Source organism: Salmo salar, chromosome ssa24 (assembly GCF_905237065.1).
Source record: "Salmo salar chromosome ssa24, Ssal_v3.1, whole genome shotgun sequence".
Classification (NCBI taxonomy): Eukaryota; Metazoa; Chordata; class Actinopteri; order Salmoniformes; family Salmonidae; genus Salmo; species Salmo salar.
The window spans coordinates 40,791,782-40,935,960 of NC_059465.1; the positions used below are offsets into that span (position 1 = coordinate 40,791,782).

A 144,179-nucleotide genomic window follows, 5' to 3' on the forward strand; every position below is an offset into this window, starting at 1 on the left:
GATTTATGTTCTATATTTTCTATTTCTATGCTTATTCTAGTTTTCTATTTCTATGTTGTGTTTTTCAATGACCTCCAATTAGAGGCAGCTGGTTGTTGTTGTCTCTAATTGCAGGCCATATTTAAGTGTGTTCGTTTTTCACTTGTGTTTGTGGGTGGTTGTTCCTAGTATAGTCTGTGCACCTTACTGGACTGTTTTCGTCGTTTGTTTTTGTTTAAGTGTTTTTTCTTTAATAAATTAAAGAAGATGATCAATATACCCGCTGCATTTTGGTCCACTCCTTACGACGCCCGTGACAGGTATTGCCCTTTGAATAATTAAGAATGGACAGTAATACTGTATCACGATTAACTGACCTGAAAATCCCTATGAAATATGACTCAATTATATTAGTTCACCGACTGACTGCTGACTGCTGCTGTGTAGGCCTAATCTGAGCTACATTTTACACTGTGACAACAGAAGCCAGTTAGTGATGTAATACTGTGATGTAACTCATAGGAAGTTCCATGTAAATGCCTCAAAATCTGACATTACTAGGTTTCTTGCTACAATCTAGTAGCATTGAAGCTCTGACCTCACGCAATCCACATAATGTCAATTTTGTCATCCTGGAAATGTCATACTTTCTGCTAAACTGATGAAAGCATCATGAGTAATGCTGTTTTGAATTTGACATTATTAATTATAAACTGTTTATTTTACAGTCTGTTTTAAGATTGTTCTTATGTGTTATTTATATATTAGCAGTTTTCACGTTTCATGCCCAAATCATCTTTAAGTAGCTATACTGAGCTACACTACAATCAATTTAGGACACTTTTGGATGATTTGGACATGAAACACGAAAAAGTCTTATCGAGATATTGACTTGCATTGTTTTTTTGGGGACACAAATGCTAAAAAGTGAACATTTTGGAGACAGTGGCCAGGTAAACAAAACAAAAGCAATGATTGCTGTCTATCTTAGCCTGCTTAAAGGGTACAGAAACCAACATTCCGTCATTTGGGTGAACTACCCCTTTAATATCCTGTTACCACCCTGTTACCACCTTGCTAACACCCTGTTACCACCCTGTTACCACCTTGTTACCACCTTGTTACCGTCTTGTTACCACCTTGTTACCACCCTGTTACCACCTTGTTACCGTCTTGTTACCACCTTGTTACCGTCTTGTTACCACCTTGTCTTGTTACCACCCTGTTACCACCCTGTCTTGTTACCACCCTGTTACCACCCTGTCTTGTTACCACCTTGTTACCACCCTGCTACCACCCTGTTACCACCTTGTTACCACCTTGTTACCACCTTGCTACCACCCTGTTACCGTCTTGTTACCACCTTGTTACCGTCTTGTTACCACCTTGTCTTGTTACCACCCTGTTACCACCCTGTTACCACCCTGTTACCACCTTGTCTTGTTACCACCTTGTTACCACCCTGCTACCACCCTGTTACCACCTTGTTACCACCTTGCTACCACCCTGTTACCACCTTGTTACCACCCTGTTACCACCTTGTTACCACCCTGTTACCACCCTGTTACCACCTTGTTACCACCCTGTTACCACCTTGTTACCACCCTGTTACCAACTTGTTACCACCCTGTTACCACCCTGTTACCACCCTGTAACCACCTTGTTACCACCCTGTTACCACCCTGTTACCACCCTGTTACCACCCTGTTACCCTGTTACCACCTTGTTACCACCCTGTTACCACCTTGTTACCACCTTGTTACCACCTTGTTACCACCCTGTTACCACCTTGTTACCACCTTGTTACCACCCTGTTACCACCTTGTTACCACCCTGTTACCACCCTGTTACCACCCTGTTACCACCTTGTTACCACCCTGTTACCACCTTGTTACCACCCTGTTACCACCCTGTTACCACCCTGTTACCACCTTGTTACCACCCTGTTACCACCTTGTTACCACCCTGTTACCACCCTGTTACCACCCTGTTACCACCCTGTTACCACCTTGTCTTGTTACCACCTTGTTACCACCCTGCTACCACCCTGTTACCACCTTGTTACCACCTTGCTACCACCCTGTTACCACCTTGTTACCACCCTGTTACCACCTTGTTACCACCCTGTTACCACCCTGTTACCACCTTGTTACCACCCTGTTACCACCTTGTTACCACCCTGTTACCAACTTGTTACCACCCTGTTACCACCCTGTTACCACCCTGTAACCACCTTGTTACCACCCTGTTACCACCCTGTTACCACCCTGTTACCACCCTGTTACCCTGTTACCACCTTGTTACCACCCTGTTACCACCTTGTTACCACCTTGTTACCACCTTGTTACCACCCTGTTACCACCTTGTTACCACCTTGTTACCACCCTGTTACCACCTTGTTACCACCCTGTTACCACCTTGTTACCACCCTGTTACCACCCTGTTACCACCCTGTTACCACCCTGTTACCGGTTTGGAGTCCAATCTGTTTGGTACAGGCCTGTAAAGATAAAGCCAATCATTTATTTCAATATTGTAATCCTTATTAGTCCTAGGGGCAACATTTATTCAATGTAGGATTCAGATCATAATACACAACTGAAATAGGCATATTCCTTCCCCTGAACGGTTCAGTGTTGTTCCCCCACCAAGACGAAGGCCGAAATGTCTATCTTTTGCTCTTGTGGCCTCAATGAATAGAAATGCACACCACTGTTTACTAGTGATGTTGTGTACTGTATTATTCCACTCAGCGCTGGGTGTTTCCATCTTCTAGGCCCTATGCGTTTTTAGGGGAACCAATCAAAAACAACAAAAAACATGTGGAGATGGTTATTACATCATCCCTGAGGGGAAACCTCATGACTCGGCATGTGGAGACGTGGGAGTGGAAGTGGAAAAACACTTCATGGGTGACAGTTTGAATCTCCTTAGTGTTAGGTTATGCTGTCCTCTGCTGTTCAAGGTGGACGCGACACTTCTAAAACGTTTTTTTGTTTGTTTTGTTTACCAGGGCCTATATACATAAAGCTTCTCAGAGTATTAGTGCTATCTAGGATAATTTTCACCTTTTAGATCATAATGAATATGATTACATGAACAGGGGAGACCTGATCACAGATCAGCACTAATATAAGCAGATTTAGGGGACAACCTCACATCAAAATAGGTGCATTTAGCAATGAAAAAAAAATAATAATATTGTGTTCCGGATAACTCATGTTGTCTACTCTAGTCGTATGATTGCATTCTGGTAGGGTGCCAATGCAAGAAGAAAGTTTTTGAAATGGGGGTTGCAACAAAATCTCCCTCTCCTATAGGCTCCATCACTAAAGTTCTTGAGACTGTGTTCAACAACCTTCACTCACAATGTAATGTGTATTGTTGGTTGGGCTATTCATTGAGAAAAGCTATTAAGAATTTCCAGCACTGCTATCTTGTGGTAAACTCTGAATTTAAATTAAATGCAATGTTAGAGGGCAATTCCAATGAAACACTGACAAGGTGAACTGATGATGACAAATAGGATTTTATTGGACAGCTGGCCTAGCCTGGAAGTGGGGTTTCTGGACACTCAGAGTGGGCCTATACAGTACAGGTGTAGGATCTTAATATGAGCCAGTTTGCTACAGCAGGAAAATAATCCTCCAGCCACAGGAAATTTTATGTAGATTAAAATGAAAGGAAATGTTTGAATGGGGTTCATACAAATCTGACATTTTAAAGTGGAAATTGCAAACTTCAGAAGCTTTTTTAAAACTTAGATACATCACACGTTTGCATTTCTTGCTTATCAAATTAAATGATTAAATGAAGGTCCTACGTCTGTAGGTTGGTTACCTTGACAGAGTCATTTTGAAAAGGCTCTCTGTGTTTTTAACGGAGGATTAGGGATTATGATTGAGGCTATTCTAGATTAGAAGGTTAGTTAGAAACGCTTTAAACCCTATACTATAATATGGGATGACATCAGAGGCATCACTGATTTCAGGGAATTTAGGGAAACTGGCCTCAACCTTGATTAGTATAGGCTTAGGTTAGGCCTACATTTATCACATGAGTTTGCCTTAAAATGCGTGCTTCAGTGCCTAACGGAACAGGAGTCATATAGCCTAGACAAATGTCCCAAATCGAGACCGTGCGCATGAGGCCATGTTGCGCCCATGGTCGCACCTCCTTCTCCCTCTATGGGCCGGAAGCGGGATGTGATGTAAAAATTACATTGAAACTTTTTTCCTTGTGTGCTGATCCTCAGATCCATTGTAATACACCGAAAATCATCCACTTTTTTGCGATAATGATCCGGAAATTTTAATCAACAAGCGTGTCCGAAGGCCAGTCGAGCTGAGAAAGTCTATTGTCGGGATCCCGTCAATAACTCAAATCAGGTAAATTGATAATGTTGTCGGTACAAAGAAACAAGCTGAATTTGCCTGGAACAGATAAAAGTTATCCCATGGCTGTTTATGTTGGAGTCTTTGTTGCGATTAACAAACGAACTCGGAGTGAGAAATGTTTACGCTCGTCCTAGGACCTCTCAAACGTTAAAACTCACTGTTGTAGACTAACTGTTGATTGTTATTGATTATAACAGATTTATAAGGATATCGAACATATATTGTATTCGTTTAGGCCTATAATGCTTTTTGTCTTTATTTTTCTTTTGGGGGGAGGTTAACCGCCCAAACATAATCATTTCAAACCTTGCTTACATATCAATACGATCACATCTATCTCTCTATTATGCGGGGAATACTTTGGAATACATTTCCAAAATTAAAATCACTTTGAGCTGATTTACTGGTGTTTTTACAGTGTTTTATGTCAACAACAAAAAAACTTGGGGGGGGGGCAAACAAAATCACCAGTGGGCCAGGTGGGGTACCCTGCCGTAGTTTTATCTAACGTTTGCTTATCCAAATGCAATGAACTTGTTTAAGTAGGCTGTTTCTTTTGGTTATTTTAACATTTCACAGACTGCTTCTGAAGAGCAGACTGGTATGTAATTACGGGACCGCAGAGATAAGACCACTGACAATAAAATAGTTGAAATCATACAAGTCATTTTCTTCTAACCGCGGCGCGTGCATTATACTTGGTTATAGCCAACATGTCTCCAAACTGAATGCCTTGAGATTGCCAAACAAATCATTTTTTTTTGTTGCCTAGTGGGACTGTCTAACTTGTTTGTTTTTTTGTTGTTGCGCAAAATGATCTGGCTAATATTGGGGGCCTTGAGGAAAAAAATGGGCCAATGTGTTTTTCCTCATTTAGTTGTGTTACAACCTGAATTTAAAATGGATTAAATGGAGATTGTTTGTCACTGGCCTAGACACAACAAACCCATAATGTCAAAGTGGAGTTAGGTTTTTAGAAATTTGTACAAATTAATTAAAAATGAAAAGCTGAAATGTCTTGAGTCAATAAGTATGGCATGCCTAAATCAGTTCAGGAGTTTGCATAACAAGTCACATAGTAAGTTGCATGGATTCACTCTGTGTGCAGTAATAGTGTTTAACATGATTTTTTAATGTCTACCTCATCGCTGTATCTCTGTACAATTATCTAAATTTCAAACACAGATTCAACCACAAACACCAGGGAGGTTTTGTAATGCCCGCAGAGAAGGGCACCTATTGGTAGATGAGTAAAAATGATGTATATGCAGTTGAAGTCGGAAGTTTACATACACTTAGGTTGGAGTCATTGAAACTCGTTTTTCAACCACTCCACAAATGTCTTGTTAATAAACTATAGTTTTGGCAAGTCAGTTAGGACATCTAATTTGTGTATTACACAAGTAATCTTTCCAACAATTGTTTACAGACAGATTATTTCACTTATAATTCACTGTATCACAATTCCAGTGGGTCAGAAGTTTACAAACACTAAGTTGACTGTGCCTTTAAACAGCTTGGAAAATTCCAGAAAATGATGTCATGGCATTAGAAGCTTCTGATAGGTAAATTGACATCATTTGAGTCAATTGGAGGTGTACCTGTGGATGTATTTCAAGGCCTACCTTCAAACTCAGTGCCTTTTTGCTTGACATCATGGGAAAATCAAAGAAATCAGCCAAGACCTCAGAAAAAAAATGGTGGACCTCCACAAGTCTGGTTCATCCTTGGGAGCAATTTCCAAACGCCTGTAGGTACCACGTTCATCTGTACAAACAATAGTATGCAAGTATAAACACCATGGGACCATGCAGCCATCATACCGCTCAAGAAGTAGACGCGTTCTGTCTCCTGGAGATGAACATACTTTGGTGCGAAAAGTACAAATCAATCCCAGAACAACATCAAACGACCTTATGAAGATGCTGGAGGAAACGGGTCCAAAAGTATCTATATCCACAGTGAAATGAGTCCTATATCGACCGCTCAGCAAGGAAGAAGCCACTGCTCCAAAACCGCCATATGAAAGCCAGACTATAGTTTGCAACTGCACATGGGGACAAAGATCATACTTTTTGGAGAAATGTCCTCTCGTCTGATGAAACAAAAATAGAACTGTTTGGCCAAAGTGACCATCGTTATGTTTGGAGGAGAAAGGGGGAGGCTTGCAAGCTGAAGAACACCATCCCAACCGTGAAGCACGGGGGTGGCAGCATCATTTTGTGGGGGTGTTTTTCTGCAGGATGGACTGGTGCGCTTCACAAAATAGATGGCATCATAAGGATGGAAAATTATGTGGATATATTGAAGCAAAATCTGAAGACATCAGTCAGAAGTTAAAGCTTGGTCGCAAATGGGTCTTCCAAATGGTCAATGACCCCAAGCATACTTCCAAAGTTGTGAGAAAATGGCTTAAAGGACAACAAAGTCAAGGTGTTGGAGTGGCCATCACAAAGCCCTGACCTCAATTATTTTGAACATTTGTGGGCAGAACTGAAAAAATGTGAGCGAGCAAGGAGGCCTACCAACCTGACTCAGTTACACCAGCTCTGTCAGGAGGAATGGGCCAAAATTCACCCAACTTATTGTGGGAAGCTTGTGGAAGGCTTCCCAAAACGTTTTAACCAAGTTAAACAATTTAAAGGCAATGCTACCAAATACTAATTGAGTGTATGTAAACTTCTGACCAACTGGGAATGTGATGCAAAAAATAAAAGTTGAAATAAATAATTCTCTCTGCTATTATTCTGACATTTCACATTTTAAAAATAAAGTGGTGATCCTAAATGACCTAAGACAGGGAATTTTTACTCTGATTAAATGTCAGGAATTGTGAAAAACTGAGTTTAAATGTATTTGGCTAAGGTGTATGTCAACTTCCGACTTCAACTGTATACAATACCATTCAATAGTTTGGACACACCTACTCGTTCAAAGGTTTTTCTTTATTTTCACTATTTTCGATATTGTACAATATTAGTGAAGACATCAAAATTATGAAATAACACATATGGAATCATGTAATAACCAAAGAAGTGTTAAAAAAAATCTAAATATATTTTAGATTCTTCAAAGTAGCCACCCTTTGCCTTGATGACAGCTTTGCACGCTCTTGGCTTTCTCTCAATGCCAAGAGGGAGACTTGCACTACAGGTGCTGGCGCAAGCGCAGATGAAATACACCGCTGGGGCGCCGATTAAAATGTTTACATGTCCTAATAATTAGAAAGATTGCTCTGAAAACCATGCATTTTAATCGGCATATGCTTACTTTGATTTTGACCGTGCACCGGTTAATATAAGCAGACTAAGGTGTTTATGTGACTAATACATAATCTGCCTACTGCCATATTCAGTTTAATATCTAATTATTTGTGTGCATGTAAACATACTTATTGTTGTAGGGGTATTATAAATGTCAAGGATGGCATTCTGTCTTGTTGGAATGTTAACAAGTGGTTGTAATCCATTCCCATTCAATCCAGACACATTAACATTGTTCAAATCACCCATGATAATAATCCCAGCATTAACCTATTTTGCTCTGATAGTATCAAGGCTGTCCGTTGGATGTTGGATATGTTGATATTCTGAATTGGATTGAGGGGGGAATAATTGCTATAATTGATCCAACTTGTCTTGGTAATCGTTTAGGTGTAAGCCATCGCCACAAACACTGCAATTCAGGTGGTACCTCTACGAATGGGAAGTTGTGTGTAATTCAGGTGGATACCTCTATGAGTGGGAGGTTCTGTCCAATTCAGGTGGTACCTCTATGAATGGGAGGTTCTGTCCAATTCAGGTGGTACCTCTATGAATGGGAGGTTGTGTGTAATTCAGGTGGTACCTCTATGAATGGGAGGTTGTGTGTAATTCAGGTGGTACCTCTATGAGTGGGAGGTTGTGTCCAATTCAGGTGGTACCTCTATAAATGGGAGGTTGTGTGTAATTCAGGTGGTACCTCTATGAATGGGAGAGTGTATAATTCAGGTGGTACCTCTATGAGTGGGAGGTTGTGTGTAATTCAGGTGGTACCTCTATGAATGGGAGGTTGTGTGCAATTCAGGTGGATACCTCTATGAATGGGAGGTTGTGTGTAATTCAGGTGGATACCTCTATGAATGGGAGGTTGTGTGTAATTCAGTGGGTACCTCTATGAGTGGGAGGTTGTGTGTAATTCAGGTGGTACCTCTATGAATGGGAGGTTGTGTGTAATTCAGGTGGTACCTCTATGAATGGGAGGTTGTGTGTAATTCAGGTGGTACCTCTATGAATGGGAGGTTGTGTCCAATTCAGGTGGTACCTCTATGAATGGGAGAGTGTGTAATTCAGGTGGTACCTCTATGAATGGGAGGTTGTGTGTAATTCAGGTGGTACCTCTATGAATGGGAGGTTGTGTGTAATTCAGGTGGTACCTCTATGAATGGGAGGTTGTGTCCAATTTAGGTGGTACCTCTATGAATGGGAGGTTGTGTGTAATTCAGGTGGTACCTCTATGAATGGGAGGTTGTGTGTAATTCAGGTGGTACCTCTATGAATGGGAGGTTGTGTGTAATTCAGGTGGTACCTCTATGAATGGGAGGTTGTGTCCAATTTAGGTGGTACCTCTATGAATGGGAGGTTGTGTGTAATTCAGGTGGTACCTCTATGAATGGGAGGTTGTGTGTAATTCAGGTGGTACCTCTATGAATGGGAGGTTGTGTGTAATTCAGGTGGTACCTCTATGAATGGGAGGTTGTGTGTATTTCAGGTGGTACCTCTATGAATGGGAGGTTGTGTGCAGAAATGTCCTCTCTTTTATAAAGTGTCACACCCCCTCCCCTTTGACCTTGTCTTGGCTTAGGTGTTGAAACCATCAATTTCCCAGAGTTCAAGTTTGTACATCTGCGTCAAACCATGTCTCTTACACAGCATCAATTTCACCTCTCTCTGACAGCAGGATTGACTGACTAGTGACTGTGCATTGCACACTATGACCCTAGGAGAATGATTCATTTATTTCCTGTCCAACTTTGGTGAGCGAGTTTGTTTCCTCCTGGTGTTGTGGGTAATAGGGTTCAACTAGCACCACCCTCTCAGTCTGGTTCTTCGGATGTATTCTGTGTTGAATCAAGTGGTTTTTTTCAGGCTCTTTACTCAAGGTTGTTTTGATCTACTGGAGACTTTGTAGGAATCCTATTGGATACTGGATTAGAATCTTAGACATGAAATGAATCAGACTGATTTAGCCTCGTAATGTCACCCGGCCACCCTACAGTGTGCAGGACTCATTGACTTGTACAATTAGTAACACTTCTCTCCCGTCTGAATGCTTGAAAAAAAGTAACAATATGATATGATTTCATGTAAAAGTTTATGCTTTAGGAAATGCACTCCAACTACAGAGATAGATCAAATCATATTTTTATTGGTCACATACACGTGATTAGCAGATGTTATTGCGGGTGTAGGGAAATGCTTGTGCCTCTAGCTCCGACAGTGCAGTAATATCTAACAAGTAATTTCTAACAAATTACACAACATGTACCCAACACACAAATCTAAGTAGGAATGAATTAAGACTATATACATATGGACGAGCGATGTCAGAGCGGAACGGACTAAGTTACCGTTGAATAGTATAGAATACAGTATATACATATGAGATGAGTAATGTAAGATATGTAAACATTGTTAAGTGAATGAGATGTCGTAGAATAGTATAGAAAACAGTATATACATATGAGATGAGTAATGCCAGATTTGTAAACATTATTAAAGTGACTAGTGTTCCATTCCTTAAAGTGGCCAGTGATTTCTAGTCTATGCCTGTAGGCAGCAGCCTCTAATGTGCTAGTGATGGCTGTTTAGCAGCCTTGAGATAGAAGCTGTTTTTCAGTCTCTCGGTCCCAGCTTTGATGTACCTGTACTGACCTCGCCTTCTGGATGATAGCGGGGTGAACAGGCAGTGGCTCGGGTGGTTGATGTCCTTGATGATCTTTTTGGCCTTCCTATGACATCAGGTGGTGTAGGTGTCCTGGAGGGCAGGTAGTTTGCCCCCGGTGATGCATTGGGCAGACCGCACCACCCTCTGGAGAGCCTTGCTGTTGTGGGCGGTGCTGTTGCTGTACCAGGTGGTGATACAGCCCAACATGATTCTTTTTTATTGTGCATCTGTAAACGTTTGTAAGGGTTTTAGGTAACAAGCCAAATGTCTTTAGCCTCCTGAGGTTGAAGAGGCTCTGTTGATGGACAGGGGAGCGGGAGAGGAGAGGGACCCATGTACCCCACTTCAATCAAGCAGGGTCTTCAGACACCCACTTGGCGTCAGTCACCCCCAAGATTGAAGCGGGAGACAAATCCAGCTATGGCCTCCTCCTTGTCAGGCCTCTCAGACAGGGTAGACAGGGGTCCTGGGATGGACAGCTCAGGCCTCTCAGACAGGGTAGACAGGGGTCCTGGGATGGACAGCTCAGGCCTCTCACACTGGGTAGACATGGGTCCTGGGATGGACAGCTCGCACAGCTTCCCCACATACAGTGCTGGATCACGGCGCTGGTGAACTCATTAAAGAGGAGATCCAGGAGCCTGTCTGCGTTGCGTTGGGAAAGCTTATTTTGTATCACAACATTCCTGCTGTGGCGGTTGCCTGGAAGTAGATGCAGCATCTCACACTCAATGTCAGGGTCTTAGGGATTTTATTTATTTATAATTGTTTAACCTTTATTTAACTAGGCAAGTCAGTTAAGAACAAATTCTTATTTTACAATGACGGCCTAGCCCAGCCAAACCCTCCCCTAACCCGGACGATGCTGGGCCAATTGTGCGCCGCCCTATGGTACTCCCGATCACGGCTGGTTGTGATACAGACCGGGATCACACCAGGGTCTGTAGTGTCGCCTCTAGCACTGAGATGCAGTGCTTTAGACCGCTGTGCCTGTCGGGATGGAAGAACTAAAACCATATAGACTCTCAGGTGTGGTTTTGAACAGTATATGTTACAATATATCTTTTGAAAGTCAAAGCAGCCACAGCCACAGTTGCATTATTCAACGTTAGCCCCCTGAACCCTCCAAAATGTTGGCTACCGTGTCAGACTCATCAAACTCTGATACTTCCATTATGGTCAGCGCTTGCAAGCTCCACTGTCAATGATGGTACAGCATCCACCTTCAGGATTAGCTACCCGGCAAGACCCATCGAATGTTCTCCCCAATTGATAATGTAGATTCGTTCGAAATGGGCACTGCACACGCCGTGTGACATGATCGTAATTTTGCAGCCTGTCCAGCTAAAATGAAAAGCTGCCACTGCTGTCCGATGTCTTCATTCTTCTGGCATCCAGTCACAACACATGCTGGTAAGTAGCTTGCTAGCTAACAGTCACGCCACAGATGAACGGTTCCCAGTATCTTTGGTCGTACGTTCTGCTTGAGCTAGTAGCTAGCTTACAGTTTGTAAACAAAGCCAAAGTAAGGCGTAAGCACACATGTGATGACGGTTTTAAGGCAGTACATATTTAAATGACTAAATATGACAAGATGCTACTATTAGTGTATTACATTCCCGGCTTTATGTGATGTTGCATAAAGCCTGGAAGTAAATCCTTGCTAATGTCTGCCTCCTGAATCCAAGTGTTCAGTGGCTCAGTTGGTAGAGCGTGGTGTTTGCAACGCCAGGGTTGTGGGTTCGATTCCCATGGGGGGCTAGTATGAAAAAAAAGAAGAAAATAAAAAATGAAATGTATGCATTCACTACTGTAAGTTGCTCTGGATAAGAGTGTCTGCTAAATTACTAAAATGTAAATGTTTGACGCAGGGGACCAGTAACTTTATTATCAAACTTGATCAATGTTCCAGCTACAGTTATTTTTCATACTTGGGTCACCCTACTTTGAACTGGTTTCATCCAAATATCATCCAATTGAATGAAAAACATGATTTTCACTGTTCGAGACCTGATGTTTGGACATAATGCATTTCCTTTATGCAAATTCACTGTAGTTACACATGCCCTACAATATACCACTAGGGCCTTCAGAGATGTTTTAGCTAATTATCTTTTCATGTCTGTTTCTTGAGTTTGTCAAAATGTTATAGATTAGAATAACATAGAATAAAAATAGAATAGCATAGAATAACATAGAATAGAATAGAATAACATAGAATAGCATAGAATAGAATAACATAGAATAGAATAACATTGAATGGAGTAACATATAATAGATTAGCATAGAATAGAATAACATAAAATAGCATAGAATAGAATAGAATAACATAGAATAGAATAGCATATAATAGAATAACATATAATAGCATAACATAGAATAGAATAACATAGAATAGCATAGAATAGAATAACATAGAATGGAGTAACATAGAATAACATAGAACAGAATAACATAGAAATGAATAACATAGAATATAGTAACATATAATAGATTAGCATAGAATAACATAGAATAGAATAACATAGAATATAATGACAATAATTTTCCCAGGGGGAACATCAGTGTCTCAAAAGGAGGTGATTATGGTGTTATCTCAATCCTAATTAGCTTTGTCTCTTTTTCATATGGTCCTCTCACCCACAATGCTTTATGGTTATAAACAGATGTTTATAGTTAAAATGATCTGTCATCTGGACATAAATGAAAAAAATACACTTAAACACATGACTTAAGCCAGCAGGCTGGGGATCCACATTCTATCTATCCAATCAGAGACCTGGCCGGGTGGTGTCAGAATAACAACCTATCCCTCAACGTAACCAAGACTAAGGAGATGATTGTGGACTACAGGAAATTGAGGAACGAGCACGCCCCCATTCTCATCGACGGGGCTGTAGTGGAGCAGGTTGAGAGCTTCAAGTTCCTTGGTGTCCACATCAACAACAAACTAGAATGGTCCAAACACACCAAGACAGTCGTGAAGAGGGCACGACAAATCCTATTCCCCCTCAGAAAACTAAAACGATTTGGCATGGGTCCTGAGATCCTCAAAAGGTTCTACAGCTGCAACATTGAGAGCATCCTGACTGGTTGCATCACTGCCTGGTACGGCAATTGCTCGGCCTCTGACCACAAGGCACTACAGAGGGTAGTGCGTACGGCCCAGTACATCACTGGGGCTAAGCTGCCTGCCATCCAGGACCTCTACACCAGGCGCTGTCATAGGAAGGCCCTAAAAATTGTCAAAGACCCCAGCCACCCCAGTCATAGACTGTTCTCTCTACTACCACATGGCAAGCGGTACCAGAGTGCCAAGTCTAGGACAAAAAGGCTTCTCAACAGTTTTTACCCCCAAGCCATAAGACCTGAACAGGTAATCAAATGGCTACCCGGACTATTTGCATTGTGTGCTCCCCCCCAACCCCTCTTTTTACTCTGCTGCTACTCTCTGTTTATCATATATGCATAGTCACTTTAACTATACATTCATGTACATACTACCTCAATTGGCCCGACCAACCAGTGCTCCCGCACATTGGCTAACCGGGCTATCTGCATTGTGTCCCACCACCCGCCAACCTCTCTTTTACGCTACTGCTACTCTCTGTTCATCATATATGCATAGTCACTTTAACCATATCTACATGTACATACTACCTCAATAAGCCTGACTAACCGATGTCTGTATGTAGCCTCGCTACTTTTATAGCCTCGCTACTGTATATAGCCTCGCTACTGTATATAGCCTGTCTTTTTACTGTTGTTTTATTTCTTTACTTACCTATTGTTCCCCTAACACCTTTTTTGTACTATTGGTTAGAGCCTGTAAGTAAGCATTTCACTGTAAGGTCTACACCTGTTGTATTCCGCGCATGTGACAAATAAACTTGATTTAATTTCATTTCATTAGACTCTCATTGCCAACACTGTGTGCCAATATCAGACCACTGTGTGCCAATATCAGACCACTGCGCACCAATATCAGACCACTGTGCGCCAATATCAGACCACTGTGTGCCAATATCAGACCACTGTGCCAATATCAGACCACTGTGCCAATATCAGACCACTGTGCCAATATCAGACCACTGCGTGCCAATATCAGACCACTGCGTGCCAATATCAGACCGCTGCGTGCCAATATCAGACCACTGCGTGCCAATATCAGCCCTCTGTGTGCCAATATCAGCCCTCTCTGTGCCAATATCAGACCACTGCGTGCCAATATCAGCCCTCTGCGTGCCAATATCAGACCGCTGCGTGCCAATATCAGCCCTCTCCGTGCCAATATCAGACCGCTGCGTGCCAATATCAGCCCTCTCCGTGCCAATATCAGACCACTGTGCCAATATCAGCCCTCTGTGTGCCAATATCAGCCCTCTCTGTGCCAATATCAGACCACTGCTGTGCGCCAATATCAGACCACTGCGTGCCAATATCAGACCGCTGCGTGCCAATTCTCAGACCACTGCGTGCCAATATCAGACCACTGTGCAAGTATCAGACCACTGTGTGCCAATATCAGACTGCTGCGGGCCAATATCAGACCACTGTGTGCCAATATCAGACCGCTGCGTGCCAATATCAGACCACTGTGCCAATATCAGACCGCTGTGTTCCAATATCAGACCGCTGTGTGCCAATATCAGACCGCTGCGTTCTAATATCAGACTGCTGTGTGCCAATATCAGACTGCTGTGTGCCAATATCAGACCGCTGTGTGCCAATATCAGACTGCTGCGTGCCAATATCAGCCCTCTCTGTGCCAATATCAAATCAAATCAAATTTATTTTTATATAGCCCTTCGTACATCAGCTGATATCTCAAAGTGCTGTACAGAAACCCAGCCTAAAACCCCAAACAGCAAGCAAAGCATGTGAAAGAAGCACGGTGGCTAGGAAAAACTCCCTAGGAAAAACTCCCTAGAAAGGCCAAAAACCTAGGAAGAAACCTAGAGAGGAACCAGGCTATGAGGGGTGGCCAGTCCTCTTCTGGCTGTGCAGGGTGGATATTATAACAGAACATGGTCAAGATGTTAAAATGTTAAAATGTTCATAAATGACCAGCATGGTCAAATAATAATAATCATAGTAGTTGTCGAGGGTGCAACAAGCACGTCCGGTGAACAGGTCAGGGTTCCATAGCCGCAGGCAGAATAGTTGAAACTGGAGCAGCAGCACGGCCAGGTGGACTGGGGACAGCAAGGAGTCATCATACCAGGTAGTCCTGAGGCATGGTCCGAGGGCTCAGGTCCTCCGAGAGAAAGACAGAAAGAGAGAAAGAGAGAATTAGAGAGAGCATATTTAAATTCACACAGGACACCGGATAAGACAAGAGAAATACTCCAGATGTAACAGACTGACCCTAGCCCCCGACACATAAACTACTGCAGCATAAATACTGGAGGCTGAGACAGGAGGGATCAGAAGACACTGTGGCCCCATCCGATGATACCCCGGACAGGGCCAAACAGGCAGGATATAACCCCACCCACTTTGCCAAAGCACAGCCCCCACACCACTAGAGGGATGTCTCCAACCACCAACTTACCGTCCTAAGACAAGGCCGAGTATAGCCCACAACGATCTCCACCATGGCACAACCCAAGGGGGGCGCCAACCCAGACAGGAAGACCACGTCAGTGACTCAACCCACTCAAGTGACGCACCCCTCCCATGGACGGCATGGAAGAACACCAGTAAGCCAGTGACTCAGCCCCTGTAAAAGGGTTAGAGGCAGAGAATCCCAGTGGAAAGAGGGGAACCGGCAAGGCAGAGACAGCAAGGGCGGTTCGTTGCTCCAGCCTTTCTGTTCACCTTCACACTCCTGGGCCAGACTATACTTAATCATAGGACCTACTGAAGAGATAAGTCTTCAGTAAAGACTTAAAGGTTGAGACTGAGTCTGCGTCTCTCACATTGGTAGGCAGACCATTCCATATAAATGGAGCTCTATAGGAGAAAGCCCTACCTCCAGCCGTTTGCTTAGAAATTCTAGGGACAATTAGGAGGCCTGCGTCTTGTGACCGTAGCGTACGTGTAGGTATGTACGGCAGGACCAAATCGGAAAGATAGGTAGGAGCAAGCCCATGTAATGCTTTGTAGGTTAGCAGTAAAACCTTGAAATCAGCCCTTGCCTTAACAGGAAGCCAGTGTAGGGAGGCTAGCACTGGAGTAATATGATCAAATTTTTGGGTTCTAGTCAGGATTCTAGCAGCCGTATTTAGCACTAACTGAAGTTTATTTAGTGCTTTATCCGGGTAGCCGGAAAGTAGAGCATTGCAGTAGTCCAGCCTAGAAGTAACAAAAGCATGGATTAATTTTTCTGCGTCATTTTTGGACAGAAAGTTTCTGATTTTTGCAATGTTACGTAGATGGAAAAAAGCTGTCCTTGAAACAGTCTTGATATGTTCTTCAAAAGAGAGATCAGGGTCAAGAGTAACGCCGAGGTCCTTCACAGTTTTATTTGAGACGACTGTACAACCATCCAGATTAATTTTCAGATTCAACAGAAGATCTCTTTGTTTCTTGGGACCTAGAACAAGCATCTCTGTTTTGTCCTAGTTTAAAAGTAGAAAGTTTGCAGCCATCCACTTCTTTATGTCTGAAACACAGGCTTCTAGCGAGGGCAATTTTGGGGCTTCACCATGTTTCATTGAAATGTACAGCTGTGTGTCGTCCGCATAGCAGTGAAATTTAACATTATGTTTTCGAATGACATCCCCTAGAGGTAAAATATATAGTGAAAACAATAGTGGTCCTAAAACGGAACCTTGAGGAACACCGAAATTTACAATTGATTTGTCAGAGGACAAACCATTCACAGAGACAAACTGATATCTTTCCGACAGATAAGATCTAAACCAGGCCAGAACTTGTCCATGTAGACCAATTTGGGTTTCCAATCTCTCCAAAAGAATGTGGTGATCGATGGTATCAAAAGCGGCACTAAGATCTAGGAGCACGAGGACAGATGCAGAGCCTCGGTCTGACGTCATTAAAAGGTAATTTACCACCTTCACAAGTGCAGTCTCAGTGCTATGATGGGGTCTAAAACCAGACTGAAGCGTTTCGTATACATTGTTTGTCTTCAGGAAGGCAGTGAGTTGCTGTGCAACAGCTTTTTAATTTTTTTTGAGAGGAATGGAAGATTCGATATAGGCCGATAGTTTTTTATAATTTCTGGATCAAGATTCGGCTTTTTCAAGAGAGGCTTTATTACTGCCACTTTTAGTGAGCTTGGTACACATCCGGTGGATAGAGAGCCGTTTATTATGTTCAACATAGGAGGGCCAAGCACAGGAAGCAGCTCTTTCAGTAGTTTAGTTGGAATAGGGTCCAGTATGCAGCTTGAGGGTTTGGAGGCCATGATTATTTTCATCATTGTGTCAAGAGATATAGTACTAAAACACTTTAGTATCTCCCTTGATCCTAGGTCCTGGCAGAGTTGTGTAGACTCAGGACAATGGAGCTTTGGAGGAATACCCAGATTTAAAGAGGAGTCTGTAATTTGCTTTCTAATGATCATGATCTTTTCCTCAAAGAAGTTCATAAATTTATTACTGCTGAAGTGAAAGCCATCCTCCATTTGCGAAGGCTGCTTTTTAGTTAGCTTTGCGACAGTATCAAAAAGAAATTTCGGATTGTTCTTATTTTCCTCAATTAAGTTGGAAAAATAGGATGATCGAGCAGCAGTGAGGGCTCTTCGATACTGCACGGTACTGTCTTTCCAAGCTAGTCGGAAGACTTCCAGTTTGGTGTGGCGCCATTTCCGTTCCAATTTTCTGGAAGCTTGCTTCAGAGCTCGTGTATTTTCTGTATACCAGGGAGCTAGTTTCTTATGACAGATGTTTTTAGTTTTTAGGGGTGCAACTGCATCTAGGGTATTGCGCAAGGTTAAATTGAGTTCCTCGGTTAAGTGGTTAACTGATTTTTGTCCTCTGACGTCCTTGGGTAGGCAGAGGCAGTCTGGAAGGGCATCAAGGAATCTTTGGGTTGTCTGAGAATTTATAGCACGACTTTTAATGCTCCTTGGTTGGGGTCTGAGCAGATTATTTGTTGCGATTGCAAACGTAATAAAATGGTGGTCCGATAGTCCAGGATTATGAGGAAAAACATTAAGATCCACAACATTTATTCCATGGGACAAAACTAGGTCCAGAGTATGACTGTGGCAGTGAGTAGGTCCAGAGACATGTTGGACAAAACCCACTGAGTCGATGATGGCTCCGAAAGCCTTTTGGAGTGGGTCTGTGGACTTTTCCATGTGAATGTTAAAGTCACCAAAAATTATAATATTATCTGCTATGACTACAAGATCCGATAGGAATTCAGGGAACTCAGTGAGGAACACTGCATATGGCCCAGGAGGCCTGTAAACAGTAGCTATAAAAAGTGAGTGAGTAGGCTGCATAGATTTCATGACTAGAAGCTCAAAAGACGAAAACGTCATTGTTTTTTTTTGTAAATTGAAATATATTATATTGAAATATATTGAAATATCAGACCGCTGTGTGCCAATATCAGACCGCTGTGTGCCAATATCAGACCGCTGTGTGCCAATATCAGACCGCTGCGTGCCAATATCAGACCGCTGTGCCAATATCAGACCGCTGTGTGCCAATATCAGACCGCTGCGGGCCAATATCAGACCGCTGTGTGCCAATATCAGACCGCTGTGTGCCAATATCAGACCGCTGTGTGCCAATATCAGACCGCTGCGTGCCAATATCAGACCGCTGTGCCAATATCATCCCTCTCCGTGCCAATATCAGACTGCTGTGTGCCAATATCAGCCCTCTGCGTGCCAATATCAGCCCTCTCCGTGCCAATATCAGCCCTCTCCGTGCCAATTTCAGACTGCTGTGTGCCAATATCAGACCGCTGCGTGCCAATATCAGACCACTGTGTGCCAATATCAGACCACTGTGCCAATATCAGACCACTGTGTGCCAATATCAGCCCTCTCCGTGCCAATATCAGACCGCTGCGTGCCAATATCAGACCACTGTGTGCCAATATCAGACCGCTGTGCCAATATCAGACCGCTGTGCCAATATCAGACCACTGTGTGCCAATATCAGCCCTCTCCGTGCCAATATCAGACCGCTGTGTGCCAATATCAGACCGCTGTGTGCCAATATCAGACCGATGCCTGCTAATATCAGACCACTGTGTTCCAATATCAGACCGCTGTGTGCCAATATCAGACCGCTGCGTGCCAATATCAGAACGCTGTGCGCCAATATCAGCCCTCTGTGTGCCAATATCAGACCACTGTACCAATATCAGACCGCTGTGTTCCAATATCAGACCGCTGTGTGCCAATATCAGACCACTGTGCCAATATCAGACCACTGTGTGCCAATATCAGACCACTGTGTGCCAATATCAGCCCTCCCCGTGCCAATATCAGACCGCTGCGTGCCAATATCAGACCACTGTGTGCCAATATCAGACCGCTGTGCCAATATCAGACCACTGTGTGCCAATATCAGCCCTCTCCGTGCCAATATCAGACCGCTGTGTGCCAATATCAGACCGCTGTGTGCCAATATCAGACCGCTGCCTGCTAATATCAGACCACTGTGTTCCAATATCAGACCGCTGTGTGCCAATATCAGACCGCTGCGTGCCAATATCAGAACGCTGTGCGCCAATATCAGCCCTCTGTGTGCCAATATCAGACCACTGTACCAATATCAGACCGCTGTGTTCCAATATCAGACCGCTGTGTGCCAATATCAGACCACTGTGCCAATATCAGACCACTGTGTGCCAATATCAGACCGCTGTGTGCCAATATCAGACCACTGTGGCAATATCAGACCACTGTGTGCCAATATCAGACCGCTGTGTGCCAATATCAGACCGCTGCGTGCCAATATCAGCCATCTCCGTGCCAATATCAGCCCTCTCCGTGCCAATTTCAGACTGCTGTGTGCCAATATCAGACCGCTGCGTGCCAATATCAGACCACTGTGTGCCAATATCAGACTGCTGTGCCAATATCAGACCACTGTGTGCCAATATCAGCCCTCTCCGTGCCAATATCAGACCGCTGCGTGCCAATATCAGACCACTGTGTGCCAATATCAGACCGCTGTGCCAATATCAGACCGCTGTGCCAATATCAGACCACTGTGTGCCAATATCAGCCCTCTCCGTGCCAATATCAGACCGCTGTGTGCCAATATCAGACCGCTGTGTGCCAATATCAGACCGCTGCCTGCTAATATCAGACCACTGTGTTCCAATATCAGACCGCTGTGTGCCAATATCAGACCGCTGCGTGCCAATATCAGAACGCTGTGCGCCAATATCAGCCCTCTGTGTGCCAATATCAGACCACTGTACCAATATCAGACCGCTGTGTTCCAATATCAGACCGCTGTGTGCCAATATCAGACCACTGTGCCAATATCAGACCACTGTGTGCCAATATCAGACCACTGTGTGCCAATATCAGCCCTCTCGTGCCAATATCAGACCGCTGCGTGCCAATATCAGACCACTGTGTGCCAATATCAGACCGCTGTGCCAATATCAGACCACTGTGTGCCAATATCAGCCCTCTCCGTGCCAATATCAGACCGCTGTGTGCCAATATCAGACCGCTGTGTGCCAATATCAGACCGCTGCCTGCTAATATCAGACCACTGTGTTCCAATATCAGACCGCTGTGTGCCAATATCAGACCGCTGCGTGCCAATATCAGAACGCTGTGCGCCAATATCAGCCCTCTGTGTGCCAATATCAGACCACTGTACCAATATCAGACCGCTGTGTTCCAATATCAGACCGCTGTGTGCCAATATCAGACCACTGTGCCAATATCAGACCACTGTGTGCCAATATCAGACCGCTGTGTGCCAATATCAGACCACTGTGGCAATATCAGACCACTGTGTGCCAATATCAGACCGCTGTGTGCCAATATCAGACCGCTGCGTGCCAATATCAGACCGCTGTGTGCCAATATCAGACCGCTGTGTTCCAATATCAGACCGCTGTGTGCCAATATCAGCCCACTGTGCCAATATCATACTGCTGCGTGCCAATTTCAGACCACTGTGCCAATATCAGACTGCTGCGTGCCAATATCAGACCATTGTGTGCCAATACCAGACCTCTGCGTGCCAATATCAGACCATTGTGTGCCAATACCAGACCTCTCCGTGCCAATATCAGACCACTGTGTGCCAATATCAGACCACTGTGCCAATATCAGACCGCTGCGTGCCAATATCAGACCATTGTGTGCCAATACCAGACCTCTCCGTGCCAATATCAGACCATTGTGTGCCAATATCAGCCCACTGTGTGCCAATATCAGACCATTGTGTGCCAATATCAGACAGCTGTGTGCCAATATCAGACCGCGTGTGCCAATATCAGACCACTGTGCCAATATCAGACCACTGCGTGCCAATATCAGACCACTGTGCCAATATCAGACCGCTGCGTGCCAATATCAGACCGCTGTGTGCCAATATCAGCCCTCTCTGTGCCAATATCAGACCACTGTGTGCCAATATCAGACCACTGTGCCAATATCAGACCACTGTGCCAATATCAGACCGCTGTGTGCCAATATCAGACCACTGTGCCAATACAGACCACTGTGCCAATATCAGACCGCTGTGCGCCAATATCAGACCACTGTGTGCCAATATCAGACCGCTGCGTGCCAATATCAGACCGCTGCGTGCCAATATCAGACCACTGTGTGCCAATATCAGACCACTGTGCCAATATCAGACCGCTGGGCGCCAATATCAGACCGCTGTGTGCCAATATCAGACCGCTGTGTGCCAATATCAGACCGCTGGGCACAAAATATCAGACCACTGCGCTATAGGAGCATGGCTGGAAAGAGCAGATACTTTGATGAAAACACATTTCAACATGTTACCAGCGCAAGCTGCAAAATGTAATCATTATTGACATTTCAACATGTTGCCAGCACAAGCTGTTTCTGCACTTGGCGTTATAAGCAAAAAATACACCGTTGTGTATTTTGCTGCCATTAATCATCTCTGACAGTATGAATCCAAGGGGAACTCATTAGGTCACTCTCCTGGTGCATGCAACTAGAAAAGACCATGCAGAATATGGTTAGTGTCTGCCCTGAGATTGGAAGGTTGTAGGTTCGATTTCCGGTCAAGTCATATCAAAGACTAGACATGGGACCCTATGCCTCTCTGCTTGGCACTCAGAATTAAGGACAGAGCATCTTGTACTTGTACATCAAGCTGCCTCATGCTACAGAAACAGGAGATAGACTAGTGTAGGGCTATCTTCTGTATACCACCCCTACCTTGTGACAACACAACTGATTGGCTCAAACACATTAAGAAGGAAAGAAATTCCACAAATTAACTTTTAACAAGGCACACCTGTTAATTGAAATGTATTCCAGGTGACCAACTCATCAAGTTAGTTGAGAGATTGCCAAGAGTGTGCAAAGCTGTCATCAAGGCAAAAGGTGGCTAATTTGAAGAATCTCGGTTAACTTTTTTGGTTACAACATGATTCCATATGTGTTATTTCATAGTTTTGATGTCGTCGCTATTATTCTACAATGTAGAAAATAGTAAAAATTGAAGCCTGGAAAGAGTAGGTGTGTCCAAACTTTTAACTGGTACTGTATATACAGTTGAAGTCGGAAGTTTACATACACCTTAGCCAAATATATTAAAACTCAGTTTTTCACAATTCCTGACATTTAATCCTAGTAAAAAGCCCCTGTTTTAGGTCAGTTCAGATCACCACTTTATTTTAAGAATGTGAAATGTCAGAATAATATTACAGAGAATTATTTATTTCAGCTTTTATTTCTTTCATCACATTCCTAGTGGGTCAGAAGTTCACATACACTCAATTAGTATTTGGTAGCATTGCCTTTAAATTGTTTAACTTGGGTCAAACGTTTCGGGTAGCCTTCCACAAGCTTCCCACAATAAGTTGGTTGTATTTTGGCCCATTCCTCCTGACAGAGCTGGTGTAACTGAGTCAGGTTTGTAGGCCTCCTTGCTCCCACACTCTTTTTCAATTCTGCCCAAAAATGTTCTATAGGATTGAGGTCAGGGCTTTGTGATGGCCACTCCAATAATTTGACCTTGTTGTCCTTTAAGCCATTTTGCCACAACTTTGGAAGTATGCTTGGGGTCATTGTCCATTTGGAAGACCCATTTGCGACCAAGCTTTAAATTCCTGACTGATGTCTTGAGATGTTCCTTCAATATATCCACATAATTTTCCAACCTCATGATGCCATCTATTTTGTGAAGTGCACCAGTCCCTCCTGCAACAAAGCACCCCCACAACATGATGCTGCCACCCCCGTGCTTCACGGTTGGGATGGTGTTCTTTGGATTGCAAGCCTCCCCCTTTTTCCTCCAAACATAACGATGGTCATTATGGCCAAACAGTTCTATTTTTGTTTCATCAGATGAGAGGACATTTCTCCAAAAAGTACGATCTTTGTCCCCATGTGCAGTTGCCAACCGTAGTCTGGCTTTTTTATGCCGGTTTTGGAGCAGTGGCTTCTTCCTTGCTTAGCGGCTTTCGGGTTATGTCGATTTAGGACTCATTTTACTGTGGATATAGATACTTTTGTACCTGTTTCCTCCAGCATCTTCAAAAGGTCCTTTACTGTTGTTTTGGGATTGATTTGCACTTTTCGCACCAAAGTACGTTCATCTCTAGGAGACAGAATGCGTCTCCTTCCTGAGCGGTATGATGGCTGCGTGGTCCCATGGTGTTTATACTTGCGTACTATTGTTTGTACAGATGAACGTGGTACCTTCAGGCCTTTGGAAATTGCTCCCAACGATGAACCAGACTTGTGGAGGTCCACCATTTTTTTTCAAAGGTCTTGGCGGATTTCTTTTGACTTTCCCGTGATGTCAAGCAAAGAGGCACTGAGTTTGAAGGTAGGCCTTGAAATACATCCACAGGTACACCTCCAATTGACTCAAATGATGTCAATTAGCCTATCAGCAGCTTCTAATGCCATGACATCATTTTCTGGAATTTTCCAAGCTGTTTAAAGGCACAGTGAACTTAGTGTGTGTTAACTTCTGACCCACTAGAATTGTGATACAGTCAATTATAAGTGAAATAATCTGTCTGTAAACAATTGTTGGAAAACTGACTTGTGTCATGCACAAAGTAGATGTCCTAACCGACTTGCCAAAACTATAGTTTGTTAACAAGAAATTTGTGGAGTGGTTGAAAATTTAATTATTAATTTAAAAGTAATCCTCAAAGTAATCATCTAGTTTTTCAAAAGTATCTGTAATCTGATTACAATATTTTTGCTGGTAACGTAACGGATTACAGTTACCGTTTTTTTGTAATCCGTTACTCCCCAACCCTGACAGCAAGCGAGCTGAAACAAAAAACAGTGCCATTCACTAGATGATGATCATTTGTAAACAGATGATGATCATTTGTAAACAGTTTGAAAGAAGTTTGAAAAGGGTGATGCTAACAAATTAGCAACAACAACCACCTTGAAGTTGATAACAGCGGCTGCAGCCACTGTCACCATTGTCATACTACTACAACACAAGTTAGCTAATATTATTAGCACTATTGTGGGAAAACTACTGCCTGCGCCACTGATTATTTGCTCTTGCGCTCTGCTAGACCCCTCACTTCTGCAAGTCAAAATGTGATTAGTTCTTTCCACTGTCACTTCAAAATTCTGCTCTAATGTAGTTGAATGTCAGAGGCCTTCTGAAGGCCTAGCCAATGGCTGGCTTGAGCTGGCTAGATGTTTCTACCCAGACAATCAATCAATCAAATGTATTTATAAAGCCATTCTTACATCAGCTGATGTCACAAAGTGCTGTACAGAAACCCAGCCTAAAACCCCCAAACAGCAAGCAATGCAGGTGTAGAAGCACAGTGGCTAGGAAAAACTCCCTAGAAAGGCCGGAACCTAGAAAGAAACCCAGAGAGGAACCAGGCTATGAGGGGTGGCCAGTTCTCTTCTGGCTGTGCCGGGTGGAGATTATAACAGCACATGGCCTAGATGTTCAAATGTTCATAAATGACCAGCATTGTCAAATAATAATAATCATAGTAGTTGTCGAGGGTGCAACAAGTCAGTAACACAAGAGTAAGTGTCAGTTGGCTTTTTCATAGCCGATCTTTGAGAGTATCTCTACCGCTCCTGCTGTCTCTAGAGAGTTGAAAACAGCAGGTCTGGGATAGGTAGCACGTCCGGTGAATAGGTCAGGGTTCCAGCAGGTCTGGGACAACAGGTCTGGGACAGGTAGCACGTCCGGTGAACAGGTCAGGGTTCCATAGCTGCAGGCAAGATGTTAAAATGTTCATAGATGACCAGCATGGTCAAATAATAAAACAGGCAAATCGTTAATACAGGACTAAGATCGAATCCTACTCCACCGGCTCTGACGCTCGACAGACGTGGCTGGGCTTGCAAACTATCACTGATTACAAAGGTAAACCCAGCCGCGAGCTGCCCTGCTACACTAGCCTACTAGACTAACTAAATGTCTTCTATGCTCATTTCGAGGCAAGTAACACTGAACCATGCATGAGAGCACAAGCTGTTCCAGGCGGCTGAGTGATCTCGCTCTCTATCGCCCTGTAGCACTCACATCTATAGCCATGAAATGCTTGGAAAGGCTGCTCATGGCTCACATCAACACCATCATCCAGTCACCCTGGACCCAATCCATTTCGCATACTGCCACAAAAGATCCACAGATGACGCAATCTCTATTGCACTCCACACTGCCCTCACCCACCTGGACAAGAGGAATACCTATGTAATAATGCTGTTCATTGACTACAGCTCAGCATTAAACACCACAGCCCCCTCCAAGATCATCACTAAGCTCAGACTGAACATTTCCCTCTGCAACTGGATCCTGGACTTCCTGACAGGCCGCCCCTAAGTGGTGAGGGTAGGCAACAACACATCTGCCATGCTGACCATCAACAGCTTAATCTCCTCCTGTGCTCCCTGTTCACCTACGACTGCTTGGCCAAGCACGACTCCAACACCATCATCAAGTTTGCTGACGACACGACTGTGGTAGGACTGATGACCGACGACGATGAGACAGCCTATAGGGAGGAGGTCAGAGACGGACAGCAACCTCTCCCTCAACATCAGCAAGACAATGGAGCTGATTGTGGACTACAGGAAACGGAGGGGCAAACACTCCCCCATCCACATCGATGGGGCTGTAGTGGAGCGGGTCGAGAGCTTCAAGTTCCTTGGAGTCCACATCACTAAGGAATTAACATGGTCCACACACACCCTCACAATTGTGAAGAGGGAATGACAGCGCCTCTTCCCCCTCATCAGGCTGAAAAGATTTGTCATGGGCCCTCAGTTCTACAGCTGCAACATTGAGAGCATTTTGACTGGCTGCATCACAGCTTGGTATGGCAACTGCAATACAACGACCACAAGGCAACTACAGAGGATTGTGAGTACGGTCCAGTACATCATTGGGGCCGAGCACCCTGCCATCCAGGACCTCTATACCAGACCTACAAAATTATCAAAGACACCTACAACCCAAGCCATAAACTGTTCTGCACACACATTGGACTCTACCCACACACACTTTCACACTCACCACATGCTGCTATTGTCTATTGTTGGAAAAGGGGTGGCAGGTAGCCTAGTGGTTAGAGCATTGGGCCAGTAACCAAAAGGTTGCCGGCTCGAATCCCCGAGCTGGCAAGGTAAAAATGCGTCATTCTGCCCCCTGAGCAAGGCAGTTAACCCACTGTTCCCTGGGCGCCGAAGACATGGATGTCGATTAAGGCAGCCCCCCGAACTTCTCTGATTCAGAGGGGTTGGTTAAATGTGAAACACACATTTCAGTTGAAGGCATTCAGTTGTACAACTGACTAGGTATTCCCCTATTCTGTTGCCTAGTCACTTTATCCCTACTTACAGAATATGTACATATCTATCTCAATTACCTCATAACCCTGCACATCAACTCAGTATAGGTACTGTATTTAGCCTTGTTATTACCTCGTACCCCTGTACAACGCCTCAGTACTGGTACTGTATATAGCCTTGTTATTACCTCGTACCCCTGCACATCGACTCAGTATAGGTACTGTATTTAGCCTTGTTATTACCTCATACCCCTGTACATCTACACAGTACTGGTACTGTATTTAGCCTTGTTATTACCTCGTAACCCTGTACATCGACTCAGTACTGGGACTTATAGCCTTGTTATTACCTCGTACCCCTGTACATCGACTCAGTACTGGGACTTATAGCCTTGTTATTACCTCGTACCCCTGTACATCGACTCAGTACTGGGACTGTATTTAGCCTTGCTATTACCTTGTACCCCTGTACATCGACTCAGTACTGGGACTGTATTTAGCCTTGTTATTACCTCATACCCCTGCACATCGACTCAGTACTGGGACTGTATTTAGCCTTGTTTTTACCTCGTACCCCTGTACATCGACTCAGTACTGGGCCTTATAGCCTTGTTATTACCTCGTACCCCTGCACATCGACTCAGTACTGGGACTGTATTTAGCCTTGTTATTACCTCGTACCCCTGTACATCGACTCAGTACTGGGACTCTATATAGCCTTGTTATTACCTCGTACCCCTGTACATCGACTCAGTACTGGTACTGTATATAGCCTTGTTATTACCTCGTACCCCTGCACATTGACTCAGTACTGGGACTGTATATAGCCTTGTTATTACCTCATACCCCTGTACATCGACTCAGTACTGGTACTGTATATAGCCTCATTACCTCGTACCCCTGTACATCGACTCAGTACTGGTACTGTATATAGCCTTGTTATTACCTCGTACCCCTGTACAACGCCTCAGTACTGGTACTGTATATAGCCTTGTTATTACCTCGTACCCCTGCACATCGACTCAGTACTGGGACTGTATATAGCCTCATTACCTCGTACCCCTGTACATCGACTCAGTACTGGGACTGTATATAGCCTCATTACCTCGTACCCCTGCACATCGACTCAGTACTGGGACTGTATATAGCCTTGTTATTACCTCGTACCCCTGCACATCGACTCAGTACTGGTACTGTATTTAGCCTTGTTATTACCTCGTACCCCTGCACATCGACTCAGTACTGGGACTGTATATAGCCTTGTTATTACCTCATACCCCTGTACATCGACTCAGTACTGGTACTGTATTTAGCCTTGTTATTACCTCGTACCCCTGCACATCGACTCAGTACTGGGACTCTATATAGCCTTGTTATTACCTCATACCCCTGTACATCGACTCAGTACTGGTACTGTATTTAGCCTTGTTATTACCTCGTACCCCTGCACATCGACTCAGTACTGGTACTGTATATAGCCTTGTTATTACCTCATACCCCTGTACATCGACTCAGTACTGGTACTGTATATAGCCTTGTTATTACCTCGTACCCCTGCACATCGACTCAGTACTGGTACTGTATATAGCCTCATTACCTCGTACCCCTGCACATCGACTCAGTACTGGTACTGTATATAGCCTTGTTATTACCTCGTACCCCTGCACATCGACTCAGTACTGGTACTGTATATAGCCTCATTACCTCGTACCCCTGTACATCGACTCAGTACTGGTACTGTATATAGCCTCATTACCTCGTACCCCTGTACATCGACTCAGTACTGGTACTGTATATAGCCTCATTACCTCGTACCCCTGCACATCGACTCAGTACTGGGACTGTATTTAGCCTTGTTATTACCTCGTACCCCTGCACATCGACTCAGTACTGGTACTGTATATAGCCTCATTACCTCGTACCCCTGTACATCGACTCAGTACTGGTACTGTATATAGCCTCATTACCTCGTACCCCTGTACATCGACTCAGTACTGGTACTGTATATAGCCTTGTTATTACCTCATACCCCTGCACATCGACTCAGTACTGGGACTCTATATAGCCTTGTTATTACCTCGTACCCCTGTACATCGACTCAGTACTGGTACTGTATATAGCCTCATTACCTCGTACCCCTGCACATCGACTCAGTACTGGTACTGTATATAGCCTTGTTATTACCTCGTACCCCTGTACATCGACTCAGTACTGGTACTGTATATAGCCTTGTTATTACCTCGTACCCCTGTACATCGACTCAGTACTGGTACTGTATATAGCCTTGTTATTACCTCGTACCCCTGCACATCGACTCAGTACTGGGACTCTATATAGCCTTGTTATTACCTCATACCCCTGTACATCGACTCAGTACTGGTACTGTATTTAGCCTTGTTATTACCTCGTACCCCTGCACATCGACTCAGTACTGGTACTGTATATAGCCTTGTTATTACCTCATACCCCTGTACATCGACTCAGTACTGGTACTGTATATAGCCTTGTTATTACCTCGTACCCCTGCACATCGACTCAGTACTGGTACTGTATATAGCCTCATTACCTCGTACCCCTGCACATCGACTCAGTACTGGTACTGTATATAGCCTTGTTATTACCTCGTACCCCTGCACATCGACTCAGTACTGGTACTGTATATAGCCTCATTACCTCGTACCCCTGTACATCGACTCAGTACTGGTACTGTATATAGCCTCATTACCTCGTACCCCTGTACATCGACTCAGTACTGGTACTGTATATAGCCTCATTACCTCGTACCCCTGCACATCGACTCAGTACTGGGACTGTATTTAGCCTTGTTATTACCTCGTACCCCTGCACATCGACTCAGTACTGGTACTGTATATAGCCTCATTACCTCGTACCCCTGTACATCGACTCAGTACTGGTACTGTATATAGCCTCATTACCTCGTACCCCTGTACATCGACTCAGTACTGGTACTGTATATAGCCTTGTTATTACCTCATACCCCTGCACATCGACTCAGTACTGGGACTCTATATAGCCTTGTTATTACCTCGTACCCCTGTACATCGACTCAGTACTGGTACTGTATATAGCCTCATTACCTCGTACCCCTGCACATCGACTCAGTACTGGGACTGTATATAGCCTCATTACCTCATACCCCTGCACATCGACTCAGTACTGGGACTCTATATAGCCTTGTTATTACCTCGTACCCCTGCACATCGACTCAGTACTGGGACTCTATATAGCCTTGTTATTACCTCATACCCCTGTACATCGACTCAGTACTGGGACTCTATATAGCCTTGTTATTACCTCATACCCCTGTACATCGACTCAGTACTGGTACTGTATATAGCCTTGTTATTACCTCATACCCCTGTACATCGACTCAGTACTGGTACTGTATATAGCCTTGTTATTACCTCATACCCCTGTACATCGACTCAGTACTGGGACTCTATATAGCCTTGTTATTACCTCGTACCCCTGCACATCGACTCAGTACTGGTACTGTATATAGCCTTGTTATTACCTCATACCCCTGTACATCGACTCAGTACTGGTACTGTATATAGCCTTGTTATTACCTCATACCCCTGTACATCGACTCAGTACTGGGACTCTATATAGCCTTGTTATTACCTCGTACCCCTGCACATCGACTCAGTACTGGGACTCTATATAGCCTTGTTATTGTTATTGTTATTCATTATTTGCTGTGTACTTATTCCTTGTGTCACTATTTATATTTTTATTTTACTATTTATATTTATCTTAACTCTGCATTGTGGGAAAAGGAACCAACAGGACGCATTTGACAAACACAATTTTACTTGATTGGTGTTGCGACATCCTTTATTTAACCTGCAGCACTGCATTCCACACCAGATGTACCGCACAGTTTCAATGTGATGGTATTTCATTGTAAATCTGTTTCAATGTGATGGTGTTTCATTGTAAATCTGTTTCAATGTGATGGTGTTTCATTGTAACTGTTTCAATGTGATGGTGTTTCATGGTAAATCTGTTTCAATGTGATGGTGTTTCATTGTAACTGTTTCAATGTGATGGTGTTTCATTGTAAATCTGTTTCAATGTGATGGTATTTCATGGTAACTGTTTCAATGTGATGGTGTTTCATTGTAACTGTTTCAATGTGATGGTGTTTCATTGTAACTGTTTCAATGTGATAGTGTTTCATTGTAAATCTGTTTCAATGTGATGGTGTTTCATTGTAACTGTTTCAATGTGATGGTGTTTCATTGTAACTGTTTCAATGTGATGGTGTTTCATTGTAACTGTTTCAATGTGATGGTATTTCATGGTAAATCTGTTTCAATGTGATGGTGTTTCATTGTAACTTTTTCAGTGTCATGGTGTTTCATTGTAAATCTGTTTTAATGTGATGGTATTTCATGGTAACTGTTTCAATGTGATGGTGTTTCATTGTAACTGTTTCAATATGATGGTGTTTCATTGTAAATGTTTCAGTGTGATGGTGTTTCATTGTAAATCTGTTTCAATGTGATCAAATCAAATCAAATGTATTTATATAGCTGTAACGACTGTCTTCTGAAATGAACCAAGGCGCAGCAGGTATGTGAATACTCATTTTTTAATTACCCAACAAAAGGAGTAAAGCATCCACAGGAAACAATAAACGTGACAGCAGCAACAGTTTGCAGGCTAAAAAACGCAGTGCAAAACAACCACCCACAAACCCCAGTGACAAACAACTCCTACATATATGACTCCCAATCAGGAACAACGATTCCCAGCTGTTCCTGATCAGGAGCCACAAGACACACACAAGACTGCCACGTCCTGACCCCCAAACTACTACACCAGCTCCATCTGCTGGTCAGGACGTGACAATAGCCCTTCTTACATCAGCTGATATCTCAAAGTGCTGTACAGAAACCCAGCCTAAAACCCCAAACAGCAAGCAATGCAGGTGTAGAAGCACCTGATGGTGTTTCATTGTAACTGTTTCAATGTGTTTCATTGTAACTGTTTCAATGTGATGGTGTTTCATTGTAACTGTTTCAATGTGATGGTGTTTCATTGTAAATCTGTTTCAATGTGATGGTGTTTCATTGTAAATCTGTTTCAATGTGATGGTGTTTCATTTCAGTTTATTATCTACTAAATACATAAAAGCAAAGTAAAGTCACATCATGCATTTTGTTTAGACCTAGTGGGTGTCTCTGTGTGTGTGTGTGTGTGTGTGTGTGTGTGTGTGTGTGTGTGTGTGTGTGTGTGTGTGTGTGTGTGTGTGTGTGTGTGTGTGTGTGTGTGTGTGTGTGTGTGTGTGTGTGTGTTTGTTTTCCTATTGTCAGGAGCAGAATGTCCTAACAAGTGACCAGAATGTCCTGACAAGATAGGAAAATAAAACAAAATCTGAAAAGATAAAAATGCAAATTAAGGTTTAGGCTTTGGGGTATGATTAGAAGTTAGGGTTTGGAGTTAAGGTTAGGGTAAAGGTTAAGGGTTAGGGGTTAAGATTATGGTAAAGGTAAGGGTTAGGGGTTACGATTAGGGTAAAGGTAAGGGTTAAGGGTTACGATTAGGGTAAAGGTTGATGGTTAAGGGTAAAGGTAAGGGTTAGTTTAAGGGTTAGGGGTTCAGAAAAATAAGATTTTGAATGGGAATCAATTTTCACTCCTGAAAAATTCCTGAGCATTAATGTAAACATGGCGGTGTTTGTGTGTGTGTGTGCGCGCGCGCGCATGGAGTTTGTCCGTGTCTATATGTGCGTGTGCGTCAACATGTGTATGCATGTGCAGGTTGTGTTTTGGTTTCTAGCCTGCCCTCCACAGAGCACATAGCGTTGTTCACTGTTTATCATGGGAGTGTTGGTTTCTAGCCTGCCCTCCACAGAGCACATAGCGTTGTTCACTGTTTATCATGGGGGTGTTGGTTTCTAGCCTGCCCTCCACAGAGCACATAGCGTTGTTCACTGTTTATCATGGGGGTGTTGGTTTCTAGCCTGCCCTCCACAGAGCACATAGCGTTGTTCACTGTTTATCATGGGGGTGTTGGTTTCTAGCCTGCCCTCCACAGAGCACATAGCGTTGTTCACTGTTTATCATGGGGGTGTTGGTTTCTAGCCTGCCCTCCACAGAGCACATAGCGTTGTTCACTGTTTATCATGGGGGTGTTGGTTTCTAGCCTGCCCTCCACAGAGCACATAGCGTTGTTCACTGTTTATCATGGGAGTGTAGCATAATTTGAATCCCAGAGCCATCAAGGTGAAAAATCTGTTGCTGTGCCCTTGAGCAAGGCACTTAACCCCAATTGCTCCAGGGGCCGTGACCCCAGTCCCTGCGGGTATCTTAGGGGGAGTTTGGAAATGGTGACCCTGGCTGTGACCCCAGTCCCTGCGGGTATCTCAGGGGGAGTTTGGATATGCAAGAAACACATTCCCATTACACACTCGTACAAGAAACATCTACAAGTGTGTATCAGAACAAATATAAGCACTAATTAATGTTGGGCCAACGTTTGGAATAGTGTAATAATATTAGACAGGCGGTGTAACATAGCATTGCTTAAATATTTCCCATGTAATGTCAATGGGGTTCTAACATGGCTGCCGTAGAATGTTGACGTGTCATGAAAATGCATCATAATGCAGAAGCCTCACTGAGACAACTCTTTAGACACGTGACTCTGGACTAGACCCTGTTCTGTTCTCTGTGCTTTATTCTCAGTCAACTCCAGTTTCATTCACCTCTGAAAAAAAGAGGACATGCTCGGTCCTGTATGGGAGAATGTGATCTCTGGATTGCGTCATATGTTTGGAATTTAGGGGGTTTATGACTGTTTGCTGTGCTGATGTAGGGTTAGGGGAGATGAGATGGGAGGCTTGGAAAGGGAGGGGTTGCTGTCTGCTTGTGAAACCCGCTCACACTCTCACTCTCTCTCACTCTCTCTCTCTCACAAGGCCCAGGGTCTGTAACCCTGGTGCTCAGCAGCAAGGTCCAGGGTCTGTAAGCCTGCTGCTCAGCTCGGCTCCGGGCCTGGCCACGTGAGACCCTTAGAAAGATGAGCAAGAACAGAGGAATCTCTTTGTTGAGCAGGCCTCGGCTTGATTCAAGGATTAGATAAACCAGCTGTGACTATCTGCCTCACCCAATCCCCCTCCTCCTTTTCTCTCTATCTCTCTCTCTTTCTTTCCATACATTTCTTGACTTTCCATCCCTCACCGTTCATCTGTTCATCTGTTCTACCCCCTCTCTCGCTTTCTCTCTCTCTCTTTCTCTCTCTCTTTTTCTCTCTTTCTCTCTCTCTCTCTCTCTCTTTCTCTCTCTCTGCTAGTCTTTCTCAACAATATGAGTTAGACTGCCCTCAGTGCAGCTGAGGTTTTCCCAGAGTAATGTTGAGAGAGAGAGAGAGAGAGAGAGAGAGAGAGAGAGAGAGAGAGAGAGAGAGAGAGAGAGAGAGACCATCTTTACACTTTCAAAGCATGGTGACATGGCAGGATGCAAGGATCCTGAACAAATTGAAAAAAGCAGAAGTTGCTATGTGCTGCAAAGACATGAAGGGGGTGGGAAGGGTCTGAATTCATTTTGGAGGATTGCGTAAGAACTCTGCGTGGGCCTGGGGTTTATGTCCAGGGTTTGTAAACTTGTCAACCCCAAGTAACAACATGGATGGATCACACACACACACCGTACGTTTTACTATCCTTGTGGGGACCTAAAATTGATCTCCATTTCAAATCCTATTTTCCCTAAACCCTAATCCTAAACCTAACCCAAACCCTAACCTTAACCCCTAACCCAAATTGTAACCCTAATTGTAACCCTAACCCTAAGTTTAGAATAGCCTTTGTCCTGGTGGGGATTTGGGAAATTTCCCCGTTCTAGAGAATTTTCCTTGTTTTACTATCATTGTGGGGACTTGTGAGGATTTCCAGTTCCCATGGGGATAGTAATACATGCATCTAGTCAACAAGTCAACATGTGGGATTGCCATTGCTGAGTGTTTTGCAAGTTTTTGATTATTGTTGACTGTGAGCATGTATCACACTATTCACTCCATGAGGGATTTTACCCTAAAACCATCTTTTTCTTTCAATCTAAGTGGGCAATAAAAGAAGGCCTGTGCCAGTGGCTCAGCCCAGCAAACTGTGGTGTTTCCCAGGCACAGTACTCTGGCAAGGCTCCAGGCTCTGCTTGGGCCTATATCCAGAGGGCCAGACTCCTGGGAACAGTAAGCAACAAGAGCTTTGAAAACAACCAGAGAGAGAGAGAGAGAGAGAGAGAGAGAGAGAGAGAGAGAGAGAGAGAGAGAGAGAGAGAGAGAGAGAGAGAGAGAAACGTGTGGGGGAAGGGGTCAACACATTGGGAAAGATTTAGAGACGACAGGGTTAGTAGACGATAGATAGGAGCCAGGGCAGAGAAACTTAACGGGGGAGTTTATACCACTTTTCAACCTCATATTCATAATCTTCAGCACCACACCAATGTCTATGTTTCTATTTTCTGAAGTTATAAAGATAAGAAGAAGAAAGGTCCTATAAAAAGTGCAATCTGATTACATCAGCCAGGGGGATGGCATTTTCCTGCTTCCTGTGTGACTGCAGATGTCATGGTCCTCCCCACTGTTTTATTTTCTTCATGTTTTTACTTTCAGTGACACCATTAAATTGCACCTTTTTTGTGTGTATCTTTTTATCTGCAGATCATAGAAATGCAGAGCACAGAAATGCGCTGTTTTCACATACAGTACGTAGACACTGGTATGGTGCTGAGATGGTGAATATGAGGGAGAGAAAGTTTCAATGTGGCATTTCTGAAGAAACATGAGGATGTGCAGTAGGGTTTGAGTGACACATCAAAACCTTCTCAGAACTTGACGATGTACGTTGTCTTTGTCAATGCGAAGTGACTAGGCTCAGTAGAGGAGGTGGATACAGTACAGTGACTAGGCTCAGTAGAGGAGGTGGATACAGTGGTGTGACTAGGCTCAGTAGAGGAGGTGGATACAGTACAGTGACTAGGCTCAGTAGAGGAGGTGGATACAGTACAGTGACTAGGCTCAGTAGAGGAGGTGGATACAGTACAGTGACTAGGCTCAGTAGAGAAGGTGGAGACAGTGGTGTGACTAGGCTCAGTAGAGGAGGTGGATACAGTACAGTGACTAGGCTCAGTAGAGGAGGTGGATACAGTACAGTGACTAGGCTCAGTAGAGGAGGTGGATACAGTACAGTGACTAGGCTCAGTAGAGGAGGTGGATACAGTACAGTGACTAGGCTCAGTGGAGGAGGTGGATACAGTGGTGTGACTAGGCTCAGTAGAGAAGGTGGATACAGTACAGTGACTAGGCTCAGTAGAGGAGGTGGATACAGTACAGTGACTAGGCTCAGTAGAGGAGGTGGATACAGTACAGTGACTAGGCTCAGTAGAGGAGGTGGAGACAGTGGTGTGACTAGGCTCAGTAGAGGAGGTGGATACAGTACAGTGACTAGTCTCAGTAGAGGAGGTGGAGACAGTGGTGTGACTAGGCTCAGTAGAGGAGGTGGATACAGTACAGTGACTAGGCTCAGTAGAGGAGGTGGATACAGTGGTGTGACTAGGCTCAGTAGAGAAGGTGGATACAGTACAGTGACTAGGCTCAGTAGAGGAGGTGGATACAGTACAGTGACTAGGCTCAGTAGAGGAGGTGGATACAGTACAGTGACTAGGCTCAGTGGAGGAGGTGGATACAGTGGTGTGACTAGGCTCAGTAGAGAAGGTGGAGACAGTGGTGTGACTAGGCTCAGTAGAGGAGGTGGATACAGTACAGTGACTAGGCTCAGTAGAGGAGGTGGATACAGTTGGACAGTGAGGTTATTGAATCATTTAGGATCCAAAATGGAAGAAAACAGGACGAAACAGTGAGGGACCTACCTGAATTTGTCCAATAGAATCTCTTGTTTTCGTTGGTAAAACGTGTTCAGTGGCAAAACGTTTAGCTACGTTGTACACTAACGAATACACCCAAGGAGTTGTCTGTGGTTAGTTGTCATTGGTGCACTCTGCCTAACAGTAGCTTCATGGATGAACATCCTCAGTTGACAGTACGTTCACTGTCTCATTCCCAAGGCCGGAGGCGAATCAAACTGTACTTCAAAGAAACAAAATATTAATCACGGCCCACCACAGAATGAAACGGTGGCATTTATAGCCGTGTAACTGTTATAACCAGGTCTGTGTTTACTACAATCATCAGTGCATAATATTTACCTGTATTTCTGGTACGGTATATGAAATAGAATTGACTACAATAGAATCAGACTTTACTTGTCTTGTGACGGAAATTCATATTTGGCTCTGCAAACACATGCAAAGAGGAGCCCAGGGTCATGTAGGGGTTAAGTGCTTTGTTCAAGGGCACAGTGGTAATATGTAGTAATATGGTAGTGTCGTGTCTTTGGCTATGCCGGATTAAGTGATATGACATGCTAACTTATAAAATGATTTCTCTGTAATTAATATTACCTGATTAAGCTAATCATGTAAATGTAATTAACTAGAAAGTCGGGGCACCACGGAAGAACGTTTATAGAGCCGTTATCTTCCGAATAAACTCTTAAAATACTTTGTAATATTTTACATCGATAGCAGTCAATATTAACCCTTGTTTTATTTTCAGTCTCATAATGAAAGTTGTAAGTTCTTGGCTATCTTCACGAACCCTGGCTAACAAGTTGAATCAGCAATACAAAATTGGGTTTAATTATTTATTTACTAAATACCTAACTAATCACACAGAATTACAAATACACAGAATACAATGATGTCATACAGAATTCACCCCTGGTGAACGGAACCTGTATGAAAGCTGGTTACACAAAGGAAAGGGGGTTGGGCTTGAATGAAAGAGCGGGAAGATTTAGGAACAAAGAAACAGCAGCTATGCTATCGTAAATACATTATCTTATGCATTCTAAATTACCGCCCATTTGGAAAAGGAAAATGCAATAAATATTTACTCTGAGCTGCGCTTCGGTAGATTGGTCGTAGATGCTGGCCGGGTTGGCCAACAGATCTTCCTGTTTTCGGAAGAATGTCAATGGTGGTCCATTGGATACATGGTGGTATCTTCGTCTGGTTGTTAGACTGGATCCGTCGTCCGTCCTTTCCTAACCCACGTTAGCAGCGGCCGCTGCTAACTCAACGGCTAGGAAGTAGCACTTCTGTAGTGAATAAGCTCAAAGTTCATACCAGTTCATACCAGAGCTCACGCCGAGGTTGGCTTAGTTCTGTACTTGACATGTGTGTCCTTCTAACGTATAGGCTGCAGACCTCCAGTACTGGAACTACCTGGTTATCTTTTCGTCAAAGGATTATATAGTGGGGAGGGGGAGGGAGGTGTTTCATCGTTTATAACCCGTCTCTTCACAGGGTTGGGTTACTGATCGAGCAGGGCACTTTCCTTATGAAAACCCAAATCTCTCATTCGGAAGCTAAAATTACATTTAATCTCCTAACAAACATTTTCAATATCAAACATTTCAATTGCATAACAATTCCATGTGACTCTGATAACTAGAGGGTGTATACTTTCTCAGATACAGTTTATGTCGTCCTGTCATCAGTCATAATGTCTCAGATGACAACCGAACTGACATACATACTCATTACGTTCCCAAGCATATTTCCAACTGGTTTTATTAACAAAATATGTGGTACCTTTCTCCATTTGTTTGATGTTCCCAGACTCTCTATATTTAACAGGACAGCAGTCCATCAGTAGGGTCAGTAAGAGAGGGGAAGGGGGAAAGGTATTTATGGGGGGGGTCATAAACCTTACCCACAGGCCAACGTCATGACAGTAGCTATGAACCAACAACCTTCCAGAAATTGTGATGGGTCATTTGACTAAAACTCTCTCTCTCTCTCTCTCTCTCTCTCTCTCTCTCTCTCTCTCTCTCTCTCTCTCTCTCTCTCTCTCTCTCTCTCTCTCTCTCTCTCTCTCTCTGTCTCTCTCTCTCTCTCTCTCTCTCTCTCTCTCTCTCTCTCTCTCTCTCTCTCTTTCTCTCTTTCTCTCTTTCTCTGTCTCTCTCTCTCTCTCTCTCTCTCTCTCTCTCTCTCTCTCTCTCTCTCTCCCTCCCTCTCTCAGAGATGTAGCCTCTGTCTACATCTGTCCTCAGACATTTAAGGCCCACCATGCTGTTCTATCTGCTGCTGGTCTTTCAAGCCAATGCCAATGCCCAGATCGACCCAGGTGAGTCAGCTGCTGTTACTCCACACGCTCCCCCATCCCATTGTTGCCAGTCATACCACACACCTATTAGACCCTGGACTGGTCCCAATTCTCTCTCCTTCTTCCTGAAATGTGCACTTGTTCACTTCCCTTCACTGATTTGAAAGGAAGTGACTGGTGTAAAAAAAAATATGATGAAAATTCCCACTAGCACATGCCACCAATTATCAAATGATTTTAAGTTTGTGGGCAGTATTGAACAAGTGGACACTTCAGGAAAAGGAGATATTAATTGGGACACACCCCATATTTAAGTCTCCCCTCTTTAAAACCCAACTGTAATTTCCTTCCATGGGATTTCAGAGTTCTTATTGTTGTTAACCTAACTAACCCTACCTACGTCAATACCTCAAACTCTCTGGCACTTATCCGTCCACGTACACACAAGTATACACACACTGACCATTCAGTCCCTGCAGACTGCATATAGATGCTACATTTCACAGGTCCATTTTAAAAAGTACTAACTAAGTAAGGCAGTGTAGGCTGAAGTTGCTTCTTGACGTTGATCTTGGGTCAGTAGCGTTCTCCTCACTAATGGTTGACGTTATGATTGGGGGAGGAGAAGCTGATCCCAGATGTACATTTTTATCATTTAGCAGACACTCTTCTCCAGAGCAACGTGTAGTTAGTGCATTCATCTTAAGATAGCTAGGTGAGACCACCACATATAAGCCATAGTAAAGTCCATTTGTCCTCAATGCCGGAGACGGTATGACTAGTAATGACCTCCGATTCACTTTCTGCTGGCTCTGACTCCTCTACGGCAGCACACTGCCGCTACCCTCTTGGCATGGAGGATGGCAGGATCAAAGACCATGCCATCACCGCCTCCAGCCAATGGTACGAGACCACCGGGCCACAATATGCCAGGTAAGTGTTCATTGATTACAACACAGTGCCAGTGTATGAAGTGTATTCTTAATATAATTATCTTTCTTTATCTTCCTCTCCGTTCTCCACTCTCTGCTATTTATCGGTTTAGTGGTATGCCAATCTGTTGTAACTTATTGCTGATGAACTTTCCATACATTTAGTCATCATTTAGTCATCTTTCCATACATTTAGTCATCTTTTAGTCATCATTTAGTCATCATTTATTCATCATTTAGTCATCATTTAGTCATCATTTATTCATCATTTAGTCATCATTTATTCAACATTTAGTCATCATTTACTCATCATTTAGTCATATTTTCATAATCCTTTAGTCATCATTTAGTCATCATTTAGTCATCATTGAGTCATCTATATAGTGTGTAAAAACATCCAAAATTGTATGACATCATATTTTATGTATGTTTATGCATATGTACCAAGATGTTCAAATAAACCTAAACCTATCTGGGTGCAGGTTGAACCGGGAGGAGGGTGACGGGGCGTGGTGCCCAGCGGGGCTCCTACAGCCCTCTGACACCCAGTACCTGCAGGTCGACCTGGGCCAGCTCACCTTCCTGACAGTGGTAGGAACCCAGGGTCGCTATGCCCGGAACTCGGGTAAAGAGTTTGCCCGCATGTACCGCCTGAACTACAGCCACGACGGCCAGCTCTGGAGGTCCTGGAAGAATCGCCTTGGCAATAAGGTGAGGGAGTGAGGGAAGTGAGGAGTGCAGGAAAGGGAAGTGGTGTGAAGAATGGGGGGAAGGGAGCAGAAAAATGTAGTGTTATGTTGTTTCCAACTATTATGAGTCATTCTAAAGGAAATCTTTTTATGCTGAAATGATTAGAGCACAAACATTATGAATTTGGCTGACAAATATATAGAGTATGTTTAGTTTAGTGGTCAAATACAGTTGTAGAGGTGGAGAAACAGCAGAGAAAAGGATTTTGTCCAGTCTAGGCCAAAGAAATGTCCTGAAGGTTTTGGAATGATTGTAAAACCAGGATGTTTTACATTGTTGTGTTGAACCACGAGACAAAGTGTAAGAAGGGATTATCTAGGGTGTCGTTTGTTATATAATGTATGCTATTTAGCAGACGGTTTCCATCCAGCAGTACATGCGTATATTTTCAAACCCATAACCTTGACAGCACCAAGCTTTACCAACGGAGTCACATAGGATCGTTCTGGGATTGAACTGGTTCTAATGTCTTGTCAGACGATGGAGGCGAATGACAACGCCTATGTCTCTGTGATCAAAGACCTTCACCCGCCCATCATCAGCCGCTACGTCCGTCTCATCCCCGTCACCAAGATGCCCACCACTGTGTGTATGAGACTGGAGCTGTACGGCTGCCCCTGGCACGGTGAGAGCAGGCATACACACACACGTACACACAACCACAGAATGCATTATGCTACACAACATTTCTCACTATTTCTCACAGCATTTCACAACATTTTGTGTGTGTGTCAGAGGAGGCTGGTGGGAGGAGCTATAGGAGGACGGGCTCATTGTATTGGCTGGAATGGAATAAATGGAACTGAGTCAAACATGTGGTTTCCATATGTTTGATTTGTTTGATAACGTTCCATTGATTCCATTCCGGCCATTAGATTGAGCCTGTCATCCTATAGCTCCTCCCACCAGCCTCCTCTGACACACACACACACACACACACACACAAAATGTTGTGAAATGCTGTGAGAAATAGTGAGAAATGTTGTATAGCATAATGCATTCTGTGGTTGTCTCTCTGTTCAAGTAAAAGGAAGGTATATCAAATCAAATTGTATTGGTCACATACACATGGTTAGCAGATGTTATTGCGAGGGTAGCGAAATGCTTGTTTGTGTTGGGACACGATAAAGTTAGGTGGTATTGGGTCTGTGAACACACCACAGGGGGATTAGGGATCGCTGTGTGTGTGTGTGTGTGTGTGTGTGTGTGTGTGTGTGTGTGTGTGTGTGTGCGTGTGCGTGCGTGTGCGTGTGTGTGCGTGTGCGTGTGTGTGTGTGTGTGTGCGTGTGTGTGAGACTGTCTGATCAGTGAAAATGATGACTCAGAACGGAGTCTGTCTCCACTCCTCCTTCTCCTCTCTACCACTATCCCCCTCTTCTCTGTACTGTAGACGGCCTGACGTCATACAGCTCTCCTGAAGGTCAGCTGATGATGCCTCCTGGGTATCCCATTGCCAGCCTCAACGACTCCACATACGACGGCGCCCACGAACGAAGGTAGGCCTGGTGCCTGCATACGCACCGTCACACACACACATAATGAACCAGGCAATGTCAGATTCAGAGACTTGCATCTCCAGATGAAACAACAAGCCGACAAATACCAATAGAATTTGATCTGAAATGCACTACAACTCTATCCTTTACCCTGTTTTGATTTAGTTTCCCCTCCTTAATATATAAAGCGCTTTGAGCACTGGAAAAACACTATAAATCCAATCAATTATTGTGCCTTCCTTCTCCCAAGGAAACTGTCTGGGGGGTTGGGTCAGCTGACGGATGGTGTGATTGGTCAGGATGACTTCCTGGTGACGCGGCAGTACCATGTATGGCCTGGATACGACTATGTGGGCTGGAGGAACGGGAGTCTGGGCTCTGGCTATGTGGAGATGGAGTTTGTCTTTGACAAGCAAAGGAACTTCACCTCCATGAAGGTACCAAAGTGCATCCTAAAGAGAAGGAATGGGACAGACGAGGTTAAGGACAGAGAAGGAATGGGACAGACGAGGTTAAGGACAGAGAAGGAATGGGACAGACCAGGTTAAGGACAGAGATGGAATGGGACAGATGAGGGTTAAGGACAGAGAAGGATTGGGACAGACAAGGTTAAGAAAAGTGAAGGAATGGGACAGATGAGGTTAAAGACGGAGAAGGCATGAGACAGACGAGGTTAAGGACAGAGAGGATTGGGACAAGTAGTGTTCCTGTCTGTGTAACATACTGGCCTGTTCATATGAGGTGGTGTTTCTGTCTGTGTAACCTACTGGCCTGTTCATATGAGGTGGTGTTTCTGTCTGTGTAACCTACTGGCCTGTTCATATGAGGTGGTGTTTCTGTCTGTGTAACCTACTGGCCTGTTCATATGAGGTGGTGTTTCTGTCTGTGTAACCTACTGGCCTGTTCATATGAGGTGGTGTTTCTGTCTGTGTAACCTACTGGCCTGTTCATATGAGGTGGTGTTTCTGTCTGTGTAACCTACTGGCCTGTTCATATGAGGTGGTGTTTCTGTCTGTGTAACCTACTGGCCTGTTCATATGAGGTGGTGTTTCTGTCTGTGTAACCTACTGGCCTGTTCATATGAGGTGGTGTTTCTGTCTGTGTAACCTACTGGCCTGTTCATATGAGGTGGTGTTTCTGTCTGTGTAACCTACTGGCCTGTTCATATGAGGTGGTGTTTCTGTCTGTGTAACCTACTGGCCTGTTCATATGAGGTGGTGTTTCTGTCTGTGTAACCTACTGGCCTGTTCATATGAGGTGGTGTTTCTGTCTGTGTAACCTACTGGCCTGTTCATATGAGGTGGTGTTTCTGTCTGTGTAACCTACTGGCCTGTTCATATGAGGTGGTGTTTCTGTCTGTGTAACCTACTGGCCTGTTACATTAGATGCAGAACTTTTGCCAAGTGTGACGATTGCATTTATTTCAATGAAAGCTTGAGGTTTGAGCTGCTCAGTGTAAATTATATTCTGGTTTCATTTTCAACATTTTGACGAGCAGCTCACACCCTACAACAATAGGATGAAGAGGCTCACGTTCTTCTCATGTTGGTCAAAAGTTACTCTGTATAGAAATATTAAAAAAAAATCAAAAAAACATACTGACTTCCCAGTGTAGTTCGTATGTAACTGTGGTCTTCCCTGAACAGGTGCACAGTAACAATATGTTCTACCGCGGGGTGAAGATCTTCTCCTCCGTGTCCTGCTCGTTCAAGCCCCGTCTCATCGCTACCTGGGAGGCGGAGCCGGTGGAGTTCCGTACGGTGCTAGATGACCGTAACCCCAGCGCCCGCTATGTGACCGTGCCTCTGGGACGGCGTAATGCCAAGGCCCTGCGCTGCCGCTTCCACTTCGCCGATGTGTGGATGATGTTCAGCGAAATCTCCTTCCAGTCAGGTAGGAGGGGAAGCAGAGAAATATCTACCGCTAAGGCATGGTTCACTTCCTTCCTTCCTTCCTGACTTACTCCTCTTCATCCCCTGTGGGATGTAAGGCTACAATGATCTACTTCCAGTGCTATCTGTCCTTTGACACCTGTTGAGCCCCACCAGGCACGGTTCACTGGAAAACAGTTAAAGACCTGTGCAATATGTAGAAATACCCACGCCATTTCCTGGGTTTCAGAAACAATGTGCAGAGAATCATTGAACCATCTAAACCCCTGTGAAATTATATATTCTAATGTTCAGTGTCGTATGTGAACACAGGTGATAATTTGAAGAGTTTGGTTCCAAAACGCTATATATCTATTTTCTGAAATGTTGGTAAATTAGCATTTATTGTTTAAAGAACTTGAGAGAGATTGGTGTATTTTTTCACTATCTAATCATGACATTTATTATTATTTTTTTTTTTTCACCTTTATTCAACCAGGTGGGCTAGTTGAGAACAAGTTCTCATTTACAACTGCGACCTGGCCAAGATAAAGCATAGCAATTCGACACATACAACAACACAGAGTTACACATGGAATAAACAAAACATACAGTCAATAACACAATAGAACAAAAGAAAACAAAAAGTCTATATACAGTGAGTGCAAATGAGGTAAGTTAAGGCAATAAATAGGCCATGGTGGTGAAGTAATTACAATGTAGCAATTAAATACTGGAATGGTAGATGTGCAGAAGATGAATGTGCAAGTACAGATACTGGGGTGCAAAGGAGCAAGATAAATAAATACAGTATGGGGATGAGGTAGGCAGATAGATGGGCTGTTTACAGATGGGCTATGTACAGGTGCGGTGATCTGTGAGCTGCTCTGACAGCTGGTTCTTAAAGCTAGTGAGGGAGATATGAGTCTCCAGCTTCAGAGATTTTTGCAGTTCGTTCCAGTCATCATGAGGTTGTTCAATGACAGACATGTACTGTACTTGTAAGGAGTGCGCTGAGAGTCGGGAACCAAGTTCAGGGAGTGAGTGTTTTAATAAATAAACGGAACGTAATACAAATCAAGAAACCACGAACAACGCACAGACATGACACAGAAACAATAACGCCTGGGGAAGGAACCACAGGAAGTGACATATATAGGGCAGGTAATCAGGGAAGTGATGGAGTCCAGGTGAGTCTGATGACGCGCAGGTGCGTAACGATGGTGACAGGTGTGTGCCATAACGAGCAGCCTGGTGACCTAGAGGCCGGAGAGGGAGGACACGTGACAGTATTTGATTCAAATCTATCACTTGATGGATTCATTTCAGAGAGACAAATAAAACTTTTTTTTTTGCAAATGCAATATATCTGCCTCACTCTCAGAGAAATGAGTAAAACTGCTAGGTTTATCACAGTCAAATGGAACTAATAACTATATTTTTATAAAGAAATGTACAAATGATATATTTGTGACATCAATATTTAAATGTTTTAAATAAATAATTCAATACAGTAATATGAGGTCTGTATGTAAAACATTTACATTTGAATTGTTTGGCATTTAGTAGATGCTCTAATCCAGAGCAATTTACAGTTAGTGCGTTTTAAGATAGCTAGGTGGGTCCACCACATATCACAGTTAAAAATACAGGATACGAACATTCTAGCAAAAAAAATGATATTTAGTGTTTTGCAAAAAAATTGTTTTTGTTCATACACATACTAGGAATAAAAAATCTGAGAACAGTAATATTTTACACACACACATGAAGGTACCCATAAGCAATAATTTCTGATAAAAAAACACAAATTTGAAACATTTGTGGAAATAGCGTTTTTGGAAATAAACTCTTAATTTGTTCCTTTTGTCCCACAGCAGACACCGTGATTCCTACTCAGATAACCCCTGTGGTGACATCCCCCTGGCCCATGGAGGAGAGCTCCATGCCCACCACCCACAAGACTGGTAACCTTTCAACTCTCTGCTTCCCCTCTCACAATCCTTACCATAACCATTAATGGAGAAAATGCAAAACTGAGCATTTCGGGGTAGTCTCTTCGAAAAAAGGGTTTTTCTCCATTGGAGAAAACTTTTTAGTTCCAGGTAGAACACTTTTTGCTTCCAGGTAGAACCATTTTTGGTTCCAGGTAGAACTCTATAGTTTTCACTATGGAAATAACTTATGTTATATCCTTGATCGTTTATTAAATATTTGTACTACTGGCTATAGAACTATATGTATTTTTTTTTGCCAAACAAATGAAGTTAGTCAACTCCTTAACTCCTCCCCCTCAGTGACAAACCCATCAGCCAAGGACCAACCGGATGATGGGAACACCCCTATTCTGATTGGCTGTCTGGTGACGATCATCCTGTTGCTCGTAGTGATCATCTTCCTGATCTTGTGGTGCCAGTACGTGTGCAAGGTGCTGGAGAAGGTAGAACAGACTATATTCTGGATACCCACATCTGTCATAACCCTTTTTGACTAGCAGGTTGAACTGAGAAGGCAGAAGGGGATGTGAAAGATTGTGTTCTCTGAAGTGAAGAGGAAAATTCAGCAACTCTAGAGGCCTGGAAAGTGTAAATTATTTGTATTTCTCCTCGGAAATCTAAATAGCATAATGAAGCTGTCTGTTTTTTGCACGGGCTGTGTCTTAATCCACCTCATCCTTCGATATTCACCTTCCACATCTGCGGTGGAAGGTGGAAGAGCTACAGCGGTGTTTGTCAGACCAGGAGAAACCCCAAAAATCAGTCTTCTCATGAAAACGTCTGTAGAGTCCGAACGGTTTGGCTTACAAACTAATATGACCTTGGGACTCGTCTGAAGTCGGTACCAACTTCTGTCTGTAGCGTCCCAACAGTTTGGGTTACCACCATCGAAAGGTGAGACTGTCACGTACATGCCAGTTGTTTTGCTCTAGGACGCCCACAAGCCTCACAAGACTCGACCGAAGGTCCCCGGTACCAGTTTTAAACAATCATGGAAGTAGTTTAGTGTTTAAACAATTGGTTAAATATGGGTAAAAAAAGTATATAATTTCCTGATCTTTCTTATATCTCTCAGATATAGGTCAGACACTTTAAAACAAACTTCCTTTTGATACATTTTTGGACTATCTGTTTTTCCATGTATGAATGCTATTCAATGCGTATCTATGCGTATCTAAGGCCGAATTCAATGTTTTATTAAATTCAAAATCAAATAGCTAAATGATCCATGGTATGACCATCTTAAAACAATTCCATATGTTATCTTAATAGAAACCCAGCCCGGGCCGTTACACCTTAGGTGTGTTTAAGTGTTTTTATAAAACAACTTCCACTGCCCTCCAAGAGATGCTGAGTTTCCTCTTCACTTCAGTTCGCTCCTCAATTTATGTGCCTTGGAGAGGGAGGTAGTGGTAACGTTCCCTTCGCTAAAGACTGTGATCCCTGCCTGCTTCCCGCCCCAGGCTCCACGCCGTATCCTCGAGGAGGAGGTCACCGTGCGCCTGTCCTCCAGTAGTGACACTATCATTCTGCAGACCCCTCCCGTGCCCCCCCGGGTCTCTCAGATGGACCACCCGTATGAGCGCATCTTCCTCCTGGACCCTCAGTACCAAGACCCAGCCGGCCTCAGGAACAAGCTGCCTGAACTGTCTCGGAGTGCAGAGACCTCAGGTGAACACCTCTCGCTTTTCTCTCTTCCTCTCCTTTCTCCTCCCACCTTCATCTTTCTTTCAATCAAAGGCATCATGTTACTTCTTAGTCCTTATAGTTCACATGTTGCTGTGACTGTTACTCGCCTCTTACAAATCAACTTGTTGATCATGCCGCCTGCTTCTCTGACTCTCAATATTCTCTGGAATGTTGTATGTTATGCATGCTGATCTGTTGTTCAGACTCTCTCTCTTCTTTACCTTCCAGTCCTCCTCCATATCCCTCTAGCCTCTAGCCCTATGCCTTTATGACCTCTTCCTGACCTCTCGTCACAACCGAAGGCCCCTCTCGTGGTAAGAGATGAAAGGTGTGCCAATATGAAGACCCGGAATGGCCACCCAATGATGATTGGAAATGTTGAAATGCCAGTGTCTCTTTGAATAGTTTCTATTTCCGTTTTACTATCAGACTATAATATCAGAATGATATAGAAGACTATAGTGGTGGAGATGGGGAATGTCCTCCTTGTCTGTTTTGAGGCTATAGTTCCTTCCCCTTCTGTGTTCCTGTCTGGGACTGCCAGGGTCTGTTCCTGTCTGGGACTGCCAGGGTCTGTTCCTGTCTGGGACTGCCAGGGTCTGTTACTGTCTGGGACTGCCAGGGTCTGTTACTGTCTGGGACTGCCAGGGTCTGTTACTGTCTGGGACTGCCAGGGTCTGTTCCTGTATGGGACTGCCAGGGTCTGTTCCTGTCTGGGACTGCCAGGGTCTGTTACTGTCTGGGACTGCCAGGGTTTGTTACTGTCTGGGACTGCCAGGGTCTGTTACTGTCTGTGACTGCCAGGGTCTGTTACTGTCTGTGACTGCCAGGGTCTGTTACTGTCTGTGACTGCCAGGGTCTGTTACTGTCTGGGACTGCCAGGGTCTGTTACTGTCTGGGACTGTTTTCATTTCATCCTTAGCTTTATGAGTCTGGCACTGTGTTCAAAATGTAGAGTAGGACTGCTGCTCTAGGATCAGTTTAGCCTTTTAGAACTTAATGAACAAGATTACTTGAACAAAGGGGATCTGATCCTAGATCAGAACTCCTACTCTCGGGCCCTGGTTATCATAACAGTCAGGAGCTTAGCACAAACTATCACTCTCTCTTTCTCTCTCCGCCTCCCCCTCTCTCCTCTTTCTCTTCCTTTTCCTCCTCCTGCTCTTCCTCCTCCTTCTTAACATTCTCCTCCCTCCTCCTCCTGCTCTTCCTCCTCCTCATCCTGTTCTTCCTCATCTTGCTCTTCCTCCTCCCTCCTAACATTCTCTCTCCTGCTCTTCCTCCTCCTCCTCCTCCTCTTCCTCCGCTTCCTCCTCCTGCTCTTCCTCCTCCTCATCCTGTTCTTCCTCATCTTGCTCTTCCTCCTCCTTCCTAACATTCTCTTCCCTCCTCCTCCTGTTCTTCCTCCTCCTCATCTTGTTCTTCCTCCTATTCATCCTGTTCTTCCTCCCCTTCCTCCTCCTCATCTTGTTCTTCCTGCTATTCATCCTGTTCTTCCTCCACTTCCTGCTCTTCCTCCTCCTCATCTTGTTCTTCCTCCTATTCATCCTGTTCTTCCTCCACTTCCTCCTCCTCATCTTGTTCTTCCTCCTATTAATCCTGTTCTTCCTCCCCTTCCTCCTCCTCATCTTGTTCTTCCTGCTATTCATCCTGTTCTTCCTCCCCTTCCTCCTCCTCATCTTGTTCTTCCTCCTATTCATCCTGTTCTTCCTCCCCTTCCTCCTCCTCATCTTGTTCTTCCTCCTATTCATCCTGTTCTTCCTCCTCTTCCTGTTCTTCCTCCTCCTCATCTTGTTCTTCCTCCTATTCATCCTGTTCTTCCTCCCCTTCCTCCTCCTCATCTTGTTCTTCCTCCTATTCATCCTGTTCTTCCTCCCCTTCCTCCTCCTCATCTTGTTCTTCCTCCTATTCATCCTGTTCTTCCTCCCCTTCCTCCTCCTCATCTTGTTCTTCCTCCTATTCATCCTGTTCTTCCTCCCCTTCCTCCTCCTCATCTTGTTCTTCCTCCTATTCATCCTGTTCTTCCTCCCCTTCCTCCTCCTCATCTTGTTCTTCCTCCTCCTCATCCTGTTCTTCCTCCTCTTCCTGTTCTTCCTCTTCCTCATCTTGTTCTTCCTCCTATTCTTCCTGTTCTTCCTGTTCTTCCTCCTCCTCATCATGCTCTTCCTCCTCCTCCTCCCTAATATCAGCGTGTGGTGGGGGCTATGCGGAGCCCGATGTCACCCAGTGCACCCCTCATCAGTGCTTCCAGAGCAGCGTGCCGCACTACGCCGAGACAGACATCGTGAGCCTGCAGGGTGTGACCGGCAGTAACATGTATGCCGTGCCCGCACTCACCGTCGACTCGCTCACCCGCAAGGACATCTCCGTGGCAGAGTTCCCCCGCCACCGGCTGCTCTTCAGGGAGAAGCTGGGGGAGGGGCAGTTTGGGGAGGTGAGGACCTTACTAGTGTTTAACTTCTTGTTGACATACACACAGACAACTGCAGATGACCTCATTCGTTCTTCATGAGCGTTTAAACGTTATATTCTTCAAGAGTCAATGAAGGATGTATAAATCCCAGATTGCCCCTTCAACAGTTATCCACTGGAGGAAACAACAGAAAAAGGTTTACTGTGTGTTATTTTACCAAACTGTTATTCATCACACTTTTCTGATTTCAAGTGTACATAAGTGCCTGTGTTGTTCACCATGTATTTATCATTACTCCCACATTTATAAACAACTTACTAATCATTAGTAGTCTTTTTTCAGTCCCTAATCTAAAGTGAGCGCTGTCTATACTATTTCAATAGTTTATAAATGTTTTGAGTGACCAGACATTGGTAGACATTCCTGCTGTACCTGGTGAAAGAACAAGCACACAACACAGGATGTTTAATGAACTATATATATGTAAAGTGTTGCTTCCGTCCCTCTCCTCGCCCCAACCTGGGCTCGAACCAGGGACTCTCTGAACACATCGTCCCTCTCCTCGCCCCAACCTGGGCTCGAACCAGGGACTCTCTGAACACATCGTCCCTCTCCTCGCCCCAACCTGGGCTCGAACCAGGGACTCTCTGAACACATCGTCCCTCTCCTCGCCCCAACCTGGGCTCGAACCAGGGACTCTCTGAACACATCAACAACTGCCTCTCACGAAGCATCGTTACCTATCGCTCCACAAAAGCCTCAGAGCGAGTGATGTCACCGATTGAAACGCTATTAACGCGGACCCCGCTAACTAGCTAGCCATTTCACACCTGTTACATATATTCATGTGTGAATGATTAGCTTACTAACATTTACAAATGTGGGAGTCATGGTAAATAAATTATAAGCAAACTGTTTGCAAATGATTATAAATGGCTTATTATGGACCCTTAAAATAATGTGTTACTGGGCACACGATGAAAAAAGGAAAATGAGTGTTTCTTGTTGGACAATTCCAGGTAGTCCCTCCCTGTTTCAGTCTGTTTGGGGCCTAATGAACATGACCCAGTTCTCTGTGCAGGTCCACCTGTGTGAGGCTGAGGGTCTGCCTGAGTTTCTGGGGGAGGGCGCCCCCCTTCCCGACCGGGATGGACGGCCTGTACTGGTGGCGGTGAAGCAACTGAGGGCGGACGCCACCAACAATGCCAGGTGTGTGTGTTTGTTTATTTTTGTTCACCAGGTGTGTGTGTTTGTTTATTTGTGTCCACCAGGTGTGTGTGTTTGTTTATTTGTGTTCACCAGGTGTGTGTGTTTGTTTATTTGTGTTCACCAGGTGTGTGTGTATGAATATTCCTACAGTACTCTGTGTGTATGAATAGCTATGTTCTGACCTGTGGTATTCTAACCCCCCCACCACACAAACACACACACGCACACAGGAACGACTTCCTGAAGGAGATCAAGATCATGTCGAGGCTCAACGACCCCAACATCATCCAGTTGCTGTGTGTGTGTGTGAGCTCAGACCCACTGTGCATGGTGACTGAGTACATGGACAACGGAGACCTCAACATGTTTCTGTCACAGAGAGAGATGGAGAGCACCCTGACCCACGCCAACAACATCCCCGCAGTCAGGTGAGACCCTCCTCCTCTCACCATGCTCCTCCTCTGTCTCCTCCTCCTCTCACCACGCTCCTCCTCTGTCTCCTCCTCTCACCACGCTCCTCCTCTCTGCTCCTCCTTTCACCATGCTCCTCCTCTCTCCTCCTCTATCACCACGCTCCTCTTCGGTCTCCTCCTCTCTCACCACTCTCCTCCTCTCTGCTCCTCCTTTCACCATGCTCCTCCTCTATCACCACGCTCCTCTTCGGTCTCCTCCTCTCTCACCACGCTCCTCCTCAGTCTCCTCCTCTCTCTCCATGCTCCTCCTCGGTGTCCTCCTCTCTCCATGCTCCTCCTCAGTCTCCTCTCCTCTCACCAAGCTCCTCCTCAGTCTCCTCTCCTCTCACCACGCTCCTCCACTCCTCCCCTCTCAGCACGCTCCTCCACTCTCCTCTCCTCTCACCACACTCCTCCACTCCTCCCCTCTCACCACGCTCCTCCTCTCTCCTCTCCTCTCACCACGCTCCTTCCCTCCTCTCTCCTCTCACCATGCTCCTCCACTCCTCTCTCCTCTCCTCTCACCACGCTCCTCCACTGCTCTCTCCTCTCACCATGCTCCTCCTCTCTCCTCTCCTCTCACCATGCTCCTCCACTCCTCTCTCCTCTCCTCTCACCACGCTCCTCCTCTCTCCTCTCCTCTCACCATGCTCCTCCACTCTCTCCTCTCATCACGCTCCTCCTCTCTCCTCTCCCCACGCTCCTCCTCTCTCCTCCCCTCTCACCACGCTTCTCCACTCCTCTCGCTTCCCCTCTCACCATGCTCCTCCACTCCTCTCTCCTCCTCCCCTCTCACCATACTCCACCACTCTCAGTCATTCCAACTATACCAGGGGTATTCAAATCCAAGCCAAGAGGTCCAGAGTACTACTGCTGGTAATGTTCTACCTGATAATTCATTTTACCCACCTGGTGTCCCAGGTCTAAATCAGTCCCTGATTAGAGGGGAACAATGCAAATCTGCACAGCAGTGGAACTGGCTTGGAGGTCCAGATTTGAATTGACCTGAACTAAACCAATTCTTTCACCCATAGAAATAAAGGTCAATGACTCAATATTCTATTACTACACCCTCACTTCCTCCAACAACATTGTTCTACATTGTTTTCTTCTTAAGCTAACACATTGGTTCTCTCTCTATCTTCGCTATCTTTCCTCTTTCTCTTCGCTATCTCTCCTCTCTCTTCGCTATCCATCTTCTCTCTCTTCGCTATCTCTCCTCTCTCTATCTTCGCTATCACTCCTTTCTCTCATTTCGCTCTCTCCTCTCTCTCTCTTCACTATCTATCTTCTCTCTCTTCACTCTCTCCTCTTTCTCTTCGCTATCTCTCCTCTCTCTTCGCTATCCATCTTCTCTCTCTTCGCTATCTCTCCTCTCTCTATCTTCGCTATCACTCCTTTCTCTCATTTCGCTCTCTCCTCTCTCTCTCTTCACTATCTATCTTCTCTCTCTTCACTCTCTCCTCTTTCTCTTCGCTATATTTCCTCATGCTTCGCTATCTCTCCTCTCTCTATCTTCGCTATGTCTCCTTTCTCTCTCTTTTTGCTATCTCTCCTCTCTCTCTTTGCTATCTATCTTTTCTCTCTCTTCGCTATCTCTCCTCTCTCACTTTTTGCTATCTCTCTCTCTTTGTAGTTTGTCAGACCTCCTGCACATGTCAGTGCAGATCTCGTCGGGCATGCGCTACCTGGCCTCTCTGAACTTTGTGCACCGAGACTTGGCCACACGCAACTGCCTGCTGGACCGCAGACTCACCATCAAGATAGCAGACTTCGGCATGAGCAGAAACCTGTACAGCAGTGACTACTACCGCATCCAGGGGCGAGCGGTGCTGCCCATCCGCTGGATGGCCTGGGAGAGCATTCTACTGGTGAGAAGGGATAATACTTCAGGGTCATACCACAAAATTAGTCCCTTTTGGGTAGTTAACTTGGTGAAGAAAATTGAACATTTTATTTCACAAAATGTTACAATTTTGTCATGACGAGCACGTTCAACCTCTCAAGAAGTTACATTTAAAAACTGACTATAGTAAGTGCTTATTAAGTGCCAAATAAAGTAACAGGGTTGATTGTCACAGAGTTGATCGTAACAGGGCCATAAATCCCCTTGTGACAGTGAGAATGGAAGTGTGTTGTGTGCAACAGGGAGGGGCAATTGAATGCAAGCTTCACAAAAAAAGGTAAGACCTTGGCAGGCTGCCAGTAAAAACCATTTCCAGCCTGTCTATCTATGGGTAACAGTCTTGACCTATTATGCTCAACCCTCTCAGTTTTCCACCACAAAAACACTGAAATGGGCCAAAAAGAGTAGAATCAGCTCACCTGGATTTGTGGATTTGACTATAATATATATAGCAGTATATATATATATATACATACTGCTCAAAAAAATAAAGGGAACACTAAAATAACACATCCTAGATCTGAATGAATGAAATAATCTTATTAAATACTTTTTTCTTTACATAGTTGAATGTGCTGACAACAAAATCACACAAAAATAATCAATGGAAATCCAATTTATCAACCCATGGAGGTCTGGATTTGGAGTCACACTCAAAATTAAAGTGGAAAACCACACTACAGGCTGATCCAACTTTGATGTAATGTCCTTAAAACAAGTCAAAATGAGGCTCAGTAGTGTGTGTGGCCTCCACGTGCCTGTATGACCTCCCTACAACGCCTGGGCATGCTCCTGATGAGGTGGCGGTGGACAGTCTGTGGTGCAACGTGGCGTTGGTGGATGGAGCGAGACATGATGTCCCAGATGTGCTCAATTGGATTCAGGTCTGGGGAACGGGCGGGCCAGTCCATAGCATCAATGCCTTCCTCTTGCAGGAACTGCTGACACACTCCAGCCACATGAGGTCTAGCATTGTCTTGCATTAGGAGGAACCCAGGGCCAACCGCACCAGCATATGGTCTCACAAGGGGTCTGAGGATCTCATCTTGGTACCTAATGGCAGTCAGGCTACCTCTGGCATGCACATGGAGGGCTGTGCGGCCCCCCAAAGAAATGCCACCCCACACCATGACTGACCCACCACCAAACCGGTCATGCTGGAGGATGTTGCAGGCAGCAGAACGTTCTCCACGGCGTCTCCAGACTCTGTCACGTCTGTCACATGTGCTCAGTGTGAACCTGCTTCATCTGTGAAGAGCACAGGGCACCAGTAGCGAATTTGCCAATCTTGGTGTTCTCTGGCAAATGCCAAACGTCCTGCACGGTGTTGGGCTGTAAGCACAACCCCCACCTGTGGACGTCGGGCCCTCATACCACCCTCATGGAGTCTGTTTCTGACCGTTTGAGCAGACACATGCACATTTGTGGCCTGCTGGAGGTCATTTTGCAGGGCTCTGGCAGTGCTTCTCCTGCTCCTCCTTGCACAAAGGCGGAGGTAGCGGTCCTGCTGCTGGGTTGTTGCCCTCCTACGGCCTCCTCCACATCTCCTGATGTACTGGCCTGTCTCCTGGTAGTGCCTCCATGCTCTGGACACTACGCTGACAGACACAGCAAACCTTCTTGCCATAGCTCGCATTGATGTGCCATCCTGGATGAGCTGCACTACCTGAGCCACTTGTGTGGGTTGTAGACTCCGTCTCATGCTACCACTAGAGTGAAAGCACCGCCAGCATTCAAAAGTGACCAAAACATCAGCCAGGAAGCATAGGAACTGAGAAGTGGTCTGTGGTCACCACCTGCCGAACCACTCCTTTATTGGCGGTGTCTTGCTAATTGCCTATAATTTCCAACTGTTGTCTATTCCATTTGCACAACAGCATGTGACATTTATTGTCAATCAGTGTTGCTTCCTTAGTGGACAGTTTGATTTCACAGAAGTGTGATTGACTTGGAGTTACATTGTGTTGTTTAAGTGTTCCCTTTATTTTTTTGAGCAGTGTATATATATATATATATTTAAAAAGGAATAGTTTCACCATATTAAAAAGATAGTTCAGTTCACGCTACAGGGTTGTCTTTAAAATGAGGGGCATGTTGTTTTTTTACATTAAAATGAACCACTAATCACATTAAATAAATAATCATCTTTCGAAAGGATTCATTGTAACAAAATAGCAGCTTTTGTAACGGTCGTTGTATGGAGTGGGTTGAGTGCTCATATTTACTTTTATTTAACACTTATAAAAGAAAACAAGAAAACGAATGAACGACAAACAATCTTGCAGTCTACACACAGCAATGCAAAAACAACTTCCCACACTTCCCATTACAAACACACCCCTATAGATAGGACCTTCAATCAGAGGCAACGAGGAACAGCTGCCTCCAATTAACTAAACATAGAACTAAACACCCTAGATCTAACATAGAAATACACTAACCTATAACATAACCCATAAACCCCGGAACACTCTAAACAAAAACCCCTCTACATAACACATATCCCAACAAACCCCGAACCACATAAAACAAACACCCCCTGCCACGTCCTGACCAAACTACAATAACAAATAACCCCTTTTCTGGTCAGCACGTGACAGCTTTACTATGATGGTGTTGCTCTGAACCAGAGCATGTGAGCTGAGTTGAGCAGTTGGAAATCCAGCTCATTGATCTGGCGCACCACATCCTTTCCAACCGCTCGGCTAAAAACCGTTTAACGCTCACAAGTAAAACAACTGCAGCTCCAAATTCACTCCATTCATAAAAATCCCAATTTAACCAACACCATCTATTGTTGTGACTACCTGGACCAACCATTTTGGTTTTCAATCCAAACCATATGATTTGAATGAAAAGTATTTGAATAAACAACATGAAAAGATGAATGGAAGAAGCACATAATTTCAAATAGGCTACATTCTTTTTTTATTTGTTTTATTTCACCTTTATTTAACAAGGTATTCTTTTGTCTTTTCTTTTTGGTAGACACTACATCACCATACTCACTCTCTTGCTCTTGGTCCTCATCTTTGTAAGTCACTTTGATTTAGCACCTGTGTGGTCTATCAGTTTCTTTATGAAAATATTTAGTGAACTCCATGATAGTAGCTAAAGCAAGGGTCTATTAGCAGTGCACAAGTAGACTACAGATGCATGCTGGGCCGGGAATGCCTTGAGCTCGTGAAGTGAGCGCTATTGGAGTGAAATTGGAGTGGGTGAGAAGGCCGACGCTCCAGCTTTTGGGAATCTTCTCGCTACGCGCTCCAGTAAAATTGGGTATGCACCGCTTGCCGCTCCGCTTGTCGCTCCGCTCCAGCTCCACTACTCGCTCCGCTTGTCGCTCCGCTCCAGCTCCACTACTCGCTCCGCTTGACACTCCGCTCCAGCTCCACCACTCGCTCCGCTTGACGCTCCGCTCCAGCTCCACCACTCGCTCCGCTTGACGCTCCGCTTGACGCTCCGCTCCAGCTCCACCACTCGCTCCGCTTGACGCTCCGCTCCAGCTCCACCACTCGCTCCGCTTGACGCTCCAGCTCCACCACTCGCTCCGCTTGTCGCTCCGCTCCAGCTCCACCACTCGCTCCGCTTGTCGCTCCGCTCCAGCTCCACTACACGCTCCGCATGCCGACCGTATTACCTCCCAAGAGAATTCTCTTCGGTTATAGTCGCAGCTGTGTATATTCCCCCTCAAGCCGATACCACGACGGCCGTCAAGGAAAACACTGGACTTTATGCAAACTGGAAACCACATATCTTGAGGCCACATTTATTGTAGCTGGGGATTTTAACAAAGCTAATTTTTGGAAAAAGCTACCGAAGCTCTGTCAACACATTGACTGTAGTACTCTCTTAGGAAAAAAAATAGATCACTGCTACTCGCCTTTTTGAGATGCCTAGAAGGCCCTCCCCAACCCTCCCTTTGGAAAAATGTTTCTCCTCCCTTCCTATAGGCAGAAACTCAAACAGGAAGTACCCGTGCTAAGGTCTATTAAACGCTGGTCTGACCAATTGGAATCCATGCTTTGATCACGTGGACTGGGATATGTTCCGGGTAGCTTCTGAGAACAACATTGATGCTTACATGGACACGGTGACTGAGTTCATCAGGAAGTGTATAGGGGAAGTTGTTCCCAAGGTGACTATTAAAACCTACCCAAACCAGAAACCATGGCAGCATTCGCTCAAAACTGAAAGCGCGAACCACCACATTTAACCATGGCAAGGTGACTGGGAATATGGTTGTATACAACCAGTGAAGTTATTCCCTCTGTAAGGCAATCAAACAGGCAAAACGTCAGTACAGAGACAAAGTGGAGTCACAATTCAATTCCATGCTGTTTAAAGGTACATTCAACTTAGTGATGTAAACTTCGGACCCACTGGAATTGTGATACAGTGAATTATAAGTGAAATAATCTGTCTGTAAACAATTGTTGGAAAAATTACTTGTGTCATGCACAAAGTAGATGTCCTAACCGACTTTCCAAAACTAGTTTGGTAACAAGAAATTTGTGGAGTGGTTGAAAAACGAGTTTTAATTATTCCAACCTAAGTGTATGTAAACATCCGATTTCAAGTGTATATACTGTCTTCTATTGTACTGTATTTTAGTCAATGCCACATTGTTCATCCTAATATTGATATATTTCTTAATTCCATTCTTTTACTTTTAGATTTTTGTGTATTGTTGTGAATTGTTAGATACTGCTGCACTGTTGGAGCTAGGAACACAAGCTTTTCACTACATCCACAATAACATCTGCTAAAAATGTGTGACCAATAACATTTTATTTGATTTGAAAGGATGTGCAACATGAAAATGTGGTACCATTTACATAATTTAATTTATTGATAGTCCCTAACTAGCCCCAGAGACAGACTGTCCAATGTCAAACCAACTTCACCACAACCAGGCTGAAGCTAATTGGTGAAAGGAGTTGGCTAGCACTAGGTAGCATAGGCGATTCCAATACGCAATACCTGGTTAGACTGTTTCAAGTTATCTAGAAGAGTGAGTGACTAACTGTGAACTGGTTTTTGAATGTAGAAACAAACACATGCGATTTGTGAACACACACACACACAAGAGACACCCACAACACAACTCTTGTTGGGCTTCAGTCATGGCTGCTGCATTTCTTAATGACCAAGTCGAAAAACGAGGACAAATCTGAAAATGTATTTTTCTTATAGATGTTTTCTAAGACCCCCTTTCCATTTGTTTGACGAGAAACAAAGCCTTTGCTTGAAAAATGTGTAGTAGTATATATGGCTTCATTTCACATTGAAACAGTGGTGTTGAGTGGACGAGAGATAGATTATGTAAATGTGTTTCCTAAAATGTTATCATGTACCCATCAGAGCTCATTCAGAACTCTGATGGGAGCTATAGGCAACCATTTTGACCAGATAAGTCAACCTTTATTTGGCTCCATCTGGGTCCTATGCATTAGTGCACACCATAGCAAAACACTTATGAAACCCCTACCTGCTTGTCTATTTTCTTCCGTTTGGTGCCAAATCAATATGACCCAGATAGATCCCGTGGTTGTTGGTGTGAGGTTTAGGGTGAAGTTGGCCCTTGATGCTGATCTTGGGTCAGTTTTGCATGTTCTGCATTTTCAGCACTAATAGGCTAAGGTTAGGATTGGGGGAAGGGAATCTGATTCTAGATCTGTACCTAGGGGAAACTTCACTGTCTGTGTGGTTCCTCTCCAGGGTAAGTTCACCACGGCCAGCGACGTGTGGGCCTTTGGCGTCACCCTGTGGGAGATCTTCACTCTGTGTAAAGAGCAACCCTACAGCCTACTGTCAGACGAACAGGTCATCGAAAACACTGGCGAGTTCTTCCGAAACCAGGGCAGACAGGTAAGTGATTTTATTTAATTTATTCATTCATTCATTTATACATGGGTGACAAAAACATTTAATAAAAGAGAGAAGAGGGGTATCCGGGTACTGGATTCATCAGTGCATAGGATTAAACATGTCATTAGGTAGAGTAGCTTAGATTTGTCTCACATTCAACAACATGTCATTAGGTAGAGTAGCTTAGCTTTGTCTCACATTCAACAACATGTCATTAGGTAGAGTAGCGTAGCTTTGTCTCACATTCAACAACATGTCATTAGGTAGAGTAGCGTAGCTTTGTCTCACATTCAACAACATGTCATTAGGTAGAGTAGCGTAGCTTTGTCTCACATTCAACAACATGTCATTAGGTAGAGTAGCTTAGCTTTGTCTCACATTCAACAACATGTCATTAGGTAGAGTAGCTTAGCTTTGTCTCACATTCAACAACATGTCATTAGGTAGAGTAGCTTAGCTTTGTCTCACATTCAACATGTCATTCTTTTCCATATGGGTAAAATATGACTTAGTTTTGTGCTCAAATTGTGTCATCCTGCATGCAATGTAAACTCATCCTGCATGCAAGGTAAAGTCCATTATATATCAGTGACTATTATTTATCTGTAACTATTATTTATCTGGGGCTTTTATATATCTGTGGCTTTATATATTTGTGACTATTATATATCTGGGACTATTATATATATGGGCCTATTATATATCTGGGCATAACAGTAATGTTTTGGCACCCCATCCCCCGTCCACCCCATTTTTCTTCTAGATCTTTCTATTCGCCCCACTGCTCTGTCCTCCCTCGCTATTTGAGCTGATGATGCGTTGTTGGGACCGCGACATCGCCGATCGACCCACCTTCGAGGGGTTGTACCAGGCCTTACGACCACACGTGGTCCAGTGAACTTTGAACCCTGGCACAACCAACGGGCTGTCCTGAGTGAGAGGTCCATTTAGCCTGAATTCTCTTCTCTTAACCCCTCTGACTGACAGAAAGAAGGACAGACGGACAAACATACGGACAGACAGAGTAACAGACAGGCATACAGACAGACAGACAGACATACAGACAGCGAGGAGGACTGGAAGAGGATGCAGCGATGTTGTCATTTTGAGAGAGCAGGAAGTGGGTTGAGGTTATCACTTCCAGAATGTGGACCACTTCTTTCATCTTTCACATTCTTCAGTGATGAACCTTAATCATTTCAAATCCATGAAAAAAAGCTCTCACCCTTTTGTCTGTTGATGGTTTGTGTAAATTGAATTCTGTTCATCCATCTTTATACAGTATGTTGTGTTTTCATGTTGTTTTTGTATGGTAGGCCTACCAAAGAAAACATAATATCCCTAAATACCTGGCCTAGTAAGAAATCAACAACTGGACAAATGCTTTTGTCTTGAGGTCCTGTGGTTTTTTTTGTGTAAAGCACTGCTGCCTGGTTGTCTTCCATGAATCCATGATATGTTCCTTGTATTAACCCCACACTGGACTATGATCATTTTGATTTGTTTGACTCAGATTTTATTGTCCTTTTTGAATATGAATGTTATATAGGTCAGTTTGGATAAGGCCTTTGGCTAAAGCAGAACTACTGTCATAGCTAGAATAGGACCCTAACCCTCTGACCCTTACCCTCTGACCCTAACCCTCTGACCCTAACCCTCTGACCCTAACCCTCTGACCCTTACCCTCTGACCCTAACCCTCTGACCCTAACCCTCTGACCCTAACCCTCTGACCCTAACCCTCTGACCCTTACCCTCTGACCCTAACCCTCTGACCCTAACCCTCTGACCCTTACCCTCTGACCCTAACCCTCTGACCCTAACCCTCTGACCCTTACCCTCTGACCCTTACCCTCTGACCCTAACCCTCTGACCCTTACCCTCTGACCCTAACCCTCTGACCCTAACCCTCTGACCCTTACCCTCTGACCCTAACCCTCTGACCCTAACCCTCTGACCCTAACCCTCTGACCCTTACCCTCTGACCCTAACCCTCTGACCCTTACCCTCTGACCCTAACCCTCTGACCCTAACCCTCTGACCCTAACCCTCTGACCCTTACCCTCTGACCCTAACCCTCTGACCCTAACCCTCTGACCCTTACCCTCTGACCCTAACCCTCTGACCCTTACCCTCTGACCCTAACCCTCTGACCCTTACCCTCTGACCCTAACCCTCTGACCCTAACCCTCTGACCCTAACCCTCTGACCCTAACCCTGCTTTAGAGAGGGTTGGGGAGCCACAATGGACTGATGATGAGGAATAGAAAGCACTGTCCCCTTGGAGATGTCTACCGCAAGGCACTGTCCTGCTGGAGATACCCACCGCAAACTGTGCAGCCTTATCAGATAGCATTAAAGCTAGTTAGCATTATTAGATATCATTAGCTATCCCCTACAGAGATTCAGTCATCTGGATTGAGTAGCTGGAGGCTGGTTAGCTTTGGTCCAGGGGTGTTTGTGTGCATTCCAGTGGAGGAACATGCGCTGACGGTGACGTGGACCAGAGCTAGAAGCTGGACAACACTCTTTACGAGTATACAGTAGCTAGCATGTTGCTGTGGCCAAGTCTCTGACCATACAGTAGCTAGCATGTTGCTGTGACCAAGCCTCTGACCATACAGCAGCTAGCATGTTGCTGTGACCAAGCCTCTGACCACACAGTAGCTAGCATGTTGCTGTGACCAAGCCTCTGACCAAACAGCTGTTGTGTTCATAGCTCCGCCTTCAGATGAATTGAGCCATAGCAATAGAATTACTGCTGTACATCCCTGTTCTAGGGAACAGGGAAGTTACTGCTGTACTTCCGTTCGCCTGTTCTAGTACACATATTTCTATGATTGTAGCTGGCTTGCATAGAATTCATTCTGAGTTGCAGGGGATTGAAATGAAGGTTAACCTTAATTGTGGTTGTAAATACAATTGAAAAGCGATCTCTGTGTAGATGTCACATGTCCATAGGGAGATCAATCGATGTTGTCATGTTAGTGTAAAAGTTTTAAAAAGCCAAGTTTGACTTTTTTTGTTATTTCAAAACGTTATGCCCCCCCCCCTATTTTAAGTACATTTTTTTTGTATTGCTGCATCCTCTGTTGCCACAATATCTGAGTGAATGAACAGGCATCAAGTGTTTAAAAGTGGCTGACACCAAAGATCTCAACATTGAAATCAGCTTCCGACATTTCTTGTGTTGTCATTGTTAAGGTTATTAACATTAATATTAATGTGTTGTGTTGTTCACCTGTACTGTATCTGATACTTCATGGTGTGTCTGTGTCTGCTGAGAGGAGGGGCTCTGCTGAGAGCAGGGGCTCTGCTGAGAGGAGGGGCTCTGCTGAGAGGAGGGGCTCTGCTGAGAGGAGGGGCTCTGCTGAGAGCAGGGGCTCTGCTGAGAGGAGGGGCTCTGCTGGATGTGTTATGTGTATGTTTGACATTCCACGGAGCACTGGGGGAAGTGGTTCAACTTGAAGTGTGTTTAGATGCCCCGTTGTTGTGCAATACAATCTGCAACGCATGGAGAGGGGAGGGGGAGAGAGGGATGTAAGGAAACCACTAAACTCAATATCCCAGAGGTCTTTGCTGAAGTGAGCCTGTGTTAGCTAATGTTCGTTGGTAAAGATGAATCCCTTAATGCTGGTCCAGACAGAGTAAATCATGTTTTTTGTTTTCCATTGGTTAGGATTGGTTAGAAGAAAGCGGATTATTGACCCGAGCTCTGTAACAGTTCCTCTCTGGGGGGGGGGGGGGCTTTCTCTACTTTTTGGATGCCATGGAAGCACAACTGTGGTAAAGGTTGGTTTGAGCGTGTGCATGTGGCAGTCTGCTAGACTTAGTGTCTCTGTACAACGTGTTCGTACGAGTGTGAAAACCCAAAGGGGTTAGTGCTTGAATGCATAACGGGTGGTAATGACTGGTTGGTTTGGTGCCAGGTGATAGAGGACACTCTGATTTTTCTCTTTTCTATTCATTGCTTCAGTTTAGAAACTCTTCTCATACATATGTGGCTGACTTGTACATAGTGTAGTCAGAGTAGATTTGTATAGTAATATATTGGGTGCTGAGGAGAAGATTCCAGCCCCATGACAGTTTTCCTCTGATCTTTTCTTTCTCTTCGTTTCTCATATTAAAATCAAACTTGACAAACGGTATCATGTCTTTTTTTTTTCATCATAATATGTTTTAAGTGAGAAAAAAGGAAAGACATTCATATGAGCACTGCAACGCCTTCTCCACCCATGCTCTACCAAGGTTTTCCAGCACACAGCTTTGACCAGAGGATGCAAGCGGAGCTGGGCTGGAGCGAGGAGCGCAGCATGTGTAAATGCGAGCGGATTGAACTTATTTGTGAGTGTCTTTCTCTCCCGCTCAAATTTAGCTCCAATACCAACTCAGCCACGAGCTCTGGCCATGCTCTGCCCAGTATTTTTAATTTCCTTCATCACTGTTCTTTTAATTAGACCTATTTAATTAGACCTATTTATTTAGCCTACCCCACCACTAATGCGCAGAGATGTTGATATGAGTCAAACAAGAAATAGGTCACTGCCTGTGTAATTGATGACAAGACAACCAATGAGCCCATGCAGCATCATCAGAGACGTTCTGGTTTCTAAAAAGGCTGTTTAAAAAAGAACTGTTAAGATGTGAACACAACAGAGCCACAGTTATAATTAAAGCATCTGGTCATCAATGGATTAGAGAAAAAGCTGTTTGTTTTAATGCAGTGGCCACATCCTTGTTAAATAGCCTACGACATGTTGAAATGTTGATGCTTCTTACGATAGCCTACATCAAAACCAAATGGTACATAGTCACAAGATTAGATGGGGTGTTTGTTAAATTATCCATTTTAAACCAAAAAAAAAAATGTATGGAGCAAATTTGGACCTGCTGTGTTTTTCTTTTTTCCGGCGGTGATAGCTGTGCGATTTTTACCTGTGCGATGAGTGGGATTTCCAACCGCTCACCTCGCTCACATACTCTGATCCCCATGTAAACTAGAACCGTGGCTTTCTTGTGTCTTTTACAGATTGTTTCTAGCCTTAAACATTGCAGAGTTATGCATCCTATACATTTCTATAATCCGTGTTTGGCATGCTGGCCCATGTTGACTCCCGTATTCGTGACATGTTCTTGTAACTACTATTTTGTGTCAAGTTGGCTTGATGTCCTTTTGGGGGGTGAACCATTCTTGATACACATAGGAAACTGTTGAGCATGAAAAAACCCAGCAGCGTTACAGTTCTCGACACACTCAAACCGGTGCGCCTTGCACCTACTACCCTATTCAAAGGCACTTAAATCTTTGAATGGCACACATACACAATCCATGTCTCAATTGTCTCAAGGCTTAAAAATCCTTCTTTAAACTGTCTCCTCCCATTCATCTACAGAGAGATGCTATGCTACTAGCCTCATGCCATGAATATGCATAGCCATCTTGAGACAACTCCAATATAGTGTTTTTTCTCAGTTGTCACGTGTCCTACTTATATCAGTACACTTGTAACAACTTAAGCATTATGAAACATATTTCCGATCAAATTAACCTCACGTAGCAAATAAACCATAATTGTTTTGTTGTTGACCAAAGTCGACACTCTCATTGACCTCTATAGGACAGCTTGCTTGGTGGGTCGAAACAACGCCATCCACTGGATGGAGACAGGTTCTCCGCTGAGTTGGGCCTTTCTTCTTCTTCCTCTCTGATTCAAGTCACAGGAGGTTGGTGGCACCTTAACTGGGGAGGACGGGCTCGTGGTAATGACTGGAGTGGAATAAGTGGAACGGTATCAAATACATTCAACACATGGCTTCCATGTGTTTCATGCCATTCCATTCCAGGTTTGTTCTCAACCACTTCTTATTCTTAGTGCAGGCGAACAGCTGTGTTAATTAGTTGCTGAGCAACCGAGTTGCTGGGCCTGGTTTGAGATAGAGCTCTTAAGATTCGGCTGAAAATATCTTAGCATTTTCAGAAATGCTACAAAAAGGTAGCACATCGTTGGTTCTCTATTGGCACCTGAAAGCAATAAATGATACATTTAATCAAAACTGTTGCAGCTACAAACTTATTCACTTTATGAATGCTGTAGTCTTGTTATTATCCGACGTCTGGTATGTGGTTCTCGGTAAAGGCTGAACGGATCACGATGAGAGGTGGGGAATGTGTTGTGTACCTCCAATTAAGTTGATTTTAGAAGTATCATCGACACTGGCGTCATATTTATGGAACGCCGTTTGGATCAAAATATGCTTGTTGACCAATCAATACCTGAACATGACTGCATATCACATCAAACAGTTTCAAACATTTTTACGTAGTTATTACACATTGACTACATTATCACTCGTATTTCATATGTTACATCGATTAACTGATATGTATGCTATGATGCTGGTCAAGTTTTGTCTCGCGCACTTCCCGTTGCTGCACAAGGCAGGCACACACTTCCCCAAGCTCTGGGACAATGGTGGTCAGAAACAATGCTAGCTAGCGGATGGACGCAAACAATGTCCTCCCCCCAAAAACATAGCAAAACGACATCTGTTTCAGTAGTTATAGTTAGCTAGCCAACGATCTAGCTAGGCATCATCTGTACTGAACAAAAATATAAACGCAACATGTAAAGTGTTGGTACCATGTTTCATGAGCTGAAAAAAAAAAAGCTTATTTTTCTCAAATGTTGTGTAAAAATATGTTTACATCCCTGTTAGTAAGCATTTCTCCTTTGCCAAGATAATCCATCTACCTGACAGGTGTGGCATATCAAGGTGCTGATTAAACAGGATGATCATTACACAGGTGCACCTTGTGCTGGGGACAATAAAAGGCCACTCTAAAATGTGCACAATACCACAGATGTCTTAAGTTTTGAGGGAGCGTGCCATTGGCATGCTGACTGCAGGAATGCCCACCAGAGCTGTTGCCAGATAATTTAATGTGTATTTCTCTACCATAAGCCGCCTCCAACGTCATTTTAGAGAATTTGACATTACGTCCAACCGCAGACCATGTGTAACCATGCCAGCCCAGGACCTCCACATCCGACTTCTTCACCTGCGGGATCGGCAAACATGGCTCCCCAGTGGGTGGGCCTGGCTCCCAAGTGCTGCGCCCTTGTCCAGTCATGTGAAATCCATAGATTAGGGCATAATGAATTTATTTAAATTGACTAATTTCCTTATATGAACTGTAACTCAGTAAAATCTTTGAAATTATTGGATGTTGTGTTCATATTTTTGTTCAGTATAAAATCTCTAATTTATAAGACTATATACATAGACATGGAATCACTGGCCACTTTAATAATGGAACACTACTAACTTTAATAATGTTTACAAACTGCTTTACTCATCTCATATGTATATACTGTCTTCTATTCTACTGTATTTTAGTTAATGCCACTCCGACATTGCTCGTCCGAATATTTATATATTTCTTTATTCCATTCTTTTACTTTTAGATTTGTGTGTATTGTTGTGAATTGTTAGATATTACTGCACTGTTGGAGCTAGGAACACAAGCATTTCGCTACACCTGCAATAACATCTGTTAAATATGTATATGTGACCAATAACATCTGCCTAATACAGTACGTGTATGTGACCAATAAGATTTGATTTGATTTTGACCGTTTTCATATTTGGATAATGACTGTCGGACCCACCTATGTGAAGCTAGCCTCAATAAGGATTTGTTGTATTTGGTTGAATTTATATAACAACATTCCATGTCTGTTTATATGGCATGATTCCACTATTTTGTATCCATTAGCATCACTTTCAATTAGAGACTTTTATTTTGATGGTAAACCGCAAATTCCAAACCTTATTGTGGCTAGCTTCAATTAGATGTCGCCGTTACAAAAAAAAGTTTGCAGTTTTGAAAATTTGTGCATACTGCAGTTATAATGCAATCTGACTACAATATTTTTTTCAGAAAGGCGGACCCGGTCTAGTCAAGCCATACTAGCCAGATGAAGATTAAACTAGCTAGCAGTTTATAATCAGAGAGGAAGAACGAGAGAGAGGCCCAACTTGGCAGAAAATCTGTCTCCCTCCAGCAGGTGGCGTTTTTTGTTGTTGTTGTTGTTGTTGTTTCTTTTTGTTGTTGTTGTTGTTGTTGTTGTTGTTTCTTTTTGTTGTTGTTGTTGTTGTTTCTTTTTGTTGTTGTTGTTGTTTCTTTTTGTTGTTGTTTCTTTTTGTTGTTGTTGTTGTTGTTTCTTTTTGTTGTTGTTGTTGTTGTTTCTTTTTGTTGTTGTTGTTGTTGTTTCTTTTTGTTGTTGTTGTTGTTGTTGTTTCTTTTTGTTGTTGTTGTTGTTGTTTCTTTGTTGTTGTTGTTGTTGTTTCTTGTTGTTGTTGTTGTTGTTTCTTGTTGTTGTTGTTGTTTCTTTTTGTTGTTGTTGTTGTTTCACGCACCAAGCGAGAAGTTTTTCTATGGAGGTCAATGAGAGAGTGTTGAATTTGGTCAACAAAGAATCATTGCTTATTTGCTACTTGAGGTTTATTTGATCGAATATAATTTTCACAATTGCTTAAGTTGTTACGAGTGTACTGATATAACTGGGACACGTGACAACCTGGCAACTTTGAGAAAAAAAAAAACATCAGAGTTGTCTGCTATGCATATTCATGACATGAGGCTAGTAGCATAGCATCTCTCTCCATTGAATGCAGGCGGTTGACATCAACAACCCTCATTGAATATATATATATAAAAATATTACAATAATGAGATGTATCCACCAGTCCAAAGAAAGGATAGATGGGTGCTAGACAGCCCGCAGGACCGCTTTGTGAACATCGACTCCTATTGTTAGGGCGGAGAGACATGCATCTTGTCAGTATAGCCGTATAACTTTGTTAAAACGTTCGTTTGGCACAACAGGGCTAACTTGGCTGGCTAGTTTGTTTAGTTCGTTATCTAGCTAGTTATTTTCATAAACTGAAATTAGATTTCAATAAGAGAACAACAAGTGGCTGCCTAGCTAATACTTAGTCACAGATTCCTAAATTATTGGTTAATCTCTTCAGGATGGTTGCATTAGTGCTAGCTAGGTACCAAGATAAAGCTAGCTACCCCAGAAGTTTCTAATAACATTTGTATCAAAGATATTTGTAAGTGACTTTGTCTTACTGTAAACCAAAGTCAACGTAGTAGGGAAACAGTTTACCCCCAGTTTCCAAACTGTCATCAATGTTAACGAAATGCTTGATTATTATGGTATGATTCCACTATTTGTATGAATATTTAACACTTTTGAAGGTGAACACCAAACAGATTATTTGGTTTTGTTATGTTTTTGGGGGAAAACATTGTGTCCATCAGCTAGCTAGCTGTTTTTTTTATGACCAGCACTGTCCCAGAGGTTGGGGAAGTCTTTTTATTTATTGATTTTTATTGAACCTTTATGTGTACCGTTCAGAGGGTGAACAAACTCTTATTTACAATGACGGCCTACCAAAAGGCGAAAGGCCTCCTGCGGGGATGGCGGGGTGGGATTCAAAATAAATAAAGTAATAAAATATAAATATAGGACAGAACACACATCAAGAGAAGAGAGACAACACAACATAAAGAGAGACCTAAGACAACAACATAGCAAGGCAGCAACACATGATAACACAGTCACTTTTACCAGCATCATAGTATATGTATCAGTGAAGCGCTGTGACATATGAAATAGGAGTGATAGTATCATCAATATGTTATAACTTCGTAAAAAAAATGTATGAACTTGTAAAATTATTATGTGACCTATTCAGGTCCTGATTGGTCAACAAGCTTATTTGACACGTCAAACAGTGTTATTTGATGTGTATCCTTTAAAGACCCAAACAGCGTTCTACATTATGAATTGGCTTAGATGTGACGGTAGGAAGATTTAAAGTTAACATTGAGCTTGAACCTGAGACTACTATACAGCACAACTATAATTCAGAAGGTATATATAATGTTGAACTTGTATTTCTTTTTGTATTCCTTTCATATAGACATCATTATCCACCCATTAGTAAACGTTGATGTTAAGGAGAGGACTAACAACAGGGGGCAGCATTATCTTAACTATGGAGAGTAGTCTACTGATGCAGGGATGACACAACAGCACAATATATTGTCATATTTTTTTTCAGAGAATAAAACCAAACATACAGTCACGTAAGACTCTGTGTTTTGCGCAGTTGTCTGAGGATGGCGCCTGACCATCTGACATAAAAGAAAGAGGGGACAGTTTGGTGAAAAGACTTTAAATAAAGGTTCAAATCCAGGCATGTCATATGATTGTGCAAAACATGGGACCCTAAAAGTTACAACCAAAGTGGCTTCACCTAATAAAGGTATACACTGCCTTCAGAAAGTATTCATACCCCTTTGCTTATTCCACATGTTGTTGTGTTACAGCCTGAATTCAAAATTGATTAATTGTTTTTGTCATCCATCTACACAATACCCCATAATGACAAAGTGAAAACATGTTTTTAGATTATTTTTTTTTGCACATTTATTGAAATGGAAATATAGAAATAGCTCATTTACGTAAGTACCTTTGGCAGTGATTACAGCTGTGAGTCATTCTGGGTAAATCTTTTAAGAGCTTTGCACACCTGGATTGTACAATATTTGCACACAATTCTTCAAGCTCCGTCAAGTTGGTTGTTGATCATTGCTAGACAGCCATTTTCAAGTGTTGCCATCAAGGGTGTAGTGCTGCAGGAGAATGGAGGAGCACTCCTTCACCTTTTTCAATTTGAGAATACACTGTAAAACTATTTCTGGAAAATGTATTCTGATCAATTCTAAATAAATGATATTGAACTACCATTAAAAAAATTATAGAATGACAAAACAAATAAATATGTAGCAGCCTAGAGCAGTTCGTTTTTTGGCCCTAGTACTACACAGCTGATTCAAATAATCAACTACTCATCGACCTTCCATCATTTGAATCAGCTGTCTAGTGTTAGGGCCAAAAACCAAAACGTGCACCCCTTTGGGGTCCCAAAGACCGAGTTTGGAAATTGGAAATATTAATCGGGCCAAGTTGGAGGTAGTAATGCATTTAGTTGATAGTTTATTGAGATGCATGAGTACATCACAACAAAATATGTATTTTTATGGCTGTTTTAAAACAAAATTCCTGCAATTCATACATAGTAATGATTTATTTATTATTTTATTTATTATATTACCTTTATTTAACTAGGCAAGTCAGTTAAGAACAAATTGTTATTTTCAATGAAGGCCAGTGGGTTAACTGCCTTGTTCAGGGGCAGAACAACAGATTTTTACCTTGTCAGCTTGGGGATTTGATCTTGCAACCTTTACAGTTACTTGTCCAACGCTCTAACCACTAGGCTACGCAGCCGCACCATTTATGTTCAATACTTGGGCAATTGATTTGATGGTATAATCTTTGCAAATACATTTTCTGAATCGATAGTTCACCTGCTTTTATTCTTGTATTCTGTAATAGGGTATATTGTAACCATGTGTGAAAGCTAATCAAACCAAATCAAAGTTAATTTATGATACAGCATTTCGTATTGTATGTATTAATTTGTGGTTGTCCATCACCCATTTCGTATGATATGTTAAGAATTACAATTAGTATTATATGTCACAAATTCGCAAAACATCTAATATGTTCCACATTTGCGAAATGTGTAATATGTTAGGAATTCTAGCTAGGTGGTTAACATTAGCTAGCTGGCTAATATTAGCTAGGATAGGTGTTGTTGGCGTTATGGTTACGTTTAGGTGTTAGGTTAAAGGGTTAAGGTTAGGGGCAGGGTTAGCTAAAAGAGTAAAGGTTATGGGAAGGGTTAGCTAACATGCTAAGTAGTAGCAAAGTAGCTAAAAGTAGTAAGTACTTGAAAAGTTGCTAAAATGCTAATGTTGTCCGTTTATCAGCTTCAAACTCGCAACCTTTTATTTTTGCTTTAATTAACCATCTGTCTTTTGTAACCACACCAAACGTAACATATCATACTAATTCGATTGTCCCGGATTTACGTTTACTATGTTACGTCTAGTCTATGAGACCAAGTTGCGAAATGCATAGGCTATTTATATTAAACTGATTGAAATCAATCAAATGATTGGCATGAAGATGCAGTTTCACCGGTAATCGTGAAGAATTATCATTCATGATTGACAGTGATGATGGCCTATTTTGAAGTTAGGTATGCCTAACTGGGTGTTTGAGGGTATTCAAAATAGAAAATATGTGTGGGCATAGGCAGATGTTGCAATTGGAGGATGCATTTTATGCATTTTCTATAACAGGACTCTCCAACCCTGTTCCTGGAGAGTTACCATCCTGTAGGTTTTCATTCCAACCCTAATCTAGCTCACCTGACTACAAAAATTAGCTGATTTATAAGATAAATCAGGTTAGTTACAACTAGGGTTGAAGTGAAACCTTACAAGGGGTAGCTCTCCAGGAACAGGGTTGGAGAGCCCTTTAATGATAGGTGGAGGAATTGATGACATCATTTTTATTTTTTTGCGCTCCCTCACCTAAAAAAACAGCACTACACCACGGCATGCCATAGATTTTTAAGCCGATTTAAGTCAAAACTGTAACTAGGCCACTCTGGATCATTCAGTGTTGTCTTGTTAAGCAAATCCAGTGCATATTTGCCCTTGTGTTTTAGGTTATTGTCCTGCTGAAAGGTCAATTTATCCCCCAGTGACTGGTGGAAAGCAGACTGAACCAGGTTTTCCTCTAGGATTTTGCCTGTGCTTAGCGCTATTCCATTTCCTTGCTGGTGACAAGCATACCCATAACATGATGCAGCCACCACCATACTTGAAAATATGAAGTGTGGTACTCAGTGATGTGTTGGATTTGCCCCAAACATAACGCTTTGTATTCAGGACATGAAGTTTATTTCTTTGCCACATTTTCTGCAATTTACTTTAGTGCCTTATTGCAAACAGGATGTATGTTTTGTAATAAGTTTATTCTGTACAGGTATTCTTCTTTTCACTCTGTCATTTAGCATTGTGGAGTAACTATAATGTTGATCAATCTTCAGTTTTCCCCAATACAGCCATTAAACGCTGGAACTGTTTTAGTCACCATTGGCCTCATGGTTAAATCCCTGAGTGGTTTCTTTCCTCTCTGGCAACTGAGTTAGGAAAGATGCCTGTATCTTTGTAGTGACTGGGTGTATTGATACACCATCTAAAGTGTAATTAATACATTAATTATGCTCATTGGTTAACCTCCCTGTTCTTTGTGGTTGAATCGGTGTTTGAAATTCTCTGCTTGACTGAGGGACCTTACAGATAATTGTATGTGTGAGCTATAGAGATCAAAGTTGTCATTCATGTTAAAATACTATTATTGCATGTTACTATGTGACTAGTAGAAGCTTATTTTTACTCCTGAACTTATTGAGGCTTGCCATAACAAAGGGGTTGAATAATTATTGAACCAAGACATTTCAGCTTTTCATTTTTAATTAGTAAAAATGTCAAAAAACATAATTGCACTTTGACATTATGGGGTATTGTGGGTAGGCCAGTGACACAAAATCTCCATTGTATCCATTTTAAATTCAGGCTGTAACGCAACAAAAATTTGGAAAAAGTCAAGGGGTGTGAATACTTTCTGTAGGCACTGTAAGTCGTTATTGTTACCCAATACAGTGAAAATGTATTGATATTTATGATATATTATTTATGCCAGATTGTTTACACATCTGATGGGCCTTGTCAGATATAAGAAGTGTTGGTGGTCACATGTCCCCAAACAGGCACCGTACATCCACTAGCGGCTCTGGGGGGAGTGGGGGCCCAGGGGGGGCCAGTGCCCCTGTGACAACAATTTTGGACCCCCTTGTGGGCCCCCTAAATGTGGAGCATGAAATCATTTTTACATAACTAATTTTTGCTATCGTTCTTTTTTTACATCCATTATTAGACAGTGGCAACGCGGAACATGGTCTTTTGCCTGCTAATGCCTGCAATGCAGTGAAGAAAACGATATGACAACAATAACGTCTAATGTAACTGGCCCCTCTAACAGTACAACTGGCCCCAGCTTGGCCCCCCAGTTGAAATGGTCTGGAACCGCCACTGTTTACAACGCATTTAACAAAACGGTTGTTTTTCTGCACTAAAATATTTACACAACTGTTGTGGAAAAAAAAAACAATTGTGCAGACATCACATACGTATCAACTATATCCCAACCAATGTGTCAAATGGACTACCTGAGTGCCTAACTGTTTGTCCATCTGATGGCAACTGGGTGTGTTGTGGAAATACACTGAGTGTACAAAACATTATGAACACCTGCTCTTTCCATGACACAGACTGACCAGGTGAATCCAGGTGAAGCTATGATTGATTATTGTCACTTGTTAAATCCACTTCAATCAGTATAGATGAAGGGGAGGAGACGGGTTAAAGAAGGATTTTTAAGTCTTGAGACAACTGAGACATGGCTTGTGTATGTGTACCGTTCAGAGGGTGAATGGGTTAGACAAAACATGTAAGTGCCTTTAAAGAGAGTATGGTAGTAGGTGCCAGGTGCACTGGTTTGAGTGTGTCAAGGACTGCAACGCTGCTGGGTTTTTCACGCTCAACAGTTTCCTGTGTGCATCAAGAATCGTCCACCACCCAAAGGACATCCAGCCAACTTGACACTGTAGGAAACATTGGAGTCAACATGGGCCAGCATCCCTGTGGAACGCTTTGGACACCTTGTAGAGTCCATGCCCCGATGAAATGAGCCTGTTCTGGAGGGGAAAAGGGGGTGCAACTCAATATTAGGAAGGTGTTCTTAATGTTTTGTACACTGTTTGTTTCATGTAGCCAGAAAACAACGGCCTCTATAATTCTCTCTCCACGACAGTACAAAAATGTGTTTACGTAACAGATGCTTCCATAAGAGTGTCTCTCTGACACCAGTAGGTTTCAGAACAATGTGGTCTTCACTCTTCTTAACTCTTCCAAACCTGTAATTGCTGTTGAAACCACTACTCTTATTTCTCATGGTCATTTTTCTCTTCTCAATGCCTGGCATTAAAACATGTTGTTTTCTCAACGTGGATCCTCTCTGCATCTGCTGCACGTCCACGTTCAAGAGTAGACAACAGCCTTATATAAGACAGTCCACCTCCTTATGTGATCTGACTAGCTCTACTTGTGTTACTTTGAATGGTATCTCATACAGTAACTACCAGCAACTTTACCATTTCACAACCTTTTTTTTTTTTTCTCAGAAAGTGCATTTCAAAGCAACTCATTAAATATAAATGTATTCATACATCGGCAAAATCCCAATGAAACAACCCTTTTTGAGTAATTTTTTTTCTTCTTCTCCCATTTAGTAATAGTATAGAGTTAAATGATGTTATGTAGGCCACTGTACCAAATGCATCATTGGCATTATATACAGTAGCCTACAAAACATCAGGGGGCTATTTGTTTTGCTCCACAGGACTAGGAAACTTCTCCTGCTCTTTTAATCGGACAATAATGCCCTTTTGATGGTCCATTGGCCAGAAGCCTGCACGTGGTGGGAGCCACGTAAGCTACAAACAAGCAGCTGTGTGCTTCTGGAGCTAGAGGTAATGACTCAATGAATAGGGTAGCCATGTGTTCCTCTGGAGCTAGAGGTAATGACTGAATGAATACGGTAGCCATGTGTGCTTCTGGAGCAAGAGGTAATGACTCAATGAATAGGGTAGCCATGTGTTCCTCTGGAGCAAGAGGTAATGACTCAATGAATAGGGTAGCCATGTGTTCCTCTGGAGCAAGAGGTAATGACTCAATGAATAGGGTAGCCATGTGTTCCTCTGGAGCTAGAGGTAATGACTCAATGAAGAGGGTAGCCATGTGTTCCTCTGGAGCTAGAGGTAATGACTCAATGAAGAGGGTAGCCATGTGTTCCTCTGGAGCAAGAGGTAATGACTCAATAAATAGGGTAGCCATGTGTTCCCCTGGAGCTAGAGGTAATGACTCAATGAAGAGGGTAGCCATGTGTTCCTCTGGAGCTAGAGGTAATGACTCAATGAATAGGGTAGCCATGTGTTCCTCTGGAGCTAGAGGTAATGACTCAATAAAGAGGGTAGCCATGTGTTCCTCTGGAGCAAGAGGTAATGACTCAATGAATAGGGTAGCCATGTGTTCCTCTGGAGCTAGAGGTAATGACTCAATGAATAGGGTAGCCATGTGTTCCTCTGGAGCTAGAGGTAATGACTCAATGAAGAGGGTAGCCATGTGTTCCTCTGGAGCTAGAGGTAATGACTCAATGAAGAGGGTAGCCATGTGTTCCTCTGGAGCTAGAGGTAATGACTCAATGAATAGGGTAGCCATGTGTTCCTCTGGAGCAAGAGGTAATGACTCAATGAAGAGGGTAGCCATGTGTTCCTCTGGAGCAAGAGGTAATGACTCAATGAAGAGGGTAGCCATGTGTTCCTCTGGAGCTAGAGGTAATGACTCAATGAAGAGGGTAGCCATGTGTTCCTCTGGAGCTAGAGGTAATGACTCAATGAATAGGGTAGCCATGTGTTCCTCTGGAGCAAGAGGTAATGACTCAATGAATAGGGTAGCCATGTGTTCCTCTGGAGCAAGAGGTAATGACTCAATGAAGAGGGTAGCCATGTGTTCCTCTGGAGCTAGAGGTAATGACTCAATGAAGAGGGTAGCCATGTGTTCCTCTGGAGCAAGAGGTAATGACTCAATGAAGAGGGTAGCCATGTGTTCCTCTGGAGCTAGAGGTAATGACTCAATGAAGAGGGTAGCCATGTGTTCCTCTGGAGCAAGAGGTAATGACTCAATGAAGAGGGTAGCTATGTGTTCCTCTGGAGCTAGAGGTAATGACTCAATGAAGAGGGTAGCCATGTGTTCCTCTGGAGCTAGAGGTAATGACTCAATGAAGAGGGTAGCCATGTGTTCCTCTGGAGCTAGAGGTAATGACTCAATGAATACAGTTGCCATGTGTTCCTCTGGAGCTAGAGGTAATGAATAGGGTAGCCATGTGTTCCTCTGGAGCAAGAGGTAATGAATAGGGTCGTCAATACACACTTATTGTATCCGGGTTTCACCTCAATACCTATATCCCAATCTGATACATTCATCTAAACTGTATGGCTCCCCATGTTAATGAGGATTGGTCTGACTCTGAACCAGCACAGCGCAATGAAAGACCAGAATGTTCTCTTGGTTGTCGTTGTATGGTGTGTGTTCTGTTGTGTTTGTGCTCTGGTGTGTGTTCTCCCATCTTGGATATTTTCCTTGTCCTTAGTTCCCCCATTCTCTATTTTTTTTTTTTTTTTTACAAAAAGACTTAGGGCAAGAAAGCCAACGGCGTCCATGACCAGGGAATAGTGAACTACAGTATATTCTGATACCACAGTGTGTCCACAGTACACCTCTTACCTTAAAACGCGTGTTTGATCTACATTATGGATGCTGGTGGGTTCTGTTTCTCAACGTCTATAATCATAAGGCACCGAAGTGGATGGGGTTTCACTGGGTTAGCCTGGAAATACCTCCCACTGGGCACACACTGGTTGAATCATTGTTGTTTCCACCAGGGGCGCATCATTCACTGGGTACAGGGGGGGACATGTTCCCCCTCCACATTCTGAAATTGCATTTTTGTCCCCCCCAGTTGTATCATTAGAATGTGATACAAAAAAGTAGTTAGACACACCCACTAGCCTAAAAATGGACCAACCCATCTGGCATTTTAGCAAATCTGCCCCTGGCTGATGTAGTCACATCAGCCAGTATAAAAATATAAAAACTACATTAATGTCAGAAAAATAGCCCTTTGTTTTTACAGTTATGACTTTGGCAGTAGCCTTGAGACAGGACAGGGAAGACAGGTACTATCAACACTCCTCCAGACAGAGATGCTGATCATAATAAACATCAATACTTCTCCAGACGGTATTATAGTAGTATAGTATTATAGTATTATAGTAGTATAGTATTACAGTATTAAATGCATTATGTGGGTTGAATGCTGTAACAACAGAGAATGAAACAATTAATAAAAGCCCCAATATGGTAGTGACTGCCTATTACTGCTGATCACTTATTAACCATCATTAATTCACATTACTTTAATAAAATATTTGTTATTATTACATTCATTTTATTTGAGGACATTATTTAATTCCAAGTCATCATCTCATCTCTAGAGCTGCTGTCTGACAAAATCACTATTTTAGTAGTTCTTCAAAGTAAATAAGTTATACTTTTGTGGCTGCTGAATACCAACTATCAATCACTTAGAACATGTATTTTCAGGTAGAGATACGCTGAGAAGCAACTGCTCTCTGTCCCACTACCGTCATTCTTCTGTCTCTCACTGTATCCCTCTCTACCGTCATCCTTCTGTCTCTCACTGTATCCCTCTCTACCGTCATCCTTCTGTCTTCTACTGTATCCCTCTCTACCGTCATCCTTCTGTCTTCCACTGTATCCCTCTCTACCGTCATCCTTCTGTCTTCCACTGTATCCCTCTCTACCGTCATCCTTCTGTCTTCCACTGTATCCCTCTCTACCGTCATCCTTCTGTCTCTCACTGTATCCCTCTCTACCGTCATCCTTCTGTCTCTTACTGTATCCCTCTCTACCGGCATCCTTCTGTCTTCCACTGTATCCCTCTCTACCGTCATCCTTCTGTCTCTCACTGTATCCCTCTCTACCGTCATCCTTCTGTCTTCCACTGTACCCCTCTCTACCGTCATCCTTCTGTCTTCCACTGTATCCCTCTCTACCGTCATCCTTCTGTCTTCCACTGTATCCCTCTCTACCGTCATCCTTCTGTCTTCCACTGTATCCCTCTCTACCGTCATCCTTCTGTCTTCCACTGTATCCCTCTCTACCGTCATCCTTCTGTCTTCCACTGTATCCCTCTCTACCGTCATCCTTCTGTCTCTTACTGTATCCCTCTCTACCGTCATCCTTCTGTCTTCCACTGTATCCCTCTCTACCGTCATCCTTCTGTCTCTCACTGTATCCCTCTCTACCGTCATCCTTCTGTCTTCCACTGTATCCCTCTCTACCGTCATCCTTCTGTCTTCCACTGTATCCCTCTCTACCGTCATCCTTCTGTCTTCCACTGTATCCCTCTCTACCGTCATCCTTCTGTCTTCCACTGTATCCCTCTCTACCGTCATCCTTCTGTCTCTTACTGTATCCCTCTCTACCGTCATCCTTCTGTCTTCCACTGTATCCCTCTCTACCGTCATCCTTCTGTCTTCCACTCTATCCCTCTCTACCGTCATCCTTCTGTCTCTTACTGTATCCCTCTCTACCGTCATCCTTCTGTCTTCCACTGTATCCCTCTCTACCGTCATCCTTCTGTCTCTCACTGTATCCCTCTCTACCGTCATCCTTCTGTCTTCCACTGTATCCCTCTCTACCGTCATCCTTCTGTCTCTTACTGTATCCCTCTCTACCGTCATCCTTCTGTCTTCCACTGTATCCCTCTCTACCGTCATCCTTCTGTCTTCCACTGTATCCCTCTCTACCGTCATCCTTCTGTCTCTCACTGTATCCCTCTCTACCGTCATCCTTCTGTCTTCCACTGTATCCCTCTCTACCGTCATCCTTCTGTCTTCCACTGTATCCCTCTCTACCGTCATCCTTCTGTCTTCCACTGTATCCCTCTCTACCGTCATCCTTCTGTCTTCCACTGTATCCCTCTCTACCGTCATCCTTCTGTCTCTTACTGTATCCCTCTCTACCGTCATCCTTCTGTCTTCCACTGTATCCCTCTCTACCGTCATCCTTCTGTCTCTCACTGTATCCCTCTCTACCGTCATCCTTCTGTCTTCCACTGTATCCCTCTCTACCGTCATCCTTCTGTCTTCCACTGTATCCCTCTCTACCGTCATCCTTCTGTCTTCCACTGTATCCCTCTCTACCGTCATCCTTCTGTCTTCCACTGTATCCCTCTCTACCGTCATCCTTCTGTCTCTTACTGTATCCCTCTCTACCGTCATCCTTCTGTCTTCCACTGTATCCCTCTCTACCGTCATCCTTCTGTCTTCCACTCTATCCCTCTCTACCGTCATCCTTCTGTCTCTTACTGTATCCCTCTCTACCGTCATCCTTCTGTCTTCCACTGTATCCCTCTCTACCGTCATCCTTCTGTCTCTCACTGTATCCCTCTCTACCGTCATCCTTCTGTCTTCCACTGTATCCCTCTCTACCGTCATCCTTCTGTCTCTTACTGTATCCCTCTCTACCGTCATCCTTCTGTCTTCCACTGTATCCCTCTCTACCGTCATCCTTCTGTCTTCCACTGTATCCCTCTCTACCGTCATCCTTCTGTCTTCCACTGTATCCCTCTCTACCGTCATCCTTCTGTCTCTTACTGTATCCCTCTCTACCGTCATCCTTCTGTCTTCCACTGTATCCCTCTCTACCGTCATCCTTCTGTCTTCCACTGTATCCCTCTCTACCGTCATCCTTCTGTCTCTTACTGTATCCCTCTCTACCGTCATCCTTCTGTCTTCCACTGTATCCCTCTCTACCGTCATCCTTCTGTCTTCCACTCTATCCCTCTCTACCGTCATCCTTCTGTCTCTTACTGTATCCCTCTCTACCGTCATCCTTCTGTCTCTCACTGTATCCCTCTCTACCGTCATCCTTCTGTCTTCCACTGTATCCCTCTCTACCGTCATCCTTCTGTCTTCCACTGTATCCCTCTCTACCGTCATCCTTCTGTCTTCCACTGTATCCCTCTCTACCGTCATCCTTCTGTCTTCCACTGTATCCCTCTCTACCGTCATCCTTCTGTCTCTTACTGTATCCCTCTCTACCGTCATCCTTCTGTCTTCCACTGTATCCCTCTCTACCGTCATCCTTCTGTCTTCCACTGTATCCCTCTCTACCGTCATCCTTCTGTCTCTTACTGTATCCCTCTCTACCGTCATCCTTCTGTCTTCCACTGTATCCCTCTCTACCGTCATCCTTCTGTCTTCCACTCTATCCCTCTCTACCGTCATCCTTCTGTCTCTTACTGTATCCCTCTCTACCGTCATCCTTCTGTCTTCCACTGTATCCCTCTCTACCGTCATCCTTCTGTCTTCCACTGTATCCCTCTCTACCGTCATCCTTCTGTCTTCCACTGTATCCCTCTCTCCCGTCATCCTTCTGTCTTCCACTGTATCCCTCTCTACCGTCATCCTTCTGTCTCTCACTGTATCCCTCTCTACCGTCATCCTTCTGTCTCTTACTGTATCCCTCTCTACCGTCATCCTTCTGTCTTCCACTGTATCCCTCTCTACCGTCATCCTTCTGTCTTCCACTGTATCCCTCTCTACCGTCATCCTTCTGTCTCTTACTGTATCCCTCTCTACCGTCATCCTTCTGTCTCTCACTGTATCCCTCTCTACCGTCATCCTTCTGTCTCTCACTGTATCCCTCTCTCCCGTCATCCTTCTGTCTTCCACTGTATCCCTCTCTACCGTCATCCTTCTGTCTTCCACTGTATCCCTCTCTACCGTCATCCTTCTGTCTTCCACTGTATCCCTCTCTACCGTCATCCTTCTGTCTCTTTTATGTAGCAGGCGTAAAAAAAACACAGACAGACAAGTATACGCGCAATGGATTATGGCCATTGTAGTTAATTACCACATTTTCTGAACTATGTAGAATATCGGCCTGTTTGAAACTACAACTCCCTACTACATCGCACAGTTCAGGCTTGGTCTGACTTATCTCTACAGAAACTGTACATTGAGCTCACAGAAAGAAAAAAATTTATGAAATGGAATTCAAATAATTTAACCTACATTGGATCAATTTAGTAGTTTTAAAATAGAAACATAATTGTTTAATCGCTCAGCACTACCAGCCAGAGGTGTTGCTGATCATCATACACATGATTTAGCCGTTTCCTTAAAGCACCACTGACACATCATAACTATCATCATTATGTCCAGCGTTTACCTTTTCTTTTGAAAGGTTTTCAGTTTCATAAGTGGACGAGGGAAGTATATGCCGATTCTTTACTGTACCAAGTCCTCACACATTTTGTTTTACAGGCACTGATAATGGTAAGAGCGTTCCCATTGTGTCAGTTTTCCATTTAGTTTATGTGTCCTGTAAGATACAGGCCGCCTGTGGGCCCAGGGAGAGCTGCCTCATTATAGAAGGTGATTAAAGTGTGGCGCTGAATGTGGGACACCTGCAACTCATTGAAATGAGACCTGGCTACCTTGTATATTTAGAAGGAAATGCCTAACATACGATGAAGTGGGTTCACTTTGATCTTTACACAGATGCTATAAAACGAGTCTGGTTCAGTCGTCTCACCTTTTTTTTGTTAAGTGCAGAGGCATGGTAAAACTCTTACAACGAGCTGCTGCAGGTTCTGATTTGGGGAAGATTTATTCCATGTAGTGGTATTTCAGAGCGGTCAGTAGGTCCACTTGAACAGGAACGTGGACACTGTCGTTTAAACTGCATCCTGTCTTATATCAGCAATATACACTGAGTACAGAAAACATGAAGAATCCAGGTGACAGCTACATATGGTCTTTTATTAAGGTCACTTGTTAAATCCACTTCAATCAGTGTAGCTGAAGAGGTGGAGACAGGTTAAAGAAGGATTTTTAAGCCTACAGACATGGATTGTGTATGTGTGCCACTCAGAGGTTGAGTGGGCAAGACATAAGATTGAAGTACCTTTGAACGGGGTATGGTCGTACAGTGCATTCGGAAAGTATTCAGACCCCTTCACCTTTTCGACATTTTGTTATAATTGCAGCCGTTTTCTAAAATGGATTAAATAATTTGTTTCCCTCACCAATCTACACACAATAACCCATAATGACAAAGCGAAAAACAGGATTTTAGAAATGTTTTCAATTGTATTACAGATAAAAACAGATACCTTATTTACATAAGTATTCAGACCCTTTGCTATGAGACTCAAAATTGAGCTCAGGTGCATCCTGTTGATCATTGATCATCATTGAGATGTTTCTACAACTTGATTGGAGTCCATTTGTGGTAAATTCAATTCATTGGACATGATTTGGAAATGCACAAACCTGTCTATATAAGGTCCCACAGTTGACAGTGCATGTCAGAGCAAAAACCAAGCCATGAGGTCGACGGAATTGTCCATAAAGCTCAGAGACAGGATTGTGTCGAGGCACAGATCTGGGGAAAGGTACCAAAACATTTCTGCAGCATTGAAGGTCCCCAAGAACACAGTGGCCTCCATCATTCTTAAATGGAAGAAGTTTGGAACCACCAAGACTCTTCCTAGAGCTGGCCGCCCGGCCAAACTAAGAAATCGGGGGAAAAGGGCCTTGGTCAGGGAGGTGACCAAGAACCCGATAGTCACTCTGACAGAGCTCCAGAGTTTCTCTGTGGAGATGGGAGAACCTCCCAGAAGGACAATCATCTCTGCAGCACTCCACCAATCAGGTCTTTATGGCAGTGGCCAGACAGAGCCACTCCTCAGTAAAAGGCACGTGACAGCCCGCTTGGAGTTACCCAAAAGGCACCTAATGGATTCTCCAACCACGAGAAACAAGATTCTCTGGTCTGATGAAACCAAGATTGAACACATTTGCCTAGAGGAAACTAGGCACCGCTCTTCATCTTGCCAATACCATCTCTACGTTGAAGCACAGTGGTGGCAGCATCATGCTGTGGGGATGTTTTTCAGCGGCAGTGAATGAGAGACTAGTCAGGATCAAGGGAAAGATGAACGGAGCAAAGTACAGAGAGATCTTTGATGAAAACGTGCTGCAGAGTGCTCAGGACCTCAGACTGGGGCGAAGGTTCACCTTCCAACGGGACAATGACCCTAAGCACACAGCCAAGACAACACAGAAGTGGCTTCGGGACAAGTCTCTGAATGTCCTTGAGTGGCCCAGCCAGAGCCCGGACTTGAACCTGATCGAACATCTCTGGGGAGACCTGGATATAGCTGCGCAGCAACGCTCCCCATCCAACCTGACAGAGCTTGAGAAGATCTGCAGAGAAGAATGGGAGAAACTCCCCAAATACAGGTGTGCCAAGCTTGTAGCGTCATACCCAAGAAGACTCGAGGCTGTAATCGCTGTCAAAGGTGCTTCAACAAAGTACTGAGTAAAGGGTCTGAATACTTATGTAAATGTGGTATTTCAGTTTTTTTTATATATATACATTTGCAATCATTTCTACAAACCTGTTTTTGCTTTGTCATTATGGGGTATTGTGATGTCATTATGGGGTATTGCTTTGTCATTATGGGGTATTGTGATGTCATTATGGGGAATTGTGATGTCATTATGGGGTATTGCTTTGTCATTATGGGGTATTGTGATGTCATTATGGGGTATTGTGTGTAGATTGATGAAGGGAAAAAAAAATATTTAATCCATTTAGAATAAGGCTGTAACTTAACAAAATGTGGAAAAAGGGAAGTGGTCTGAATACTTTCCGAATGCTCTGTAGGTGCCAGGCTGACCGGTTTGTGTCAAGAACTGCAACACTTCTGGGTTTTTCACACTCAACCATTACCTGTGTGTATCAGTGTATGTAGATTTGTTGTGTTACCCATTTGAATGAATCAACAAGTAGCACAAATAGAGAGAACACTTCCATTCAGACCGGGTATGCAGATGCAATAATTCAAGCATTTCGCTACACTCGCAATAACATCTGCTAACCATGTGTATGTGACCAGGAAAATTTGAGCATGCAATGGTTGAGCATGCAAATAATATGGATCGATTAGTAGCTAATAGTCAAAAAATATCCACCATGTACTGAACCTGGTGGTTGTTACTGTCAGGTAACCTCTGTGACATCCAGGTTCACTTGTTACTGTCAGGTGACCTCTGTGACAGCCAGGTTCACTTGTTACTGTCAGGTGACCTCTGTGACAGCCAGGTTCACTTGTTACTGTCAGGTAACCTCTGTGACAGCCAGGTTCACTTGTTACTGTCAGGTAACCTCTGTGACAGCCAGGTTCACTTGTTACTGTCAGGTAACCTCTGTGACAGCCAGGTTCACTTGTTACTGTCAGGTTACCTCTGTGACAGCCAGGTTCACTTGTTATGGGGGGGTAACCTCTGTGACAGCCAGGTTCACTTGTTATTGGGGGGTAACCTCTGTGACAGCCAGGTTCACTTGTTACTGTCAGGTAACCTCTGTGACAGCCAGGTTCACTTGTTACTGTCAGGTAACCTCTGTGACAGCCAGGTTCACTTGTTATGGGGGGGTAACCTCTGTGACAGCCAGGTTCACTTGTTATTGGGGGGTAACCTCTGTGACAGCCAGGTTCACTTGTTACTGTCAGGTGACCTCTGTGACAGCCAGGTTCACTTGTTACTGTCAGGTTACCTCTGTGACAGCCAGGTTCACTTGTTATGGGGGGGTAACCTCTGTGACAGCCAGGTTCACTTGTTATTGGGGGGTAACCTCTGTGACAGCCAGGTTCACTTGTTACTGTCAGGTGACCTCTGTGACAGCCAGGTTCACTTGTTACTGTCAGGTGACCTCTGTGACAGCCAGGTTCACTTGTTACTGTCAGGTGACCTCTGTGACAGCCAGGTTCACTTGTTATGGGGGGGTAACCTCTGTGACAGCCAGGTTCACTTGTTATTGGGGGGTAACCTCTGTGACAGCCAGGTTCACTTGTTACTGTCAGGTGACCTCTGTGACAGCCAGGTTCACTTGTTACTGTCAGGTGACCTCTGTGACAGCCAGGTTCACTTGTTACTGTCAGGTGACCTCTGTGACAGCCAGGTTCACTTGTTACTGTCAGGTGACCTCTGTGACCGCCAGGTTCACTTGTTACTGTCAGGTAACCTCTGTGACAGCCAGGTTCACTTGTTATGGGGAGATAATCAAATCAAAGTTTATTTGTCAGGTGCGCTGAATACAACAGGTGTAGTAGACCTTACAGTGAAATGCTTACTTACAGGCTCTAACCAATAGTGCAAAAAAGGTATTAGGTGAACAATAGGTAAGTAAAGAAATAAAACAACAGTAAAAAGACAGGCTATATACAGTAGCGAGGCTATAAAAGTAGCGAGGCTACATACAGACACCGGTTAGTCAGGCTGATTGAGGTAGTATGTACATGTAGATATGGTTAAAGTGACTATGCATATATGATGAACAGAGAGTAGCAGTAGCGTAAAAGAGAGGTTGGCGGGTGGTGGGAAACAATGCAGATAGCCCGGTTAGCCAATGTGCGGGAGCACTGGTTGGTCGGGCCAATTGAGGTAGTATGTACATGAATGTATAGTTAAAGTGACTATGCATATATGATAAACAGAGAGTAGCAGCAGAGTAAAAAGAGGGGTTGGGGGGAGGGGCACACAATGCAAATAGTCCGGGTAGCCATTAGATTACCTGTTCAGGAGTCTTATGGCCTTTTTGTCCTAGACTTGGCACTCTGGTACCGCTTGCCATGCAGTAGTAGAGAGAACAGTCTACGACTGGGGTGGCTGGGGTCTTTGACAATTTTTAGGGCCTTCCTCTGACACCGCCTGGTGTAGAGGTCCTGGATGGCAGGCAGCTTAGCCCCAGTGATGTACTGGGCCGTACGCACTACCCTCTGTAGTGCCTTGTGGTCAGAGGCCAAGCAATTGCCGTACCAGGCAGTGATGCAACCAGTCAGGATGCTCTCAATGTTGCAGCTGTAGAACCTTTTGAGGATCTCAGGACCCATGCCAAATCGTTTTAGTTTTCTGAGGGAGAATAGGATTTGTCGTGCCCTCTTCACGACTGTGTTGGTGTGTTTGGACCATTCTAGTTTGTTGTTGATGTGGACACCAAGGAACTTGAAGCTCTCAACCTGCTCCACTACAGCCCCGTCGATGAGAATGGGGGCGTGCTCGTTCCTCAATTTCCTGTAGTCCACAATAATCTCCTTAGTCTTGGGGGGAGACCTCTGTGGCAGACAAGTTCACTTGTTATGGGGGGTAACCTCTGTGGCAGCCAGGTTCACTTGTTATGGGGGGGGGTAACCTCTGTGGCAGCCAGGTTCACTTGTTATGGGGGGACCTCTGTGGCAGACAAGTTCACTTGTTATGGGGGGGGGTAACCTCTGTGGCAGCCAGGTTCACTTGTTATGGGGGGGGCTCTGTGGCAGCCAGGTTCACTTGTTATGGGGGTAACCTCTGTGGCAGCCAGGTTCACTTGTTATGGGGGGTAACCTCTGTGACAGCCAGGTTCACTGTTATGGGGGGGGGGGGGGGGTAACCTCTGTGGCAGCCAGGTTCACTTGTTATGGGGGGGGCTCTGTGGCAGCCAGGTTCACTTGTTATGGGGGGTGATACTTAGCCTACTGAATCGTTTATTTAAAGGTAACCAAAATACCAAAAATGGTATCAAGGACTAAGAGAAGGTCATTTGTTGCTATAACAGCAAAAGTGTCACAGGCCTACAAAATCCGTAAAGCAAACAAAGACAATGCATAACCATCAAGGTTTGGAAACCAACTCACCGTTCCAGGGCAGCCAAGTACTACTTGGTGTGTGAGGGAACACCACAAATTACATCTCACTAAAAAGAGTGAAAGGCATTGAGAGAGAGAGAGAGAACAAAGAGACAAATCTTACACAAGTCAACAACGATTCTCAGAACTCAATTTGATTTTGATCAAACCTCTTTCACCTAAAACAGACTGTTTTTGTCTTTCAAAATGTAGCTACTACAACATCTTCTGAAATATTTGAAAAGCAAAACTACTCATTTTTCTTATAATGTAGAGAATTTTTGTTCCCTGTGAATACCAACACTAAGTATTATAAAACCGCATGTATCTTGCACCGCTGCCACCACTATTGTTATATGAATTCATGGGACGTGACGTGCCCGTGCTAGTGCCAACCACTTCCACTTCCTCGGCAGCGCGCATGCGGATGTCACTTGTGTAACTGGTCCAGAAACTTTAAAACTCACACCCCTCCTTCACACTCCACAAACTGTCTTGCGCGTTCAAGATGCGAGATTGCCTGAGCAATAGTTCCTCTCGCGACAGGCCTAAATTTGATTCTGCTCGGTTAGTGAGAGAACAATTCTCCAAATTCTGCTTCCTAACAAATTATATTTAATTTTGTAATTTTCCATGTGGATATATCATTCAGTCATTTGATAAGTATAATGAGGGGTCTTGGCTTTGAAGCCTGTTTATTGTCGTTGACACAGCTATGCATCCTCAGTTGCATATTACAAACAGTTCTTACGCAGGATGCTTCGCCATCAGCAGCTTTAAGGCAGAGAATGCCATGGCAACACAACGGGCAGGTGTTTAGTATACTTAGCCAAGGTTCTGAATATCAGCCATCGGGACGAAGAGACCGACAAACAGGTTCAGCTCAACGGAATCACATAGTTGTCGTTATCAACAAAAATGAGACGGCTGAAGAGACGAATGTGCACAGAAACCCTGCGCCAAGAGGCTCTCCAAGGCGGCCAGCGCCGGGTGTGCAATTACGCACCGCGCGTCGACGTCCTAATGGAGCGATTAGACATGAAAGACCTCAAGACAGCCGGGAGACTGCTTCAAGACCTGGCCATGATGCAGGCGATGGATCAAATCCCACCGACGACAAACCCACATCTACTAACTCTCCACCATTGACCGATTTGAGAAGAGAGGATATGATGGTTGGAGATGACCCGAACAACCCCTATAAATCCATTGGTTATAATCCCTATAACCCCTATTATAATTATTATGATGCTTACTACAGACCTAGAGCCAGAAGCAGAGAGCCGCATGGTTATGGCACAAGTTATCATCAACACGGAGGTAAGTGCAATATTTCCCTTCCAGTAATTCACTTATTAAATGCATTTGTTTTCTCTCACATTTGTAAGGCATTTTATCCCAATACATTTTTTTAACAGCTTGCTTTAGGCTACTTAATATTACATTTGTTACATGATTGACAGGTCTCCCTGACTTGGTGCCAGACCCATACTATATTCAAGTTTCCTCCTATATCCAGAGGTCACCCATGTACAATCTGAGATGTGCAGCCGAGGAAGGTTGCCTCGCAAGGTATTCTCATACTGCCGTGACCATTCCAATCTATACTGAGTGTACAAAACATTAAGAACACCTGCTCTTTCCAAGTCAGACTGACTAGGTGAATCCAGGTGAAAGCTATGATCCATTATTGATGTCACTTGTTAAATCCACTTTAATCAGTGTAGATGAAGGGGAGGAGACAAGTTAAAGAAGGATTTTTAAGCCTTCAGACCATTAAGACATGCATTGTGTATGTGTGCCATTCAGAGGGTGAATTTAAGTGCCTTTGAATGGGGTATGGTAGTAGGTGACAGGTGCACCGGTTTGAGTGTCAAGAACTGCAACGCTGTTGGGTTTTTCATGCTCAACAGTTTCTCGTGTGTATTAACAATGGTCCACCACCCAAAGGACTTGCAGCCAGCTTGACACCTTGTAGAGTCCATGCACCGATTTAATTGAGGCTGTTCTGAGGGCAAAGGGTTCTTAAATGTTGTTATTTGTATTTTTTTATTATCCAATTCTGATCTTGTCTCAATGCTGCAACTTCCCAACGGGCTCGGGAGAGGCGAAGGTGGAGTCATGCGTCTCCTGAAACATGACCCGCCAAACCGCACATCTTAACACTCGCTTAACCCGGAAGCCAGCCGCACCAATGTGTCGGAGGAAACACCGTTCAACTGACGACCAAAATCAGCCTGCAGGCGCCCGGCCGGCCACAAGGAGTCGCTAGAGCACGATGAGCCAAATAAAGCCCCTCCCCCGGCCAAACCCTCCCCTAACCTGGACAATGGTGGGCCGTCCTATGGGACTCCCGGTCACAGCCGGTTGTGACACAGCCTGGGATCAAACCCAGGTCTGTAGTGAAGCCTCAAGCACTGCGATGCAATGCCTTAGACCACTGCACCACTCGGGAGGCTTGGGTAAAGGCTTCTTAATGTTTTGTACACCCAGTGTATATAGCTAGGGGTTTTTACAAAGTCCAGACATGAAATGACTCAGCTTTAGATGTGTATGTATGCTTAACTCCAACGTAAAGAAGCCTCTGATTAGTGGTTTAAAAATGTTTTCAATTCTTTATTTAGAAATTACAAGAGAGATATAGCTATGGAGAGGAAAGTTGTTAGGGTCTACCAGGGATTGAACCCTGGTCTCTGCTGTGTACATTTGTTGAGAGAGTGGAGAGTGTTACCACTCAGTCATGATTCTGCCCGTATTCCAGTAGTTAAGCCTATAGTAGCATGTACTGTATATTCATTAACAGTAGTAACCGAGAGTGCCAGACTCCAGTTTCCTTTCAGCAGTTCAAAAGGACATTTAGCAATCAATTTAATTAATTCAATTATTTAGTTAATCATTGAGACTATGGGTCAAGAATGATTGGACTAGAGTCCCTGGAATGTCAAAAGTTGTAAAATAAATGAATTGATACATGAATAAAGTGCATTGCCATATTAACTATTTGAATGTCTAAGACCAGATGTTTTCCCCTGTGACGGGACAGTTCTGCTCGGGGCGTGGCCGACTACGACACCCGGGTGCTGCTGCGGTTCCCCCAGCGCGTGAAGAACCAGGGCACTGCTGACTTCCTGCCCAGCAAACCTCGCTATGCCTGGGAATGGCACAGCTGCCATCAGTGAGTATTGGATATTGATACATAAACATGTATAAATAGATTCAGATTCACTATCCACCAGGGGGGGAATTCATTTGGACATGTGGTTAAAAAGACAGTATATAAAACAAAACGACAGAAAATAATTCATTCAAATTTCTATAGCTACACATTTAAAGTGCAATATTGTGTATACTGGAGGGACCAACAGACTATCTATTATACAGCCTAGTGGCTGTTGGAATAAAAGAGTCCCCATATCTATCCGTTTACATTTTCTTTTGAAGAAGTCTCTTTCCCCTTGTCCGGCTGCTGCTGTGACTGACTTTTGAGTGAAGGCGATGAGTACTTTCCTGTAAAATGCTTTCAAGTTTTAGGAGGATGAGTTTTGAGTGAAGGCGATGAGTACTTTCCTGTAAAATGCTTTCAAGTTTTAGGAGGATGAGTTTTGAGTGAAGGCGATGAGTACTGTCCTGTAAAATGCTTTCAAGTTTTAGGAGGATGAGTTTTGAGTGAAGGGGATGAGTACTTTCCTGTAAAATGCTTTCAAGTTTTAGGAGGATGAGTTTTGAGTGAAGGGGATGAGTACTGTCCTGTAAAATGCTTTCAAGTTTTAGGAGGATGAGTTTTGAGTGAAGGGGATGAGTACTTTCCTGTAAAATGCTTTCAAGTTTTAGGAGGATGAGTTTTGAGTGAAGGGGATGAGTACTGTCCTGTAAAATGCTTTCAAGTTTTAGGAGGATGAGTTTTGAGTGAAGGGGATGAGTACTGTCCTGTAAAATGCTTTCAAGTTTTAGGAGGATGAGCTTCGTGTACAGGTTGGAGACTGATTCTTGATCTATAACCAATTATCCTTCCTGCCGTCTTGATCAAGCACTGAAGCTTGACTTGGCCTTGCACACGCATATCAGACCAAAGGACAGCACACTCTGCAGGACGGATTTATAGAACATTTGTAAAATATGGCGGTCGACATTATGGTTCAGTTTGCGTAAAAATGTATGTCTGTTGTCATTGCATCAGTAGACTACAGATAGTTCCACCTTTTTCAATATCTTTTGAGCAAACATCCAACTCAGATTTAAGTTCTTAAAAAGGGATATGATACAAAACGCATCCATCAGTTTTTGCTCTTTCTTGAAAACTTGGCCGCTGACATATTGGGGAATTGTATTAACAGTGGACTAATGAACAAAATACTAAAATCTATATTTTGATGTAACTACCCCTTTAAGACAGGCTTCTATAAGCCTGTACAGTTTCAGAGGCATGGAGAGGGCTCTCAACAGATCCACACAGACCAGTGTGTATAGGTTTACCATGCTTGCAATACCAACATTGAAAGCAGTGCATTAAGAGTCTGTGTGGTCTGGTCATTGATGAGAATACGTTCCATGTATTCCAGTCACTTCCATAGCATGGACGAGTTCAGTCTGTACGAGCTGCTGGAGACCGGCTCCGAGAGAAGCGTGGCCGAGGGACACAAGGCTAGCTTCTGTTTGGAGGACACGTCATGTGACCCGGGATACTACAGACGCTTCGCCTGCACGTCTCACACTCAGGTCTGTTATTACTGTATCTACATCCCACATGGCACCCTATTTCCCCATATAGTGCACTACTTTGTATCAGGGTCCATAGGGCTCTGGTCAGGAGTAGTGCACTATGTAGGGAATAGGGTGCCATGTGGGACACATCCTGTGATCATTACCTTATGCTCCACTATAATAGTAGCCCATTAAACAACATGCAACATACACAACCCACTGGGGGGAAAAATGGTGGAATCAATGGTTGTTTCCACATCATTTAAAGAAAATAAAAATCTATGTGATGACGTTGAATCAACGTGGGAAAACTGATTTGGATTTGCAAAAAAGTAATCAATTTAAGGGAATAAGTACCCAACTTTTAACCTAAATCCAATGACATTGTTAAATTTACATTAGATGACAACTCAACCAAAACTAGGTGTTGAAATGACGTACTGTATGTGCCCAGTGGGAAGAGAGGCCTGGCTATGAATATTAGTTTGCATCTGAGAGCTTTCACCATTCAATAGTAGAGACAGAACCGGAGCGGGCTCTATTCAGTATAAAGTATTGTATCTTTTTATTCACTGTGTTGTTGTGATTCCCAGATCTGCTTGTGTTGTTGTGCTAGCCTGGTCCCTGATCTGCTTGTGCTATCCTTCTAGCCTGGTCCCAGATCTGCTTGTGTTGTGCTAGCCTGGTCCCAGATCTGCTTGTGTTGTGCTAGCCTGGTCCCTGATCTGCTTGTGCTATCCTTCTAGCCTGGTCCCTGATCTGCTTGTGCTATCCTTCTAGCCTGGTCCCTGATCTGCTTGTGCTATCCTTCTAGCCTGGTCCCTGATCTGCTTGTGCTATCCTTCTAGCCTGGTCCCTGATCTGCTTGTGCTATCCTTCTAGCCTGGTCCCTGATCTGCTTGTGCTATCCTTCTAGCCTGGTCCCTGATCTGCTTGTGCTATCCTTCTAGCCTGGTCCCTGATCTGCTTGTGCTATCCTTCTAGCCTGGTCCCTGATCTGCTTGTGCTATCCTTCTAGCCTGGTCCCTGATCTGCTTGTGCTATCCTTCTAGCCTGGTCCCAGATCTGCTTGTGTTGTGCTAGCCTGGTCCCTGATCTGCTTGTGCTATCCTTCTAGCCTGGTCCCAGATCTGCTTGTGTTGTTGTGCTAGCCTGGTCCCTGATCTGCTTGTACTATCCTTCTAGCCTGGTCCCTGATCTGCTTGTGCTATCCTTCTAGCCTGGTCCCTGATCTGCTTGTGCTATCCTTCTAGCCTGGTCCCTGATCTGCTTGTGTTGTGCTAGCCTGGTCCCAGATCTGCTTGTGTTGTGCTAGCCTGGTCCCTGATCTGCTTGTGCTATCCTTCTAGCCTGGTCCCTGATCTGCTTGTGCTATCCTTCTAGCCTGGTCCCTGATCTGCTTGTGCTATCCTTCTAGCCTGGTCCCTGATCTGCTTGTGCTATCCTTCTAGCCTGGTCCCTGATCTGCTTGTGCTATCCTTCTAGCCTGGTCCCTGATCTGCTTGTGCTATCCTTCTAGCCTGGTCCCTGATCTGCTTGTGCTATCCTTCTAGCCTGGTCCCTGATCTGCTTGTGCTATCCTTCTAGCCTGGTCCCAGATCTGCTTGTGTTGTTGTGCTAGCCTGGTCCCTGATCTGCTTGTACTATCCTTCTAGCCTGGTCCCTGATCTGCTTGTGCTATCCTTCTAGCCTGGTCCCTGATCTGCTTGTGCTATCCTTCTAGCCTGGTCCCTGATCTGCTTGTGCTATCCTTCTAGCCTGGTCCCTGATCTGCTTGTGCTATCCTTCTAGCCTGGTCCCTGATCTGCTTGTACTATCCTTCTAGCCTGGTCCCTGATCTGCTTGTGCTATCCTTCTAGCCTGGTCCCTGATCTGCTTGTGCTATCCTTCTAGCCTGGTCCCAGATCTGCTTGTGTTGTTGTGCTAGCCTGGTCCCTGATCTGCTTGTACTATCCTTCTAGCCTGGTCCCTGATCTGCTTGTGCTATCCTTCTAGCCTGGTCCCTGATCTGCTTGTGCTATCCTTCTAGCCTGGTCCCTGATCTGCTTGTGCTATCCTTCTAGCCTGGTCCCTGATCTGCTTGTGCTATCCTTCTAGCCTGGTCCCTGATCTGCTTGTACTATCCTTCTAGCCTGGTCCCTGATCTGCTTGTGCTATCCTTCTAGCCTGGTCCCTGATCTGCTTGTTCTATCATGTCAAGCCATGCCAAGTGACAAGGAGTTGACATGATAGCGCAACGAGATCTGGGACCATGCTATTTTGAACCAGTTAAATCTCTTTGTCTTGGGTTGATTGTTTTAGGGATTGAGTCCTGGATGCTATGACACCTATAATGCCGATATTGACTGTCAGTGGATTGACATTACTGATGTGACACCTGGGAAGTATATTCTTAAGGTTTGTTGCCATATTTTGTTCTATATTATTAGCTAAGGAGGTTTCTATCCTGTTTTTATATTGTATGCCATTGATAAACATTTTTGATACACTGTCCAAATTCAACCTATTGTAGCATCATGATGTGAATGATTCCTAACCTAACATTATACTTTATGCCTTTAAAAAAAAATAATTACAGATCACTGTAAACCCAGGTCACCAGGTTCCAGAGTCCAACTTTGGCAATAATGTCGTTCGTTGTAGTGTTCAATACAGCGGCACCTCTGTCCAGGTTTCAGGGTGTACTGTTACATCGTGAGTGTCATCTTTTGTCCATTATGGGGGGGAAAAAAATACCACACCAAGGGATGAATCTATGTCCTTTTTTTCCCTTGTGTCCCGACTCATCCTATCCTTCTCAAAGCACATTGTAGCAGAAGATCTGGGGTTCCGCCCCTCAGGAGGAACCTCAGTGCCAAGGAGAGCGAGGACACAAGGAATCAAGATTTGCCTCTGTAAAATAAAATACTGCAAGTGATTGCTGGCATGATGCGTTTTCTTTCTGTCTATCCAGGTACTAAGAACAAAGGAAACACCACAGAAGAAGCTTTACAATGATTTGCAAAACAAGACAACAATCATCATGGACGGACAATCAAATATGAAGACATTATTGTTTACAATATGTATTGGTCTGAGTTTCCCGCAAAGCGTAACATTTATTTCTTTATTTAATTTTTTTTAAACTTTATAAATATTCTAGGTTTAAACAATATCATATTACAGTATTCACCCTTTTTTTAAGCATAATGTGCAAAGTTGATAGAGAAAGGTAATGGATGAGAAAGACATACTGTAGGAAGTATTTCACTGTTGACGAAGCATGTGACATAACATTTTATTTGATTTTAAATTTGATCTTCACAAGCATGATTTTGTTTGGAATGCTAAAAGGTTTGAATGATTTGTTGTGATACACATTATATTGTTGTTTAGGTGCTAATTTAAGATTTTTACTGTATGGAAGTTCTAGTATAATGGATATATTTAATCAAATGTTGCCATTTTAAACAATGTTTACATATACGTGAAATATTGGTGCTACATTACTTGGGTTATGTAATAAATATTGGTGCTACATTTTGAGACTGGAGGAAAGTTAAAATAGTTGTTTAATTGGGAATAGAGAGAATTATTTACTTGTTTGTGTATATACACATTTGCATTTGAGTCATTTAGCAGATGTTCTCATCAACAGTGACTTACAGTAGTGAGCGCATTTTGGATTTTTTCCATGCAGGTAACAAAACACACTTTTATTAAGCTAGTTCTACTGAAATTCTAACCATACTGTACATATTGCTGGGCTCATGTGTAAGTTTTCCATTCATGATACAACACAAAGATCTGCAAATGTATTGTGAATGCAATTTAAATAAAGTTTGGATTTGTTTTGAAATTTCATTTTTTATTGTCTCAATATTTGTAGAGAGAAATAGGCAGTGTAAACAAAATGCTTAAAGCCCTCCTAAATCATGTCACATTTTTATCATTAAGCGACGTGGGCTATACTTTGAAAAACTATGGCAGTAGCATAATTTAACATATTTTACCAAACCTGTTAATAATGAACAAAATCAGTTATTAAAATCTCACAGGAATGTCAATTACAGTTGCTTGACTATTTTCCATGTTCAAGATCACCACAGCAAAATAGCAAGAGTTCAAGACATGACAAGATTGTATAAATAGACCCCCAATAACTTTACAGTATATTATTTTTATTGAGAGGGTTTTGAAATATAGGAACTAATTTAAAAGCATATATAGGCATACACAGGAAATGCACATGTAGATTGACTGACTGCTGAGCTGACCTGGCATTTAACTCAAAGTCAATGAAATGTCCTTATTACTTAATGTATACATGGTTTAGGTAGTCTCCTCACACTGTTCCTAACCTGGCAGTCATCATGAATGCAGGTTACGGGTAAATACACATTCCACATGTTGGATATCCTATCTCAGCATAATGTGAATTGCAGGTAGGGTTAAAAAATAATTTGACATTTGCCAGGTTTTCCAGAGATCTCGTTTGGAAGATTCTTGGATACATTTTTTTCCTGTATATTTTGCAACCCTACTTGCAGGCCTGATGTGACCTGTAAACCATGAGTTTCAGGCCACTGTATTAGGGTAAAGCTAGGCCTCAAAATATGGCCTGGTGAGATATGTAATGTATTGTCATAATGAGTTGAATTATAACGATAATGTGTCACTTGGTGAAGGCATCAGGACTGAAAATGAACGAATTCAACAACCATGTATGTCTCTGTCACTAACAAATACAGTCACTGGTGGCAACTCTACCATTCACTCAAAAAGGCAAGGCATAGTTTATGATAGCTGATAGAACTCAAATCTGGAACCCCTACATGGTCACAGTGACTATCGGTTTGGATAATGACTACAAAAATCACTAAGTAACTGTCCTCAGATATTTTAAGTGCAAAGGGTTTTACAGTGTGTGTGTGAAGATCAATGTCTTCCAGGGATGAATCATTGAGACTGGTCAAGTCAGAGAACAACATTGAATTTACCAATTGAGCTTTGACTTCTAGCACGACATGGCTTTTACTCCTTATGATTAAAGACTTTTGGACACAGTAATACACACTCGGAAACAATCCATTGTACGCAGTGTGTGTGTGTGTGTGTGTGTGTGTGTGTGTGTGTGTGTGTGTGTGTTCAGGGGAGAATGATCTACGCAAACCAAGGGAAACCCAGTGACCCCAGTACCTCCTACTCAACCACACCCTGGAACTGACAGGGAACATCGCCATCAACAGATATGGAGGAAAGAGATGAACAAAGAGCTCAACATTGGCTGAACAACCAATCTTATTTTTATGATGACATTTGGTTGGTCAGAGTCCCATGCTTATATTTCAACTCTTATTTTATGTGCAGACTGTACACGCACACTGTCTCTCTCTATTTAAGGACAATCGTGTAACCTACACCGGCCTGGATTGTTGTGTAGCCTAACTACACAACAAGGTGGGTTTCACGGAAGAATACTGTACCAAGTTATCTAGCTGAATAAACTAAGTTTGAGCCTATTCCTGGAAACATTGAACCACTGTAGTTTACATCAATTATAATTTCTAAGTGGTAGCTAGAAAAGTTATATTTTAGTGTTTCAGTGAATTGTTAGTGAGGGAGGCCCTGCTCTCTCGCTTCCCCAGTTGTTTAGTTAATTTTCATGCCAATCTCCTTTGCATTAGCGTAGCCTCTCCTGTAGCCTATCAACTATGTGTCGGTCTATCCCTGTTCTCTCCTCTCGGCACAGGCCATACAAACGCTTCACATCGTGTGGCCGCTGCCACTCTAACCTGGTGGTCCCAGCGCGCACGACCCACGTGGAGTTCCAGGTCTCCGGCAGCCTCTGGAACTGCCGGTCTGCGGCCAACAAGGCAGAGTTCATCTCAGCCTATGCTACCCTCCAGTTCCTCGACTTCTTGGTGCTGACGGAAACATGAATTACCACAGAAAACACTGCTACTCCTACTGCTCTCTCCTCGTCTGACCACGTGTTCTCGCACACCCCGAGAGCATCTGGTCAGCGGGGTGGTGGCACTGGAATCCTCATCTCTCCCAAGTGGACATTCTCTCTTTCTCCCCTGACCCATCTGTCCATCTCCTCCTTTGAATTCCATGCTGTCACAATCACTAGCCCATTCAAGCTTAACATCCTTACCATTTATCGCCCTCCAGGTTCCCTTGGAGAGTTCATCAATGAGCTTGACGCCTTGATAAGTTCCTTTCCTGAGGATGGCTCACCCCTCACAGTTCTGGGTGACTAACCTCCCTACGTCTACCTTTGACTCATTTCTCTCTGCCTCCTTCTTTCCACTCCTCTCCTCTTTTGACATCACCCTCTCACCATCCCCCCCTACTCACAAGGCAGGCAATACGCTTGACCTCATCTTTACTAGATGCTGTTCTTCTACTAATCTCACTGCAACTCCCCTCCAAGTCTCCGATCACTACCTTGTATCCTTTTCCCTCTCGCGCTCCTCCAACACTACTCACTCTGCCCCTACTCAGATGGTATTGCGCCGTCGCAACCTTTGCTCTCTCTCTCTCCTGCTACTCTCTCCACTTCCATCCTATCATCTCTTCCCTCTGCTCAACCCTTCTCCAACCAATCTCCTGATTCTGCCTCCTCAACACTCCTCTCCTCCCTTTCTGCATCCTTTGACTCTCTATGTCCCCTATCCTCCTGGCCGGCTCGGTCCTCCCCTCCTGCTCCGTGACTTGACGACTCATTGCGAGCTCACAGAACAGGGCTCCGGGCAGCCGAGCGGAAATGGAGGAAAACTAGCCTCCCTGCGGACCTGGCATCTTTTCACTCCCTCCTCTCTACATTTTCCTCCTCTGTTTTTGCTGCTAAAGCCACTTTCTACCACTCTAACTTCCAAGCATCTGCCTCTAACCCTAGGAAGCTCTTTGCCACCTTCTCCTCCCTCCTGAATCCTCCTCTCCCTCCCCCCCTCCTCCCTCTCTGCGGATGACTTCGTCAACCATTTTGAAAAGAAGGTCGACGACATCCGATCCTCGTTTGTTAAGTCAAACGACACCGCTGGTCCTGCTCACATTGCCCTACACTATGCTTTGACCTCTTTCTCCCCTCTCTCTCCAGATGAAATCTTGCGTCTTGTGACGGCCGGCCGCCCAACAACCTGCCTGCTTGACCCTATCCCCTCATCTCTTCTCCAGACCATTTCCGGAGACCTTCTCCCTTACCTCGCTCATCAACTCATCCTTGACCGCTGGCTACGTCCCTTCCGTCTTCAAGAGAGCGAGAGTTGCACCCCTTCTCCAAAAACCTACACTCGATCCCTCCGATGTCAACAACTACAGACCAGTATCCCTTCTTTCTTTTCTCTCCAAAACTCTTGAGCGTGCCGTCCTTGGCCAGCTCTCTTGCCATCTCTCTCAGAATGACCTTCTTGATCCAAATCAGTCAGGTTTCAAGACTGGTCATTCAACTGAGACTGCTATTCTCTGTGTCACGGAGGCTCTCCGCACTGCTAAAGCTAACTCTCTCTCCTCTGCTCTCATCCTTCTAGACCTATCTGCTGCCTTTGATACTGTGAACCATCAGATCCTCCTCTCCACCCTCTCCGAGTTGGGCATCTCCGGCACGGCTCACTCTTGGTTGCGTCCTACCTGACAGGTCGCTCCTACCAGGTGGCGTGGCGAGAATCCGTCTCCGCACCACGTGCTCTCACCGCTGGTGTCCCCCAGGGCTCAGTTCTAGGCCCTCTCCTATTCTCGCTATACACTAAGTCACTTGGCTCTGTCATATCCTCACATATCATTGCTACGCAGACGACACACAATTAATCTTCTCCTTTCCCCCTTCTGATAACCAGGTGGCGAATCGCATCTCTGCATGTCTGGCAGACATATCAGTGTGGATGACGGATCACCACCTCAAGCTGAACCTCGGCAAGACGGAGCTGCTCTTCCTCCCGGGGAAGGACTGCCCTTTCCATGATCTCGCCATCACGGTGGACAACTCCATTGTGCCCTCCTCCCAGAGTGCTAAGAGCCTTGGCGTGACCCTGGACAACACCCTGTCGTTCTCCGCTAACATCAAGGCGGTGACCCGATCCTGTAGGTTCATGCTCTACAACATTCGCAGAGTACGACCCTGCCTTACACAGGAAGCGGCGCAGGTCCTAATCCAGGCACTTGTCATCTCCCGTCTGGATTACTGCAACTCGCTGTTGGCGGGGCTCCCTGCCTGTGCCATTAAACCCCTACAACTCATCCAGAACGCCGCAGCCCGTCTGGTGTTCAACCTTCCCAAGTTCTCTCACGTCACCCCACTCCTCCGCACACTCCACTGGCTTCCAGTTGAAGCTTGTATCTGCTACAAGACCATGGTGCTTGCCTACGGAGCTGTGAGGGGAACGGCACCTCCGTACCTTCAGGCTCCGATCAGGCCCTACACCCAAACAAGGGCACTGCGTTCATCCACCTCTGGCCTGCTGGCCCCCCTACCTCTGCGGAAGCACAGTTCCCGCTCAGCCCAGTCAAAACTGTTCGCTGCTCTGGCACCCCAATGGTGGAACAAGCTCCCTCACGACGCCAGGACAGTGGAGTCAATCACCACCTTCCGGAGACACCTGAAACCCCACCTCTTTAAGGAATACCTGGGATAGGATAAAGTAATCCTTCTAACCCCCCCCCCCAAAAAAAGATATAGATGTACTATTGTAAAGTGGTTGTTCCACTGGATATCATAAGGTGAATGCACCAATTTGTAAGTCGCTCTGGATAAGAGCGTCTGCTAAATGACGTAAATGTAAAATGTAAATGTCTAACAGCTATGCAATAGTGAAGATATAAAAACAGTCAGACTCATGCTATGAATGCACCACCATTAAACAGTGAACATTTTATCAGAAACCTTTAAATAAGTCAGGTTATGATCAGATCTATAATAAAGGATTATTTTTGTAAAAGGGCTCATGTCAATACAGGAAGTCAGTAAACCATAAAGTTTCCGTTTTGACCAGTAATGTGTACATCGGACCACTAGGGGGCTCCAGAAGCCATGCTTATAGTAAAACAAGTCAAATGTCTTACAGATGCCATGCAGTTTATATAGCAGTAGACACAGTCTGGTCTGTTCACAATATTTCCACATCCACAGTTATTCCCCTTGATAATGAATGTCCATGACTTACTGGCTCTATAGCCATGGTCTGCAATGACATGGAACTGAACTGACCCCAGCTCTGATGGGGTGAGAAATGTGTCTGTCTGTCTGTCTGTCTGTCTGTCTGTCTGTCTGTCTGTCAAAATCCATCCCATCTGCAAAACATTAAACAGTAAACTTTCTAGTGGGAATTAGGGAGGGCTTTTAAGGGCACAACGGTGGATCACAGATCAGTCCAGACATCTCATTTACACACAAGACTATGGTCTCTCACACAGAGTGCTGATGCAGGAGTCAGAACCCTATCAGAAGAACAGGAGGTTTAACTGACAGCTGATCCACAAGGTGAAGAACCTTTCATTGACCATTTGGGACCTTTTTGTCAGTGAGAGAGAAGATTCAAGTCACCAACCAAAGCAATTGAGGTTTGGTTCCTGGGGATCTCATCAAAAAGTTCTCTCTGGAGGTGGACAACATGGAGACACAGGAGAACCTCAGAGTGCATGTCTCTCATTATTGTCCCCTCCCCTGTATGTCAGGGGGGGGACAATAATGTGTATGCGTGTGTCCAGTCCTGGATACTCTGAGACAAAAAAACCGCCCTCCTCCCCCACAAAACTAGAAGAGAGCACAGTATCGGCCCACCACCCACCACGCAAAACCAAGCCTGTAATTGAGGGGGTATGCTATAGGCCAAACTTGTGATAAAGAAAATGGCAAAAAAAAAAAAACACAGGCTCTTTCTTACCTTAACATTTAGAAGAAAAAAAAAACAGATCCAATTATGTAAAGTGATCTATAACAGCGCTTTGATCCATGCTAGAAACAAGATGGAAAAGACCCAGGAAATACGTGACTCCAATGCATTATGGGGAAATCATTGTTTCATTTCTTTGATATTCAGAGGCTGAGCTACAACCTTCTATAGCAGAGGAGGTCAGGAATAGACTTTGCTTGGGAAGTAATCTAAATCTGTCACTATCAATTGACGCAACTATTCACTTTCTGTACAGTAGAAGATGTGTAAACCCAGACAGCTTTTGGGGAAACACTTGTGACCTCCTCTCGTTGGGTTAAGCTACGAGAAGAAGAGTAGCCAGCAGTAAGTTAATAAAAGCTTACATTTTTCTACATCAGGCAGGGCTACTCTGTATGGGGTGGAAAGGTATGGCTAACTGTTGAAAGTGTGTGTCAAGGTGTCATAAAACAAAATACACCCGCCTCTTAAAATATATTTTCACATGACCCTCCCCTTGTATTGTCAATGAAACTGAACACCTTCCCCCCTCATACAATTAACTCTAAATAATGTTTACCACCACAAATAACAATAACTGTAGTGACCCGGTGTTTATAAACGTGAATAAGTGAAATTAGTCTGCTCTAGTTCAAGTTGACTCACACTCACAGATCCTCTCTCCTTCTTCCAGATATACTGTCTGCAGGTGATGAGGACTTGGATGAACAGGATGAAGTTCTGACCAGAGCAGCAGAGCAGCTGTATAGACCACTACACCACCAGCCCTGGACCACCACCACACCTGGACCACCACCACACCACCAGACCCAGACCACCACAACACCCCCAGCCCTGGACCACCACCACACCTGGACCACCACCACACCTGGACCACTACTACACCACCAGCCCTGGTTCACCACCACACCTGGACAACTACTACACCACCAGCCCCAGACCACCACAACACCACCAGCCCTGGACCGCCACCAGCCCTGGACCACCACCACACCTGGACCACCACCACAACACCCCCAGCCCTGGACCACCAACACACCTGGACCACCACCACAACACCCCCAGCCCTGTACCACCAACACACCTGGACCACCACAACACCCCCAGCCCTGGACCACCACCACACCTGGACCACTACTACACCACCAGCCCTGAACCACCACCACACCTGGACAACTACTACACCACCAGCCCTGGACCACCACAACAACCCCAGCCCTGGACCACCTCACCACACCACCAGCCCTGGACCACAACCTACACCACCAGCCCTGGACCACCTCACCACAACCTACACCACCAGCCCTGGACCACCTCACCACAACCTACACCACTAGCCCTGGACCACCTCACCACTACACCACCAGCCCTGGACCACCTTAACACTACATCTGAACCTAAACAGGCAAAAACAGACTAGCAACCCATCTATAGGGTTAAACACTAACCCAAGATGTCCAAGACACAGACAGACAGACAGAGAGAGAGAGAGAGACAGAGAATAGGAAAGACTTTGTCAGTGTTTAAGGTGGGAGGAACGTGGTTTGCTGTTTTAAAAAATAAATAAAGGAACATTTTTCTCAAGAATGTTAACTTTCACTTGAACACCATGTCAACATCACACTCATCATCAGTGTTTGACTTGGACTGATATACACTGTACACAAATATAAAACGCAACATGTAAAGTGTTCCCATGTTTCATGAGCTGAAATAAAAAGAACCCTATAATTTTCCATATTCACAAAAGCTTATTTCTCTTAAATTTGTTGCACCAATTTGTTTACATCCCTGTTAGTGAGCATTTCTCCTTTGCCAAGATAATCCATCCACCTGACAGGTGTGACATATCAAGAAGCTGATTAAACAGTGATCATTACACCTTGTGATGGAGACAATCAAAGGCCACTTTAAAATGTGCAGTTTTGTTATACAATACAATGCCACAGAGATCTCAAGTAGAGGGACTGTCAATTGGCATGCTGCCTGCAGGAATGTCCACCAGAGCTGTTGCCAGAGAATTTCTCTACCATAAGCCACCAACGTTGTTTTAGATAATTTGGCAGTACATCAAACTGGCCTCACAACCGCAGATCACGTGTAACCACGCCAGCCCAGGACCTCCACATCCGGCTTCTTAACCTGCAGAATCGTCTGAGTCCAGCTACACGGTCAACTGATGAAACTGAGTTTGCACTACCAAAGAATTTCTGCACCAACTGTCAGAAGCCGTCTCAGGGAAGCTCATCTGCGTGCTCGTCATCCTCACCAGGGTCTTGTGCTGACTGCCGTTCGGCATCGTGACCGACTTCAGTGGGATAATGCTCATCTTCGATGGCCACTGTCACGCTGGAGTGTGGTCTGCATGAATGAATCCCGGTTTCATCAGTGCAGGGAAGATGGCGTCGTGTGGGCAAGCAGTTTGCTGACATCAACATTGTGAACAGAGAGCCCCATGGTGACAGTGGGGTTGTGGTACGGGCAGGCATAAGCTACGGACAACGAAAACATTTGCATTTTAACGCTGGAAATTTGAATGCACAGAGATACCGTGACAAGATCCTGAGGCCCATTGTCATGCCATTCATCCACCGCCATCACCTCATGTTTCAGCAAGATAATGCACAGCCCCATATTTCAAAGTTCTGAACACAATTCCTGGAAGCTGAAAATGTCCCAGTTCTTCCATGGCCTGCATACTCACCAGACATGTCACCCATTGTGCATATTTGGGATGCTCTGGATCGACGTGTTAGACAGCATGTTCCAGTTCCCGCCAGTATCCAACAATAGCCATTGAAGAGGAGTAGGACAACATTCCACAGGCCACAAACAACAGCCTGATCAACTCTATGCGAAGGAGATGTCACGCTGCGTGAGGTGGTCACACAGATACTGACTGGTTTTCTGATCAACGCCCCTCCCTTTTTTATTTAAAAGGTATCAGTGACCAACAGATGCATATCTGTATTCCAAGTCGTGAAATCCATAGATTAGATTTATTTATTTCAATTGACCGATTTCCTCATATGAACTGTAACTCAGTAAAATCTTTGAAATTGTTGCATGTTGAGTTTATATTTTTGTTCAGTGTAGGTGCCGGTACTCATTTTGGGTAATGTTACTGCTCATCACACATGTACACATTGCTTAACATTTTAATTATTCTGGTCGCTGCGTGTCTGTTTTGGAGTGAACAAATAAAGTAGGATCTCTCTGTTTCCCTGTGTCATGAAGCAGGATCTCCCTGTGTCATGAGGCAGGATCTCCCTGTGTTTCCCTGTGTCATGAGGCAGGATCTCCCTGTGTCATGAGGCAGGATCTCCCTGTGTCATGAGGCAGGATCTCCCTGTGTCATGAGGCAGGATCTCCCTGTGTCATGAGGCAGGATCTCCCTGTGTTTCCCTGTGTCATGAGGCAGGATCTCCCTGTGTCATGAGGCAGGATCTCCCTGTGTCATGAGGCAGGATCTCCCTGTGTCATGAGGCAGGATCTCCCTGTGTTTCCCTGTGTCATGAGGCAGGATCTCCCTGTGTCATGAGGCAGGATCTCCCTGTGTCATGAGGCAGGATCTCTCTGTGTTTCCCTGTGTCATGAGGCAGGATCTCCCTGTGTCATGAGGCAGGATCTCCCTGTGTCATGAGGCAGGATCTCTCTGTGTTTCCCTGTGTCATTAGGCAGGTAAAACTGAAACTTTTTTTTTTACAGCATATTATTCAAACCACTGGGCCATTCTAGTTAAGAACACATTCACTTGAACTTAGCAGACTCACATTATCCAAGTCTCTTATTGACCAGATGAAATGTCCTCTCTTTTCAAGTCTGCTAAATATTGAGATATTTGAAGCAGTGATCTGATTGATATACAGTATGATGTGTCTATTAGAATGGGGAAGAAGGCTGCTCTGGCTGTTTCTCAATACAGCCGGACAGTCCTGTAGGAACACAGCCGGACAGTCCTGTAGGAACACAGCCGGACACGCCTGTAGGAACACAGCCGGACACGCCTGTAGGAACACAGCCGGACACGCCTGAAGGAACAACTACCATATCTGGCAGTGCTCTGGTCGCTTTCAATACACAGTAAACGTAATACCTTCATCCTGTAGTCCACCACTCCAACGTCGCACAGACACAATCCGTCTCAATTGTCTTAAGCCTTAAAAGTCCTTCTTTAACCAGTCTCCTCTCCTTCATCTACACTGATTGAAGTGGATTTAACAAGTGACATCAATAAGGGATCATAGCTTTCACCTGGATTCGCCTGGTCAGTCGATATCATGGAAAGAGCAGGTGTTCTTAATGGTCTTGTCCACTCAGTGTGTGTGTGTGTGACTCTGGATGTACACTACACGTACTGAACCCATGAGTCTCAGATTTACTTGACAATTCTACGTTGTGAAACTGTTGTCAGGGTGAAAAGTTGGTTGGACAGAGATAAGGTATTAACACAGTCAATACATGTTAATAACACAATAATATCAAAATCAAGACCCAGGTTTTACTCGCCAGTCGCTGAGTTTAATTTAAATACACATATACTTTTTTCATCCCACCTCTATTTTTACCCTCCATCTCAGTTCTCCTCTCCTCCACCAGAGAAAGATGGTGTCTCAAATGGCACCCTATTCCCTATATAGTGCACTACATTTGACCAGGGCCAATAGGGCTCTATAGAGCACTACATTTGACCAGGGCCTATAGGGCTCTATGTAGGGAATATGGTGACATTTTGAATGCAGCAAAAGCATATCCGGCTAAAAATAATAATAAAAAAAAAAGAACAGTCTAATTGTGCAGCTTTTTAAGACATTTGCGAACATAAATTAAATCCTACAGCTTTTTTGTTGCTCATTTTCCTTCTGCTCTCATTTCAGACTGTTTAGAACAGAAAGAGAACTAAAAACACAGTGAACCCTCCATCTGTCTATATGAAAGGAGGCATCCACCCCTTCCACCCACTACATGGTATATTCCCCGCTTACATCCTACACAGTGATCCATACCATGACGCTTGAAATGGGGAAGGTTCCCTGGAACGTCTATAGGCTTCAATCAAAATACAGTACAGTTAAGTCCTGAGTGTAGCCAATTGTTTCGGCGTTTGCAGGGTGTGTCAAACATCTGAAGTCTAATCTTTATTCTTCAATTGATTGAGATAAAGCAGTCTTTGTTTCACTACTGCTCCTCTATCGTCTTCTCTCATCTCTTCTCCAGTTAAATACAATTTGTGTTTCGTCCCGCCCCCCTTTACTTGGATGTGCTTGTTTAATGCTCTACAGTCCTCTTCTCCCAATGTGTGCTCCATTAGCGGCTTGCCGGCTTCCTATTGGCTGGCTGATTGAGGTGGCAGGGTTGTCATTGGTCCACCGCGGGGGTGAGAGGGCAGGTGCAGGCAGGCAGAGTGAAGGACAGTGTGTGTGAAACTAATGGCACTAGAGGAAAACTAGTTTTAGGTTAGTCACAAGGCATGCATGTTAACACTCAACTCTAGACAGAAGAGTGGTCATGTGTACTGTGAGTTGTGTATACACATGAGTCTGCTTAGCTTGGGTGCAAGTATTGCTTGTTGTCTGTGCATGTTTGCATGTACACTACATGACCAAAAGTATGTGGACACCTGCTCGTCAAACATCTCATTCCAAAATGATGGGCATTAATATAGAGTTGATCCCCCCTTTGCAGCTATAACAGCCTCCACTCTCCTGGGAAGGCTTTCCCCTAGATGCTGGAACATTGGAAGCAAGTCCTCGCAACATTCAGCCACAAGAGCATTAGTGAGGTCGGGCACTGGTGTTGGGCGATTAGGTCAGACTTGCAGTCGGCGTTCCAATTCATCCCAAAGGTGTTTGATGGGGTTGAGGTCAGGGCTCTGTCCAGGCAGTCAAGTTCTTCCACACCGATCTCGACAAACCATTTCTGTATGGACCTCACTTAGTGCACAGGGACATTGTCATGATGAAACAGGAAAGGGCCTTCCCCAAACTGTTGCCACAAAGTTGGAAGCACAGAATCGTCTAGAATGTCATTGTATGCTGTAGCGTGAAGATTTACCTTCACTGAAAAACAGCCCCAGACCATTATTCCTCCTCCACCAAACTTTACAGTTGGCACTATGCATTGGGAAAGATAGCGTTCTCCTAGCATCCGCCATACCCAGATTTGTCCGTCAGACTGCCAGATTGTGAAGCGTGATTCATCACACCACAGAACGCGTTTCCACTACTCCAGAAGTACAATATAGGCGAGCTTTACACCACTCCAGCCGACGCTTGGCATTGCGCGCATGTTGATCTTAGGCTTGTGTGCGGCTGCTTGGCCATGGAAACCCATTTCATGAAGCTCCCGATGAACAGTTATTGTGCTGACGTTGATTCCAGAGGCAGATTGGAACTGAGTGTTGCAACCGAGGACAGGCCAGTTTTACACACTACGCGCTTCAGCACTCGGCGGTCCCATTCTGTGAGCTTGTGAGGCCTACCACTTTGCGGCTGAGCCGTTGCTGACCGGGGAAGCTCTACCAGGGCAGAAATTTGACAAACTGACTTGTTGGAAAGGTGGCATCCTATGAAGGTGCCACGTTGAAAGTCTCTGAGCTCTTCAGTAAAACATTGGCAGTAGAATGGCCTGTCTATGGAGAATGCATGGCTGTGTGCTCGATTTTATACACCTATCAGCAACGGGTATTGCTGAAATAGCCGAATCCACAAATTTGAAGGGGTGTCCACATACATTTTTATATATAGTGTATGTATGTATGTATGCATGTATGGTCTATTCAAGTTTTCTCGTCGATGTACTGAGCAGTGTCTATGCACCATTCCGGGGCTGCGTTAGGGGTCAGGGATTAGGAGCCGTAAGGTCACAAACGGGGGGAGTATTTGGGGTTTCTTGGCACCTCGGTGAAAGATTTGAGCTCGTAAGGGATCCCTGTGTCCACCTCGATGGACTTGCGGGAGAAAAGCAGCCGGATATCGTTGTGCAGGTAAATCTTCCCAGATTTGGAGCTCTGGAATCTACAGAGTCAAATGAAAACAAAGAAGAAGCATCACTGTCAGTAGCCTGTGTAAAGCTACTCTGCTGAAACAAGGCACTGATCAGTAGCCTGTGTAAAGCTACTCTGCTGAAACAAGGCACTGATCAGTAGCCTGTGTAAAGCTACTCTACTGAAACAAGGCACTGATCAGTAGCCTGTGTAAAGCTACTCTGCTGAAACAAGGCACTGATCAGTAGCCTGTGTAAAGCTACTCTACTGAAACAAGGCACTGATCAGTAGCCTGTGTAAAGCTACTCTACTGAAACAAGGCACTGATCAGTAGCCTGTGTAAAGCTACTCTACTGAAACAAGGCACTGATCAGCAAACAATCCTAAAGACATTAAGTAAATTATTACATTACAAAACATTTTTAAAAGCCTGCATTTGAAATGCTATAAAATGAATCTTGGTTTCGTACCAACAAAGCAAACAACAGATGAATGGGTTGGACTGGATGGATGGATGGGACTGGACTGGATGGATGGAGATGGATGGGGTTGGACTGGATGGATGGAGATGGATGGGGTTGGACTGGATGGATGGGGTTGGACTGGATGGATGGATGGAGATGGATGGATGGGGTTGGACTGGATGGAGAGAGATGGACTGGATGGAGAGAGATGGGGTTGGATGGATGGAGAGAGATGGGGTTGGATGGATGGAGAGAGATGGGGTTGGATGGATGGAGAGAGATGGGGTTGGATGGATGGAGAGAGATGGGGTTGGACTGGATGGAGAGAGATGGGGTTGGACTGGATGGATGGAGAGAGATGGGGTTGGACTGGATGGATGGAGAGAGATGAGGTTGGACTGGATGGATGGAGAGAGATGGGTTGGACTGGATGGATGGAGAGAGATGGGGTTGGACTGGATGGATGGAGAGAGATGGGGTTGGACTGGATGGATGGAGAGAGATGGGGTTGGACTGGATGGATGGAGAGAGATGGGGTTGGACTGGATGGATGGAGAGAGATGGGGTTGGACTGGATGGATGGAGATGGATGGGGTTGGACTGGATGGAGATGGATGGGGTTGGACTGGATGGATGGGGTTGGACTGGATGGATGGGGTTGGACTGGATGGATGGGGTTGGACTGGATGGATGGAGATGGATGGATGGAGATGGATGGGGTTGGACTGGATGTGAAAATTGGTGTGGAAATCTATTGCAGCTCAAGTCGACTACAAAACACACAATGCAAAGCTCTCTCTCTGGGCTGGATGGCTAGTGAGCAAACGTAGCTACGCACAATAATACCAAAGTCAATATTAGCATGTGAAGTAACTAGCTAGCTGTAAAAATCGTCCAAACAAACTGCATTATTTATCTCACAGAGCTCAACTTGCAGTTCCTCTCAGCACAGAGCGAGTGCAGGGTACGTTGCTATGGCAACAACGGTCCTTTACCATGTTTCCCACAAACACACAGGGTACATTGGGAGATGGTATTTGAAGGAGAAACTAAATTGAATAATTTTGTACACTGTTTAGATTGAGTACATCTAAGGGAAATACTGTATATACACACATTGTCAAGGCGATATAAATGGATAGATGTGCTCTAGACAAGTATGCCCATACCATATACTGGCTGATTTGGCAATCTGGAGTCCAGGTAATTGTTTTAAAAGCGTTATGACAAGAACCATGCACAGTGCCTTCAGAAAGTATTCACACCCCTTGACTTGTTCCACATTTTGTTGTGTTATAAACTGAACTCCAAATGGATTAAATGGAGATTTGTCACTGGCCTATACAAATTAGCCCATAATGTCAAAATGGAATGATGTTTTTCTAAATTTGTACAAATTACTAAAACATGAAAAGCTGGAATGTATTGGGTCAATAAGTATTCAACCCCTTTGTTATGGCAAGCCTAAATGTCTTCAGGAGTAAAAATGTGCTTAACAAGTCACATAAGTTGCAAGGACTCTCTGTGTGAAATAATAGTGTTTAACATTATATTTTTATGACTACCTTATCTCTATACCCCACACATACAATTATCTATAAGGTCACTCAGTCGAGCAGGGAATTTCAAACACAGATTCAACCACAAAGACCATCAATGTTTTCCAATGCCTCGCAAAGGGCACCTATTGGTAGATGGGTAAAAATAAAAAAAGCAGACATTGAATATACCTTTGGACATGGTGAAGCTATTAACTACACTTTGGATGATGTATCAATACACCTTGTCACTAAAAAGATACAGGCATCCTTCTTAACTCAGAAACAGCTCAAGGATTTCTACCTGAGGACAATGGTGACTTTAAAAAAGTTAGAGTTTAATGGCTGTGATAGGAGAAAACTGAGGATGTAGCAACAACATTGTAGTTACTCCACAATACTTAAGTAATTGGCAGAGTGAAAATAAGGAAGCCTGTACAGAATAAAAATATTCCAAAACATGCATTATTTTTGCAACAAAAAATTGGCAAGGCAATTCATTTTTTGGGGCAAATCCCACATTACTGAGTACCACTCTCCATATTTTCAAGCATAGTGGTGGCTGCATCATGTTATGGGTATGCTTGTAACCGTTAAGGACTGGGGAGTTTTTCAGGATGAAAAATAAATGGAATGGAGCAGGATCTTAGAGGAAAACCTTGTTCAGTCTGGGAGATGAATTCACCTTTCAGCAGGAATGACCTAAAACACAAGGTCAAATCTACACTGGAGTTGCTTACCAAGAAGACATTGAATGTTCCCGAGTGGCCGACTTACAGTTTTGACTGAAATCTCCTTAAAAATCTATGGCAAGACCTGAAAATGGCTGTCTAGCCATGATCAACAACCAATTTGACAGAGCTTGAAGAATTGTCTAAAGAATACATGGGCAAATATTGTACAATCCAGGTGTGGAAGGCTCTTAGAGAGCCAGAAATACTCACAGCTGTAATCGATGCTAAAAGGTGATTCTAACATGTATTGATTTAGTGGTGTGAATATTTATGTAAAATTAGGTATTTCTGCATTACATTTTCAATACATTTGCAAAAATGTCCAAAAACATGTTTTCATTATAAATATTTCATCCATTTTGAATTCAGGCTGTAAAACAACAAAATGTGCAATAAGTCAAGGGGTATGAATACTTTCTGAAGTATGACACGTTCCTACACAATTTTCTGATTTCACAGACGGACAACTTAGAAATTAAGTCATGGGGTAAATGTTTTTCTATAACCACTGATAGAACATAGGTGTTCACCAAATTGACAGGAATTTCATGATTTGTATTTCTGGGGGTGGATTATCCCTTTAAAAACAAACAGCAAATCACCAGATAGACATACCTGAGGTGTATCAGGTAGCAGAGAATCTTCTTCCTCTCTGTGGGCATTACCCTGGGCTCTGTAGGCCCCTCCCCCTTCCCATCTGGCCCCGCCTCCTCCACGGGAACCAGGAAGATGCGGTGACGCAGGAAGGTCATGTGATTGACGGGCATGTCCCCAAAGTTATAGGTCACGAGGAACATCTTCACCACAGTTTTATTTGGGTTGAATAAGGTCTGGAGGAAGAGAGAACAGTTTCATTGGGGTTGAATAAGATCTGAGAGAGAGAGAGAGAGAGAGGGGGAGAAAGAGGACCATAAGACTCACCACTTGGATGGTCCCTGCTTTGGGTACGCTGTATCCTTTCTTTCCAAGAGGCTCCAAGGAGATCACGCCCTACAACAGAGAGATGAAATGATTTTACATCATGTCACACACGCACACACACACACACACACACACACACACACACACACTAACCAAGAAGGGTGAGGGTGCGCTGTGCTCTGAGATGTCATAGTAAGTGACGTGTACAGGCAGAGTGGCGTGTTGAGGGCAGTAGGATCCGCTGGCACCGATCTCTGCTGTGAAGCCCTCGATACGACCCGACGGAGAGAAACGACCCTTCAGGATCGACTCCTGGAGAAGAAACCACAAGAGGGAAAAGTGAGGAGGATCAACACACAGATACTTCCAAAACAACAAGAGGGCACAAGGTAAGATCCACTCCAGGATTGAGATCCGGGCTCTTCGCTGGCCATGGCAGAACACTGACATTCCTGTCTTGCAGGAAATCACGCACAGAACGAGCAGTATGGCTGGTGGCATTGTCATGCTGGAGGGTCATGTCAGGATGAGCCTGCAGGAAGGGTACCGCATGAGGGAGGAGGATGTCTTCCCAGTAACGCACAGCGTTGAGATTGCCTGCAATGACAACAAGCTCAGTCCGATGATGCTGTGACACACCGCCTCAGACCATGACAGACCCTCTACCTCCAAATCGATCCCGCTCCAGAGTACAGGCCTCGGTGTAACGCTCATTCCTTCGACGATAAACGCGAATCCGACCATCACCACTGGAGAGACAAAACCGCGACTCGTCAGTGAAGAGCACTTTTTGCCAGTCCTGTCTGGTCCAGCGACGGTGGGTTTGTGCCCATAGGCGACGTTGTTGCCGGTGATGTCTGGTGAGGACCTGCCTTACAACAGGTCTACAAGCCCTCAGTCCAGCCTATCGCGGACAGTGATGGAGGGATTGTGGTTCCTGGTGTAACTCAGGCAGTTGTTGTTCCCATCCTGTACCTGTCCACATCCTGTGCAGGTGTTGTTACACGTGGTCTGCCACTGCGAGGACGATCAGCTGTCCGTCCTGTCTCCCTGTAGCGCCGTCTTAGGCGTCTCGCAGTACAGACATTGAAATGTATTGCTCTGGCCACAACTGCAGTCCTCATGCCTCCTTGCAGCATGTCTAAGGCACGTTCACGCAAATGAGCAGGGACCCTGGGCATCTTTCTTTTGGTGTTTTTCAGAGTCAGTAGAAAGGCCTCTTTAGTGTCCCAAGTTTTCATAACTGTGACCTTAATTGCCTACCGTCTGTAAGCTGTTAGTGTCTTAACGACCGTTCCACAGGTGCATGTTCATTAATTGTTTATGGTTCATTGAACAAGCATGGGAAACAGTGTTTAAACCCTTTACAATGAATATCTGTGAAGTTATTCTGATTTTTACGAATTATCTTTGAAAGACAGGGTCCTGAAAAAGGGACGTTTCTTTTTTTGCTGAGTTTATGTTGGAGCGTATTCAAAGTATGGATAAGAAACCACAAGAGGAAAGAGTGAAGAAGATCAATTACAAAGCACTGCTACTTCTATGGCCATGAGGATTTTTGAAAATATCTCTAAATATTTGGTAGAATCTCAAGTTCTGACAAAATACCTTTATACTTTAGGAAACATTTTCACATGGATGGTATGTCACACTTAATTGGCAATCGTCTCTTCAGGTGAGAATCTACTGTAATATATAATCTATGTTTGCTGGAAATACATTCCAGGCGTCCACAAGCATAGTAAAACAAACAAGTGTGTTATACCTCAAAGTTGCCCAGTAGTGACCGGCTGATTGAGGACGAGGGCCAGCCTGACCGAGCAGAACGACACAAGGTGTCTGTACGCCGCCCACTACGCAGCTGTCGACTGCACACACACGTAAACACACACAAAACAACAGTGGATGGTTTAGCTATGGTTACAGTCACATAATCAAATATGTTTTTAAATGATAAGTAGTAAGTAAATGAATCAACTAAAAGGTAGAAAGTAAACATGCCTTTTCAGTCTCCTGCTGGTTCTGCTGACTTCTGATACACTCTGAACGAGAGAGAGATACGGACAGAACCAGAGAGAGGAACAGAATGAGAGAGAGACGGACAGAAGCGGAGAGACGGACAGAACCGGAGAGAGGAACAGAATGAGAGAGAGAGAGAGAGACGGACAGAACCGGAGAGAGACGGACAGAACCGGAGAGACGGACAGAACCGGAGGGAGACGGACAGAATGAGAGAGAGAAAGAAAAAGAGAGAATGAAAACAGGAAAGAGAATACATGGTTTAGTAAAGCACAATCCATCTCCGATCGTTCCAGTGCTATAAAACATTCATACTATTGTCATGCTCAAACTGTACTGATAATCATCTTCTATGTATCCAACACTGTGTGGTAATAGAATCTACACAAATAGACATGTGATCATTTCTTTACAAATGCAACATCCTACGTAGAGCATCACTCACCAAAACAACAAAGGAATGTAATGAAGGTATACCTGCCTGTGTGTGTGTCTGTGTATCAGTGTGTGTGTGTGTGTACCAGTGTGTCTGTGTGTGCATGCATGTGTGTGTACCAGTGTGTGTGTGTCTAGCTACTGTTGACCAAAGCCCTATTCTAAAGTAAAGAACAGGCACCATCTGAGATGCAGAAAGACCAACAGGACTCTGGGAGGGGGCTGTGGGGGGGGGCAGAAAGACCAACAGGACTCTGGGAGGGGGGCTGTGTGGGGGGGGGGCAGAAAGACCAACAGGACTCTGGGAGGGGGCGTGGGGGGGGGGCAGAAAGACCAACAGGACTCTGGGAGGGGGCTGTGTGGGGGGGGGGGCAGAAAGACCAACAGGACTCTGGGAGGGGGCGTGGGGGGGGGGCAGAAAGACCAACAGGACTCTGGGAGGGGGCTGTGGGGGGGGGGCAGAAAGACCAACAGGACTCTGGGGGGCAGAAAGACCTGTGTGGTTTGGTAGGGGGGTTCTATCGGGCGATAGCAGCACAGGCAGGCAGAACACAGGTCTCTGGGGGGGAGGGGGGGGGCAGAAAGACCAACATGTCTCTGAGAGGGAGGGCAGAAAGACCAACAGGTCTCTTGGGGGGCGTGCAGAAAGACCAACAGGTCTCGGGAGGGGGGGCAGAAAGACCAACAGGTCTCTGGGGGGCAGAAAGACCTGTGTGGTTTGGTAGGGGGGGTTCTATCGGGCGATAGCAGCACAGGCAGGCAGAACACGTAGCATAGGGAGAACAATACAGGCTCTCTCAATAGACATTCTGGAGCCACTCGGCTGTCAAATGAGTGTTACATTAAAAAGGGGGGGGGGCAGAAAGACCAACAGGTCTCGGGAGGGGGGGGCAGAAAAATACCAACAGGTCTCTGGGAGGGGGGCAGAAAGACCAACAGGTCTCTGGGGGGGGGCAGAAAGACCAACAGGTCTCTGAGAGGGAGGGCAGAAAGACCAACAGGTCTCTGGGGGGCAGAAAGACCTGTGTGGTTTGGTAGGGGGGTTCTATCGGGGCGATAGCAGCACAGGCAGGCAGAACACGTAGCATAGGGAGAACAATACAGGCTCTCTCAATAGACATTCTGGAGCCACTCGGCTGTCAAATGAGTGTTACATTAAAAAGGGAAGCTGCCTGCCACAATGACACGCCTGACAGCACAAACTACGACCAGTGTACAGTTTTCTGTGTGTGCTCGTCTGTACTCCTCACCTTGACATGGTCCCGGCCCTGTGCATTAGGCAGCAGGTGGTTCCAGAAGGGGGCAGCCTTGGCATCGGTGCCCCTGCAGGAGGCCAGCCCTAAGCCAGGGGCCAGCAGTGCAAGACGGCTCCTCTTAGAGGTAGAGGGGCCCTCATCCTCCGAACACGACTCTGCTGTGTCGCTAGAGGATAGAAGTTTCTTCTTAGCAGGGCCGGGGACCGAGGGGACCCCACGGAACCCGCTGGTGCTGGGGGTCTTCTCCAGGGAGGCCAGCTCGTTGATGGATGCTGTGGTACTGGGATGGGGCGGGGAGGATTCCAGTTCGGCCCCACACTCTTTGCCCTCCCCGGGCCCCTGGGGGTCTGTGGTGAGAAGGTAGTGGGGGGAGAGGGAGCCTGTAGGTCCGAGGGGAGGTCCAGGGGGTTGGGGGTTTCGAAGGCTCCGAGGGCCCAATAGGAACCCTCGTCATAGCAGGAGTTGGGCTGACGCTGTACCGATGAGGAGCCACTACTGCAGCCCTCCCCGGACCCTCCAGGATCAGAAGGAGGCTCTGTGCTGGGTAACGGGCTGCGGGGGCCAGGGGGGCTGTGGGGCTCCACCATGGGAGGTGACTTGGGAGACAGTGGAGCCCACGGGTCCGGGACGGGCCTGTCGTGGTTGTGCTGGGCGGGGCGTCGGGCGGGGGTGTGGCCGGGGGAGAGGGGTTCAGGTGGGGGGGATCTAGGTGACAGGTCCCCACCTGAGTCTCTGTGATCCACCATGATGCAGGAGAATACCTGCCCTACCCCCATCCCAACCCCTACCCCAGGTCCTGGCCCACACAGAACCCCTTCTTCCAGGGCGTCACCATCTCTGTATGTGTCCCCAGCCAGGTGGGGCCATTTGTGGCTAAGCTTGGGCTCCTCCAGGCCCCTCTTGACCCCTGGCCTGGCCATCCGAGGGTCCTGTCCCGGCTGGGCCTCACATGTCCTGGGGGGGTCGGAGGTTGAGAACCCCCCCAGCTGGGAGAAGATAGAGAGCTGGTAGACCTTCTGGAGACGCAGCTGCTCCTGACCAAAGTGCCTGGAAACCCCGACCATCACCCCAGGATCTGGGCCCTGTGAGGGGGCCACAGGAGGAGACAGGTCCCCCTCGTGGGATGGAAGCTCCACAGGAGCCAGCTCCTCCTTGCTGCCGCGCGTCAGTTCTACGTGAATGTGCCTCATGGCTGCTTGGGTTCAGAGGTTAGAGGTCAGAGCCTTAGAGCGTCTGAGAGACGTTGTGCAATTAACAGGAAGTCAAGTAGCAGCAGGAAGTTCTAGAAAGTGCAAGGAGGCTGATGTTCTACAGGAAGAGGTCCTATACTTCCTTCTGTGACATCATCAGCACACAGTAAACCAGGAAGTAGAGACGCATAGCACCTGAGAAGAGGAAAAGGTGTGATACACTCAGCAACAAGTTATCAATGATAAAACAGGACACGCCATCATAACTATCCCACTAATACAATGTAAATGTAAGCCAAGACGCTTCCTGTCTCACCTCTGTGCCCGTTGATACCCTCCTGACCCGTCAACACCTGGCACAACATCAGAAAGCTGTGCCCACAGACTCCTACCACGGTTACCTATCCATCACCATGGTTACGACATGTGGCAGCTAGCACCAGTATCCCCACACAGCCACACGGGAAGGGGCGGGGCTTCAGGAGGAAGAGGAAGTGATGGAAGAGATGGATACAGGAACTACCTACCACCTGGAGCACTGAGGTTTAATAAAGAACTGGAAACTGTGTCCAATATGTCCGCCCGTTATTTGAGAGGTAATCTACTCAAGTGCGCATACGCCGATTCGTGGACTGTCTATATCCGGGTTGCATCCGGTTTACACAGACTAACATCACATGCACACTAGCACTCAGTGCGCACAGGGAGCCGTGCGAGCAGCGACAACGTCATCACGTCATCCAAGAACATGACAATTATTTTAATAATTCAATATTGCTTTGTGCACAAAGGGGATGACTAAAGTATCTAATTGGAAATGGGTCTTTCTGGACCTGGTGTCAGTTAAACTGTAGTACCTAAGCAAAACTGTAGGAGCAGTCGAAACCGTGCTTCCAGACCGGAATCCTGGCACTTTGGCCTGGAGAGAGAAAATAGAGAGAGACAGGCAGAGCGAGAGACAGAGACATAGCGACAGAGATGGAGACAGAACAAAAGAGAGATTGAGAGAGAGACAGAGCGAAAGAGAGAGAGAAAATAAAAGATAGATTCTCTACTAACACCATCCTAAGAAGTGTTGGCTGAAAGTAGCCTACTTTGAGTGGCCTACTCACCAAGGGGGCGGGACGTCAGTGAGGCTGGAGGGTTCCGAGAGGAAGTATTGATGAACACAAACAGGAAGTGACTATCCTAAAGCACCTTCTGTGATTGGCCGACGGCCGGAGACACCCTCCCTCGTCACCTGGGTGCGGGGTGAGACTCAGCGACTGCATCATGACACGGTCATTCCACAGAGAATCCCTAGAGACACGAGAGAGAATTAGCTTAATCAATTAATAAATTAACGGATTGATCAGAGCCAACCTATGGACCATTCTATCAGGACCTTGCAGTGAGGGAACCTCTCAGTAGATAATTCAGGCCATCAGGGAATTCCTGAGAATTAGATTTTTTTATTGCAGAGATTAATCAGTCAAATAAGCTGAACCTTTGGACCAGAACATGCTCCCATGAACTCAAGTGAACAAGCTGCTTCCATGACAACCTGCAGCCTTGACAACAGGCCTTTGTGCTCCCCCACAGAGAGAGAGAGAAAGATACTGTTCCAAGAAAACATCCTAGAACGAAACAAGATGGCCGCTGCAGAAGGTCAATGTGACATGGGCACCATAAATGTGAACACTTATATTACAGTGATTCAAAAATACTACCTCTAACATCTCCTTTTGGCAGAGATGAAATTACCAGCAGACCAGATTCAACTTCAGTAATGTTGCAACAAGCAACCGATGAACCCTCCAAGTACTATCTAAAATGGAATATGGAATACGAGCAAGTTACCATGTGACCTGATGGGAGAAGAGCTGACGAGGACAAGATATTTATGAACAGCTGACATATCATATATAAATAGAGAGAGGGAGAAATGTAAAGAGAGAGGTAAAGAGAGAGAGAGAGGTAAGTAGAGAGAGAGAGGTAAGTAGAGAGAGGTAGAGAGAGAGGTAGAGAGAGAGGTAGAGAGAGAGAGAGAGAGAGAGAGAGAGAGAGCATGTCGTCTATAGTGTTCCTGTAGTGTACACGACAGCAGAGAGAATCAGTGGACTGAAAAGACTTGGCCCTCAGATCCTCAGTGTGTTCTACAGCTCCACCATTGAGGGCATCTTGACTGGCTGCATCACCACTTGGTATGGCAACTGCTTGGCATCTGACAATGGCACAGTACATCACTGTGCCAAGATCCCTGCCTTCCAGGACCTCTACACCAGCAGGGGTCAGAGGAAGGGCCCAAAAAATTGTCACACACACACACTATTATCTATCCTGTTGCCTAGTCACTTTACCCCTACCTATATGTACTGTATATAGCCTTGTTGTTACCTCGTACCCCTGCACATCGACTCAGTACTGGGCCTTATAGCCATGTTATTACCTCATTACCTCGTTGTACATCGACTCAGTACTGGTACTGTATATAGCCTTGTTATTACCTCGTACCCCTGCACAGCGACTCAGTACTGGTACTGTATATAGCCTCATTACCTCGTACCCCTGCACATCGACTCAGTACTGGTACATAGCCTTGTTATTACCTCGTACCCCTGTACATCGACTCAGTACTGGTACTGTATATAGCCTTGTTATTACCTCGTACCCCTGTACAACGCCTCAGTACTGGTACTGTATATAGCCTTGTTATTACCTCGTACCCCTGCACATCGACTCAGTACTGGTACTGTATATAGCCTTGTTATTACCTCGTACCCCTGTACAACGCCTTAGTACTGGTACTGTATATAGCCTTGTTATTACCTCGTACCCCTGCACAGCGACTCAGTACTGGTACTGTATATAGCCTCATTACCTCGTACCCCTGCACATCGACTCAGTACTGGTACATAGCCTTGTTATTACCTCGTACCCCTGTACATCGACTCAGTACTGGTACTGTATATAGCCTTGTTATTACCTCGTACCCCTGCACAGCGACTCAGTACTGGTACTGTATATAGCCTTGTTATTACCTCGTACCCCTGCACATCGACTCAGTACTGGTACTGTATATAGCCTCATTACCTCGTACCCCTGCACATCGACTCAGTACTGGTACTGTATATAGCCTTGTTATTACCTTGTACCCCTGCACATCGACTCAGTACTGGTACTGTATATAGCCTTGTTATTACCTCGTACCCCTGTACAACGCCTCAGTACTGGTACTGTATATAGCCTTGTTATTACCTTGTACCCCTGCACATCGACTCAGTACTGGTACTGTATATAGCCTTGTTATTACCTCATACCCCTGTACATCGACTCAGTACTGGTACTGTATATAGCCTTGTTATTACCTCGTACCCCTGCACAGCGACTCAGTACTGGTACTGTATATAGCCTCATTACCTCGTACCCCTGCACATCGACTCAGTACTGGTACATAGCCTTGTTATTACCTCGTACCCCTGTACATCGACTCAGTACTGGTACTGTATATAGCCTTGTTATTACCTCGTACCCCTGCACATCGACTCAGTACTGGTACTGTATATAGCCTCATTACCTCGTACCCCTGCACATCGACTCAGTACTGGTACTGTATATAGCCTTGTTATTACCTCGTACCCCTGTACATCGACTCAGTACTGGTACTGTATATAGCCTCATTACCTCGTACCCCTGTACATCGACTCAGTACTGGTACTGTATATAGCCTCATTACCTCGTACCCCTGTACATCGACTCAGTACTGGTACTGTATATAGCCTCATTACCTCGTACCCCTGCACATCGACTCAGTACTGGTACTGTATATAGCCTTGTTATTACCTCGTACCCCTGCACATCGACTCAGTACTGGTACTGTATATAGCCTTGTTATTACCTCGTACCCCTGCACATCGACTCAGTACTGGTACTCTATATGCCCATATTATTTACTCATCGTGTCACTATTTTTTTAATAACTTTTTTCATCTTAACTGCATTTTTGGAAAACGGCTCATTAAGTATTTCACTGTCAGTCTACACCGGTTGTTTACGAAGCGTGTGACAAATAACATTTAGTTTGACACTATCAAAGTTTGATGGGATTTACAGTGCATTCGGAAAGAATTCAGATCCCTTAACTTTTTCCACTGTTACCTTACAGCCTTATTATATAATGGACTAAAATCAATCTACACAGAAAACCCAATAATGACAAAGCAAAAACAGGTTGATAGATATTTTTTTGCAAATGTATAAATAAATAAAAAAACTGAAATATAACATTCACATAAGAATTCAGACCCTTTACTCAGTACTTTGTTGAAGCACCTTTAGCAGCAATTACAGCCTCGAGTCTTCTTGGGTATGACGCTACAAGCTTGGCACACCTGTATTTGGAGAGTTTCTCACATTCTTCTCTGCAAATCCTCTCAAGATCTGTTAGGTTGGATGGGGAGCGTCTCTCCATTTTCATTCTCACCCTCACAGAGACACAGCTAAGGCTTCTCTCTCCATTTTCATTCTCACCCACAGAGACCCAGCTAAGGCTTCTCTCTCCATTTTCATTCTCACCCTCACAGAGACACAGCTAAGGCTTCTCTCTCCATTTTCATTCTCACCCTCACAGAGACCCAGCTAAGGCTTCTCTCTCCATTTTCATCCTCACAGAGACACAGCTAAGTACCTCTGGTGAATGGTGTGTCTCTCGCTCTTTCAGCTGAGAGTTATGTATAGCAGGTCAGCTTGCCTTCACTCCATCTCTCCTCCTCTTTCTCCACTATTTATTCCTTGCTTGGCCTCCTCTGCCTGAATAGGGTGTTTAAGAGAGAAACAGTCCTGTGTGAGAAAGTTGTTCCCAAGGCCAGTGCTGATCAGGTTGCTGTAGTGTAGAGGCCGTTTCTGCTCCCCTCCCCTCCTGTGATGTCCTGGTATGCCCAACAACATTAACTCTATCCCCCTTGCTCCCTCAGTCACTCTTTAACACGTACATGCACACAAACCCCCTCCCACCTCTCTTGCTTGCTCACTCTGCTTCCCCCTCCCCCTACTCTCTTGTGCTCTCTTTCTTTCAGTCCTCCCAAATAACTTGACAACAATGAAGGCTGTTCACTGGCTCCTTCTCTTCCCCTGTAGCCTCTCTCTCTCTCTCTCTCGCTCTCTCTCTCTAACTTGCTCTTCCCCTGTAGCCTCTTCTCCCCTCCACACAAATTCAATTTAAGGGGCTTTATTGGTATGGGAAACATATGTTCACATTTCCAAAGCAAGTGAAGATATAAACAAAAGTGAAATAAACAATAAAAATTAACAGTCAACATTACACTCACAGAAGTTCCAAAAGAATAAAGACATTTCAAATGTCATATTATGTGTATATACACGGTGTTGTGATGTGCAGAAGGCAGATATTTTTTTTGTAACTTATTTTGTATATAATGTTGCCGTAACCGTTTCTTATGACTGAAAATAACTTCTAGACATCAGGACTGTGGTTACTCACCAAGGACTGCCAGAATCCTTTTTTTCCCCCCATTAACCCTCCTGCTGTGTTCCAGTCGAATTGGACCGATTTACAAGTTCTCTCTCTGAAAAATGTAGTTCATTTAATCTGATTGTCATAAGGTACCATGACTTTGTCCACACAGGGCAACTGAACACACAAAATACATTTTGATGAGTTTCATTACATTTTGGGTGTTTTCTTTAACTTTTGTACACTTGTGGTGTCAAAAATGACCGGTCATTAGAAATGAATGGGTGAGACTACAATTAGTGTATACAATTGAGTTCAGGCAAATGCCCATTCATCAGATGGAAAACACTTCCTTTCTCAGACCCGCACATGCATGTGTGTTTGAACACACACACACACACCTCACTCCCCTTCTTGGCTTCCATGGCAACCCCCACGGGAACCTTTCCCCAATAGAATCTTTCCCCACAGGAACCACACCTGTTGACATGCTCACAAACAATCACAACATTGTTTCAATAATATATAGAACATTTCTCGCAGCTCTGGTATATAAAGCTTTTTTGAGGTCTTGCTCACAATTCATTCTGTGGCAGCACAATGACCAAACGATATACTCTATGTGAGGCTCTTGATCATATCTTTGATCATGACACTGGTGAGGAGGAAAGAGTCCTTGTTAAACTTTGACAAAAAGTATGTAGTGAGGGCCAGCCGACTAGAGCATACAGGTCGCAGTGGTGGGTAGTATATGGGGCTTTGGTGATAAAACGGATGGCACTGTGATAGACTACATCCAGTTTGCTGAGTTGAGTGTTGGGGGCTATTTTGTAAATGACATTGCCAAGGATCGGTAGGATAGTCAGGATCGGTAGCATAATCAGTTTTACGAGGGTATGTTTGGCGGCATGAGTGAAGGAGGCTTTGTTGCGAAATAGGAAACAAATTCTAGATTGGAGATGCTTAATGTGAGTCTGGAAGGAGAGTTTACAGTCTAACCAGACACCTAGGTATCTGTCCACATATTCTAGGTCAGAACCGTCCAGAGTAGTGATGCTAGTCGGGCAGGAGGGTGCAGGTAGCAATCGGTTGAATAACATGCCCTTAGTTTTACTAGCATTTAAAAGCAGTTGGAGGCCACGGAAGAAGTGTTGTATGGCGTTGAAGCTTGTTTGGAGGTTTGTTAGCACAGTGTCCAAAGAAGGGCCAGATGTTTACAGAATGGTGTCGTCTGCATAGAGGTGGATAAGAAAATCACCAGCAGCAAGAGCGACATCATTGACGTATACAGAGAAAAGAGTCGGCCCGAGAATTGAACCATGTGGCACCCCCATAGAGACTGCCAGAGGTCCGGACAACAGGCCCTCCAATTTGACACACTGAACTCTATCGGAGAAGTAGTTGGTGAACCAGGCGAGGCAGTCATTTGAGAAGCCAAGGCTATTGAGTCTGCCGATAAGAATGCTGTGATTGACAGAGTCGAAAGCCTTGGCCAGGTCGATGAAGACGGCTGCACAGTACTGTCTTTTATCGATGGCGGTTATGATATCGTTTAAGACCTTGAGAGTGGCTGAGGTGCACCCATGACCAGTTCGGAAACCAGACTGCATAGTGGAGAAGGTACGATGGGATTCAAAATGGTCGGTGATCTGTTTATTAACTTGGCTTTCGAAGATTTTAGAAAGGTAGGGCAGGATGGATATTGGTCTGTAGCAGTTTGGGTCTAGAGTGTCTCTGGGGATCTCAGACTATACAAAATAGAGGTTGAATAGGATAGTAAAATAGGGGTTGCAACAATTTCGGTGGATAATTTTAGGAAGAGAGGGTCCAGATTGTCTAGCCCAGCTGATTTGTAGGGATCCAGATTTTGCATCAGCTCATGCTTCACAGAGATGTGGCTGAACGACGACACTATCAACATACAGCTGGCTGGTTATACGCTGAACCGGCAGGATAGAACAGCGACGTCTGGTAAGACAAGGGGCAGAGGACTACGTATTTTTGTAAATAACAGCTGGTGCACAATATCTAAGGAAGTTTCGAGCTATTGCTCACCTGAGGTAGAGTATCTTATGATAGACTGCAGACCACACTACCTACCTAGAGAGTTTTCATCTGTATTTTTCGTAGCTGTTTATATACCTCCACAGACGGAGGCTGGCACTAAGACAGCATTGAATGAGCTGTATTCTGCCATAATCAAACAAGAAAACGCTCACCCAGAGGCGGGGCTCTTAGTAGCCGGGGACTTTAATGATAAATAAAATCAGTTTTACCACATTTATATCAGCACTTTAAATGTGTAACCAGAGGGGAAAAAAACAACAACTCTGGACCACCTTTACTCCACACACAGAGACACGTACAAAGCTGTCCCTCGCCCTTCATTTGGCAAATATGACCATAATTCTATCCTCCCGATTCCTGCTTACAAGCTAAAATTAAAGCAGGAAGCACCAGTGACTAGATCAATAAAAAAGGAGTTAGATGAAGCAGATGCTAAGCTACAGTACTGTTTTGCTAGCACAGACTGGAATATGTTCCAGGATTCCTCTGATGGCATTGTGGAGTACACCACATCCGTCACTGGCTTCATCAATAAGTGCATCGATGACGTCGTCACCATAGTGACCGTACGTATATACCCCAACCAGAAGCCATGGATTACAGGCAACATCCGCACTGAGCTAAAGACTAGAGCTGCCGCTTTCAAGGAGCGGGACTCTAATCCAGAAGCTTATAAGAAATCCCGCTATGCCCTCTGACGAACCATCAAACAGTCAAAGTGTCAATACAGGACTAAGATCAAATCATACTACACCGGCTCTGACGCTTGTCGGATGTGGCAGGGCTTGCAAACCATTAAAGACTACAAAAGGGAAGCACAGCCGGTAGCTGCCCAGTGACACGAGCTATCAGACGAGCTAAACTATTTCTATGCTCGCTTCGAGGCAAATAACACAAACATGCATGAGAGCACCAGCTGTTCTAGAAGACTGTGTGATCACACTCTCCGCAGCCGATGTGAGTAAGCCAATTTAAACAGGTCAATATTCACAAGGCCGCAGGGCCAGACAAATTACCAGGATGTGTACTGTGAGCATGCGCTGACCAACTAGCAAGTATCTTCACTGACATGTTCAACCTCTCCCTGTCCGAGTCTGTAATACCAACATGTTTTAAGCAGACCACCATTGTGCCTGTGCCCAAGAACACTAAGGTAACCTGCCTAAATGACTACCAACCCATAGCACTCACATCTGTAGCCATGAAGTGCTTCGAAAGGCTGGTCATGACTGACATCAACACCATTATCCCAGAAACCCTAGACCCACTCCAATTTGCATACCGCCCCAACAGATCCACAGATGATGCAATCTCTATTGCACTCCACATTGGCCTTTCCCACCTGGACAAAAGAAACACCTATGTGAGAATACTATTCATTGACTACAGCTCAGCATTCAATGCCATAGTGCCCTCAAAGCTCATCACTAAGCTAAGGACCCTGTGAATAAACACCTCCCTCTGCAACTGGATCTTGGACTTCCTGACGGGCCACCCCCAGGTGGTAAGGGTAGGTAACAACCCATCCGCCACGCTGATCCTCAACACAGGGGCTCCTCAGGGGTGTGTGCTCAGTCCCCTCCTGTTCACCCATGACTGCACGGCCAGGCATGACTCCAACACCATCATTAAGTTTGCCGATGACACAACAGCGGTAGGCCTGATCACCGACAATGATGAGACAGCCTATAGGGAGGTGGTCAGAGACCTGGCTGTGTGGTGCAAGGACAACAATGTCTCCCTCATCGTGATCAAGACAAAGGAGATGATTGTGGACTACAGGAAAAAGAGGACAGAGCACGCCCCCATTCTCATCGATGGGGCTGCAGTGGAGCATGTTGAGAGCTTCAAGTTCCTTGGTGTCCACATCACCAACAAACTAACATGGTCCAAGCACACCAAGACAGTCATGAAGACGGTACGAAAAAACCTATTCCCCCTCAGGAGACTGAAAAGATTTGGTATGGGTCCTCAGATCCTCAAAAAGTTCTACAGCTGCACCATCGAGAGCATCCTGACTGGTTGCATCACTGCCTGGTACGGCAACTGCTCTGCCTCTGACCGCAAGGCACTACAGAGGGTAGTGCGAACGGCCCAGTACGTCACTGGGGCCAAGCTTCCTGCCATCCAGGACCTCTACACCAGGCGGTGTCAGAGGAAGGCCCTAAAAATTGTCAAAGACGCCAGCCACTCTTGTCATAGACTGTTCTCCGCACGGCAAGCGGTACCAAAGCACCAAGTCTAGGTCCAAGAGGCTTCTAAACAGCTTCTACCCCCAAGCCATAAGACTCCTGAACACCTAATCAAATGCCCCCGCCCCCCCTCTTTTACACCAGTGCTATTCTCTTGTTATCTATGCATAGTCACTTTAATAACTCTACCTACATGTACATATTACCTCAACTAACCGGTGCCCCCGCACATTAACTCTGTACCAGTACCCCCCGGTATATAGTCTCGCTATTGTCATTTTACTGCTGCTCTTTAATTACTTGTTACTTTTATTTCTTATTCTTAACCATATTTTTTTAACTGTATAGTTGGTTAGGGGCTCGTAAGTATGCATTTCACTGTAAGGTCTACACCTGTTGTATTCGGCGCATATGACTAATAACATTTGATTTGAACTAAGTGCTGCTGTTGGCCCTCCTTGGTTGGTGACAGAAGCACCATATCAATCAGCAAACATTTGACTTCAGATTCTAGTAGGGTGTCTCTCGCTCTCATTCCCTTCCCCCGTAGCCTCTCCCTCCCTCTCTCCTCATCCCCTGTAGCCTCTCTTTCTCTCCTTCTCTTCCCCCGTAGCCTCTCTTTCTCTGTCGTCAGGCCTCCTCTATCTCAGCCCCTCTGCCCTTTTCTCTGTCTCTGCTTTTCGTCTCTTCCTCCCAGCTGGTAGTTCCAGTCAGCACTAAACACATATAGAAAAGAAGGGGGGAGAGGAGCTGGCTTCTGATTCGCTGAGAGAAGGGGGGGGGGTCAGCTGGAGTAACCGAGGCTCTGATTGGCTAGGGGAAGCCGAAGCTCCTCCCACCTGCTCGGCCTGTTTTGCAGAAACAGAGAGAGAGCAGAGAACGCTCCTAAAACAGCCTTTCTCTGTGTGTGTGTGTGTGTGTGTAAGGGGGATGTATATTTGAATCTTCATTCTCTTAGGCACCAGACAGCATCTATTTAGGAATGGTTATTTTTAACACACAGTTAGCTTTCCCACAACGGTGTCAATCATCTGTTACACTAAACCAGAAGCTCTAACCTGCCTCCTAGCTCATGTTTAGGGAGGTTTACAGAAGGGGGGTGTGTGAGAGAGAGTGAGTGTGTAGGAGCAGAATTAATAGAAGCTTGCAAAACAGAAGCTGTTATTTCCTGAAACAGTGTTAGGTCTAGGTTGTTATTTGTACATAGAAAGGATGTGATAGTGTGTGTGTGTGTGTGTGTGATAGTGTGTGTGTGTGTGATAGTGTGTGTGTGTGTGTGTGTGTGAGATAGTGTGTGTGTGTCTCTTGCAAAACAACAGAAGCTTCTTCAGCTATGCACCTCCAAATATAGAGAGAAGAGAGGAGAGTAGAGAGGGGGAAGAAAGAAAGAAAGACAGAAACAAAGGTATTTGTTTCCAGTAGAGGTTCAAGTGTGTCGAAAACTCATGTTGTTGTCTGCTCTGGTCTTCTGCTTGTATTTTTGCACTCAGGTCTCACTTGAGAAAGAGACCTTATATTCAATAAAACATATTTCACCTCAGCTGAGAAAACAATAAAATAGGAACTTTTGAATCTCACTAGACAACGCTGTTATTTAGGATCCAACACACACACACCTGCCCCTTTAAGAACCCTTGTTAACTTCCATATAATGAAAATGGGGTGTGGCCTCTTCTCTCAAGTCCCTCCCCTGTTCAAGGGTGTCTGAGTACAGCTGAAAAAAGCTAAGAATAGATGTCTGTTCACACACACACACACACACACACTAGGGTTCCCCAACTGGCAATGGTTTTATTTGCCCCCCCCCCCCCCAGGTTCTCTGAGCAAAAAACTATTCCCATGCATAATAGAGACTTACAAATGTAAGCAAGGTTCAAAATGATTGTTTTAGTCAAATATATCCGTTTGGGCTTCTTGCGGTTAATTTGCAGTCTACAAATGATTTGTAATTATGTTCTGGCCCACCCGACCATCCGCTCAAGAAAAGATCGGCCCGCGGCTGAATCTAGTTGATGATCCCTGCATTAGGACATCCGCCCACGGTGTTTAGAATGACACACTGTCTCGATGGCAACAACTAGGGCCTGTCTAGCTGTGTGTATGACAGAGAAAAAGAGAAGTGTGTGTGTGTGTGGTTAGGATTAACCGTACTGTTCCTTTGCTAGAACTTCCACAGACCATAACCTCTCCTGACTGTCCCCCAAGCTAACATGGATAAGCCCCAACGATGTGTGTGTGGTGCCTGTGTGTGGATTGATCTTTATGTTCACCTTAGTTCCTCTTTACCAGTTAATGGCTGAGTACAGTATGTATTCTAGGGGATCTGGTTCCTCAGAGTGATATAAGCACAGACCTTACTGCCACGTCATTTAACCCCTGAAAAACGTTATGTCATGTAGTTTTATCAGCGTAGAAAACTGATTGGATTTTCAAAAAGTCATCGTCTTTTCTTTATCCAACTTTTAACCTAAATCCAATGACATGGTGACATAAAAACCTAACGTGAATCAAAACCAGATGTTGAACTGACGTCTGTGCCCAGCGAGGAATAAATCAACAAGGTTTGAGATTACACTGAAAACCATACACACCGATGTTACCATGTCTCTCTCTCTCTCTCTCTCACACACACACAACGATACCAGTGTCACAATATTTTTCCAATGACAAAAATAAAAACACGAAGCAGACTAAACACTTTGGTTATTTAAAACCTGCTGTATGTAACATATTGTGTGCAATAACTTAAATAAATACATTTATTTAAATAAATAAATACATGCGATTCTAGATATCAACATAAGGATGTTTATTTCCAACATCAGGGCTGTTTTCCTGAAGAAGTTAAGTCTGCTTCATGTTTTATTCCTTGCCACGATACTAATAAGTATAGCGATACTGGTACCGTCCCGGCCCAACACACTCGTCCTGGTGTTGTCCCAGCGTTTTTTAAGTGCACTTTAAAAAAAAAAATATATGCTATCTAGAACCTAAAAGGGTTCTCCACCGGTTCCCATATGAGAACTTTTTCAAGAACCCTTCTTGATTTTAGGTAGAACCCTTTTGGTTCCAAGTAGAACTGTTTTGGTTTACATGTAGAACCCTTTTGGTTCCAAGTAGAACTGTTTTGGTTTACATGTAGAACCCTTTTGGTTCCAAGTAGAACTGTTTTGGTTTACATGTAGAACCCTTTCAACAGAGGGTACGACCTGGAACCAAAAAGCGTACTCCTATGGAGACAGCTGAATAAGTGAATAAGAGTGTTTTGTGTGTCCCCTCAAGGTGCAAGCCTTCTGCCATTCCTATTTCCTGGCTGCATCCCCTCTAACTACAAGATGGATAGAGTCGCTCCACTCCTCAAGAAACCAACACAGCTCCTCCGACGTCAAACTACAGACCTGCATCTCTTCTTTCCAAAACACTTGAGGGTGAGATAGATATCTATCTCCACTGCCTTCAACACGCTTAACCATCACATCCTCCTCTCCACCCTCTTTGTTAGGACCCCCATTAGCCGTTTTACAAAAGCTGCAGGTAATTCTCATGGGGTCCACACAAAACATGACATAATACAGAACATTAATAGACAAGAATAAAAAATAAAAAGCGGGACACAAAGCCTACATATCAATACACACACAAATAGGAGGGGCTTTATGATTTCTTTGGAAAATAATGCAACACCTTGTAGAAAGCACCTTCCAAGTCATTCAGTATTTTCCATAGAACACATAGCCCCTCATTGACTATCCCTTACCTGCACTCAAAAAGGTTTCAAAACAGATAGACATTTCAAGTGTTGTAGTACGAATAGTAGGGGATAGTGTGTGTGAGTGTATGTGTGTGGGTCTCTCTCCCCCCTTGTTTTCTTCTCTGCGTTCTCTCTCAGTCTGTCTCACAGTGGAAGGGGTTTGGTTTGGCACAGGCCTTGGTACTGTATGTTAATGAACAAGAACCACAGACAGAGAGGACTGTGTGTGTCTCCTAACATATGTTTTGTTGAGTCAAAGCAAAGGGGCATGTCAGAACCAGCCAGTGGAGAGTTAACTTTGGTAGTGTGTGATTTAAAAAAAAATGTATACTAGTCACGAGCCTGGTTCCATAATGTGTGTGTGTGTGTGGCGTTGAAGAGCTATTTAAAGAGTGAAGGAGGAAGTGGTTATTCAAGCAAGATCTCCAACCCCTCTTTTGCGCTGCTGCTACTCTCTGTTTATCATATATGCAGTCACTTTAACTATACATTCATGTACATACTACCTCAATTAGCGTGACTAACTGGTGCTCCCGCACATTGGCTAACCGGGCTATCTGCATTGTGTCCCACCACCCGCCAACCCCTCTTTTACGCTACTGCTACTCTCTGTTCATCATATATGCATAGTCACTCTAACCATATCTACATACTACTTCAAATCAGCTTGACTAACCGGTGTCTGTATATAGCCTCGCTACAGTTATTTGTCACTCTTTTTTACCGTTTTTATTTCTTTACTCATCTATTGTTCACCTAATACTTTTTTTTTTTTACTTAAATATTGCACTATTGGTTAGAGCCTGTAAGTGAGCATTTCACTGTAAGAGATCTCTATTTCTTCATGTTTGTAGTGACTTCACCTTTAAGGAACATTTCATCTGTTAGATAGATTTAATGCACTGTGGGTTAATTGTGATAAGTGGTTGGAATTCCTCTGGCTGTATTAACGTACTTGGTTAATACAACTACCTGTTGTATTCAGCATTTCACTGTAAGGTCTACACCGGTTGTATTCGGCGCACGTTACAAATAAACTTTGATTTGATCTCATTGTATTCCTTCGAAATGTAACGTATTATAGATGAACTATTTTTTATGCATTAATTCCATGTGGTGACAGAACAAATTCTGCTTGGTTACAGGGTGCAAACAGAAACAACTCAAAGGGTATTCATTCTGAGTGGTTAAGATTAGGGCTATGGTTTGGGATTAGATTTTTATTAGGATCCCCATTAGCGGACGCCAATGGAGACAGCTAGTCTTACTGGGGTCTGACATAACGAAAAGACATTAGACAAAATACTTTACAATTGACATACAGTACCAGTCAAAGGTTTGGACACATCTACTCATTCAAGTCAGTTTTTTTTTTTTTTTTACATTGTAGAATAATAGTGAAGACATCAAAACTATAAAATAACACATGGAATCATGTAGTAACCAAAAAAAAAAAAAAAAAGTCTTAACTCTAAATATATTTTATATTTGAGATTTTTCAAATAGCCACCCTTTGCCTTGATGACAGCTTTGCACACTCTTGGCATTCTCTCAACCAGCTTCATGAGGTAGTCACCTGGAATGCCTTTCCAACAGTCTTGAAGGAGTTCACACATATGCTGACCACTTGAATTGGGTTGAGATCGGGTGATTGTGGAGGCCAGGTCATCTAACGAAGCATTCCATCACTCTCCTTCTTGGTCAAATAGCCCTTACACAGCCTGGAGATGTGTTTTGGGTCATTGTCCTGTTGAAAAACAAAACGATAGTCCCACTATGTGCAAACCAGATGGGATGGCGTATCACTGCAGAATTCTGCGGTAGCCATGCTGATTAAGTGTGCCTTGAATTCTAAATAAATCACTGAGATTGTCACCAGCAAACCACCCCCACACCATCACACCGCCTCCTCCATGCTTCACGGTGGGAACCACACACGCAGAGATCCGTTCCCATACTCTGCATTTCACAAAACCACGGCAGTTGGAACCAAAAATCGAAAATTTGGACTCTTCAGACCAAAGGACAGATTTCCACCGCTCTAATGTCCATTGCTCGTGCTTCTTGGCCCAAGCAAGTCTTTTCTTCTTATTGGTGTCCTTTAGTAGTGGTTTCTTTGCTGCATTTCAACTATGAAGGCCTGATTCACCCAGTCTCCTCTGAACAGTTGATGTTGAGTTGTGTCTGTTACTTGAACTCTGAAGCATTTATTTGGGCTGCAATCTGAGGTGCAGTAAATTGCCGATTTCTGAGTCTGGTAACTAATGAACTTATCCTCTGCAGCAGAAGTAACACTGGGTCTTCCTTTCCTGTGGCGTCCTCATAAGAGACAATTTCATCACAGCGCTTTATGGTTTTTTCAACCGCACTTGAAGAAACTTTCAAAGTTCTTAAAATGTCTTGGATTGACTGACCTTCATCTCTTAAAGTAATGATCAATTGTTTGTTACTTTTATTTCTTTACGTAACACTTATTTCTTCTAAAAAGGGCATTGTTGATTAAGGGCTTGTATTCAGTATTTCACTGTAAAGGTCTACACCTGTTGTATTCGGCTCATGTGACAAATAAAATGTGATATGACTGTCATCTCTCTTGCTTATTTGAGCTGTTCTTGCCATAATATGGACTTGGTCTTTTACCAAATAGGGCCATCTTCTGTATACCACCTCTACCTTGTCACAACACAACTGATTGGCTCAAATGAATTAAGAAGGAATGAAATTCCACATATTAAAAACTTTTAACAAGGCACACCTGATAATTGAAATGCATTCCAGGTGACACATTTTTGGTTACTACATGATTCCATATGTGCTATTTCCGAGTTTTGATGTCTTTACTATTTTCTACATTGTAGAATAATATTGAAAACAAAAGACGAACCATTGAATGTGTAGGTGTGTCCAAACTTTTGACTGGTACTGTACATTTAAAAACATGAACATGTGTGTGTGTGTGTGTGTGTATCAGTTACACATACATGTCATCTGGGGGAGAGGAGTTGTGCCGTGAGGTGTTGCTTTATCTGTTTTTTAAACCAGGTTTGCTTTTCACTTGAGCAATATGAGATGGAATGGAGTTCCATGCAGTAATGGCTCTATATAATACTGTACGCTTTCTTGAATTTGTTCTGGATTTGGGGACTGTGAAAAGACCGCTGGTGGGATAAGTGTGTGTGTGTGTGTGTGTGTGTGTAAGTTGACTATGCAACCAATTTGGAATTTCCAACATGACTGTTTCTTACAAAACAAGAAGTGAAGCAGTCAGTCTTTCCTCAACTCTTAGCCAAGAGAGACTGGCATGCAAAGTGTTGATTTCAGCCATATGATTACAATGAAGAGCAAAATGTGTTGCTCTGTTCTGGGCATTGTAGATAAGATAACACCAGAGCCTGCAGGACTTGCTTTGTGGAGTGTGATGTCAAGAAAAACTGAGAATCTGTATCACAGACAGACCGGCAGGTAGCCTAGTGGTTAGAGAGGCAGGTAGCCTAGTGGTTAGAGTGTTGGACTAGTAACCGAAAGGTTGCAAGATTGAATCCCCGAGCTGACAAGGTAAAAATCTGTCGTTCTGCCCCTGAACAAGGCAGTTAAGCTACTGTTCCTAGGCAGTCACTGTAAATAAGAATTTGTTCTTAACTGACTTGCCTAGTCAAATAAAAAAAACAGACAGACCTTTGGGAAAAGGCTTAAGGGAAAGGTTGCACAATTAATATTCCACAAGTCTAATATAACAAATCTAAAAATCATCTTTATGGAAAAATGTATACACAAATAATTACACTTCTATTTTCGCAATTTCAATCACATTAATAAAAAAACGAATTCACCAACAATACATTGCGGCTTTGGACGTCAAGAAAAGGAACGGCCTGCTGGTGACTGAGGCCAATCGGGTAAGTAAGTAGGTACTAAAGTGACCAAAAGAGTTTGTCATGTTATGTTGCTAGTAACTGATTTAAAGATTTTAAAAAACGATGAGAGCCGAACTGGCCCACTCTGATCTAGCATGATGTTTTGGGATGAAATAACCTAGCTAGCTAGCTACCTACCTACCTACCTAGCTACCTACCTAGCTACCTACCTACCTAGCTACCTACAACAACACTGCACGTTTTGCAGAACTGAATGGTCAAATACCAATCGGATTAATTATTGTGCATTTCAAGGTAGGTCTTTATTTGTGCAGAACTGCCTGATCTTTACTAGCTGACATAACTTGCAGGATATCATGGTAGCCAATGTTTGTGTTAACCATTATACCTGGATTTACTGTTACTGTTGCTAGTAATGTTAGTACTCAGGTTAGCATGTGCCTAGCATTAGCTACCATCGGCCAACAACAGAATTGTAGCCAGTTTGGTTATAGACATTCAATATCTACTATTGTGATAAAATAAACATTTCTCACAAAATACAAAATGGCATGTCGTATTGGGACTTTTAGTTTGAAGGATGAAACCAAATCAGAACATTTAAGAGCAACCTAATTCTGCAATCTTCCCTTTAAAATAAAATAATTAAAAACAAAGTGCTGTTCGCATCAACTATCATCAAGTATTTTCACGGCTCACTAGAGCATTGCGAACTGCGGTGATGCAGCAGTCTAAGCTGTGCGCTCCCGCTCCGAGCATCATGAGTTTGCGGCCAGTGCTGGTCAGACCTTTTTATTTTTTTGTGAGCACAGAGGAAGGAATACACGACATGACCAAAAGTATGTGGACACCTGCTCGTCCAACATCTCATTCCAAAATCATAGGCATTAATATGGAGTTGGTCCCCCCTTTGCTGCTGTAACAGCCTTCGCTCTTCTGGGAAGAATTTCCACTAGACGTTGGAACATTGCTGCGGGGACTTTCTTACATTAAGCCACGAGAGCATTAGTGAGGTCGGACACTGATGTTGGGCGATTAGGCCTGGCTTACAGTTGGTTGTTCCAATTCATCCCAAAGGTGTTCGATGGGGTTGAGGTCAGGGCTCTGTGGAGGCCAGTTAAGTTCTTCCACACCAATCTCAACAAACCATTTCTGTGTGGACCTCACTTTGTGCACGGGGGCATTGTCATGCTGAAACGGGAAAGGGCCTTCCCGAAACAGTTGCCACAAAGTTAGAAGCACAGAATCATCTACAATGTCATTGTATGCTGTAGCGTTAAGATTTCCCTTCACTGGAACTAAGGGGCCTAGCACGAACCATGAAAAACAGCCCCAGACCATTATTCCTCCTCCACCAAACTTTATAGTTGGCACTATACATTGAGGCAGGTAGCATTCTCCTGGCATTTGCCAAACCCAGATTAGTCCTTCAGACCGCCAGATATTAAAGCGTAATTCATCACTCCAGAGAACGCACTTCCACTGCTCCAGAGTCCAATGGCGGCAAGGTTTACACATTTGACAAACTGTTGGAAAGCTGGAATCCTATGAAGGTGCCATGTTGAAAGTCACTGAGCTTTCAGTAATGCCATTCTACTGCCAATGTTTGTCTATGGAGATTGCATGGTGGTGTACTCAATTTGATACACCTGTCAGCAACGGGTGTAGCTGAAATAGCCGAATCCTCTAATTTGAGATATATATATATATATATATATATGAGACATACAGTTGAAGTTGGAAGTTTACATACACTTAGGTTGGAGTCATTAAAACTCGTTTTTCAACCACTCCACAAATTTCTTGTTAACAAACTATAGTTTTGGCAAGTCGATTAGGACATCTACTTTGTGCATGACACAAGTCATTTTTCTAACAATTATTTACAGACAGATTATTTCACTGTATCACAATTCCAGTGGGTCAGAGGTTTACATACACTAAGTTGACTGTGCCTTTAAACAGCTTGGAAAATTCCAGAAAATAATGTCATGGCTTTAGAAGCTTCTGATAGGCTAATTGACATCATTTGAGTCAATTGAAGGTGTACCTGTGGATGCATTTCAAGGCCTATTCATACTCAGTGCCTCTTTGCTTGACATCATGGGAAAATCAAAAGAAATCAGCCAAGACCTCAGAAAAAAAATTGTAAACCTCCACAAGTCTGGTTCAACCTTGGGAGCAATTTCCAAACGCCTGAAGGTACCACGTTCATCTGTACAAACAATAGTACGCAAGTATAAACACCATGGGACCACGCAGCCGTCATACCGCTCAGGAAGGAGACGCGTTCTGTCGCCTAGAAATGAACGTACTTTGGTGCGAAAAGTGCATTTCAATTCCAGAACAACAGCAAAGGACCTTGTGAAGATGCTGGAGGAAACAGGTACAAAAAAATAGAACTGTTTGGCGATAATGACCATCATTATGTTTGGAGGGAAAAGGAGGCTTGCAAGCCGAAGAACACCATGGGTCTTCCAAATGGACAATGACCCCAAGCATACTTCCAAAGTTGTGGCAAAATGGCTTAAGGACAACAAAGTCAAGGTATTGGAGTGGCCATCACAAAGCCCTGACCTCAATCCTCTAGAAAATTTGTGAGCAGAACTGAAAAAGCATGTGCGAGCAAGGAGGCCTACAAACCTGACTCAGTTACACCAGCTCTGTCAGGAGGAATGGGACAAAATTCACCCAACTTATTGTGGGAAGCTTGTGGAAGGCTACCCGAAAAGTTTGACCCAAGTTAAACAATTTAAAGGCAATGCTATCAAATACTAATTGAGTGTTTGTGAACTTCTGACCCACTGGGAATGTGATAAAAGAAATAAAAGCTGCAATAAATCAGTCGCTCTACTATTATTCTGACATTTCACATTCTTAAAATAAAGTGGTGATCCTAACTGACCTAAGTCAGGGAATTTTTACTAGGATTAAATGTCAGGAATTGTGAAAAACTGAGTTTAAATGTATTTGGCTAAGGTGTATGTTAACTTCAGACTTCAACTGTAGACATAGCTCCTATGTGTGTATATCGAAGTTCTTAGGACCTTTTCAAATGTTCGAAGTCGCTGTTTATTTCTTGTGATCAGGCTGGTCATTCATCGCTGAGGACAATGCCCACTGGTTTTAACATGATAAAAGAAAGAGAAGGAGAGACGGAAATTGAGAGTGGGAGAGCGAACAAGAGAGAGGGAGAGAGAGCGAGAAAGCATGCGAGAGAGGAGACAATGCAAGAAGGGCCTTCTATGCCATCAAAAGGAACATACAATTCAACATACCAATTAGGATCTGGCTAAAAATACTTGAATCAGTTAAAGAACCCATTGCCCTTTATGGTTGTGAGGTCTGGGGTCCACTCACCAACCAAGAATTCACAAAAGAGGACCAACACCAAATTGAGACTCTGCATGCAGAATTCTGTAAAAATATCCTCTGTGTACAACGTAAAACAACAAATAATATATTCAGAGCAGAATTAGGCTAACACCCACTAATTATCAAAATCCAGATAGGAGCCGTTAAAATTCTACAACCACCTAAAAGGAAGCGATTCCCAAACCTTTCATAACAAAGCCATCACCTACAGAAGAGTCCCCTAAGCAAGCTGGTCCTGAGGCTCTGTTCACAAACAGACCCCACAGAGCCCCAGGACAGCAACACAATTAGACCCAACCAAATCATGAGAAAACAGAAAGATAATTACTTGACACATTGGAAAGAATAAACAAAAAAACAGAGCAAACTAGAATGCTATTTGGCCCTAAACAGAGTACAGTGGCAGAATACCTGACCACTGTGACTGACCCAAAATTAAGGAAAGCTTTGACTATGTACAGACTCGGTGAGCATAGCCTTGCTATTGAGAAAGCCTATCTTCTCTTGAGAGCCAGGTCTGCCTATGTGCACACTGCCCACAAAATGAGGTGGAAACTGAGCTGCACTTCCTAACCTGCTGCCAAATGTATGACCATAGAGACACATACTTCCCTCAGATTACACAGAAACACAAAGAATTCAAAACAACCCAATTTTGATAAACTCCCATATCTACTGGGTGAAATACCACAGTGTGACATCACAGCAGCCAGATTTGTGACCTGTTAACACAAGAAAATGGAAACCAGTGAAGATCAAAAACCATTTTTAAATACAACCCATATTTATGTTTATTTATTTTCCCTTTTGTACTTTAACTATTTGGATATAATATGACATTTGAAATGTCTTTATTATTTTGGATCTTTTGTAAGTGTAATGTTTACTGCAAACACATTTTTGATGATCTATTTCACTTGCTTTGGCAATGTAAACATCTGTTTCCCATGCCAATAAAGCCCCTTAAATTGAATTGAAAAGGAAGAGAGGAGGGAGGCGGTACTTGTCCCTGGGCTGCATGTGCAGGTCAGATAAGGAAGTGCAAGGAGGTGTTTGTGTAAAAAAAAAAGTACATTCTTTTTGCAGGGCCACCCACCAACAAATTGTTGGCTAAGCCACTGTTGTATTTGAGCATAGTTGAGTGTGTATTGTATTTGAGCATCGTTGAGTGTGCATTGTATTTGAGTATAGTTTTTACTGTGTGTGTGCCTGCATGCTGTGTCTTTGTATGTTGGTACTGTAAAGACTGTGCGTGTATATAAAATGTGTGTGTGTATACGTGTAATGTGTTTGCCAATGCTATCTTGCCCTGTTGGTGAATACAAAGAGGAGGGCCCTGCAGCTCTGCTCAAATCACACACCTCTACGTCACTGCACTTCTTATCACAGTAGCAAAGGCTGCTAGCCTACTGCAACAATGCCGTTACGCAACATAGCAGCAGTAATAACTGTGGCATTGTAGCTCGAGTCAGTACATTGGACCACAGGTGTGGTGTCCCAGTGGACAGCCTCCCTCCAATGCATTTCCATCTATCTTGCAGCATCTCCTCTTACGGAACAATGAAACCAGCGGGGGGATTCCCTTCCCTCACCTATGCTGTTAGTTAGAGCAACATTATTAAGGTTATTCCACCGCCATGATACAGTCATCAACTCAAAAAAATGTATGGCTGTATGTGTATGGTAGTGTAGTTCCACGCCCCTCCGTCGCGCACATACGCTACGACCTACAGACAGTACTACGCAAAATGCATTGCATCTGTATGTAGTTAAGGCATGCATGGATTGCAGACTGTGTGCTTCTCTCTCACACACACACACACACACACACACACACACACACACACACTTCATCTCCTTGTTCTTATTCTGCACACGGACGCACAAGTCTTTTTTTTGTTAAGGAAGAGGATGGCAAACAAAGCAGAGGAACGCCCCCTTGGCAGACATACAGTGTGTGTGTCATGACATTGTATTCTGGGCTTGTCTGGTATTTCAGATGGCAAGGAAAATAATGCAATACTAAAAAGTTAGAGACTACCATGTAGCCAGCTGCCTTGATGTATTGCATCATTTGTCTGTTTTTCCACAAAAGACCACTGTTCACATTTATAACCATGAAATACATAAGTGGTTATTATAAAGTCATTACAATAGTACAATATCGACAGTGTTTTTACACGATAAATCCTAAATGTATGCCGTTAAACAAGCGTTAGCCACCTAGTTTCCAGCATAGGGAAGGAATAAGAACAGAATTGACTGAACATGAAAACGCTTTGTTACTCACCAGCGCAGTAACTAGCACCTACACGAAGGGAATGACAGGCTTGACACGTACAGGGATGTTAATTAGACATTCCCTTCGTCTCAGAAACGCAGTTTTGGCCTTTTATTTTTCGCTGCAGGACAACCCTGGCCGACTTCACATCAAACGTCTCTGTTTAAATTCAAAGATCGGATTGCTATATAAACGTTAGCTAGCTTTGAAGAAAGGTTGATTGCAGCGTCGGTCATCGGAGAAGAAAAAAAAAAAAATCAGTCTTGTCGTCTCTCCTCTTCTCTCTGAACACAACTAGCTAGCTCTTTTGCTTGCTGTCTTCCTACGTCGCTCGTATTTGCTTTCCTGCGCTTCAGCTGTGCTCGTTGAAGACCTCCGCCATGAAATAGATCAGCGTCCCTTTAAAGAACGATGTTTCCGGGGTTTGCTGAAAAATCAATAGGAGAGGCGGGGTTTACGGCCAGCTGGGCACCTGTCATTTAAGCGATTGGTCAGTTGGACTTCCACGAACCAACCAGAGCTCAGTATTCAGACGGATTTTGTATTAAACAAATATATTCAAATATCTCATAATATCATTGGCTTAGGGGTTGGCAAAGTTTGGATAAGACACGCCCAGTACACGTGCTAGTACACGTCCCTTGCCTCTCCTGGTTGCAGAAAGCAAACTTGAGAGAAATAGAGTTTAAGGTCTTCTCGGGTCAAAAAAGTTGGACCTAGACGGACCCAGGACAATCAGACCCGGATCCGATTAGAGCCAATATATTTTTTTAAAGGGGTACCTGGACCCGAACGGACCCGAGAACAGGATCTAATGACAATCAAACAGGACCCGACCAGGACCCAAGGGAAAAGTTAGAATTTTGGACCCAGTCCAGCTCCAGTATTCAGGTTCAGGTGGACCTGTTGAAGACCTCTAGCTTGAGGCCTCAACCACAGAGGCCTATATCAATCCTTTCACAAAAGCCACTTTAAATCTTTAAATCCTTGAAAGTACTAACCATTATACAATTAATGTTTCAGATAGCCTTCGAACGTTTGCTGTCTCAAGCGCTCAACGACTTGACAGTTAATCGATGAAGACAGACGCCTACTGTCACTGCACAATTTAATCCTGGCTGTTTTCAACAGTGATTTTTAAAGGAGCTACTGTAGGAGGGTTCAGGAACCATTGCCATGTTCTCATACAGCTAAGAATAGATAATCAGCAGCAGCCAGTAAGCAGCCCAATACGGACTGGGCTCAGTCGGCTTAGTCATTTCCACCACGCCCTTGACTGGGCCCTGGCATAAGGGTTAGTGCTATCCGGGATTCTTAGGACGTCCTTACTCTGAACCCTAACCTTATCCCTTACCTAACCCTAACCATTTTAAATTACAACTTCAATGGGGTAGGGACGTCCCAAGGATTCCAAATAGCAGGGACCCTGGCATAAGGCCCTGGTTACCAGGCCCAAGGCGAGCAAGCCCAGCTGACCTATCTGCCTCAGGCCCCATCACGACAGACCTGCCTGGCCTGGAGCATAGGCCTAGCCTACAACATATTTCACATATTCTGGAATTGTATAGCCTGGTCCCAGATCTGCCAAGTCCATTGTTGTCATTGTCATGACAACCACGTTTCTGGCATCAACTCCAGTGGGCCTTCTGGGCCAACTCAGTTCTACTTGTCTAATAGCACAACAATAACAAATGCTGCTGACCTTGCCTGGCCTAGCCTACTTGAAAAATTGGCCTACTTGACATACTTTGTTGTGCTGTACTTGAATTTGTGTTGTACTTTTGGGACTATCCCATTGGTTCCATTGCACATAGCGTACCCTTGTTTTGATAGGGGATAGATCATTGCCTGTGTCTTTAAATTGTTTTATGGTTTATGGTGAAGGAATGGCTTTTGATTATTGTAAATTGCATGAACAACAACAAAAAACCCTGTCCCACATTCAGTTTGGTAACTTGCCAGCAGTGTTTTTGAATTTGGGAAGGATGTGTTTGTAGCACCCTCTCCTGGATAGTAAATGTACTGTTGAGATCTCCGTTAATACTGCTACTACTGTGCACATACAGTATCTGGCTGTCATGCATCTGTGTTGGACTTCTAAGCTGTCAGAGCTTTCATGTGAATGCATTAGACATTGTTTCGACCACTAAATCTCTGTCTAATACGTTCACATGGGAGCATAATCAGTGTGCAGACTGGAGTATTGTATTCTATTGTAGCTCTGCGATCAGATTCTGTTTCCCCTTAGCTTAGAGAAGCTATTTCAATCTGATATTTCTCCTGTGGTCTAAAATAGATGTGTATAGATGACTCCGCTCTAATATAACATATCACTAAAGACCAGCAAACTGGTGTAATGTTAAGTGACTCATTGTAAAAGTCTTACATCTTTCTCTATTATTAACCATGTTTCAATACATAGAAATTATAAAACAGTTGACATAATATTACAACTGGTGTTTTTTTTTTTAATGAATGATGAACTATTGAAATAAGTGTAAAAAATACTGGCTAGCTTTGTCCGGGGGTTGAAACAGCAATGTGTCTACTGCCTCGCTGGTGATCTGCTCCCAGGTACCATTTACTGGCGTTGTGCTTTAGAGCAAGGCACTTAATGCCTAAATGTCTCTTCATCCGAGGGCCTGTCACCCCCTGACCTTAGAGAGCCGTTTTATTTATCTTTCAGTTAGGTCAGAGTGTGATGTGGGGTGGGCATTCTATGTTATCTATTTCTTTGTGTTGGCCGAGTAGGGTTCCCAATCAGAGGCAGCTGTCTATCGTTGTCTCTGATTGGGAATCATACTTAGGCAGCCTTTTCCCACCTATGTTTTGTGGGTAGTTGTTTTCTGTTTAACATTCTGTGCCTGACAGAACTGTGCGGTTTCCCCTTTGTTATTTTGTTTGAGTGTTTCGGCGACTAATAAATAATATCATGAATACTTTCCACGCTGCGCTTTGGTCCACTCCTTCCAACGAAACCCGTTACAGGGCCGCTGTGCCATGGCTGTCCCTGTGCCTCTCAACTTGTGTCATGATGTTGTATTGGGACCTACTGGTAACTACCGAAATAAAAGAAACACCAACATAAAGTGTCATAATAGGGCGTTGGGCCACCACGAGCCAGAACAGCTTCAATGAACCTTGGCATAGATTCTACAAGTGTCTAGAACTCAATTGGAGGGATGCGACAATATTCTTCCACAAGAAATTCCATAATTTGGTGTTTTGTTGATGTTTGTGGAAAACGCTGTCTCAGGCACCTCCCCAGAATCTCCCGTAAGTGTTCAATTGGGTTGAGATCTGGTGACTGAAACGGCCATGGCCTATGGTTTGCGTAGTTTTCATGCTCATCAAACCATTCAGTAACCACTCGTGCCCTGTGCATCCTATGGGGACATAGCCATGATAGCCAAAATAGCATGATGGGATGTTAATTGATTAATTTACTCAGGATCCACACCTGTGTGGAAGCACCAGCTTTCAATTAACTTTGAATCCCTCATTTACTCAAGTGTTTCCATTATTTTGGCAGTTACCTGTCGCTGGTCCAGAGGCTAATGGCTAGCATGCTAACATTGTCACAATCCCATTCAGGATCAACACTGATTTAGCTGTTGGATGAGGGCTAAATTAGTGAACAGAAGA

The 144,179-nt window shown here is 44.2% G+C and overlaps 4 protein-coding genes across 6 annotated transcripts; 3 read left to right on the plus strand and 1 right to left on the minus strand.

Annotated features, from left to right (window-relative positions):
* Positions 1 to 4,116: 4,116 nt before the first annotated feature.
* Positions 4,117 to 61,040, plus strand: ddr2l (discoidin domain receptor family, member 2, like). Of its 3 annotated transcripts, none has more exons than XM_014172634.2 (17): positions 4,117 to 4,367; positions 39,321 to 39,425; positions 40,235 to 40,337; positions 40,819 to 41,047; positions 41,564 to 41,711; positions 42,477 to 42,582; positions 42,833 to 43,019; positions 44,229 to 44,475; positions 46,331 to 46,420; positions 46,751 to 46,893; positions 47,914 to 48,121; positions 50,329 to 50,573; positions 51,622 to 51,761; positions 51,992 to 52,189; positions 53,850 to 54,084; positions 59,841 to 59,990; positions 60,754 to 61,040. In XM_014172634.2, the coding sequence occupies exons 2-17, from the start codon at positions 39,368 to 39,370 to the stop codon at positions 60,886 to 60,888; spliced, it is 2,622 nt and encodes an 873-aa protein (XP_014028109.1). In that variant the 5' UTR covers positions 4,117 to 4,367; positions 39,321 to 39,367; the 3' UTR covers positions 60,889 to 61,040. The 3 variants fall into 3 exon arrangements, with proteins under 3 accessions (XP_014028109.1, XP_045562716.1, XP_045562715.1); XM_045706760.1 differs by having other exon boundaries at positions 51,634 to 51,761; XM_045706759.1 differs by having other exon boundaries at positions 46,334 to 46,420.
* Positions 61,041 to 87,895: 26,855 nt separating this feature from the next.
* On the plus strand, positions 87,896 to 95,970 carry LOC106585899 (protein-lysine 6-oxidase). The gene is made up of 7 exons (XM_014172629.2): positions 87,896 to 88,746; positions 88,890 to 88,998; positions 90,470 to 90,601; positions 91,986 to 92,142; positions 94,429 to 94,524; positions 94,706 to 94,821; positions 95,081 to 95,970. Exons 1-7 carry the CDS (start codon positions 88,095 to 88,097, stop codon positions 95,085 to 95,087), a joined length of 1,269 nt encoding a protein of 422 aa, XP_014028104.1. The 5' UTR covers positions 87,896 to 88,094; the 3' UTR covers positions 95,088 to 95,970.
* Positions 95,971 to 102,072: 6,102 nt separating this feature from the next.
* On the plus strand, positions 102,073 to 103,419 carry LOC106585886 (extensin-like). Its single transcript, XM_014172606.1, has 2 exons — positions 102,073 to 102,094; positions 102,728 to 103,419. The coding sequence occupies exons 1-2, from the start codon at positions 102,073 to 102,075 to the stop codon at positions 103,417 to 103,419; spliced, it is 714 nt and encodes a 237-aa protein (XP_014028081.1).
* A 5,442-nt stretch (positions 103,420 to 108,861) lies between these two features.
* Positions 108,862 to 117,906, minus strand: LOC106585898 (protein FAM214B). Its single transcript, XM_045706823.1, has 7 exons — positions 117,858 to 117,906; positions 116,797 to 117,546; positions 116,346 to 116,731; positions 112,795 to 112,953; positions 112,642 to 112,710; positions 112,336 to 112,550; positions 108,862 to 109,015 (listed from the first exon to the last, which is right to left on the minus strand). Exons 1-7 carry the CDS (start codon positions 117,904 to 117,906, stop codon positions 108,862 to 108,864), a joined length of 1,782 nt encoding a protein of 593 aa, XP_045562779.1.
* Positions 117,907 to 144,179: the final 26,273 nt, after the last annotated feature.

Coding starts and splice junctions, on each gene's coding strand:
- ddr2l (XM_014172634.2), top strand. CDS start 39,368: ATGCTGTTCTATCTGCTGCTGGTCTTTCAAGCCAATGCCAATGCCCAG. Junction 48,122..50,328: donor TCGGAGTGCAGAGACCTCAG/GTGAACACCTCT, acceptor CCCTAATATCAG/CGTGTGGTGGGGGCTATGCG. Junction 54,085..59,840: donor CCTGGGAGAGCATTCTACTG/GTGAGAAGGGAT, acceptor GTTCCTCTCCAG/GGTAAGTTCACCACGGCCAG.
- LOC106585886 (XM_014172606.1), top strand. CDS start 102,073: ATGGAAAAGACCCAGGAAATAC. Junction 102,095..102,727: donor GGAAAAGACCCAGGAAATAC/GTGACTCCAATG, acceptor AGTTCTGACCAG/AGCAGCAGAGCAGCTGTATA.
- LOC106585898 (XM_045706823.1), bottom strand. CDS start 117,906: ATGTTGTGCCAGGTGTTGACGGGTCAGGAGGGTATCAACGGGCACAGA. Junction 117,547..117,857: donor GGGTATCAACGGGCACAGAG/GTGAGACAGGAA, acceptor TCTGAACCCAAG/CAGCCATGAGGCACATTCAC. Junction 112,711..112,794: donor GCGCACCCTCACCCTTCTTG/GTTAGTGTGTGT, acceptor TCTCTGTTGTAG/GGCGTGATCTCCTTGGAGCC.
- LOC106585899 (XM_014172629.2), top strand. CDS start 88,095: ATGAGGGGTCTTGGCTTTGAAGCCTGTTTATTGTCGTTGACACAGCTA. Junction 92,143..94,428: donor CCTGCACGTCTCACACTCAG/GTCTGTTATTAC, acceptor TGATTGTTTTAG/GGATTGAGTCCTGGATGCTA. Junction 94,525..94,705: donor CTGGGAAGTATATTCTTAAG/GTTTGTTGCCAT, acceptor AAATAATTACAG/ATCACTGTAAACCCAGGTCA.